Source organism: Spermophilus citellus (assembly GCF_964194105.1).
Source record: "Spermophilus citellus genome assembly, chromosome: 6".
Classification (NCBI taxonomy): Eukaryota; Metazoa; Chordata; class Mammalia; order Rodentia; family Sciuridae; genus Spermophilus; species Spermophilus citellus.
The window spans coordinates 102107498-102250179 of record NC_138187.1 but is presented as its reverse complement, the minus strand read 5'-3'; the positions used below and the strand labels follow the sequence as shown (position 1 = coordinate 102250179).

Below are 142682 nucleotides of genomic sequence, written 5' to 3'. Positions count from 1 at the left end.
GCACCAGGCAAGGGGGAGAAGTCTCGCCCACCATTTTGGGATTGTGGCTCTGTTTGGGTCAGTCAAGGTGTGTTGAGTAGCCAACTAACGTGTTTCTATGTGAAATGTTTACTAAGCGGTCACTTTCGTCCTGTCGATGATGCTGAGTCTACATTCTGAAAACATCAAGCTCCAAAGCCACCTTCACCCTCCGAAGTTGGGGGCCAGGGTGGTTCCCGTAGAGAAGCAGAGAGCTCTGCCTCCCACGAGTTGGTGGAATGCAGTTCTGCCCTGCTCCCACTCAGAGCCTGGGACCTGTCTGGGCTAGCACCAGGGCCCCACCACCCCTGCAGCGTGTATCCCCACCCCTCAGCACCACTGCGTTCTGCTGGCTCTCAATCTCCACTCTTGTGCTGACTTTGACCTCTACTGAAACCTGGTGGGGGCACGGAACCCAGGACCTCAGGCACCTGGGCACGGGCTCCACCACCCAGCCCACATGACTTTCCTTGTCAACCCCAGGAGCTGGCACATGGCCAGGGACGCAGTGGGCACTGAACACGTGTTTGTGGGGTGGGACAGCAGTGAAAGCACTAACTCTGCAGCCTGACCTTGCCTGCCTGCACATGTGCCTCCCACAGCCCCTGCCATTAGAGCTGCTCCCACTCACTGCCTGGCCTGGCCTCACTGCCATCCACGCCCTGCATGAACACATGGTCCCCAGCCAAAAGGAAGTGGTGGAGCCCCAGGTGGACCCTTTGGGTGCAGTGGAAAAGGAGCAGACGAAGAACCAGGCACCCCTCCGAGATGTCCCCGGTGCCTGGCTCTTTGTCTGCTCCTTCGTCCTCCTTGGCCCTCTCTTTTCTCCACCTGAAATGAATCTTTATCTCCCCCGTTACATGCATCCAGCAAAAAGAGCAAAAACTCAAAAAAAAAAAAAAAAAAAAAAAAAAACCAACAACAAGGCCAGGCTGCAGTACTACTATCAAGGGACAGCTCCTCCACAAACCTGCCCTCAGGACTCCACCAGGCTGGGGGTGGACCTCCCGAAGTAGCTGCAGGTCTCAATGTTAGCACTTACTCTGGGATCTTGGTGGTGCTCACGTCTCACCTCCACGGCTAGATTGTAAGCCCTGCAAGTCAGGATGTTTTTATCTTGTTGCTCCTGGGTGTGCCCGGCACAGTGGTTTTCAATAAATACGTGTCACACTGAATTGAGGAAAGGCGAAGGCTTCCAGAGAAGCCTCATGAGAAGACAGTCCTGAACTGGACGTTGAGCTGTTAGACACTTGTTGAAAACCTCCCTCAGGACCGGTTGCACCACACTCCTCACTGACATGGAGATGCACTGTGGCCTCTGGCTACCCCAGGTCGATTTCAAAGGGCCTTAAGGGTTTCAATGACTCTGTGTCCTTGGATTTGATTTACAGAGACAAGAAGTGACTTTCTTTAAAAGCCAACACAAGTGGTTGGCAGAGTGGAGAGCGCAGGGCCTGGCTCAGCTGGGAGCTCTCCCTGCAGGAGCACCTCTCCTGACCACCACCACCATGCAGAAAAGAGGACATCTTCCGTAGGTGGCACTTTTCCCTGTGGGCTGCACACAGAGTTCCATAAACAGTAATTAATGCAGCTTAGACATTGACTCGATTGTTTACCCTGGCTCTCAATTAATTAGTTAATTGCCCAGCTAGGAAGCCTGGGTTGGTGGGTAATTGTATCAGGACACGCACAGGGTGACTCACTGCAGATCTGCTCTGGAGACAAGGGGCACATGTGCTGCTGCAGGAGCGGCCCTGGCCAGCAGGCTGCCTGGGCAGGTGTGCTCAGGACGGCACCCCCACCTTAGTGGGCGGCATGGACCTCCTAAGGCGGGCCACTTTCTCAGGGCGTGAGCAGGACTCTTCCTGTTTTCAAGAGTGCTCTGCTTGTTAGAATGTGCTTTACAGATTCCAGAACACGAAGCCGCAGTATTGGTAAGGCACAGACAAGGACAGGGTGGCTCGAGAGGCTGACCTCTGTCACCACCAGGCCCAGGTGGTCTAGGTGGTGGCTCCAGGCAGGCCCTCTGCACTGCCCTTTTTAAAAGCCTTTTGTTTTTGTTTTTCAAGTGACACAGTTGGATGTCTCTGCTACGCACAATGTGAGGTTCTGATGCTTTTGTGGGTCGTGTGTGGGCTAGTTGCCACAAGCCAGCTGACTGGAGTGCCCTCCCCACCTTGGTTTTTGTCTTCTGTCCTGGGGTGAGAACACTTCAGATCTCCTGTCTTAACCAACATCAACCCGACACACTGTGTGATCACCTGTGATCTCCACGCTGCGCCAGACCCCTGGAGTTGGTCCCTTCTATCCACATCTCCAACAGGGGCTGAGCAGGTGCTCTTTGCAGACGTTTCCCATTACTGCCCTCCCAAGCGATGTCTCTAGGGGCGTTAGGACACTCTGACCTCTGGCCTCTCTGTCTCTAGGAGTTCCCCTATTTTATGATCTGCATAGAGGCAGAGTCATGGGGGATACTGTCCCTGTCATCTCACCTCCTGTCCTCGGGGCTCATCCATGCTGCTGCAGGTGGTGGGCCTTCCTCTTGTTCTGTGGCTCACAGCTCCCCATCACATACACACCCCGGTTTTGTCTTCTCCCCATCGGGCGTCAGCGGGCACACAGGCTATTTCCGCGTCCTGGCTACAGTGGGCGATGGTGCAGTGTGTGAGTGTGTGAGGGAGGGTAGATACCCTTCAAGACACAGACCAGCTTCCTTCACGTGCACTGCCCAGAAGTGGGGGTGCTGGATTAATAAGGGATGAGGACCTGAATGGAACTGCATCAGAGAGGCTGTGGAGAGAAGGGAATTCTGGTATACTGTTGACGGGAGTGTACATCGGGACAGCCATTATGAAAGACAGTACGGAGCGCCCTTAAAAAATTAAAAAAAAAAAAAAGAACTTCCATGTGAGCCTGCTCTGCCTGGCGGGATGCAAACCAGGGGTACTCCCCGGTAACTGTGCCTGCTGGGAACAGAGCAATCTGCCCCTGAGGGGAGGCTGGCAGGAGGCTGGCAGGAAGCGAGTCTCAACCAACAGGTCAGAATGGGACTCCAGGTGCAGCAGGGAACTGGGGACACTTATCCCAAGTCCCAGGGCAGAAATGGGTCAGCAGGGCCAAGAAGTTTGGGTCAAGCTGCACTCGACTCCTGCCTCTTTCTTCCCCTTACCAGGTCCCAGGTTCAGGGTCTCAACTCATCTCTTCCTGTCCTGGTCAGAGTGGAGGAGCCGCGGTGAGTGGGCTTGAGCCCAAGGTGGTGAGTTCTGTAGCGACAGCCAAGCCAGGCTGGAGAGGCAGCAGCCACAGCTGTTCATGCCAGGTTAGAAGTACCCCATCCTCATAGTAGGGTGACCTGAAAATCAACGCAATGCTTACCCTGAGAGGATCTGGCCCTAAGCTGTGTTTTTGTTTAAGGGTTGTTAGCTAAACAAAGATAGCAATTAGTGTTTAAAGTTATGTCGTGGCCTTAACGAAGGGTTGTCTTCTATAGAGAAATTAATGAAGGTTGAATTGTGGACAATTACTGCTTATCTCAGTGAACCATAGAGGAAAACAGACCTGCTAACTTGTGTACCAATGGACAGTCCCCACTGCTGTTTGCCAGCTGCTGTCAGTATTGAAGACACTGGGGGGACAGTACGGCCATTAGCAGCACTAGACCACAGACTTCCACCAACGTGGAGAGACGTGTCTGATGCCTGGCCCGGCCCCTCTTGCCCACCTGCCTTCCTTTGTGTCTGCCTTTCTCCCTCCCGCATTCCATCTCCCTCCTTCCCACTGTGGGTCAGGGCACAGGGACGACCTGGCTGGTAAGAGCCCGCAGACTGCTCACAGAGCACGCTGGGTTAGAGGACAGGGAAGGCTGTCTTTGCCGGGACCAAGAGGCCCTGAGTCCTTGTGGGGTGTGGGCTTTGGCCAGATGGAGGATGTTCTGGGTAGAGGGGGCCCCAAGTATGGAGACCTGGCAGTGTGAAAGAGAGTCACTCACTCAAAGGATGGTCAAGTTTGTCCGTCCAATATTTAACTGAGGAAAGATAAGTTTTATAGAATAATGGCTCTTCCATGGGTCATTGTTAAATTTTCTATTAATTTCTTAGGTACGTGTGCAAAGAACAGTACAAGGTAACACAATTGTTTGGCTCTTCATGCCCTTTATCTCTGATTCCAGGAAAGCAGTGTAATTTTTTTTCGTGGGAACTCAGATCTTGAATTCTGACACCTTTTCAAAAATCAGGATTGGCTAAAACAGATGTCTGATGGTTGGGGCATCAGGCCAGGGAAGTCCTGCCGCTTCTGTCTCCTGTCCTTCTTAATGACAGGAAAGCACCTGGAGGAGTTGGGCACGTGCCTCTGCCGTGGAGAAACGCAACAGCGTCTTCTCGGGGCGACAGGGAGCATTTCAAAAGACAGATTCTAGTGGCTACCGTGGCCATAAAGGCGACTCGACACTTAACCAATCTGTAAACTCTGCTCGTGATCGGTCGAAATGGTTCATTTTAATCAGAGGGCTTCTTGCAGCTGTCACTGGTACTGCTACCTGCGGCATTTTTCTGTGGCTAAGTTGTCTGGTGGAATCACAGGAAGCCATGTGCTCCACTAGCATTTCACAGAAGCATTTTACAGGTTTGACTGTGGCTCCGGTGGGGACAGATTAGCAAATCCTATCATCTTGAAGGTTTTCCAGGCGGAGCCATCCGCACCCACTCTGCAGGCCAGCACCACAGGGCATCATAAAGTGCTTGTCCATTTGCTGCAGGAGACTGCTTCCTGAGCAGCACTGGGGCTTTGCCTGCAGAAAGAGAGGGCAGAGGGGCCTGCTCAGAAAGCCACGGCCCGGAGTGAACTAGCGCACCAGGGTTGGGGTCGGCAGGGAGTCTCTGAGTTGTCCCTCAGGGGAAGAGGCTGGGGCTCAGCACAGGTGCAGCACACAGGGCATTGGCTGCAGTGACAAGGGGATGCTCCGTTATGGGTGAGATGACTTGGGCAGGGCTGGCCATATAATTTGCAGGATCTGATGCAGAAAAAAAAAGCCTGTAGGGCTTTGTTCAAAATTTAGGAATTTCAAAATGGCAGCATTGGAACCTTAGTTTCAGGTGGAGGAAGCAGGCCCTGCCTGTGGGAGGAGATAGAAAACAAGGATTACTGAGGAATTCTAGGGAAGATCAACCTTTAGGGAAGATAAAAGAAAAGCCAGAGAAGACACTGAGTGGGAAGGACAAAGAAGTAGATGGAGACCCGGGTGAGAGGACCCACAGGAGCCAAGGAGAACACACAGAGTAACCAAGTGGGCCTTCCTCCACCTCCTGGCAGGTCCAGGGCCCGGGCAGAGGACTCGCACCCCTTGATGCAGAATGCAGACATGCTCCTCCTGTTGCCAGCGCCAGGTGATGTCAGCTCCAACGTGTCCTTGCATTTCATAGCTCAGAGGTTGTCATTGATCTGATGAAAAAAGTCTTAGTAATGAAAAAAGGAAGAGCCAGATGTCAGGTTGCGAGGTGCAAAAGCAGAAGGGACTGAGTGGTGGCGGAAGCTCTGGCTATGGGCAGGTCCAAAACTGGTGAGCAGAACTTTAGGAAAGATGTTACATCAGTCCCAAAAATGGTAACAAGAAAAACAAGGACTGGACAAATAGTCTTGGAGCGCCAAGCTCTCAGGCAGGGGAATTTGCCCTTTGTGTATAAGTGGAGTCTCCATGGTGCCTGAGCTCACAGGGACTAACATGTCCATTTCTGAGAGAAAGGGAGCATTTACATTCAACTGTGTGGAAAAGACAGTAAGAATGAGTGAGTGGAGAGTGAAGGTCCGTCCTCAGGAGCATGCTCACATTTCTGGGAAAAGACGGGTCAGTAACTGAAATAGTCGCTGCCTTTGATCTTCCCTACCTCACAGACTAGTGGGAGACCGTGCTGCCTCGTTGTCAAGACCCGCCTGGACTTGCCCAGGCCTTCCTGCAGGCCTCCAGAGCCTTCAGCATCTTGGTGGACCCTTGTGTTGTGGGATTGATTGTTTTCTTTTCCACTAATTATTTCTTTACACACACAAAAAAAAAAAAAAAACTTAGAAATTTGAAACGTTTCCATAAAGATTTAACCAGTTTCAGAAATAGATTCTCTCTATTGAGCAATCATGTCCAAACCCACAGAACTCAAAATCAGAATACGATGTCTAGAAATGTGAGACTAACAGAGCAAGCCTCCCCAGGAGAGAGCATCCCCGGAAGAGCACTCCTGTGGGAATTACTCTGTCAATTTTACATCAGTAGTACAGTTGATTTCGTTGCTTTTCTACAGGAAAGATTTATTGGCTTCTGACTTCTCTCCTGTGGGGTTTACCAGTTCTTGGGCTTATGGTCTGCTTCCCCCACTAGACTGTAAACTGTGTGAGAGCCGGGTTATGTTCTGTATCCCAAACACCTGGAGCTGTTTCCAGCTACCATAAACACTCAGTGAATACTTGTCAAAAGAATAAGTGAACATGTTGAATGTTTTCCATTTTGGCATACCCCATCAACCCACATACTGATACACAGCTTGGCTTTTCATTCTGATCCCATTTCTCTTTGGTTAGAGTAATGGGAGCCAGTCTCTTAAAAAAAAAAAATTAGGCTGGGCTAAGAGACAGCTTCATCCAACTGAGATGTCCCACCTCTAACCACCAGAGGTGGTGGGAGGAGATCCACCCATACAGGTCCAGAAGACCCATGACGGGTAACTCCTGGCTGGAGCCAGGCTGGGTGTCTCACACTGGACAAGGCAGCGACTTCTCAAATAGCTTTTTGATGTAATTATTATTTTCTTCTTACACAGGTAGAAAATGAAGCTCTCAGAGGTTCAGTTGCTCATAGTTAGAAGCTCATAAGTGAAAATGCTGAAGCTAAGCAAAGAATCTTGTTCCCAAATTCTTCCCCACACTGGGAATTGCTCTCTGAAGTGCAGTGTACCGAGAAAAGAACTAAATAGAAAACAACCAGAGAAGGAGGGAGGAAGACACATGCCTGCAGATTTCATTAGTGATTCCAACACGGGAAACAAATCTATTTCCAATCTGGCAACTCTTCTAGTTCTCTTAGCAAATCGATACATTGGCTTGGCTCTGAGAAATCGTGTAGATATAATTCAAAAATTATGAGCAATTGAGAAATAATTTCTAGATTGAAAAAAATGTCCGAGGCAAGCTTCCATTTCCTCTTAATACAGGGAAGGTCACTTCACTTTGTTCAGGGATAAGTTCCAAACCTATCACCCCTTTGACTCCACCTCCTCAGAGGTGACTCACAGAGCTGGCTCTCAGACAAGGAGGTGGAGGGCGTGTGTGGGCAGCCACAGCATGTTCATCCCGCTCATTCTCCTACCCACCTTTTTTTTTTAATCCTTTTTCTTTTTGGTGTTCATTCATAAATCATCAAAACATCTGGCCAGTTTGCTTCCCATGCAGATGTTTGGTCTAATTTATGTTGCTATGTTTTAACCGACTGCATTGGCTTTATAGGTAGATGTAGCTTAAACAAAAGTGAGGGAACCCCGCAGCAGTGGGGAGATGGAGCCCTCCAGCCATCAACCACCCAGTCTGCTCCTCCTTCCATGATAGCTTCCTGGATCAATCAAAAATAACGTGTCATCACTGAAGAAGTTCCTAGGGAAGTAAAAATCACTTGGTGTCTCTCCTGATTGGTATCACAGCCTGAGAGAAGCTGGACAGGGCCAGAGGCGGAAACAGGACCGCAGGAGGCAATGATCAGAGAAGACTCTCACACTGTACCAGGGGCTAGCATAGAATGAGAATTCAGACCCAGGTTGTCAGAACCACTGGCACCAGCTCTGCCACCCACACTGTCCCTCTGGCTGCACCTCAGCGTGCCCGTGGTAAACTCAGTTCATCACCTCGGAGGGTGCCAGCCGGTGGAGCCACTCACTCACAGATGACTCTCCACCCTCCCTCCAAGCACCGTCCAGGCTTCAGACTATGTTGAGAAGGCCTGTGTCCATGGTGATGGCAGTGGTCCGCCCTGCAGCCCTGGCCCAGGCAGGCAGCGTGGATGAGGACATCATGCCCTGTGTGCGGTAGCTAGACTGAACCACGTGGGACTATTCCTGTCAAGTCCAAGTTACTGACTCTTGGGTAGTGGGTCACCAGTCAAAACTCTTTTCCTTGTAGGCGCCATGTACTTATTATGGTCTCATCTTTAAAAGACAAAAATACCAAACCTGATTATGAAAAGTCTCAACTACAAAACCATGATTTTGCAACTATTTATTAATAATAAAAAACAAAGAACTTTATTTGATCTATTTAAATATTGCTTATATTTTCTCTATAATTTTTGCTTGTATTGGACCATTTTTTGAACTAAAAAAAACAATTTCATATGACTCAGCACAACATTTATTAACTGATTTGTCACGAGAGCACAGCCTAAGCTGCTTACTTCTTAATATCACATGCAAGCAGACAATGCAGAAGTCCCACATTGTGGCTTGAATGACTTCATGCACCTGGATAACCAGGCCCAGGCAGAGGAAGGCCCCCCACCCCCAGGGAGACTCCCACTCTGGGCACTAACTTATGCCTTCAGTCATTCTCTCCTCATTTAATTTCTTTCAATTGTGTTTTATGATTGCTTCATAAAGATCTTGTACATTTCTGTAGATTTATTCCCGTTTGATAGTTTTCGATGTGAATGTCAAGGTGTCCTATAAATTTCATTGTCTGTTTATTGTTGGTATAAGAACAATTCCATGCTGAATTAAAGAGCTTGAGAAGCCACCTGTAGGTTCCAGCACTCTGTGGACCTTTTGCATTCTCTGCCAGGCCTGGCAGCTGTCACCGTGAGTCCTGGCTCAGCCTTTCCTGGGTTGTCTTCTCTGTGTCTTGCCTCGCTGGCTGGGCCTTCAGGAAACTCGACTGGAGTTGGTGGTGGGTGCCAGCCCCTTGGCCTCCTTGGCCTCCTGACCTTTGGTGCAGCACCTCCCCTGGGCCTTGGGCTAACGTGCTGCGTGGTGATGTGGCTGGACTGTATTATTGACAGATCTGGAATGTTCTCTCTTCTTCTCTTGGGGAGGATCTATGTGCAACAGGGTGTTTTTTTCCTACTGGTGTTCAGAAGAGCTCACTAATGCAGCTATCTGGGCCTGTAGTTTTGTTTTGAAAGGCTAACTATGAGTTTATCTTTGTGTGTGTAATTTTGAGGCACTTTTCTAAGGATGTATGCAATTTAACTCATGTGGCAAATGCATTCACTTGGGATGATGCTTTGGGGAGGAGATTACTGGGGATCGGACCTGGGGACGCTTCCCCATTGAGCTACATCCCCTATCTTTTCTATTTTTTATTTTGAGTCAAGGTCTTGCTAAATTGCTGAGGCTGCTCTCCAACTTGTGATCCTCCTCCCTTAGCCTCTCAAGTTGCTGGGATTACAGGCATGTGCCACTGTGCCCAGCTCTTAAACTTCTTTTATCATCTGCAGAATATGTAATTTTTTGTATTCATTTGTCTTTTTTATTCTTTTTTCTGACCTTTGCCTGAGATTTAGTGAATTTTGTTATTCTTTCCAAAGAACTAAATTTTGCCTGTGGATTCTCTTTGTCTATTTTTTTTGAAGTCTTGACCTTATCTTTGCTATTTCCTTCCTTGTGTTTCTCTGAATCTACCTAAATTTTTGAGATAAATAACAAGTTATTTGTTTTCCACCTATCTTCTTTTCTGATATAAATTTATAAGTTTCCCTTTACCCATGACTATAGTATCCCCCCAACCTGTTTTGTTATGTAGCAATTTTTATATCATTAAGTTCAAAATATTTTCTAATTTCCAGTGGTATTCCTCATTTTATCAGCATGCTGTTCAGAATTTATTGGTCCATTTTCCAATACACAGACCTTCTAAGTTGTGATCAATGTCACGAGGTGGTCAGCAGACATGAGTGCCTTGTATCAGCACAGTCAGCGTGGCTGAGTGCTTCCTGAATACGGAGGAGCAAGCATATTCTTCAGCCAGTTTGTCAATGTGTCACCAGGTCAGATCTATTCCAAACTTGTTCAGGTTGTCTAGGTCCCTAGGGATTCTTGCACATGTGTTCTGTCAGTTACCAAGAGAGACCTGTGAAAATCTTGAAATCACTGTGATTTTGCATTGTTCTTTTTTCTCTTGGCCCTGCTGATTTTTGCTTTGCATACTCGGAGCCTATTACTAGGTGGCGTGAATGTGCATCTCCCACACCCGTGTTGCTTGTTAGTGAACTTTTTGCCTTCCAAGTCTGTATTTGATAGCATGTTTGTCCTGCTTCCCTTTGCTGGGAGTCTTCACAGTCATTCTCAACGCTCTACCTTCAGCCTCTCGGTCCAGAGCTAGTCTACGTGTCCCAAGTTTCAGCATAATCCGTTTGGCCTTGGTGGCTGCTGTGTGTTAGTGGTCACCGTTTCCATCTTTCTTACTTTCTTTTTTCCAGCTTGCCTTTGGCTGATCAGCATCTCACGACGTCACCCCCACTGCACTGCACACAGCTCCTCAGCACTACCTGGAGGTGAGGGCCACATGGCCATTGAGGTCTGCATGGGGCCACTTGGAGTCCTTGGCTAAAGCCACACAAGACACTGTCATTACTGTTCCCATTTGGATTCACACACACACTGGATGTTCCCAAATAAGATCATTTGCTCCACCCAGAATCGTTTCCCTTATTGTTTATTCTGTTCTATCATGGATCTGCCAGTCATGAATTCCCTTGATTTTTATCTGAGAATATATTTCCCCTTAATTTTTTCAGCATTTTAAAAATGCAATAATTTTCTTGACTAAATGACTGACTTAAAATCAGCATACTAGAGTGATGTAGCCACATTGATGTTTACAGCAGCTCAAATCACAATAGCTAAACTATGGGACCAACCTAGATGCTCTTCAACAGACAAATGGATAAAGAAAATGTGGTACATATACACAATGGAATATTACTCAGCCTTAAAGAAGAATGAAATTATGGCAGTTGCAGGTAAATGGATGGAGTTGGAGAATATCATGCTAAGCAAACTAAGTCAGTCCCCCAAAAACCAAAGGCTAAATGTTTTCTCTAATAAGCAGATGCTGATTCATAATGGGGGAGGGGGCTAGGGAAGAATGGAGGAACTTTGGATTGGGCCAAGGGAGTGAGGGGAGGGGAGGGGGTGTGGGGGTGGGAAAGGTAGTGTAATGAAGGACATTATTACCCTATGTACATGTCATTGAGGAGCTGGACCTCTAAGCCCTACGAATATGTATTGCTTATTTGAAAGGCCATTTGATGCTACTTTGAATGCTTCTTAAAGACCTACCACACTTCAGTGACTCCTGAACCCACAGGAAACCTACAGACCAAAGCTGAGTCAATATTCCCTGAGCTGTGAAGGAGAAAAGGAAGGCACTCAGTCCTTGGTGTACACGATACAGATTGGTGCTTAGAGGAACACTGAAGGGTGAGCAAAAACATGGAAAGCTTCAAGGAGTGAAGAGCATATACGTGCTTCTAGTTCTCACTGGACTTTTATTTAGAGCAGTAGTTTTATAAATCTCCCCCTCTGGCTGAAGGCAGGACCGAGTGGAGGGAAAGCCGGAGTGCTCATGCTGGGAACGCCTGTCTTCAGGAGCACGAGTCTAACACGAGCTCAGATCAATTTTGAGTTGGACAGAAGTGTAGGTGCTGCCTGCTGGACACCTTCATGCTAAGAAGACAGAGGTGAGCATCTGGGCCAAAGGGAGGGTCGGAGGAATGCAGATCTAGGTAGAGCCAACCCAGAGCAGGCTCCCGGAGCCGAGCTCTGGGTCGGGGGCACAGGATGCCTGGGCAGAGCACTGCAGGGGGAGCACCCGCCCAGCTCCCCGAGGTGATGCCACCAGGTGGGTGGCCTGATGCCACAGCACTAGCCAGCCACTCACCACCACATAAGGCAGGCCCTCCCCAGCTTACTGTGCGAGTCGGATCCTTGCCTGAGTCCTTGGGGTATCTCCAACCCTTTACCCAGTGCCAGCCTCCCCCTTCCCAGCCCACGCATCATGGGCTTCATCCTGGTGGGCTGCTCCAGAGCTGATAGCCTGTCCTCTCCCTGGGCATGACCAGGCCCGCTCCTGGGCTCCTGCACTCTGCTGCAGGGAGATGGGCTGCTGGGAACTGGGGTGTGGGGTGCAGAAGGCCTTCCACACTCTCGCTGGGATATAGGAAGATGGTTTCCCTTCCTGCTTTTCTTTTCCTGCCTGTGGAATGAATGCCTTTCCCAGGCCCTGCTACCAGAAAAGTGTCAGCTTGTTAGTTAAACTCTCAGAGCATGCAGTTGAGAAAACACTGACCATGAAAAGTCCATTCAGCAAACTTGAGAAATGGAGCCGTTTTCTTTGTAGAATTCACATGAAACAACAGAAGAATCTTTAAAATTCATCAACATTGTTTATCTACCCTATATTTCAGTTTTTGAGAGCTGCTTCAAAAACAATGGCTAAAGATCTATATGCTCTATCTTGTGTTTTTTAATAGCTGGATTCATCTGCTTCCTCTGCTCTGTGGTTTTATGGCTCTCTCCAGGCCCATAAATCACATGGTCATTACAGGCCCTTCCAGAAGAGAGGGACGGAATGCCGTAATTGACATCTCCCCCAAACTTATAGTACTTGGGCTCTGTCATTCTTTTCTTTAATGGACCTGTCCCTCAACCTCCCTGCCCTCAGCATAAATCAGATGCCAGCTGCACTTCCCAGGAGCCTGGGAGTCTGAGCAGGGGAGAGCACTGGACAGCGGGTTGGAGGCTTCACCCACCTGGACTTCCAGTGCCTGTCTAAGGCATGGCTCTGTGGCCACCAGCACCTGCCTTTTGCTCTGGGAGGGTGGACATCCCTGCACAGGGGCACGGCTCAAATCTTGGTATTGTCCTTGCTTCTCTCACCAAGCACTAGTGTGACGGCACCAGAGATGTGAAGGACTGCTCATCACAAGGAACAGAAGCAGCTGTGTCGGGCAAAGTCCCCAGAGGGCAACAAGTGGCCCTTCCTTGGGGCAACACAGATATGCCAAAGCTCAGGAGCCATTCTTGGATCATCACTGAGGTGACATGGCCAGATGTGCACCTCCTTCAGCGAGGTCAAGTCTCTGGCTCGAGGTCCTGGCATATTGCCCGGCTTGGTGCATTAGCAATGGTAGCTGTGTCCTTGCAGCAGTGTGGCCGTGGGGGGTGCCAGCCCTGTCCTGCCCTGGCACGGGGAGGCCTGCCACATGGTGCTATTTCTTGTGGCGTATTCATGCTGGTCCTGCCACCTTCCAACATAACCCTGCTCCTGAGGAAGCAGGAGGGCCTACCACCCCGATCACGTAAGACACATTAAATGTTCACCATTGACCAAATGGGCTGATTTAAGACGAGTGGCTTCACTTTTCACCTCAATTCCTTCACTTACAAAAGAGAAAGCTCCCTGCCAGACCCCAGAATACCATTCATCTTGTGGGACCTGTGAGGGGGACCCAGCAAGAGGTCCCTTCACAGAAACGGCCTCTCGACAGATGGCTGCCTCCTGCAGGCAGTGCCTCAGGTGAATGCTGGGCTCCTGGCATGTTCCGTGGGCAGCACTAACCTGCACTCAGTGCTGCAGAGGGCTCCAGGAGCCAAGGGAAATGTGTGACCTGGGGTTCGTGTTGAGAAGGAACCTACCTGCCTAGAGGAAAGAGGCCATGACCGTGGGGACTGTGCTTCTCTAGCCACATGGGGACTTCAGCATGAGCTGTAAGAGGGCTTCCCAGGGGGGCAGTGTGTGAGTGCCATCAAAGCTGCCAAAGTTGGGGGAGACCCAGTTTTTGCAGGCCCCCTTCCCAGGTCCTGGTCCTTCTGGGTCTACCTTGGAAGTGACTGTAAACTGCAGCATGAGATCCAACTGCCCTCTGTGTTTCAGAGTGGGAGGTCAAGCCCCGGCCCTGAGTGGGGGCCTGGTGTCACTGGTAGTTCTTCTGCACTGCTAGCTGCTGGGATGGACCCCCAGCTGGCCCTGCTCACACATTTTCAGTGGTGTCCTGCTGGCTGTGGGTAAGAGAAAATAAACGTGTCTCTCTTTGTGTAAGTCCTTGCAAATAAGAAGGAAGAGTGGTGTGATGCATGAGAGTAATTGTCCCCACAGGTTCCTCCCCACCAGGCAGGGCTGCGATGATGTGAGCGAGTGGGTAGCCCCCAGGTGGAGGAGACCTGGCCTCTGGAGACCCTCCCAGTTCCTGCACCATGTTTTCCTGAACCAGTCATATTCTCTGTCCATGGAGGACATCTGCAGAGAGACATGGAACGCTATCTTCACCCTCCCAATTTGGTCGGCTGTTTTTCTTTATCGCACTGCACAAATAAAATGTAAGGAGGCCAGTTCCACCTTGGCATGTAGCCTACAGAACCGGATCTGGGTCCAGCTGCATGTGCTTGTCACATGGCTGTGTGAACCCCAGCATTTCTGCTTGTTCACTCGGGAAGTGATCTGAGGATATTGCAAAAGTTTTTCTTCAGTTGTCTCCAGAATTACTTTATGTAGAACTTAAAGTTGTCTATTATCTATTCTGAGAAAAAAAAATCAATTAAAAGGATCTCATTTTTGGCAGAGAGAGTGAGAAAACTTGAAATGCAGGCTCATCATGTTCCTGGAGGGACTGTGTGCTGGACATTCCCTGCCAGCAGGTACGAGGGGCCTGGGTCCACCTGCAGCTTGCTCCAGAACATGATGCTGTCCTGGCATCTGTGGTGCACACTAGGCTGCCTTCCTGAAGCCTGTCCTGCTCCCTCTGAGGGACTTAGAGCCTCCTGGTGCTGGTGCCTCTCTGCTGCCCTGCTGCCTGCTGTCCCTCTCCACACCTGGGAGGCTGAGGGAGTACAGCTGGCCTGGGAGTGACCACAGAAGCAGGCTCCTCTGAACTGTGTTTTCTCCCAGGACCATTCTTTGTTCTGCTTCTGGGTGTGGCCTTTGAGAAGTTCCCAGAACCTAGTAATTAAATGGCAGATTGACTTCTCTCAAAGTGATGCGGGTTGGTCTGTGCATTGGGGATGGAAGCTTATTGGGGCCGGGGGAAGCAATAAATTATTCCTTTGGGGATTTCTTCCAACACTGAGAACCTGTGATGATGCCTCATAGATTGTTTTAGGGACAGAAATGAGGAAAAAATTCATGTAGATATCTCCTCCCCCAGTCTCACTCAGTCTGGGTAGGATAGAGACTGTCATCTATTTTATCTTTAGGATTTTGCTCCATAAAAACATGCATATCTCTTATAGAAGCCATTGTTCCTTTGTGGGGTGGGAGCCAGCTCAATACCACATTATACATTTATGTGGTTTTGTGGAGAAGTGAAGATCAATAGGGTCTTTCCAGCCACATGACCATAACGATGGCTCTCTTCCCCTGCTCTATTTATTATTTATTAAATACCTGCTTGTGAGAAATACTATCCCAGAGCTTAAATGTGATCAAATAAGAGGAATTCATATGGGCCCCAATCTGTGTAATGATATCGCTTGAATCTTTGGGGTTTATTGAAATGTGTTTACAATTATAGAAGATTCGTCCGAGGGAAACATTTTATCAATCACTATCATGTTAGCTTGAACCACAAACTCAGGGAAATACGTGTCTTCCTATCCTTTGAAAATTAACCAAATTTAATTAGAAACATTCTCCATTTTCTAAGATCATGATGAGGAAGCGCCCAGGCAGGAACGCTCCCTGACCAAGGCGGAGCTTTCTCACAGGCTGTCACGCTGGTCACATTTCACGGAGGTTTTTTGCCAAGCAGCATAAGGTAGAGGGATGAGTTTTAGAATGTGGCAAAAGGAAGGGTGAAGTGGTGGGACCTATGTGAAGGTCCGAAAGCTAAGATCACACGTGACCTTGCAGAAGTGGCCAGCCGGGTCTGCCAGTGCCAGAGAGCAGGACAGAAAAACCCAGAAACTGAAGAGCTTCCTGAGGGATTCTGGGTCCTTCACCCCAGCTGGGGTCCCTTCCCCGGGGGGAGACCATCTGCAGAGCACACTGGTGGCAGGTGAGCCTGAGCTCACTTTGGTCATGAGGCGCAGGGTCTTTTGTAGCTGGCGTGGCCTGGCTGATGCTTTCTCCAGAGCAGACTCATGTCCCCAGTTGCGCTCTCACCTGTCTTTTGAGGAAAAGCTGGGGAGTTTTGGATTGTGCGTCTGCTCAGATGGGAAAGAACACCAAAGACCTTTGAAGCCATCTCCAAAGGGCAGCCTAAGTCCTGGGCCCTCCCTGTGGCTCTGTGGTTTTGCAGTTTCACAGAGACTGTGGTAAACAAAACAGGATGCCATCAGACCTCAAAGTGGGGATAGCTTGTTCAGCTTTATTTACGAGCTGCCTTGCTGGAGGGAGGAGGGCAGGGAAAGGAGGTTTACAGTGATGACCTCACCAGTGACTTATTGCTGAGCCCAGGTTATGCTTTGGCCATGGCTTTCTAGGCGACAGGATGTGTCCAACTTGTCATCGCTTCCCTGTGGAGGTGAAGCCTGTGTTGCTATGGCTGCTCCTGAGCACACAGGAGATGTTAAAAATGAGTTCCAAGTGAAAGTTTCCAGCTGCCTGGAAAACGAGAGTTCTCTTTCTCTTGTGCTTCCATGTAGTTGACTTTTGAACGACTGCTCTGAGAAACTGGATCCCATACCCATGCAATGCCCGGCCTCAGCAGATCAGCTGGCTGTGGAAATAGCTGTTCAGGCAGGGGATGACTAGGGAAGGCCAGAGCCCATGTCCAGTGACCTTGCAAACCGCGTGCCTTGGAGAAATGGTATCATGTCCCAGGGTCTCAGTGTCTGTAACTCAGGCACACTCTGATTGTGGGAGCATGCTCAATTCTCTGCCTTTGAGGTCCAGGCATATCTGTGTGCTGGACTTCACTCCTGCATCCTCTGAGTGGGCTTTGGCAGCTGGTCATCACTGCCCAGCTATCATCAGACTGGACAACATGCTTCATGTGCCCTGATGTTAGGATCCCTATGACAGAAATTATACACAGACACGCAGACCCTAGATTTTGTGTTCATTCTTCCCTTCGCTCTTTTCCCAATTTGACAACTCATGACTGGGTTCCTTTGAGGCATCAGACTTTCATGCAGCCAAGCAGAGTACTACTAAGAAAAATAGTAGCTAAAGAGCCCTGGGTATCAGATTAAATAAATATAGGCTTGGAGCCAGGCACAGTGGCACATGTCTGTAATCCCAGAAACTCTGGAGGCTGAAGCAGGAGTATCCCAAGTTCAAGACCAGTCTTAGTAACTTAGTGAGGCCCTAAGCAACTCAGTGAGACCCTGTCTCAAAATAAAAAATAAAAAGGGCTGGGGATGTGGTTCAGTGGTAAAGCATTCCTGGGTTCAATCCCTGGTGCCACTCCCCTCCCCAAATAATATAGACTTAGGAATGAGGTGGTATTAACAAAATAGGCATAAAAACCAAACATAAGTTATTTGTATAATGTCTGAATATAAAAGATGTCTGTTACAGTGGTGCACATCTGTAATCCTAGCTAGTCAGGAGGCTTAGGCAGAACTGCAAGCTTGAGACTACCCTCAGCAATTCAGGGAGACCCTGTTTCCAAATAAAATTTAAAAAGCATGGTGGTGGGGGCTGGGTATATAACTCAGTAGCAGAATGCTCTTCTAACATGTGTAAGGCCCTAGGTTCCATCCTCAGAATAGCAGGAAAAAGCCAAAAAGATATCTTTGTAAAATCAATTGCAAAAATCTTTAAAGTTAACAATAGTATTCCTGACTCATGTCATTTAATTTCTGAGTTTTAGTAATTCTCCCAACCTAGGATATAAGAAGAAAGTAGAAAAATTATTAGTCAAACCCCAAGGGAAAATACGAAATACATTCCAAGAATTAACTGGAAGTTTCACAGAGACTAAATTATGTGCTGATCAGTTCTGATAGCTTGTAGTACACACTGAAAAGAAAGACTCAAAGATGCAACTGAAGTCGACATGGAGATCTGCAGCAAGCCCAGTGGGGCAGCAGCTGCCATATCCTCCCGTCCCAGAAAGGAGCAGAGGCAAAGCAAGGTGGCCAGGATTCTGTCAGCAGCAGGCATTCTTCCAGTTCATGCTGCTGAGCTGTTTTTGAGGACCGGGGCAGTGCAGGTGCCTGACAGGGGTGGTGCAGGAATGGGCAGGGATGGGTAGGGACAGCACTACAGGGACACGGGCAGAGGAGGGGTGGAGCCTGGGGCCTTGCGGATTTGCAAGTGGATTTAAAAATAGAGGATTCCTTGGAGATTTTGAAAGCTGTGCAGATGGAAACTTGTACTTTGAAACCGGGAGAGACGGGAGCTTAGGGTCAGTTGCAGATGAAGGCAGAGGAACTGCAGACGGGGTAGACACGGGCATCTTCTGTATCTCAGAACCACAAACAGGCCCAAGTCGAGGCCTCTGTCCTCCCTGGGTGAAAGTGAGGTAAATACACAGATGTCACCTTTCGCGCACCCACTTTTTGTAACTTCCTCAGCACTGAGCCTGTCCACACCAGCCGGGCCTCAAAGGAGGCCAGTGTGCCGCGGGCAGGATAGAGGCCTCCAAGACACTTTCTCCTCCTCTGACTCTGGCATTCAGCCTCTCACTCTCCATGGGGGTCAGGACAGCACTGTGGGAGGTACTGATCTGGGTCCCTTATTGCAGAGTGCAGCGGTAACAGCAGAAAAAGAGCAGCATAGGGACCAGCGGTGGCCAGCAGTCCTTGTGGGCAGCGCCATCTTTGTGATGTTCTTGCAGGACAGGTGCAGGATGCAAAGGGGCAGGTGGCCACATCAGACTGATGAGGACAGTTCACAGGGCGATCATTCAAGCATCTTGTGTGTTCGGCCTGTTGGGCTAGAGGTGAAGGGCCCTCAGTTCACTTTTCAACAGACAATCACCAAGTTCCAAATTCCCACACAAGGCTGAGGTAGCGCTCGGGCAAGGAAGATGAAGCCCTGGGCCTAGGCAAATGCATCTACCTCCCGTGCCCTCAAGGCCTCTGGCTGGATCGCAAGGGGAAGCATAGAGGGGTACACACGTGACAGACAAAGCCAACGGTAAAGGCACAAAAGCACAGGTTGCTGGGCTGGGGTCCAGAGGACATGGACCCCAGGGAGAGATGGACGTGCAAGGCCGGACCTTGGCCCATCATGGAGGAGAGTGAAAAGGAAGCTGGAGGGAAGGAGGAACCACTAGGGATTTTTGAGCAGAGAAGTTGCAAGATTGGACCTACAGGCAAGCTTACTCTGACAAAATTGTGCCCAGAGACGAATTACTGAGGTTCACTCAGACAAGGCTGCAGGGATGAGGAGAGCAAGGGTTCCAGGTGCTCAGACTCAAGACAGCATAAGGCTCACGGGACCTGTGCCTCTGAGCAAGGCTCCCACTAATGTGATGGAGACAGCTAGGGTCACGTTCGTGCACAAGAATCCTGACTTTATGTGAGGCCATCCTACTGTGCCAGCCTGGGAAGGTGGGAGGTGTATCTCTGGTAACACTGAGGTTGCCTTTCTGTGTCCTGTGTCTTGAGGTCTTAAAGGCCCAAGACCCTCCCATGAGTAAATGACATGCATATTCACAAAAGGGCAGGTGATGTTTCTGGGGAGACCGCTCCTGGAGCCACATAAAAAGTTACACGATGACACCAAGCCATGAAGAGCCTTTCCTCCCTGCACTCACAGTGATGGGAAGGAGAGGAGCGTGGAAGGAAAGCGGAAGGAGCTAGCTCTACAGTAGCTTCAGAGAAAAGCCATCCAAGCCCAAGCTGGTTGGCTACAGAGAAAGTGGAAGGCAGCAGAAGCCAGATGCCTCACCCAGGGGGTGAGGGAGAAAGCGCGTAAGCCCAGAGCGCAGGAAGCCAGCTCAGGGTTCGCACAGCAGTGTAGGCTGCAGGACCTGGCTTGGAGGTCAAGGAGTGTCTGACCTCTGATCAACAATTTGGGACTGGAATTTTAGGAGGGGCCTCTGGAGGTATATCTGCAAAAAGGTATTTGGAGAATTGGAGAAAACACTGGTTAGTCAGATAGACATGGAGTTCTGACAATTTCTGGAAATATTAAACATGCTGCCACAGAAGTAAAGTCCCTATCATTTTCTCGCAGGCACGACTGACCAGCTTCTTCTGCTCCTGACCCAGGCTTCCTCAGCCTGCTACTGCTGACTCAGGCCTCCCCTGTAGCGTGGGGTTCTGGACCATACCCAGCCTTCTCTTTGGCATGAAGGCATGTGCTCACCATTCCTGCTTCCACTCCAGCTGGAGAGCGCCTGCCAGCCGAGGCAGGGAACGGGGAGAGGCTTTCAGGAGAACTGGCCTCTTCCCTTTTCCCTTCATCCCTCCTGGCACACAGCATTGCTGCCCTGCCACACTGAAGCCACAAACATATGAGAAGGGCCCAGAGAACATAAAGGCAATGGCCTTGGCAGACATAGCCTCTGCGCCGATGCCAGAGGCCTTCCGCTCCGCTGTGTGTGCTGACCCCTGCAAGGCAGATCTCCTGTGGCCAGCCAGACACAGTCCTAATTCAGGTGCTCTGCCTCTCTGGGGGTTCCCAGGGGTAGGCTCTACTTTCCTGCTGCTGTAATAAATCACACGGTGGCCCAAAGCACATCAACCACTTGTTTTGCTCACAAATCCACGATCGCAACAGGGCTCAGTGGGGGTGGTTCCTCTCTTCCAAGTGGCACCAGCTAACTAAGCAGGACAGGGCACTTGCAAACACTTTCAGGTTGTCTACTGGCAAAATCAGGGCTTGGGGCAGAGGCCTCTGTTCCTGCCTGTGTGGTTCTCTCGCAGTTGCCTGGGCTGCCTCGCAATGTGCAGGTTGCCTTCCAAGAGCAAGAGCAGAAAGGGAACAGGGGCACATTGGTGGCATCGTTCTGACCCAGCCTTAGCACCTTCGTGGCTGGCTGCCCCCACGGCTGTCAGTGAAGAGGGGCATGACACCCACCCAAGTTCCAGGGGAGCAGACGTGGGAGTCCACAGCGTGTGGAGAAGGGGCTGTAGCCTCCTGGAAGATGCAGACCCCCTGGAGGCCTCACTGCTCCTGGGCCCTCTGCTGATGAGAGGCTTCATGGCTCCTAGGGCTTCTGCTGCCCTGCTTCAGAGATGGGTGTGGTCGTTTGCAAAAAGGGGAACAAACCAACACCAGATTCCCGGCTGATTGCAAAAACCTTGTCACGGTTTTCAGATAGAGGAGTCACAGTGGACACTGGGGTCTCCTGCCTCCCATGTGGTATGAAGGGGGATCCCAACCCTTGTCCTGACCATCGATCAGGCAGGTAAAGTCCTCCTCCTGAGCACAGATGCAGGTATGTTTCTCCTGTTCCTGAGCAAGCAAGAAAGCTCTGCTATGAAGCATGGTCAAGCGTGTGCACGGTGTTAGGCTCTTTGGTGGAAAGGAAGGTTGGCATATGGCACAGTGCCACCTCACAGGAGACTAGAATAGTATCCGTCAATCCTAGGGGCACAATTGCCAGGAAATACTTCTCTTTGGATAGAGTCTCGGTGTGTTTGTCCATTATGTCAGAACATCTAAAGGGACAGGATGCCGGGGTTGCAGCCAGGCTGCTCTGGGTCCCATCCCTGCTCTGCATCCCCAGCACCCTGCCTCTGGGGGCCTAGGGAAGGCCATGGGTGCCAGAGAACGAAGAGCCAGGCTCCCTCTCTACTCTCTGCTTTCTCCACTGTCCTTGGTGGAGTCTGAGTCTTGTCGTGGGACAGGCAGCTTCAGCACGGCTCTGAGGCCCTACTTCCCTGCTGTCCACACCCCTGGGGACCCTTTCCCTGTGGTGGGAACCAGACATAGGCTGATGAGGAGAGTATGGCAAGCATGATGGGTGGCCACTTCCAGGCCTGGGGGAGGACCACGGCTTCTGTCTTGCTCACACCCTCCCTCCTGTTCCCACCACTCGCTCCCATGCAGCAGGGACCATTGAGTGGCCTGAAGCATGAGGCCCCTGGCCAGCTGCCTGGGAGCTGCTGGTATCTCTGCAGTGTGCCCTGGGCACACCGTGCAACATCAGTCCAGTTGTCTCTGTAGGACACCACTGCCTCCCAGAGCCTCTGCCTCACCACCTTGGTCTGCTTATGGGCTCTATGGTTGCCTCTGCCACCACCCACAGGGCAATGGGACCAATGTGTCTGTGCCGTGAGCAGGACTTGCTGCATCTAGGTACGAGCTCTCTGTCGGGTCATGCTGTAATAAAATCAGAGGCACTGGCTGGTGCCCTGCTGCCACACTGAATTTTAGTCAGTAATGTTGAATAAGAGCCATCTCCTGTTATGCAGAGATGGGGACATGAAGGCGTGCTCCCAAATAAGTCAATCAGTGACAGGCATCACCAGGTACTGTGAAATGTCTTGCACATTGAGGTTGCTTAGAGTTTACTTAATAACTTTTAAAATGTTACAGAAGATTGTTAAAATTAGAAAAATGGTTTGCCAAATTAAACACAGCTCTAGGTTCATAGATACCATTAAAAATAAATAACATGTAGAAAGTGAATATGTGTTAGATGGACACACACCTTTTCTGTTATTTATTTCCTTAGAATGGTCACCTGGCAGCATACCTGTGGTGCTTTGGAAACTTCCTGTTGACAGACGCCACCTAGTGGACAGGGAGCAGCTGCTCTAGATCCATTCAATGAACATGCTGACTTAGTGTTTATGAACAGGGGAACCCAGAGAACACTGGCTCCAGAGAAGTGCGTCCCAACTGGCAACATGTCACGTGGAGGGTTAAGTCATCAACTTTAAGTTGGCTATGGCAGGACACAGGAAAGCAGCAACAGTGCTTCATCTCAGTGCTTCCATCCCTGACACACTGGCCAGCTTCCAACCAAGCCCTCCTGCTGACAGGTCTGCATAGGGGCAGGCAGTGGTCATGGTCCACACTGGAGATCACAGCATGCCAGCTGTGGAGCTGCAGAATAACAGCATCTTTACCCAGAGGTTTTATTATCTGTTTTTTTTTTTAAGATGAGATAAATGAAAAATTGAGATGTAACTTGTTTATGGTTACATATCTAATAAGCTTTCAAACCAGTTCAGAGCCAGGGTGGTTCGATTCCCATGTCTGTGGGCTTCTAAAGAACCCTGCTCTTTGGGCTACCCAAGTAAGGATATGCTGGAGGATGCTTCTGGTCCCATGCAGTTTCTACTTTTCCCCCACTCCTCTCCCTCTTTATCCTTCCTTCTCTTCCATCTTCTCTCCTTTCTCTCTCTCCTTTTCCCCCTTCCTCCTTGCCTGCCTCTCCTCTTTTCTTTTGTTGGCGAGGCAAGAGGGCAATAAGATATATACAAGCTGTTCAGCAGTAAGCTTGGATTGGTGAAGATGAGACACTAGGAGTAGGAAAACGTGAATTGCAATGGCCAAGAGTTTGAATCATCAGAAAGTAAAGCACCTGTCCTGGAAGGGTCTTGGAGATACATGGGATTGGGCACATTACAGCAAAGACCAGTATACAGGACTTCTTGCTTGTGAAGCATACAATGAAGAATGTAGAAACATTTCCCTGCGGGAGGATATTTGTCCCTGAGCCTACTTACTCCATCCAGTGTCACCTTTCCACATCTCTATGGCATGTTCTATGCAATATTAAATTCCATGCATGCACATTTTAAATGCATTGCCTTTGCACTGCTCTTAGAATTGTTTCCCGTGCAAAAATCCCAGCTGAGCACTCCTGTTCTTCCCTGGGAATGGCCTTACTATTTAAACATAGGACTCTTCTGTGGCCCCCAGAGCACAAAAGAGCACAGAGTGGGCCTCCAATGTATTTGTAGAGCTGAATTTTTATTAGGGGGCTTGTTGGGCTCCTAGAGATAGAGTGGACTTATACCATGAGACAGTATTCAATAACTCTTACATTACTCTTTTGAGTTCCCTTCTTCTGAAACAGATGCTTTCCTGCTATCAGGACTACTGGTATATTACAACACCAGGCCTTTCTGAGCTGTAACTAAAGCATTTTTAAATTTCAGCAGGACTGCTACTTTATTTTACTTACTAGACCATATCTAAACACATCTGTGCTTTATGAGAGGTTCACATGCTCCTGACATGCTCTACTGCATGGGAGGACATACTTTCTGAGAAGCAAACTGTACTTGGCAGATGAAGTGCCAGGCAACTGTGGTTACATAAGTGGTAAGTTGTGCTTGGCTAGAGGGCACTGCTGTTTCCCAGACAGGCCTGTGCAATTGGTTCCTAGGTGTATTGCCCATGCTTCCCTGGCCAGCAGATTGCCTCTTTCCCTCCTTCTTGCCTGGCCCTCTGATAGCCTTGGTCAGGAGGCCTTGGCCCACTGGACCCTTGATTTACCTGCAGGACAGGCTCTCTGCTTTCCATGGGCGCCACCCACAGGCGGTCCTGAACACCTGCTTAAGCTCCGCTTGTTCTGAAATTCTTTCAGGGTGGTCAGTAGCCCTTGGGTCCCATGCATCTAACACAATGCCCTGAACAGTCTAAGTAATCAGTACCTAGTTATTGCAAATTACGAATATCCATTTCATATTAAATAAACACTTTAAAAATGATTTGTAGTAGAACAGAGAAGGAGGAATATAAACCCATATTAGCCATTCAGGTTTATTATAGTGTGTGCACGTTATTGTAGCTTGAATCTTGCCGTGGTTTATTATGGAAATAAAACTCGTTTTGCTCAATTCAATGGTGAATAAGTACAAGCAGCATGCAAGGTCAGCGCACAAGCCAAAGTCCTTAAGACGGGTAGATAGCTGGTTTGCCTTTGAACTCTACCCCTTTTGTTTTTCCTAGAGGAAAAGAGGTAAGACTGCCGCTGGAATTACTTCAGAAGGAGTCCACGTACCGAGGCATAATTCTAGATAAGTCATCCCTATAGTGTTTCTTTAGGCTGCCCTGGATCATGGTGAAATTTCCAAGAGGAAGGAGGCCTTTGAGGGGCGGCAAGTGGGGGTTAAGCAGCGAAGGGAGCCGCTTTCGGTTTTAGGGAAGGTGAAAGACTGAAGATACGCTCACGTGAGCTTTTAGGTAACCCCAATTTCATACTTCGTATCTGATATTTTTCTTTAAAATTTACGCAAAACCTACAGCTTTCCTAGAAAAGGCACTCTTTCAGGAAGACCCGAGGCAGCGAAGCGCTGTGCAGGTATCGTACAGGTGCTGAGCTCCTGCAGTCTCCGCCCTAGGGTTAAGGCTGCGTTCACTTCCTGGAAAGCCAGCGACGGGCTGCTGGGAAGAAGACCTTTCAGCGAGGACGCGAGCAGCAGGTCTTTTAGCGTATCCTTAAATGTTAGTGGAATGAATACACAACGGTCTTTCAAATGCTGATTATGAGGTGACAGGAAGCCCCCAAACTCGGAGAACTCAGGAATTTTATCTTGACACAGGATCGCTGCCCGACGTGTTTTATTACACCCGTTGCCATACATCATGCCCATTTAAAAATAAGATACAAAGGACTGTACGGTGTGTTCACAGAGAAATACGGCGTGGGAGGCCCTGTTTAACTTTACCAGGGCTGTGTCCTGGACGTGCCTGAGCGGCGAGCAGAGAGAACACCTCTCGGGAAGAATTCTGCCTCCTCAACTGGACGCCCGACCCAGGCTGGGCACAGCCCCTGGCTCGGTCGCGGCGAAGCCCGCTAGGACAGGCCTCGGTGGTTGGGGGCAGGTCAGCGGAGACCCGCATCTGCCGCCTCGGCTTCCTGCGGGCAATGACTCCTACGGCACCCTGCGGGCGGCGTCACCTCCAGCCACGCTCGGAAGACTCCCCCGAGGCCGCCAAACTTCCAGCGTCCAGGTGGGGATCCAGCGATGCACACTCATGGTTCCGGCGAGGCTTCCTCGCAGGTGATGCGCGTCTCCTGGGAAAGTAGAAAACGGAAAGTTATTTCCCCGCGGCTAGGCGAAGACCCGCGCTTCTCCCGCTCTCCCGGGGCCGCGCCTTCCCAGCCGACAGGTCCCCGCGCTGCGACTCGCCGCTGGTGCCTGCAACGCAGTGCTTCCGCCTCGCTCCTCCCAGCCCCGGGCGGCGGCGCCGCCTCGGCAAGGGGGCCGGCGCTGGCTTCTACACCGCGGGTCGCTGCGACCCCCCAGCCGTCCCGGGCGGGTGCCGCGCAGGGCCCCCGACTACTTTCGCCCCGGCCGGCGACGCTCAGGCCCCGGGCGCACGATCCGAACGCCGGCGGGCGTTCGTCGCAACTCGGGCAAGAGGGTGAGCACGGCCGGGTCCCGGCCCGCCCTGTCCCTGCGAGGGCGGAGCGGACCGCGGCCTCGGGCGGCCCCTCCCGCCGCCCGCCTGGGAACCGCGCACCGCTGCGGGAGCCGCGGACGGAAGGGCGGCGCGCGCACCCGCGGAGGCGGGGCGAGGTCCCAGCGGCGACCAATAGGAGGCGGCATTCCCGGACGCCGGCCAATGGGAGGCGGCGGGCGGTGCGGGGGCGGTGCCGGGCGGCGGGCGGCGGCGGGAGCCGGCGAGGAGACGGAGCAGGAGTTGGAGCCGGGCGGGAGGACGCAGCGCCGCCGCCCGCGCAGCCAGAGCTCCTGCCTCCGCGGTGCGCCGCCTCCGCCTGAGCGCAGCGCGGAGTCCAGGCCGATGGGCCGCGCGGGTCGGCGGCGGGCGGCGAGGTGGCGGCGCGTCTTGCGCGCGCCGGCCGTAGCGGGTCCGGGGACGGCGGCTCTGAGGTGCGTGGCGGGCGCGGGGACCGTCCCGGGGGAGCCGCCGGCTGGGCGGCGGGCGCGCGCGAGCCGGCGCTGTGCTGGGAGCCGGGGGCCGCCGGTCTCCAGAGCGCCGGGCGACCGGCGAAGGGTCGTGCCCATCGCCGCGCGCGGGCCGGGGCGATGCGGCGGCGAGGCTGGGCGTGCGGGCCGGCCACCTTGCGGGGTGGGTCCCGGGGCCCGCGGGCCCTTTGTGAGCGCGGGCCCGCGCCCTCCCGCGCCGGCCGGCCCGCGCCCCACTGCGTGCGGGATGTCCCCGCGCGCGCCCTCAGATCAATCTCAGCCGCGCCGCAACCCAGGAATCAATTGCGGCTTATCCTCCCGAGCTAGAGCCTGGAACAAGTTGGCGTTGCCCCCCGGGAGGTATTTGTCATCGTTAACCTGCTTCGCCGAGATAATTCAGCCCGGGGGTGACTCCAGCCCGAGTGTGGGAAACGGCGGGCGCGCCGGGCGGGGAACTGTGCTCCCAGGACAAAACGGCACTGTAGACCTGGGGGGCTTTGCTTTGAGTTTGAGAGTTCGCCTTGGTGTGGACAGGGCTGGCTTAGAAAGGAAAACGAACAAACAAAAACCTTGGCGATTTTCATGGGTTTGCTCAGTAAGTTCAAAATAGTCTCACAAATTTTTCTTTTCTTTGCTTCTTTTGTCTGCAGTTTTCATTTCTAAACTTTAACACTAGATGGCTTTCTTATGACAAGCCTTTGGTAAACTGCGCATTTGAGTTGCCTATCTGCAATCTAGATTGTGATTTTTATAGTCTTACAAGTAGTAATGAAAGGAAGAAAATCTCCAGGGTTGTTGACTTTTCTTTATTTTAATATTCTCTTCCCTATAAGAGGTATACAAACCAATATTTTGCAGGCTTGGAAAACTGTCCTTTCATTTCTGGCATTCCCAAAGGTGAATGTCAAAGGAGAACTTGATTACCGTGATTACATATTTAGGAATATCTTTCGTGTTTTGATTTATTTATGGGGGAATTCAGTTATTGGGTGGGCTTTGTAATTCTGTTTAGATAATGTTTCCTCTTATATGATCTTGCGTTTCATATGTCTCTCTGATAATTCGCGGGAAAGGGCAGTCTTTCTTGAGCTGTGAGCATACACTGCAGGGATTGTTCCTGGAGACCAGCTGATGCATTTGGGAAGAGGTGCAGTTGGAGTGTGTCTGCATGATTCATACCAGGGATTGTGTCGGGCAGCTTCATTTCCTCTCCCCAGATGATGTTGCATCTTCATTTCTGAGCACAAACCTTTTGTGACAGGTACAATTGCCTGTAGTTGACCAGTTTGGCGGCAGCCGTCTCCCAGTTATGTTGTTAAATACTTGATTCTAAAGCAAGAATGCAGCAGCCTGTTTAAATCCTGCCTTGGTAGGCAGACTTATTTATAAGCAGGAGAAATATCTTGAAGTTATCTTTATAGCTGTCATTTATTGTGTGCCTTGCTCAGCGTAAACTATGACACATTGAATTTGTTTGTTCTAAATTAGAGTGTATTCATAAGTAGCTGAAGGAAAAAATAAAAGCTACTGAGCAAACATCTGGGAAGTAGGGAGTGAAGTGAAATGAGGAATAGCTTTTTATCAGTACCCACCTGCTGCCTATAGATGGGGTGAGGGGAGTTTGGGCAAGAAGCAGTGCAAGCATTTGGTCCAGAAAATAAAGAGAGGGATACACATGTGGGGTGGAGCTTCTGGCTTTGGAGCAGGGCCTGGGATTTCCCCCAGATGGCTTTTTTCGTAAAATGCTTTCTATGTTTTTAAGTGTTAGGCTTTCTTAAAGAGCTTAAATTTTATTGTTTGTAACTTTTAGTTAATAGTGAAATGATCAGATTATCATGACTTGGCATCTGTGACAGTATGGTAGTTAAAGCTGTATAACATGGGATTTGGAGGTTTCTTATTTTTTTCCCTTGAGGCTGGGGTTCCCTGATACCTGAGCTCAGTCAACAGCTGTCCACCTTGGAATCTATTTATCTGAGGCAAGGGGAGAAGTGGGTTATTAATTTTGAAAATCTGTCCATTTCTGAAAGTGAGGAAATAGTAGCAGGTATCTTGAAGGAGTGATGGTTTGGTAATTAAAACTTTGGACATCAGAATCCTTGACTGCATCATGGAGAAGAACTGCAAGTTCACCTGTGTGCAGCCCCTGCTCCCCAGTCCCAAGGGATCAATGCCCTGGTTACCTTTTGGAACTGAGGAGTCATTTAGTGTTTGAAGAGCTGACCTTCTTGCAATGGTGCTTTAGGGTTATAAGCTTCCAAAGACGTACTAGGTTGGAAGAAAAGTTAGGCTGTTACTGTTAACTGAAAAGCTTAGCTCTTCTTCTCTGTTTTAAGCCTGAGTAAAGTAGGAAGCAGAGCTTTAAAGAACCCAGAACTGTGGCTCTGCTGCTTCTGTCAACACAGCTGCCTCCCTTTCAGGGTGGGCAGAAGGCACCAGGCAGGGTGGTGGAGGGGTGCCGGGGGAGCAAGCTTCCTCTCTACTCCTTGTCACAGACGAGTTGGGATTAGTTATTTCCACAGTCTCCTTCAGTACCAGAAGTTTAGGTTGCTTTATTGTTTAAAATTATCAGTAATGCAAATGTCAGGCTGGGATAGTTTATGTTTTCCTGATTGTGTCTTTCTTGGTCTTGCACGTTTGTGTTTGAAACCTGTTTTGGGTATTAGCTGCTTGGTTTACCTTGAAGTCAGTGATTCAGAACTTTTCTATTCCAGTTGCATTTACCTGTGACCCCTTTTAAGGAGAGGTATCTGTCTGGTAAGAATTTAAATGCCTCACAAGTTCAGGGATAATTTATTTTGATCCTTTCTGAACTTGATTCATAAGCTTTGTTCTGAAGAGCAGAAATCCTGGGATGGGGCCAGGTCTGACCAGCTGTATGGGCCCTCTTTCCTATAAGATGTCGTGTTTAGTGTGATTGGCTTCTTGCTGTATTTATCCCTGTTCGACCTTGCATGGCAACCTGAGTGTTGGGAAGGAAGAGGGTATGCAATGAGTGTCATTGTCTTAGCATCTCTGGGTCAGAAAGGACCTTAAAGGTTATCTTTTCCTTATTTTACACTTTCTATTTCCATCCTCCTGTAAAATTAAAAAAAAAAACCACAAATTTTAGGGATGGGCATATTTGTCTGCATTTAACATTGCTATAGAAGTATATTGAAATTAATAATAGCAGTTACTCTCATCATCTAAGCATTTCATCAAGATGTATTGATACAACCAAAGGTTGTATATGCTGTCAGACTGCGGGGGGCTCTTCCCATCTGGAGAGAACATCTGTACCCAGCTACCTGCACGCCCATGTGCCCATCCGTTCTCCTGTTGTATGGAGCACTGAGAATGTCCCCAGAGGACCAGGATGTGGAAGTCATGGACAGCCCGGCCCAGCCTTCCTCAATGCCTGAATTCTCTGAGGTGGTCTTCTGGCAGTACCCAGGCATGGCCAGTAAGGGGTGGGAGTGCTACCTTTTAGATGGCCTTTAGAACTAGAAAGGTTTTTGACTTAATGGGATTGACCTAATTCTACCTGTTTATCCACATTTTACTGTCTTGGTGGCCTTTAGAACACATCCTTTTATAGAGGTAGTTTAGTTATGGAACAGTCCCTGTAGGAGCTGGGCCTAGGATCCAGTGCCCCACCTGCCCCTGACCTTTCAGAGTAGAGCAGGAACATCCTTTTTGGCCACCTGCTGCTGTGCTACTGTGTTGCTGTGCTCTGAGTTTGCATTCGCCTCTGGGCTTCTCTGACTTGGTGGCTTTCTGGCCACCAGCCCTATGCTCTTTGTTCCCTACTCCTGCCATGGTGTGCCAGACTTTATTGGGCTTTATTTTGGCTGGTTCCTCCCAGGGTGCTTTGGGAATTTGATCCTGTCACTTAACACCTTTGCCTGTCCTCCCAAAGAAACATGGTGCATGCCTTAGCTCAGTATTGTCCCTTGGGCTGTGTCCTGATGAGCCTGGTGAGCTGGCTGAGCACTAGCAGCTGTGTCCCATTAGCCACAGGGCTCCTTCCAGGCTTACCAGGGTCACGCCTGGGCTGGGGGAAGTGCTGCTCCATTGCTCGTGATGGCCACCTTCCGCCTTCCCGCACAGGGTTGTGAAAGCGTGTTCTCAGCTGCTTTGCTGGTTCTGCCTACCAGGTTGCTATGAGGAAGAAGCGAGTCATTCTTAATGTGTCCTTGGTAAGTCAAGCCCTGTTTTGCATATAGTTGGTGATTAGGAAATAATACATGTTTCATGACTGAGTGACTAGAAACTAGGGGGCCCCATGACTTCTGAAGACCTTGGGGGTACCAGAAAGGACATAGGAAAAATGAAGAAGTCTTGAACTTTCTCAGCCCATTTGTCATATCATCCTAGTCATGTAACATGTATAAAACTTAAATGTAGTAAAAATACATATGATTAATAACGAAAATTATAACATAACATAACATAAATTAAAACAGTCACATAGATAAGTCCTTGGTAGTGATCGCCAACCTATTTTAATACACCTGAATTAATTTTGTTGCAACATTTACAGAATAGAATCCTTGGGACTTAATGGGAAAGTTTGCTTCTCAGTGTGGTTACGGTAGTATTTTGAGTTGCTTCCCGACAGGGGGGATGGGAGCCACAGTCTTGTCCTGTTTTCTTGGTGCTTTAGTTTATACAATTTTTTTCATTTCCCAGGTAAATCTGCTTCAGCCGTAGGGCACCTGAAGCTCTGCCATGTGGGTGCTCTACTTTCACCCTTGCTGTTGCTGCCTTTCCTGAGAATGTGGCAGGAGACCAGCAGTCCAAAGGCTGCTGTATGTGTCTTCAGTTACTCTTAAGTTACCCACTAAGTCAAAATATCTGAATAAACCATCTGAGCAGTTAAAAATTGTTTCTTTGAGAAATGGGAATGTTGGGCAGGCCAAACTGCTGTGTGGGCTGAGAAACTTTTGAGTGTTGGCTCTGGTAATCCGTGTCCCCAGCACCGCACTATTCTCACTGTGTCCCCAGGTGTCTTGATGGTTCCTTGTGCAAGCAACAGTGGGATTCCGGTGGCCCAGGAATAGCTCTGGGATGTGGTTCCTGTTTGTACTGAAGGTTCTAATAGTGATGTTAGGAATTACAGTTTGATCCTTCCTGCAGAGGAAATGCTACTGTTTCAGCTATTTAATGCCTCAATCCAAGGAACAATGGTTGCTTGGAAGTAGGTTCCTGAAGTTTCTTCCTCTGTGCATCCTAGCTGCACAGCCAACTCCCAGATGTCTATACATGTGGGCATATACATGTACAACCTTGAATGTGCACATGTGTGATATACATGTGTGCATATATGTACCTTTTGCCATGCCGAGACATCTTGCGCAAGACAGTGTATATCTCATGAAGAATGAGTAGCAGTGGAGGTGCCCTCTATGTACCTCAGTGTTCATTTGTCATCTCTTGAAATCTGTGGCCCTCACTTGGAGCCGCTGCTCCACCACTCTGCCTGTGGAGCTCCTTCCTGTGTTTGAAGAGTTTCTAGGTGCCTGCAGCCTCTCAGGGGAAGCTCCACTCCTCATGGCCCTGTGATTCGCATTCATTATTTTTCCTAAGGGCCTTTCTGACATTGGCCTGTATTTCCCCAGAACTGTTGTGGTTTACATGGTTTGGGCTTTGATTTGGAGGAGAATGATGTCGTGGTGCTACCTCCTTGCCGTGACCAGAGCTGTAGAGTGCTGCAGTTGTGCCCTCATGAATGAGAGGAGCATCTACTTCATCAGGCAGTTTTGTTATTCGAAGGTCATTCTAAGTCATTTGCTTGGAATATTGGGTCTCTCCACCCATTCAACAGTTCTGAAGGCCAAGTGTGAGGAGACTGGTGTTCTGGCTCTGTAGCCTGAGGACCACAGGCTGGGTGGCGCCTGCTCTCCCTTCTGTCTGGCAGGGCTTCCCCTTTACAGGTGCAGAGGCTGCACTTTAAAGGGGAAAGTGGCCCTCTGAACCTTATTAGTTCTTTCAAACCCAGGCCTCTTGATAGCACATCCAGAGCTCCCCACTCTGCCCTGCAGCTGCCTGCAAGAAGGGGGCCCTCAGTTAATTTCTGTGGGAGGGGAAACAGGAGGGCAAGGAGTAGAGCAGGAGTGCACATATGCAGTGTAGGGGCCCACTCACTATCCCTGGGGATGGCGGGGCTGCCTGTGAGCTGCAGGTTCTGTGTACAGAATGCCTGGTCTGTAAGCCAGTGCGCTGTTATCAGCTGGGAACGCTGTGTTTGGTGGACCCCGAGCCAGGCAGTGCCTTTATTGGGAAGCTGGTGGGCTCTTCTGTGGTCATGCAAAGAACATTTCTTTAGCCTCCCAGTCTTTGCCAAGATTAAAGGAAGTATAAGAGGAAAACAGTTTTTATTTTGCATTTATACTTGGCTAGATTTGCATAATCTTTGTTTAAGCCAATTGAATGTGAATCCCTAAATAAATTTCAGGCATTTAAATATTTAAAAGGATTCATCTACAGTACTTTACTCACCCAAAGAATAAATGCTTTCAACAAAGAAAATAACACCCTTGCAGATGCAGCCCATATAGACTTTGTTCACCTTGTCATTGAATTATAAAACATTAATATCGAAGCTGGATTTGAACACTCACTGAAATGCTTAGTTGGCACTGTGCCAAAACATTGTTCCCCTGGTAGGGAACAGGACAGTTTGTTTAAAACTGGTGTTTTGCCAGCCGGCGTGGCTCTGACGCAATCACTGCTGCGCTCCCACGGATGATTTTAGGGCAGTTAAATCTGGGATGTCTGTTGGCGCTGTCGCAGTGTGTGTGGTTCTGTCAGGCTTTCTAAATTCATCCCTCTGCTTGGCACCACAGCCTGGGTTCTCGGGGAAGTGAGCTGTGGAGCCAGGGGATGTGGACCAGCTGGGCTGTGTGTGAGTGCTGGGAGGTGCCAGGCCAGTCCTCAGTCTCACCGTGGAAGAGACTTTTCTGGGCTTCCTGCTTTCTTGGAGCAGGGATATCTCCGGTTTCCCTTGCTGTTCCTGCCACGATTAGTTTGTTAAAACTGAACCTTAACCTGCTTTTCTGGAGAAGGTAAAATGAAGGAGAAGGATGATAATTAAACATACAAGCAGGCCTCTTCCCTTCAAGCTATGTGGAGCATCATAGAGAAGTGAACTAGAATTTCATGCTGTTGCAGAGGACGGAGGTGGGTGAGGGCTGCTTGGTGGTCTTGTCTAATTTGCTGAGTTTCCTGGACAGCAAGGGTAGTCCACTTTTAAAATGAGGATGGGGTCCCCACAGTCTCCAGGTCATTTTACCCTCTGGCATTCTGCCATGGCTTCTAGGAATCAACTATGTGTTGCAAATGCCTCACTATAAAATCTCAAAACACCACCCTGAATTGAAAATATTATACTGTGTGTAGATTGTCATGGCATCCTAGGGTGTGCTGCCCTGAGGGCAGAGACATTGCTCCATCTCTGTCTCCAGCCCTGGGCAGAGTGGGACACAGTCAGCAAATCAACCAACACCTAAGGACTTCAGGCCTCAAAGGGACCTGTGGGTTCTCCTGTAATGAATCTCCCCATGTTGCGCACTTGGAGAAGAGAATGTGTAACTGTGAGGGCTGTCGCCCGTGGAAGGGCTGTTTAATAGGTGAGTAGCTAGTGCCCACTCAGCTGTGAGTGTCTTGTGTATCAGGAGCAGGTTCCTGTGTAAATGAGAACTGAGGACAGATGGCACCACACTTCTTCTGTTGGACATTCTGGGAGCTAAGAACGGTGGGTGGGTGTGGTCAGGGGTCATTTGAGGGTCGCAGTGGGACTTGGGTTGAGCTCAGGAAATAGTTAGGTCTTGAGTGCTTTCTGGGGTCTTCCTGTCCTCTCCTGGTTCTGTGGGGACCAGCAAGTGCATGCAGGGGTCTCAGTTGCCCATTTAATCCTGGGACTCTCACTCGATCTTGCCTGCTCAAAACCAGACTCTTCTTTTGTCTGGGTAGTTTCAAGGCTCCAGAAAAGGACTTTATTGACAAAAGCAGCAGTCAGGAGAAGCAAGGGGCAGCGTCTCCCAAGAGCTGACGGTCTGCTCTTTCATGGAAGATGGGCAGTCTGATTTTTTTCTTACAATTTGTAAAATGTTATAGAGTGTGTCATAAACCTACAAGAAAAGTTACTCTGGATGCACCTGAGAGATAAGCTGTACTTTGGTATGAAATAACTGAGTCTGTTTCACTTGTTTGTCCAGAGAATCTACACACAGTATAATATTTGTAATTCAGGGTCATGTTTTGAGATTTTATAGTGAGGCATTTGCAATATATAGTTGATTCCCAGAAGCCATATATTTTAGAGTTATGCCATCAATCAGTTTTAAACTGGCACTTAGAAAAGACAGCTGTGGAAAGTGGCAGTGTCACTGCATCCCACCTGTTGGTGGGCTCTGTGGGCTGTCCTCCAGCTGCCCATGCTGTCCCTTGGTTCATGTCTACTTCTGTGTCCCAGGAAGGAAGTGCTGGAGAGATTTGCATCCTCATTTGAAATCCAGAATAGGACATAGCCACACATGCTTTCCCTGGACATCTTGCACAGAGATTTCTAATCTCTCTGTAAGAGAGTTGAAAGTATCTTGTGGTGTGGGGCCCCCACCCGCCACCCAGCCCCTCTGTGGCTGACACTGGACTCTCTTGTCTCTGCCCATCTCCATCTCCCATTCACCCCGGGGCCCTCTCCTCCTTTAGCTGCATCTCCTCCTAAGTTGCGCACACCACATCAGATCAGCTCATTACAAAGCACTTTGGCACACAGATGGCCAGTGGATTCAATACTTGCATTATTTGAGGTGAAATTTATGGAATGAAATTCACAAATACTTAGTATCAGTTTGGGAATGTTGATAAATCCATACACCCATGTAATCCATACTTTTGCCAGAATATGAAATGTTGATACCACTGCATAAAATTCTCTCCTGCTTCTTCCCAGTCACTTTACTACCCCCATGCCAGGAAATGACTGCTTCTTTTTCTGCCATAGCTAAGAGTTGACCCGGTGAATGAAGATCAACCTAAGTGGGATCCCGCAGTTCGTGCCCTTTTACCCACCAGGTTTGCTTTGCCCTCCACTGATCGCTTGCCCTTTTCGAAGGCTGTGTTGGTTGTCAGATGATTTTGCATATGTCTTGGTGCATTTCTGCTTCCCTTTTCCTGCAGGGATGTGGTATCCCATCTGGTCTGGTCATTTGCCCATGGGGTCCTTCCCACTGAGCTTGGGGTTGGAAGTGCCCACTGTGGGATTGCTGATATGTACTGCAGGCTCACTGTCCTGGGCAGACTTTGCTTTTGGAGATGAGCCCTGCCACAGGAGCTGCTTAATTGTGAGGGCTGCTTGAGAGACAAGGTGAAAAAAATATACCTGTGTTTCTGCAGAGCTGAGGGATCCTTTGTAGCTCAAATGTAGCAGTTATTAAAACAAAGGTTTCCTGAGTTCAGTTTTATGATATGAGGAGATTAGCCAACTAGACCTGAAGAACCAGATTTTAAAGTCTGCACCGAGGGGGTGTTGCCTGGCAAGATAGAATCTGGTTGACTTGTAGGTTTCAGGGCCTCATAGCTGCCCCTTGAGCCCTGTGCTGCTGAGCCTCTGGCGCCCTTAAGCAAACTGGTTTTCATCAGCTGTCCTGGCTGATGGTGGTTCTGCGTGTGCCTTGTGCTGTCAGTGTGGAAAGATTCTTGAGGGGCTGGATTGATAGGGTGATCATCCTCCCTGCTCCAGGGACACTTCTGAATGTAGTGTCAGACAGGACAGAGGCAGGCTTTCTTTTTTTGTTTGTTTGTTTTTTGTTTTTTGGTGATACTTGGGATTGTGGGGATTGAACCCAGGGGTACTTTACCCCTGAGTCATGCCCCAGCCCATTTACTTATTTATTAAAATTTTGAAATGGGGTCTCACTAAATTGCCCAGGCTAGCCTTGAACTTGGTGATCTTCCTATCTCAAACTCCCAAGTTGCTGGAATTTTAGGTGTGTGTCACTGCTCCTGGCTAAGAAGCTGTCTGTCGTGAGTGACAACCTGAGGTCTGGCGTGTGGGCACTTCTCTCTGGTTTGATGCTTTCAACCCAGGTCCTTCCATCCACCATCTGTCTCTGTCCCAGAGCTTCATTCCAGCACACTGAGTAGTCTGCAGTGGTGGGCCCAGGAAATGGGTCAGTTGAAGGTTTGGTTCCCTGGGTATACTTCACTTCTGCTCTTTCTCCTAGGGATGACATGTCACCTCTAGTTGCTAGGGAATGCCTTGTAGCTGCCAGCCCTGGGCCTGGGCCTATGGAGTAGCATAGTGTCTTTCGGTTCTGCCCCGCCTGGTGTCTGGCGATGCCTCATTTGATGCTGGTGCTGGTATTTGGGGCTTCGCTGGCACCTGCTTCTGTGGTAGGATGAAATTCCTTGTGACGTGGAGACCCTGGCTTCCGTCCTCTGATGCCAAGGCATAGATGCATTCTGAGAGGATCACAGGGATGCTCCATGGGTATCCGGAGGCCTCTTGCTTCCTCTTCAGGAGCCTCAGTTTCTACACCTGTGAACGGGCAGCCATTGACCGACCCTGTGGTGTCCTGAAGAGGGTCAGCTGGGTGGGGCACCTGTCTGCTGGGCACTCAGGTGTGTGCACTTTCTCTTGGAGCAGGTGCGGTTCTGGGGCCTTGGGCTGTGGGGCTAGACGAGATGTTGCTGTCTGGTGATTCTGGATGGAGCAGGTTGTGTGATATTTCTCTAAATTGGTTTTAGCTATTTTTTGTTTTGTGGTTTTTGTTTTTTTGTTTTGTTTTGTTTTTTTGCTGTTGGAGGCAGTGGTGCCACCCTCTGCTCTAGACTGTGGTGTGGTTTAGTTCTGGCTAAGGAGACTGAGGTTGCAGACAGGTGCCAGAACTTGGGAGCAATGTCACTGGGGCGTGGGTGGGCATCATCGAGCACCTCGTTCCTGGTCAGAGTCACTTGCTGAGTGGAGTCACAGTGCTTGCTTACAGGTCTCACAGGGGCCTGGGGAGCAGAACCCTCTGGCTTGCATGCTGCTTGGGTGCCTGGGGCCAGGCACTGTTAGGAGCTGGGGTCTGGGAAGCACTTGGCCTGTGATGAGCTCATACCACACTGCTTCCACCTGAAAGGAAGCTCACTGGCTAGCACTTTGAGGGACCCTTGAAGCCAGTTCTAACCCAATGATGTGGCCACTTTGAGGGCCACATATAGCACATCCTGTGCTGGGTTCCAGGACAGCAACATGTGGCCAGTGACCCTAGGTGTCAGGGTGTGGCAATGGGGTGGGGCCACTGTGCTGGTCCTGCATTGAGTCCTAGGTTACTCTGTGGCTTCACAAGGATGTGTGGAGCTGCCAGACCAAAGCATCCGTTCTAGAAGGTCAGGTCTTTTTCCTGGGTGCTGGAGAGAGCAGGCTTTGCTCCTGTGCTCCAGGCTGAGAAGTTGTGTCCAGCTTTGCCCCGAAACTTTTATTCTGATGGTTGGAGTGTTCATGTTCTGGAATGATGATGCACAAAAGAATACTTGGTGATAGGGCTGCATTTGTCACTTCCCACTAAAAATTTGTTTTGAACTCTTGTTTGAAACATGACATTTAAATTTTTCTGAGGTGGAAAGGTGAACGGGCTCTGTCACGGGAGTGCTTGTGTTTGGAGAGCCTGCATAAGGTGTCCATCCCCCTTCTGTTGCTGCTGTCTGCTGGGGTGCACTGCTGGCAGGTGGGGGATGCCGATCTTGCTAATTTTTGCCAGGGACTTAAGCACGGGTGGGTCCGGGGAACCTCCCGCTTGAGGGGAGCACAGCTGCTCAGGATGGCTGAGCAGAGGCACGGTCTTGAGCCTCCTTTGATTTGGTGGCAGTGGCTGTGGGTAAGCAGCTGCAGAGGGGGTGTTTCTGACTCTCTAAGGCAGTTGGGAGTTTCTCACATGACTTGTGGGCAACAAGAGCTGTGGCCCTTGACCGTGTGTGTGGACTCTGAGGGCTGTGACTGTCTCAGCTGGAATGTGAAACTCATGGGTGAGTGGGACTGGCCTGTGGTGTAGGGAGTGATGAAACCACGTGCCCGCTGGAGCCAGGCGCTAGATTCTCCTGTAAGGGTCCTACTCACACCCACCTCTGCCCTGGTAGCGCTGCTCCCTCTGTTGGAGCTTTTATCTTTTTCTGCTTCCACAGGCATTGTGGGCACAGGGTTGGTGGTGTTGATTGGTATGTAGCTGGATGGGGGTGGACGGGAGTCCTGCACCGGGCCAGGTTTCTCAGTCTGTGTCCATGGGAGTGGGAGGTGCAGGAAAGCTGCCAGTGCACTGGTGATTCTAAATGAGGTACTCTGCCCAGCGCCTTTCTGCTCAGTGCTGTCACTGTTAGACTCAGAACAGAGGCCTGCTGGCTGTGCCTCTGGTCCTGTGGGGATCTGTAGGTTTTTGCATTCAGAGCCTGCCTGGCTGCCTGCAGCTTAGAGATGGGGTGCATTTCATGAGTTTAAAAAGCACATAGCATCTGAAATATCATATTTTGTGCTTCCTAAGCTGAGATGAGCTAACTCACTCATCAACATTTTTGGCATTAATCAACATTATTGAATTATAACTTAATTGGAAGTTTCCAACAGCCTGATCCTTCTAATCTTGCTTTATAGTAGTATTTCTGTTTCACATTTTTAAATCCTTGCTCTGTTCTTCAAGTTTAAATTCTTGGTGACTTGTGGAATTGTCTGGACACAGTTCTGCATTTGACACCTTGAGAGGCTACATGGTACACTCTTAGCTTGGGGAAGGTCCTCTGGACCCCATGGGGAACATAGTGCTTTGTGGGGTGCCTGCCATGATGCTCCTGCTCCTTGTGTGAGCTTCTGCAGCTTTGCCACTGTTCCCCTCAGGGTTTGCTTCAGTGTCGTCTAAAGGTCCTATAATGTCAAGGCTCCTCATCTGATTGAGGCCTTAGCTGAGATCACAGCATCAGTGAGGGTTGAAGCTGCTGAGCTGTCTGCCTGGGTGTTGTCCCCATCCTGTGCCTGTGTTCAGGCCCCTTCCCTGGGCCCTGATGCGACCCAACTGCTGGGGATGGATGTGGGTGTGGTGCCTCCTGTGGCTGGTGTGGGGTGACGGTTGCTGCCCTGCATGTGTGCAGGGCCAGGGGTTGTTTGTGTGCTTGCTTATTCTCTTGTTTTTAGAACTCGGAGGCAGACACTGGCTAACATACAGGTGTTTAGCTGTGTATAGAGTTCTCTCTGAATTCCTTACATCTTCCATTTGAATAAAACGACAGAAATCACTGAGGTGGATCTTCCTGCTCTTGTCCTCTGTGGCCCTGGCCTGAGTCTTGCTGCTGCTCGAGCCCTGGAAGCCTGCTATGTCCAGCCCCTGCTGCCCTCCTGCCTGCACAGAAAGCTCCTCTAGGTCAATGCAGGCTGCAGAACTTCTCTGTGGAAAGGACCTAGGGAGCTTCTCTTTCTCCAATTGCAATCCTGTGCAGGTGGGTCCTTCTGAGAACATAGTGAGGGCTAATTATTAAATAGATACAAGTGATTGGACACATTTCATCACAAGATGGAAATAAGACACACTTATAGCTTTGTTCCTGAAAGTCTGCTCGAGAGAAATGAACTTGGGGACAGCAGCTCCTGTGACTCTCAGTTGCTCTGCAGTTGTAACTAGATTCATGCTGGTAGGAGCTCAGTCCCCACGTGAAGTGCTCTCACCAGGCAGCCATTAAGCAGGTTGGTATTGGAAGGTTTCAGTGTGGGAAGTGGCTTCTTGCTTGGTAGCCAGTCAGGCTTGGTTGACGCACAGCTTTGTGGGGGAATGCGTATCACAGCAGGCACCTGTGATAGACCCTCTCCTAGAAGTGTCCATGGGAACTGAAAGAGATTCTGAAACAGTTCCAGCAAGTTCATTCTTCATTTAAACTTTTATCTGGAAGACAAACAATGTTGCATTCCTTAACTTACCCTATTCTGTCGGCCAAGTTCCTCTGTCCTTTGAGCATGGTGGAGTCTGGGTGTTGCACTCTTCTGCGTTATAGTTGACAGCTAGCTGTAAAATGTCACCATCATGATGCCATCCTCATAGTTTCAGTCACGTGCTCATCACTCAAGTTCTGCCACATCTGGTCTGGTCTGTGGGTAGTTTGTGTATGAAAATTACCTTTCAGAGGATCAGGATAAAATTTTGGGGCACAAACTACTAAAAGAGGTTACTTTTAAAAACCAGCTGCCCCTTTTTAAAAGGGAAGGGTGTGGGTTGCTGTCAGATCATGTGTTGACCTTGTGAAGACTGGCCTATTGCAGACAGTGGGCCAGGAGTTCCTGGGAGGATTTATTTGGGGGCTGTGATTTAGAATGTAGTCATGGTATTTTGGAGCCCCTCTGCCTAGTGACCCTCTTCCCATGTGAGCCTGCCTGGGTGACTGCTGTCTGCTCTTCATTGGCATGGATGTCTGACCCACGCCTTTCCTTTTCTGGGCATGCTGGTCTGTTCTGGGTGCACATGGAGCGCCTCAAGTTTGTGGAATATGCAGGATGAGCACACAGAGGAAAGCCTTTATTAACTTGAGTTACCTGCTGACACCAAAATGCTAAGTAAGCTGTCTTTGAGGGAGAGGACCACATGCTTGGCTAAACCCATGCCAGGAGGGTGGAGGGAGGGAGTGTGTTGAAATGGGGCACGGGCCTTGTGTTCCAGTCTGTTAATTTGTCTTCTGTTGTTTTGGAGTCATTGCCACATGCAAGTGGCCTGTCCTGCAGCAAGCCCCCACTGGACATTGGCCTCCTTGCAAGAAGCTCTGTCTAAATATTCTGTGTTCCCAGCAAGACGTGTGCGATTGCCAGGTCCCTGCACCTGTGCCTGAAGGCCCTTCCAGGACAGGCCGAGAGATCAGAGGAGAAGGGTCAATACTGCTTCTCAGTGCTCCCTGCTTCAGGTATGGCTTCTGGATCTTCTAGGTAGAGCTCTAGTTGTGTGTGGGTTTGTTTACCCCAGTGAAACCACATAAGGATACTCAGCGTAGTGTAGGTTCTAGTGTGAAAAATATTGGCAGTAAAATGGACTTCTGGATGTTGTATGTAATCAAGTAATTTAAATCCATTACATATCTTATAAGGCTATTTAATAACGTGGAAAAATGTTTGTAGAATAGTAAGTGAAAAAATTTTCTTACAGAGTAGTATATATCTCAGCTTCCCAGGAAAATCAACAATGCATATGTATTGTTCAGACAAAGATACATTAAAAATTTGTGGTATTACTTACATTTTATGTTGTGTTACATGTGTATAATTATCTTTGTCCTTTTGCACTTGTTTTCCAGTTTTTCTAAAATGAACATACTAATTTTGCAAAAGAAGAAGCATGCTATTAAATTATTTGAATGACTTTTATATTTCTTTAAAAATGATTAATCTATCTCATTATAGTTTCCTGGTTCAATATAAGTTGGGTTGATTTTCTTGTATTATGCAGTCTCCCTTGTGCTATTCTTTTGAGTGTATATAACAGAAGTTTTTAAGGAACGTAATTAGTAAATATTGACTAGCCTTCTACTCCTGAATGTTCTCAGTACCTGTTCTTCACCACGAGAGCATCTGTAGTCTGTTGAGTCTCACATAGGTAGATCTCCTTTGAAAGTCATTTGCTGGTCTTGAATGTTGGACCTTAAGCATCGTGCTTTTCCACCTTCTAACTTCTTTCTTTAAACTTGCTACATGAGAAAGAACATATACACATGTATAATTTTTAAAAAATATTTTTATAAGTTATAGTTGGGCACAATACTTTTATTTTATTTTTCTATTTTTTATGTGGTGCTGAGGATTGAACCCAGCACCTAGCATGTGCTAGGTGAGCTCTCTATCATTGAGTCACAACCCCAGTCCAAAATGTATAATTTAAAAGCATTGAGATTAATTCCAGGGTATTTTTTAGTACTAAGGAGTAATGTCACAGTTTATTGGTGAGGCACTGAAGGAATTACCACAGCGACGTCATTTAACCCTCACAGTTCCATTCCTCTGATGGGGCCTGTGAAGATCACGGGCAAGGGGAAGTAGTTCCGTGTTGCCACCAAGCGGCAAGAGATTCTTGGCATTTGCTTTAAAAATACCATAGAATCTCTCTGCTTATCATTGGAAGCAGACATACCTTGACTCAGATCATTTTCATGTCTTTTTAGCAGAAAAATTGCCAGCCCTTTGATACTATGCTTTTTGACATTTACATTAAAAATAAAAATTAGCTAATTTGTAAGTTATAAGGTCTCAAAAGTAGTTCATTACTCTTTCACGCCTGTTAATGCTTCTATTAAAATTCTGAAATGGCTTATTAAATTAAATGCAGTGTCAAAGGCTAATTGTCTCTCTGTGAATTAGCCTGTGTGACATATGGAAGCGTGATTTAAGAACCGTGTTTGAATACTCTGAAGTCAATTCTTAGCATCAGAGTGCAATGGTTTAGGACAGAAAGCTTTAGTGGATGTTGAAGTCCATTCTCTTGTCGTTGCCAAGGACACCTGTGCATACACACAGTATTGACGTGTTTGCAGTGGTGTGAACCTGGGGTACTGTGTGGCTCAGTGCTGTCGGGCAGCTGAGATAACTGTATCTGGCCCAGCACTGTCTCAGGCAGCAAGCAGTAGGGGCACCCGTCTGTGGGCACACACGGGCAGATGCTGGTGACATGTGTGAGAAGTAGCACTGTGCTGTTGGAGACTCAGAAGTCTCTTCTTATCTTTATAATTTAAACAGCTGCATCCCTGGAGTCAGTATAATCTCAGTGAAATGGGCGCAGGGTTTGGAATACCGTGTTCTGTCAGGTCTTTGGACACCTACCATGGTTTAGGTACAATGATGACCCAGGAATTATTGAGCTGGGTACCCTCTTGGGCCAGCAGACCCCAGTTTCCACACTGCTGCCTGGAGCTAGAATGTGTGCTGGGAAAGGCAGCTGGGAGGTTCTGGGCCATGCTCACGAAGGTGCTTTTCTGGTGCTCGGCAGAGCAGCTGTGCCGAGGTGCTCCTTTTGTGTGCCACTGAGCGCCTGGTGTGTTCCCAAGAGCCCGCAGGCTCAGGCTGGACCTGGGAGCAGGTGGCCAGGAGGGCACAACTGTGACCACCTAGAAAAGCTGAGCAAATTTTGGTGAACGTTTTAAAGTCAGAAGAATTGTGTTCAAGGAGTGCTGTTCCTCTTGGTGATTCGAGCCAGAGTGCAGGTTGGAGAGGCATGGCTGGGACGTTCCCTCTTGCTGTGCAGCCTATGGAGGGTGAGGAGCAAGGTCTGCAGATGCCATGTGCCTTTCCTCTGACTGCACTTGATCCCTGCACTGGAATTGGGTCTTCTGCTTGATCGGGGCTGGGAGGGAGCTGCTGTAGCTGACAGGTGGCCAGAGGGCCGGCTGAGGACTCTGATTAGTGGGCTCCTGTCTCGCTGCCTGCTCACTTCCCGTCTGTATGTTGAATGCCTCTTTCTGTTGAATACCTTTACTTAACAGGTGGTCAGAAAAGGGTCACCTGGACTCTTCTGGGGGTTGCAACTGGAGCCCAAAAGAAGAAACTCTTGATGAAGATGTGGTGCAGCCATGCAGCTGCTGCCGGGGCCTAAGGACCCCCTGTGGATCTGCTGTCCCCTGGGGTGGTTGGCATCTGCCAAGGGAGGGCTGGCCCTTAACCTTGCCACTGTGCTCCCAGCACCCCTCCAGCCCCTGTGCTGCCAGCTCACTTCCTGGGCACAGACCCCTCTGTGACCCTTCCCGACTCTGTAGGGCTGTGGCTTGCCTGTACACCCGCCCTCCTGGCCTTCTGCTCCTCTGACCCTCATGTAGCCTCTGTTTTAACACCCCAGTCTTGGCTTTGGTGGCACTTCTCTCGCTGGGTCTCATCCTGCACCTGCTCATTTCTGGCTCTGCTGGGTTCCATGGTCGTCTTTCCCTCTGGATGAACATGTCTTCCTAAGGGGCTTCTTTTGCTGTCTCTGAGGTGGTGACCTCGAAATCTTCACTTGGGCGACCTTCTCATTGCCTCTCAGGTGATGTTGGTTTCAGGAGCTGAGTTCACCCTGGGTCTGCTGCCTACCTACCTCTGCAGACGTCTGCGCCCTGCTCCTACAGTTGTGCTGTCATGGCCAGCCTGGCATGCCCAATTGGAGCCCTTGTCCCCCTGCGCTGTTCCTCCTCCACCGCAGCTCTGCCTGCTCACCTCCCGGCCTCCCCCTGTTGGGACACTGGGACTATCTTGCTGTCCTTCTTGGAATGGAAGTAGCTTTCTAGCCTGGTGTGTGCGAGGGTGGCACCTGTGACCGCTTGCATTCAGGTTGTGCAATTCCTTGGTCTCAACAGCTATGTCCTGTGTGCTCAGTCCTGTGATGCTGGTGGCTGCCACATGGACAGCAAATGGGGAGGTTTTTCTGGTGGCACAGGGCTCTGTGTGGATACCCCGCACAGCTGACGTCCATGCTCGGCTTATCTCTTTGACAGCTTCATCCTGCACATTGCTACACACATGCTTTCTGGGCAAGTCCAGCTCTGCCCTCCCTGCTCAGAGCTGCCCCACTGCTGAGCAAACAGGAACCTCGAGCCCACCACCTCTGCACCCTTCCCCTGCTCAGCATGTCTGCGGGCCACTGCTTCTTCAGGTGCACCTGCGCTTGGTCCTCTGGTGACACATTCTCAGGCCCTGAGACAGCTGCATCCTGGCTGGCCTCCCCAGAGGATGCCTTCTCTGCAGGCGTGGTCTCAGATGTTTGTCCTTTGCACTCTGAAATAACATCTTAAATGTCACATACTCTGCACATTTCTGGGGACATGTCACACATCTCACATTTAAGCTGTCTGTTTTTGTTACTAGAGGTAGACAGTAGCAGATATGAGGCTTGGCCTGGTTGGAGTCTGTCTTTCCGTGAGTCCAGAGAACTGATTGTAATGGCTGATTGGAAATGTGCTTGTGGAGGATGTAAATGAGGTTGTGGCTGGGTAGCCCCAGCACGGTGGCAAGACTGCCAGGTGTGTTTAGGAACACTCCGTCATCAACCCATTGACTTCTTCTTCTTTTTTTTTTTTATTGGTTGTTCACAACATTACAAAGCTCTTGACATATCATATTTCATACATTAGAATCAAGTGGGTTATGAACTCCCATTTTTACCCCAAATACAGATTGCAGAATCACATCGGTTGAGGGGAATGGGATAACAAACATGGAGGGAAATGAATTACAGTAGATGGGGTAGAGAGAGAAGATGGGAGGGGAGGGGAGGGGGGATAGTAGAGGATAGGAAAGGTAGCAGAATACAACAGTCACTAATATGGCAGCCCACTGACTTCTTGTGTCCTGAATCCAGAATCCCCACATGGGCTGAGTTTCCCAGGGATTGCCTTTGACACTCAGAGCTGGATTCCAGAGGCCAGGTGGGTCCTGATGGACTTCTTGATGCTTGGCGTTCTCAATTGTCCTGGGCCAGTGACTGGAGGGTTAGGACTGGAATGCTGCAGGGAGGTAGGAGCTGGGGAGAACGGAACCATGGGCAAGACAGGGCTGCTGGGCCAGTTTTTGAAGAGTGGCAAGTGGAGAGTGAGGGTCTGGACACTGATTCCTTGAGCTGTGTGCATGGACCCTGGGGCTTCCGTCCCTTACATGCAGCCTGAAGGACAGGGTGGTCTCTGTCACACAGGTCCCTCAGTGGCACCTGCTGTCCCTTTGCAGTGTCCAGGGAATCGCTCTGGAGCTGCTCTCCCTGTGAGTTGTGTCAGAGTCTTAAGCTGTGCCTTTGGGAGCAGTGGAAGTACTTGTGTCACAATGCCCAGTGACTGTGTTTACGGAGGCCTGTGTGGTGTTGGCCGTTGTGTAGGATGCGATGAAGGCTGTCTGACCTGGTGGCTGTCTGGTGTCACATCCGTGTCCTCCTGGAGTGGCTGCCATCTCTGCTAGCCTCCTGCCCCCTGCAGAGCGGAGCCATGGTGAGTCATTCACTGCCTGTCAGGGAGACCATGCTGTCTCCACATGCAGGCTCCTTTGTGTGGATCGCCACCTGTGTTAGGAAATTATACACAGGCACTCCTAGGCAAACGCCAAAACGAGAAGCCTCTTTCTGACAACAGATAGGTTCTTGGTCACCCTGAGACGTGGTTCCTCATCTCTGCTCGCTTGAACACACTTCGCAGGCCGTGAGGCTTGCTGAGATGAGGCCTGCTCTCTCACATGGAAGCTCAAAATAGTGAGGATGTGTGAATCAGATTTTGTTGTTGTGACAAAAACCTGGAAAATAACAACTTGGAGGAAAGAATTGTCCTGGCTCATGTTTCAGGTTTCAGTCCACTGTCCACTGTCAGCTGGCCCTAGGGCAAGAATCTGGGGGAAGGAGGTGGCAGAGGGAAGCTGCTCACTGCATGACAGCCAGGAGCAGAGAGAGGGAGGGGCAGGGACAAGACAGTCTCCAGAGACAGAACCCCAAGGCCCTGTGTCTCCAGTTTCCTCGCCTCCCAGTAGTGCCATAAGTCAGCAAGCCATCAGCCAGGTCATACTCTCACCATCAGTCACCTCCCAGGGCCCCGCTGTGGACACTGCCTCCCACTTACGAGCCCTCGGGGACCTTCTGGATCCAGACCATGGTGGAAGTTAGAAAGACTGATTGGACAGTGTTGATCTGGGCTATAGCTTACTAGGGAAGGTAACTGGAAGAAAGCTGATTTCTTGTTTTCAGATGCTGCTTAATAGAGCACAGAAATGTACGTTTGTCACTCTAAACGCTGCCCCTTCTTGGGAAACCCTCAGTGGCCACTGTGTGTATAGCCCCTTCTATGCTGAGCACCCGGTTCTCAGATGTTCCCAGGAGGCAAAGCCTGCAGAGTGGTTCAAGCCTGTGAGAGACAAGCTCATCCATCAAGACCCAGAGAATAGCCTGAGGCAGGAGGCAGCATGGAGCCAGGCTTTCACTGGAGGTCCTGCAAGATAGGGTTTCTGGGGACAAGTGCACCCAGAGCAGTTACAACCAGCGTTCCCCCCACCACCACCATGCACAGGGCCCTCTCCTTTCCTCACTGGCTGAGCACTGTAGGGACACAGTCCTCTCAGATATCCCCTGGTGTTGCTGCTGTCCCCTGCTCGGTTACTTAAAGAAATGTGCCTTTAGCTGTCCCCATCTCCCTTTGACCTCTGGTGGCAGGAGGCCTTGTTGGGGTGAGTGCACTGGTTGGTCAGGTCAGCCGGCCTGCTTGAGCTTCCCTTGCTCCTGTTTGTCAAGGGTCTGTGACCGCCATATGCAGGTGTTAACTGTGGTGACTATTTGTTCCATTTCCCTTTGGCATTTTCTTTTTACATCCCCAGTAATTTTACACTACAAGCTATAGGCTGAAAATTGAGCACTGGACTTTCCAATTCTCAGAGGGCCCAGGGACCTCTCAAGGAGGACAATCACTCTGGCATGGGCCGGTGCCAATGGCCAGCTGGACTCTGTGTGCGTGCACGCAGAGCCCAAGGTTTGCTTTCTGATGGTGGGTGCATTAGTCTGAATAGCACTTTGAGAAAGGTATTTCTTGTGTGGGATGGAGAGATGCAAAGCAGACAAGTGACTGGTTTGTTGGATGCTCTTGGGCAAGTGTTCCTGCAGAGCTGACCAAGATTGGCAGTAGTAGTCCTCCTGCTGGTGCTGAGTGGCCTCCTATGGGGAGGCTCAGGCCTTGGCTCAGGGCTGCTAGCACAGATGGATTTTCAGAGCCCTGCCCAGGGCTGCAGCATGGACCCAGGGGAAGCTGGCCTCTGCTTTCAAGGGGAGTTCTGCCCCAGCATGCAGCTGCATGGGCCTGTGGCTTCCCCCACAGTTTCCCATATTTTGACTTAAGGGTGCAGAACATGATGCAGCTTCCAGCAACAGGTAGGAATTTGCCCCTGGTCACCGTGTCTGCTGCTGGGGCTGGTCAGCTATCAGCACTTTGCTGCCCTGGCCCCCCTGCCCTTGATGGCCTTGGGGAAGACAGTGGTGGAGCAAGCTATTGGATTAGGCCTCATGGCCAAACTCAATATTAACTGTTGATGACCCAGGCAAGGTGGAAGGTAGTCCTAGAAGCTGCTGTACTGCACGTGACCAGCAACCCCTGCTAACTTTAAAATGTGTAATGAATCTGGAACCTGTTCTGTTACGTTCCAAAGAGTAAAGCATATGCCAGGTGCTGCTACCTAGCATATACTCACTCTTACCAAGGGAAATAGAGTCTTTGGGGCTGATGGACTTGGGTCATCAAGGAGATTGTACACTAAAGGGCCTGGAATTATGATGAAATGGACAGGATAAAATCCCTAGAGTTTGGAAGTTTTATTTGGGGGACTGGCTTCTAGTCAAGTAATAGGGTGGTTTTGTGGGAGGCCGTCCTCGACTGCCGACTCACCATGGCCAGGCCAGGTTGTGGAGTCCACCTGCACCTGTGGCCTATTTTCGTTTGTCAGTCTGGCTCTTCAGTCTATACGTGTCCCTAGATTCCTGTGCTGGCTCCTCTCCCCCATGGTGCTGGTGGGGCCCTTGGGAGGGGACTGGATCATGGGGGTGATCAGTGCCCCAAGAGGCCCTACCAGCGTGTGAAGGATTGGTGAGAACATATCTTCTGTGAGCCAGGCATGGGATCTTCCAGCGCCTTGATCTTGGACTTCTCTCCAGAACTTTGAGAGAGAAACTTCTTGTTTGTAGGGAGCCCAGTTTGTTACTTTGCTAAGGCACTGGAGGACTGAGACACTGCCTGTTATAGCTGTGTATTTCCCCACACCTTACGGGTTAATCAAAGGACAATAGGTATTGTTGAGTTTGCTGCCAAACTTTTTTTTTTTTTTTTCTCGTACTGGGGAATGAACCCAGTGGTGTTTAAGCACTGAGCTACATCCCCACCGCATTTTATTTTTTTATTTAGAGACAGGTTCTCACTAAGTTGCTTAGGGCCTCACTAAGTTGCTGAGGCTGGCTTTGAACTTGTAACCCTCCTGCCTCAGTCTCTGGAGTTGCTGGGATTACAGGCGTGTGCCACCATGCTCGTGCAAGCTCTTTATTTAAAAATTTTTTAAAAAATTGTTGATCAACCTTTATTTTAATTAAAAATTTTTATTTTTTTTATTTTAATTATTTTTTTTAATATTTATTTTTTAGTTTTCGGAGGACACAACATCTTTGTTTGTATGTGGTGCTGAGGATCGCACCCGGGCCACACACATGCCAGGCAAGCGCGCTACCACTTGAGCCACATCCCCAGCCCCCCCAAATTTTTGTTTTTTAAAAATTTATTGTACTTAGTTGTACACAAACAGAGCACACATTTCAATTCTCTGGTTGTATATGATGTGATGCACCATTCGTGCAATCATACATGTACCTAGGGTAATGAATGAAGTCCATCTTATTCCATCACCTTTCCTATCCCCTAGCCCCTCCCACCCTCCCCTTTGCCCAATCCAAACTTCCTCCATTCTTCTCATGCTCCCCCCGCCCCCATCATAGATCACCATCCACTAATCAGAGAAAACATTCGGCCTTTAGTTTTGGGGGATTGGCTTACTTCGCTTAGCACAGTATTCTCTACCTCCATCCATTTACCTGAAAACGCCATAATCTTATTCTTTTTTAATGCTGAATAATATTCCACTGTGTATATATACCAATGTTTCTTTATCCATTCATCTATTGATGGGCCCCTAGGTTGGTTCCACAGTTTAGTTATTGTGAGTTGAGCTACTATAAACACTACTGTAGCTGCATCACTATAGTATGCTGATTTTAAGTCCTTTGGGTATAGATTGAGTGGGGTAGCTGGGTCAAATGGTGGTTTTATTCCAAGTTTTCTAAGGAATCTCCATACTGCTTTCCAAAGTGGTTGCACCAATTTGCCGTCCCACCAGCAATGTATGAGTGTACCTTTCCCCCACATCCTCGCCAGCATTTATGGCTTGTATTCTTGATGATTGCCATTCTCACTAGGGTGAGATGAAATCTAAGAGTAGGTTTGATTTGCATTTCTCTAATTACTAAAAATGTTGAAAATTTTTTTATATATTTGTTGATTACGTATATATCTTCTTCTGAGAAGTGTCTGCAAGCTCTTTTTTAAAGGAATGCTGATGGTGCAGAGCGTGTTTGTCCTTGGGAGCCAGGCTCTGGTGGCCTGAGAGCAGGCCAGGGTGAGGGCATGGTTCCTGGCAGGCTGTGTGAGGGTCAGGTGCAGGCTGCAGTTCATAGGTGGTGCCTTGCTTTAAGAAGGTGGGGATGTGGAGGCAGCCAAGGCTCCTGTCTTGTGAAAGTGTTCTTTCTGGTGCCTGGGCTCAGCCTGGGGCGCAGGGATTTGTTTGGGGTTCCAGTGCTGACTTTGCTCCAGCGTTGCCCTCCCTGGCCTGGGTCATGGTAACAGTGGCCTGGCACCCTCATCCCCCTGCGACCCCCAGATCGAGTGTTCTTGCTTCCTTTGGCTGGAGTCTGGGTCTGTGCCAGCAGCAGGGCTGCTGCTGCCGGCTCACCAGCCTCCGCCTCCATGCAGACATTGATGCTTGAGAATATGGTGACCAGTGTGTGGCTTGCCAGAGCATTGTGTTAGGATCCTTCCTAACACTGGGCATTCCTTCAGTGTCTTCTCACCTGTGGGATACAGCAGGGCTGTTCTCCTGGCCACGTGGTGTTGGAGGACTCCTCCAGGGCTGTGTTCTTGGTGTCTGGCGCTGTTTCCTGAGGTGATGGTGAGCTCAGAATCCACAAGGTGTTCTGGGAAGTGCAGAACCACTCCTGGCCAGCCCCTTGCTCCTGTCCTGTGAGTTCTAGACCTAGTTTTCCTGCCTTTCTGCACCTTCTTTTGTGTCTGCCATCCTCACCCTTGGCTTAAACATGCCTTGACCTCTGCAAGGACAGCCAGGAAGGCACCCTAGTGAATGGGAATAGCTTGGGAGTGGCCAGGGGAGCCACAGGCTTTCCCAACAGTGGAACCCCCAGGGATGCAGCCATTGTGCCCTGCAGTGTTCTGATTGATTCTGGTCTGGTTAGCCCATTCAGTCCAGGTTTTCAATTCTGTGACTCTTTTTCAATGAACTCGACCCAGGTGCACTAGAGGTGATGTTGTTTTGATTGGTATTAGTGCTGAAATTGTATTCACATTGTTACATAATTGTGGTACATATTATGCAATTATGTCCTATAGCCTGTATTTAATTTGTGCACTTTTCACATCTGGACAATGGGAAAAAATGGGCTGATGTTTGGTGTACTGGTCCCGTCTGAACCTCTATGCTAGCATTTCAATGATGATTTCCATCTGTTCTTAATGAAACTATTTTTTTTGTTTTCCTTTGAAATTTTAAGGGAATAAAAGCTTAATCTTCACATACTGTCCAGAGTCAGACCTTCCCTTTATATTGAACGTTGAAGACAACTGTCATTCTCTGCACGGTGCCAAGGCTTCGGCCGTAAGGTGGCACCCTATCTGAAGTTGGCGTGCAGTCCTGTGCAGATGGTGGTGTCCTTGGCTGGCCTGATGCTCCCTCCTGGAGCAGGGAGCCACGCAGAGTTAGTCTGGGGACACTGCAGACAGAAGGAAGGTGGAGCCGAAGCCTTAGCAGCAGGGCACTGGCACAGAGAACCTGGGCTTCCGGGTTCTGCCTTATGGAGGCACCCAGGAAGGCCATCTCTTCTTGCTGGGTCTTCAGTGGCCGTCAGGAACCGGGAGCTTTACGCTTTCTCTGACCTCTGGCTTAGTTTCTTGTCATTTAATCAGGCCCTGTATGATCCCTGATTGGAACTAGGAGGAATTAAGGTACACAATGGTGCAGGAGGGGGTGGCAGGGAGACAGAGCTCCAAGCCTCTCCTGGTCCCCACTGGGGTGCATGCTGGCTGCATGGGACAGCTGTAGAGTCTGCCTCCTGGGTGATGTGAGAGTGGCAGAGGTCCTGGGATGGCAGGAAGCACCTCCAGGACTGGCTTGTCTGGACCTTGAGGCTTTTCCTCACTGTGGCTGTGCTTGGCCTTTCCCCAGTGCAGTGAATTCAGGGAACAGAATTTAAAGGTGGTTAGGTGGCTTCAGGTGACTCAGAGGCCAGACTGGGCCCAAGGAAGAGTGTGTTCACTTCAAGAGGCTAGAGTCCTCTGAGTGGTGGTGTTGGGAAGGGGGTCCTGCTGCTTGCTGGAGAGCCGGGGAGGTGGGGGGATGGGCCTGGAAGACCACTGAACTGAGGACGAGGACAGGTGCATAGCTCAGGATGTGTGGCGGGCCTGTGCTCACCATGGCCCTCGGCAGGAGCACCCTGGTGAAAGCTCCCCGAGTCCCCCAGCCCCCCTACTCCTCAGCCACTTTCCAGCACAGCAAACACCCAGCTCTTAGCCCTGCCTTCTCCTTTCTGTGTTATCAGCCAAGTGGCAGGGTCCTGCTAGGCAGGTCCCCTCTAGGGGGTGGGGCCGAAGGAGTGAGGTCATGGGAAGGCCATGGTGGGGGAAAGGGGGTGGCTGGAGAGGCTGTTCTGGAGGCTGCTCTGGCTGCCCTGTGGGAGTGGGCTGAGGCCCCACCTGCCCTGTGGGTGTGAAGCCTGGTTGGTGCTGGTTCCATCCAGAGGAGTCTGCCCTTGGTATGCTCCAGACCAGAAGGCCCTGTGTGAGGCCAGGTGTGTGGCCAGAGGGTAGCCCCCAGGACCTGCTCTGAGGATTTTGCTTGCTTGACACAATGTTTTAAGTGGGTGTCTTTATTTTGTCTTACTCATTGCAGAGAATTTTTATCTTCCCATCTGGTCCAGTGGCATGTTGGGAAGTCCTTGTCACTCTGCTGAACTTCCGAGGTGCCTAGCGGTATACTATAGTCTGTGCAGTGTATGTCCCATCGTTTGAATGAAGCTGTAATAAACCATCTCAGGTAGAGTGTCCTGGAGACAGTGACTCTAGGATGGACCCCGAGGCTCTTTTGCTGTAGAAGGCTCACTTCTTGGTGAGGTGTAGTTTCCAGGTACAGCCTTGAAGGGAGCTCACCTCCAGGGATCCCCGTGGCATCTCCCCAGTGGTGTCCAGCTGGGATCCTGGAGGCAGGCAGGTGCTCTCAAGGCGCTCTCCTAGTTGGGCAAGTGTTTGACTTTGGACTTGAAAGGGCACCTCCTTGCTGTCCTCAGTGCTATGGAGTCTGGTGAAGGCTGGTGCGGTGGCTCTCTCCTTGCTGGACCAGGCCAGGAGTGGCTTTCTCACTCCGCATTGTTGAGTCACACAGCAGAGCAAAGTGTTTCCATTGTTTTCCTCCCATGAACATGGGGACAAAGTGCTCCGAAACCTTGAAGAGTTGGTGCTGGTCCTTGTTTAGGCCTGGTCTTGTGTTTAGTTTCTCAGGGCTCTTTAAGGGAGGTTGGAAAGGTTCTGACAACAATTTTTTTTTAATTTATTTTTTTATTAGTTGCTCAAAACATTACAATGATCTTGACATATCATACATTTGATTCAAATGGGGTATGAATTCTTATTTTTCCACGTGTACAGATTGCAGGATCACATTGGTTATACAGCCATGTTTATACATACTGCCATACTAGAGTCTGTTGTATTCTGCTGCCCTTCCTAACCCCCCTCCCCTCCCTTCCCATTACCTCTCTCTACCCCATCTACTTAACACATTTCTCTTTTTTTTTCTTACCCCTCATACCATCTTATATGTAATTTTGTATAACAATGAGGATCTCCTTCCATTTTCCTTGCAATTCCCCTTCTCCCATTCCCTCCCGACAACAGTGTTTTTTGTTTTTTGTTTAGTTCTAGGAAACTTACCAGTCCATTGAGTTCTGGGTAACTGTGCACTGTCCACATCCTTTTCTTTGACTTTAGGTTTTCCTTAGTCCTCTAGCCCTAGGGTAAGGGTTCAGACTGCCCGTTAGTCAGCTCTTGCTTTCATCTATCCACCAGCCATGTTTATTTAAAGCCAGCAGACAGTGTACAGTGGAACACTCTTTTTAAAGAAGTGAGCATTTTAGGCATCCACAGTTGTGGGCCCAAGTCAAGAACCCTTGGAACGCGAGTGGCAGGTGGCCTACTGGCTGCGCCAGCTCATACTTGTTCACCTCTGGAGACAGCGAGAGCCACTGTGTTGGAGAGAGCACTGCTCGTGACTCGGTGACTGCTATCTGTGTAGCTTCACGTTTTAATTCTGACAGTAAGCGTCTGCCAATGTCTGCTAAATATTCCTCCGGCTTGTAGAGGGCCTCAAGTATGCCTGCTGTCAGAGCTGGTGATTTTCTCCCCTCCCCTCCCCTCCCCTCCCCTTCCTTCCCCTCCCCTCCCCTCCCCTCCCCTTCCCTCCCCTCCCTTCCCCTCCCCTCCCCTCCCTTCCCCTCCCCTCCCCTCCCTTCCCTTCCCCTCCCCTCCCTTCCCCTCCCTTCCCCTCCCCTTCCCTCCCCTCCCCTCCCTTCCCCTCCCCTTCCCTCCCCTCCCCTCCCTTCCCCTCCCCTCCCCTCCCCTCCCTTCCCCTCCCCTCCCCTCCCCTCCCCTCCCCTCCCCTCCCCTCCCCTTCCCTTCCCTTCCCTCTCCTCCCTTCCCCTCCCCTCCCCTCCCCTCCCCTCCCTTCCCCTCCCCTCCCCTCCCCTCCCCTCCCCTCCCTTCCCCTCCCCTCCCCTCCCCTCCCTTCCCCTCCCTTCCCCTCCCCTCCCCTCCCCTCCCTTCCCCTCCCCTCCCCTCCCCTCCCCTCCCCTCCCCTCCCTTCCCCTCCTCTCCCCTCCCCTCCCTTCCCCTCCCCTCCCCTCCCCTCCCCTCCCCTCCCCTCCCCTCCCCTCCCTTCCCCTCCCCTTCCCTCCCCTCCCTTCCCCTCCCCTCCCTTCCCCTCCCCTCCCTTCCCCTCCCCTCCCCTCCCCTCCCCTCCCCTCCCCTCCCCTCCCCTTCCCTTCCCTCCCCTCCTCTCCCCTCCCCTCTGCAGTGGTTCATGTTCAGCAGGAAGTCAGTGGGAGCTGGTCTTTCAGCAGTGATGGGGCAGAGGCTTGCTAGGAGCAGTCTGGGAGTGGCCCGCTCCAATGGCCCTTGGGGGCTGGGGCTGCTGCAGTCTTAACTGTGGTTTTGTTTCCTTAAGCAAGAGTCATATTGTATCTTAGTGAATTAAAGATTAGAACTCAGAAGTGCCTTTAGTTCTTTGTGGGCCAGGTGGGTGGGTGGTGAAGTGGCTGACACCCTTCTCTGGCCAGCAGGGGTTGGGTGTTTGTTAGCAGGAGGGCTGAGGTGCATTTCCCTCCTGTGACTAGCTGCCAGGTATCTTTGGCTCTCTTAGATTGTTCTGCTCTGGCCCTAGCAGGGGACCCAGAGACCTAAGAGAGCCATGCCTGTCAGGAGGCCCGAGGAGGGAGTTCCAAGGCCACACAGTGCAGGCCAAGGGGCTCCATGGCCATGCCATTTGAGGCCAGAGGTCAGGTGGAGGCTGCTGAATGGGGCAGCTGGTCTGGGAGCCCCACTGCCCACTGGGGTAGACCAGGGCAGCGTTGGCCACGTGGTAGAGAGCCATTGTGGGAAGAGAGCACATCCCTGGTGAGTAGCCAACCCCATGGGGTAGACTTCAGCCCTAGCCGACCTGGGTGTGTGCGTGCGTGTGTGTGTGAGTGTGTATGTGTATGTGTGTGTGTGTGTGTATGTAAACCTCTGCTCAGAAGTGCAGACAGGTAGGTGGGTAGGTGGAGAATCACACTGAGATGTTTATACCAGGCTGTTGCTGATTTTAAGTCTTTCCATTCACACGCTTTTCTTGTTTCCTCATGCTGTCTGGGCAGATGCCCTCAGGTGGGCTGAGCACCCTGCAGTCCTCCTGTGTGGATGGCCTTCTAGAAGCACCCACTGGAGATGAAGAACGGAGTGTGGCTCTCTGGCCTCCCCCTGCCAGAGCTCCACTGGCCAAGGCTGAACACCTTTTGTGGACAGTGCAAGGACTGGCCAGGCACAGCCCTCCTGCTCGCTGTCTTCTGTGCTCTCTGTGGGTGGGTTTCAGCTCTCTTCTAGGGTGCCCTGTCCAGCCGGCTTCCTTTGTCCAGTGCATGTGGGTGAAGTCACAGTTGGATGTGGCGACTAGCTGGGGGCTACGGGCTGGAGATGTTCCTGCTCATTGAAGACTGCACCTTCTTGGTGGTGGGGCAGACTGAGGAGGAATGCCAGGAGGCACTGTCAATGTGTGGCCCTGCTGTGGGCTAGGCCCAGGTGGTGTGTGTCTGCAGGCCAGGGTCCTCCTCTGGAGTGGGACAGTGGGGCTGAAATTGCATTTGATGTCTACACCACCGTGTCTTTGCTGTGTCCCCTCCTTTTCCAGAAGACAGTGTGCGCAGAGTCCGACTGCCTTTCTCCCCGCAAGCTTCAGCAGTCTGTCTTGCTGAGTTCCAATTCCCCCTTTCTCCTTACCTTTTGAAGGTTTGATTTGTTGTTTTCTCCAAACTCAAGTGGTTTATGAACTAAGTTGAGTTTTATTGACCATCACTGTCTGTTGGTGACACATGCCTTCTGGACACATGGAGCCATTGTTAGAGGAGTTCTTGAGATAGACTGCAAGGTGGCTGCCTGGGAGGCCTCAGGGTGAGGGGGGCTGGGCATGTCTGCTGTATACCCCTCAGGTGTTCAGGGATCTTGTTGCCTGAGTGGTGTGGAGGACAGGAGAGTGGACGTGCAGGCTGGGCAGGAGGCGTGGTTGGAGAGGAGAGGTGCGTGGCCACAGGTGTGGAGATTTGCTTCTCTCAGCCCTAGTGCTGCATGCATGCCACTTCACCAACAGGAGCTCACACCGAACTGTACATCACTACTCAGAATTTCTTTTCAGTGCTGGGTCTGGAGCCCAGGGCCTTGGCCAGGCAAGTGCTTGCCACGGAGCTACATGGCCAGCCCCCAAAACATGGATCCCAAGATGCACATGATAAATGAAGTCCTCGATGGAACCGAGGGAAAGACCTCAGTGGAAAGCACCGAGCCAGGAATCCAGTGGCATGCCCGTCTCTACTCCTCACTGTGCTGAGCACATTTTAGAGCTCAGGGTCCCACCCTCCGCTCTCCAGCTATTTTGTTTCCCTGGCTGACTCCACAGGCACGAGCGAAGAGACTACAGAAAGACAGCTCCTGTGAGGCAGAGGCCAGCGGGTCTCCCTGGATGAGTGACTGGCAGAAGCTGGTGATTCATCGAGAAGTCTCAGCCTGCATGGCGAAGCATGGGCATGCTCCAGAGGCAGGAGGGGAGCAGTGTAGTGAGTTGGCTGGGGAGGTGACACTGCATGACTGCAGGGTCATGCGGTCAGTTTTGGCCATCTCTAGGAGACTGATGGAGACACAGGCGTCCCAGCAGCTCACCGTTTCCCCTGAGACCTCAGTGAGTGTGTCTCGCCCAGTGGGGAGAAGGTGACTTGGCTCGCCTGCTGCCTGGCGTCACAACACATCTGCTCACCTACGTCCTTGATCCTACAAGTGCCTCTCCATACTCCTCCTCCTCATTGCTCCTGGGAGTTGCCATCAAAGTGTTCCCTTCAGTGGTGTCTGAGATGTTTCGGTCCCAAGCCTGTTTTGAACCCTTAAAAACTACTGGGAACACCAAAGAGTTGTTTTATGTGAATTCTGTCAGATCATGTTAGAATTGAAAAGCTAGTGATTTTAGAAATCATTACTCAACTTAATTTTAAAGTGAAAGTAATATGCTCGTTAGGTATTAATGAATATTTGCGTGGGCCCAAGCAGAAGCACTTGAGAGGTTTGCTGTATTGGGTGCAGATCCCTCATGCCTGGCTCCTAGAAGCAGCTGGGTGCTGGGCTGTGCCTCTGTGTCTGACTCTGGTGTGTGGTCTTGGTTGCCATCCTGTCCAAGAGAACCCTGCCTTGCCTGATCTATAATGGGAAAGGAGGGAGGTTTTAACTTCTTTTCAGGTACTTGGGTCTTCTTGAAAGCCCCTGAAAGGGGGCAGCTCTCTGAGAGGGGGTCAGGTGCAGGTCCTGAAATGCATCTATCACTCCTTGTTTTTGGCAGTGCTGGGGACAGAACTTAACTTAGGGCCTCATCTGTGCGAGGCATCTACCCCTGAGCTCCATCCCCAGTCCCTCTGTGAGCTTTTAAAGCTATTTAACCATGTTCTATGTGTTATTTTGAAAATCAGGCATTGGTCATGTGGAAAATCTACCATATATCAATATATTTACTGGCAATATATTGCCAATCAGAAAAGCCTTAAGTTCAGGGACATCTTGAAGGTCTCAGTGGTTAATACAGGTGTTTGGGAAGTCTGACTTTTGCATGAAAGCATGGATCTTGGGCTGGGGATGTGGCTCAAGCGGTAGCGCGCTCGACTGGCATGCGTGCGGCCCGGGTTCGATCCTCAGCACCACATACCAACAAAGATGTTGTGTTTGCCGAAAACTAAAATAAATAAATAAATATTTTAAAAAAAAAAAAGAAAGCATGGATCTTGTTTTCCGTGAAAACAGGCCCACTGGTTCCTCTGAATACAAAGACAGGTGGGTATCATTCTTCAGGTGGAAGGTGGTTTTCCGTGAGGAGCAGCCCCTTGGGACGGCATCGGTGTGCCACACCAGGGCTCACTGGGTGGCCCTTGTGATGTTCCAGGGCCAAGGCTGTCTACCCAGGCCAGGCAGTGAGATGGCCTTTGTTGTCTTCATTTGTAACAGTGTGGAGTGAGGCCTTCAGGTTGGCAGGTACACTGTCCTGCTTGGAAGGGCTCCTTGTCCTCTGTCACTGCCCACTTTATGCTGGGGTGCTGGCGTTTTTACCTGCTGTTTCTTTAGCCCGTTTGAGTTATTGTGAAATGAGTTTGACCACAGATCCAGTCCATGAGCCTTGAGGACCCGAGGGTCCATGGTTCATGCCTTTCAAGGGCCATTGCTGTGCGGTGCATAGGAAAGGTGCCCAGTGAACCAGATGGGCCCGGGGTTAGTCCAGCATCCCAGAAGTGGGTTCAGGGCCTGGGTGTGTGCTGTAGGTCTCCACGGCCTTCAGGCCTTCACTGCCAAGGCTCAGGTGCTCAGGCCCCCCCGTGGCTGAGGAAGGAAGGCCACAGGTGCGTGGGTGGCTTCATGGTTAGCAAGTCCGGCCACAATGCACAGAGCATACAGGCCCTAGCCAGATGCCTTCTTCAACCTTGGGTTCCCAGCCTCCAGAACCAAGAGACAGACAACCCTCTGTTTTTAGATTACAGGGTCTATGGCATTCTGTCATAGCACGCAGCACAGAGTGAGTGTGAGATGGGTGTGAATGTCACCGAGCATGGAGCCCGTTGGAATGTCCGCCTGTGCCCTGCATACCTGAAGCAGTAAGTCATGAGCCACCTCGGTGGTTAGTGGGCAGCAGGCAGAAAGGCAGTACTTCTTAAGAGCTGACTTCATGTTATGAATAGGCAGACTCAGGGTCAACTCTTCTGGTATTATAAACATGATACACTGGGAAACGTGGGACCAGCCCTCCCATCCCGCTCCTGGGACCTGCTGTCCTTGCCAGATTCCCAGTCCTGTGTCTGTTCTTGTACCCAGAGGTTGGTACCAGCTGTATGGTCATTCTCCAGGACCACAGCTGCCACTGGAGCTGTGCAGGTCAGGGCAGTTGGCGGTGCCTGTGTGGCTGCAGCACCCAGAGTCCAGGACCTGCCTGGCTGTTGGCTGGTGCAGAGCGCTGCCTCCTGTGTGTCCTGTCTGGGGTGGTTGGAGAAGGGCTGCCTGGAGGGATTCCTCTCTGCTTTTCCTCAAGAGAAGCCTCTGGTGGATGTGAGGGCTGTGACTTTATCTTTGTGTCCAGTTCTATCTTAAGACTTTCAGGATGGCTGTTTGCAGAGAGTTGTCACAGAGTTGACGTCCCCTGCTGTGTTTCCTGTTGCATTTCCTGAGTGACTGCAGGAGGGGATACCTAGGTGGAGGAGATAGATATAAGCCCTGTGCTGCCCTTTCATAGGAATTTCTGTCCTGGGAGTGGTGGCAGCAATAGGCTTGTCTGGGTATTGAAGTGAGCTGTCCCTTGGTCGCTGACGTGCCACTGTGGCCCGCATGTCCAGGGGAAGGATGTCTGAGCTCTGTGGCAGGAAAGCAGCGGGAGCTGTGCCCTGTGGCACATTGTGCAGAGATGCAGGCTGACTGTAGGTCTGCAGCAGGTCCCCAGCCTGGAGTCTAGCTCCCCTGAGGTGTTGCTGGGCTGGCTGGTGAAGCCATCAAGTCCTTGATGCCTCCTGTGGGTTTTTTTTATTTTTCTTTTTGGTTTTGAGTATTAAACCCAGGGGCACTCGACCACTGAACCACATACCCAGCCTTTTTTGTATTTTATTTAGAGACAGGGTCTCATTGAGTTGTTTAGCAGCCTCACTTTTGCTGAGACTGGCTTTGAGCTTGTGATCCTCCACCTCAGCCTCCTCAGCCCCTGGGATTACAGGGGTGCGGCACCGTGCCCGGCACCTCCTGTGGTTTTGAAGTACTCCAGTGCCATTGTCCTGCCTGGAGTTCTGCGAGTTGACATTATTTCTACAGATTGGAGACAGCCCTTTCCAGTCTTGCCTGTCCTGGGGCCAATCCCCCGGGTTGTGAAGGTGTACTATGGTCCCCTGCTTTTGTAGAGGGCTGGCCTGTGCCATGCAGATTACCCCAGCTGGCACGCTCCCTCCTGCCCCTCAGGACTAAGGCCTGCTGCCAGGTGAGCCTGCCACCAGCCTCCCTCCTTGCACCCTGCAGTGGTCACCTGTCTCTCACTCTGCAATCACAGAGCTTTGGGTGTTGGGCCCTTGTATCCCTTTTTGGATTGGGAAGAAGTTTTGGAGGGGGGAGGAGGAGGACAGTAGAAGGAAATTTTTCTTCAGTCAGTTCCCTTCCCTTTCCTCAGTAGCAGAGTGGACTCAGCAGATGGTGTTGGTGGACAGTCCTCCATGGGTCTGGTGTTGGTGAGGATGTGGCAGAGCTGTGCCTCCTGACTGCAGTGGAAACTCGTGTGGGTGGGGGCGATTGTGCTTTCGTGACACTTCAGTGGGTCAGTGGATTCTGTGTTTTTTCCCTCAAATTGCACATTGGTTTCAGAAGTCAGCCTCATTTTCCACTTTGATGGATGTGAAGCCTGCATCTTGACCCCAGAGAGTAAATGCTTGTGAGACCTGCCCTTCCTCTAGGGGGCACTCCATGTGCATCAGAGGGGTACTCACCATTCCTTGTTCTCTTCTACCAGTAGCCAGCCTGCAAGGGACTGGTCTACACTGATTCGTTTTCCTTTCTCGTGACTACCTGGTTCTCATGGCTGCTCATGGGTCTGTATAAATAGGCAGTGAAGCACGAGTAAGAAACTCCCTCCCATTTGGTGTCAAAAAGCAGCACTCTAAGAAAGTTCCAGGTGGAGGCATCTGTACCTTTGACAAGCTCCTACAGTCACTTGAATTGGCCTTTCTTGGTTTACTGTGGATTCTATTAACCTATCCTGGAAATGGAGAAGGGACTGGCATTTCACTAGTGTTGTCTTCCCTCAGTGACATACTGAGCATGCTTGGGTTCATACTGCAGGATCCCCAGGAGAAACGTTCTAAGTTGGAACTTGGCTCCGCCCCTGTGGAGCCTGCAGGACACCAGGTTCTCCTTGCGCTCCATTTGATTGGGGCAGCCCGAGGGTTGCAGGTCAGCACTCTGTTAATAAGTGATCCTTGCTTCTCTTTAGTGTTTTGCTTGTCTGGAAGCAGGGGATGAGGGCACTAGCAGACTATGATGGAAAGTCATGGGGCATTAGCTATGCATGCAACATAATGTCCCTCTTTTTTTCTGGTTGAGGTTCTCAACAGAACTTCATGATAGACATCTTACTTCATGATGGACATCTTTAGCTAGGGAGATTGTTCCTGCTTCCCATTGCTAGATGGTGCCAGTATTTGTAATGTTTCACCATCGGGTGGAAGGAGGAGTGTTCACCACGCATGTCCAGGCCCTGGCTGCTCCACCCCTGCCTCAGCCAGCGTGAGAACAAGAGAGCGGGACAGAGCGAGGCAGAGTTGCAGAGGGCTGGAGAGGGCACGCACCTTGGTTGTTGTGCCTGGAAGTACGGGCTCTGCAGACACTGAAAGGCAGAGCTCATCAGCTGGAGTGGAGCAGGAACACATCAGTTCTCCCACAGGCTTCTGTATCTGTCTTGTTTGTGGGAAACACTGAAAGAGCCAGATACTCTCACAAGTTCAGGGAGCATCTAGGCCATCCCAGGAGGATGACGATTTAGTTATTTACTCCTAAAAATTCAGAGGAGAGCTGCTGCAATGAGTTTCTGGAGGAAGGTGAAGGTGTATGCAGGAGCTCACCTGCATGCCATCCACTGCCCTCGAGGGCCTGGTCCACCATGACCTCAGTCACACCTGCAGACACACATTAGAACAGTGCTACAGAGGTGGGGAGGGAGAGGTTGGCAGTGTTCTGGAGGCAGTGGAGAGTGGGCCATCTCATCCCAGAATCTCTTTACGGGCTCTCCCTGAGTGTTGGAGGAGGCTTGGCAGGTGGTGAGGGCCGGCGAGGCTGGGAGGGATGCCGGCATCTGGGGTTCTGGGAGCTCCTGGTGTAATCTTGGTCTCCCAACCCCCCAGGACTCAGAAGTCCCTCCCAAGTACAAGGAGCAGGAGGTGGGGACGGGCAAGCAGAAGCCCCTGCAGGTGTGTTCCCTTCACTGCTGGCAGGAGTGCCCTGCGACTTCACCTGGTAAGCTGTGGCCAAAGGGGGGGTGAAGTAAGTGGAGGCTGGAGGGGCTTGGGCTCTGTGGGAGTGCACTGTGCCTGGCCTCTGGACACACAGGCAGGGGGTTGGCAGTTCCCTGTACTTCAGCCATCTGGTCCCTCCTGGAGACAATGCCTGGCGCTGGCAGCAGAGGAGGCTGACTGTGCTCCCTGTCCTTCTCGGATTCTGTCCCTGGGAACCAGCCCTCGCCCTGTCTTCCTTCCTGACTAGCCCTCATGCCCTACCCTGTCCTGCTCAGGAACCAGCCCTCATGCCCCTTCTCCCCACCACACTCCTTTGGAAACCTGTGTCAGGTCTTCCTGAGAACTGAGCACGGTGACGCCCGGTTGGACCTCAGACCTAGGCCAGGTCCCGAGGCCACTTGGGCAGAGAGGGGTAGGGTGCACAGAGGGGAGTGCCACGAAGGAGAGGCTTGCAGAGGCCTGGGCCTTGGTTGGTGACCGCCTATGCTATGGGAAAGAGGCCCTTGAAGTAGCCCATAGCATCAGAGACCCTGGTTTGTGCTGAGCGTCTGCAGCTGTTGGTGACTGTGGGGTGAGTGGTCAGTGTGTTGAATGTTGTGCCCTTGACAATGCCCTGGCATCCAGAGTGCATTTCTGGGAGTGAATGGCATAGTCTGACTTGGTCTCCCAACTCCCCAGGACCCAATAAGTTCCTCCCGGGTATGAACCTCAACTCCAGTAAGGAAGGTTCCTTCATATTCTGGAGTGTCTCCGGGGGCCCTGGGCCCATGGTGGCATCCAGCTGTGGGCCTGGAGAAGATGCCTGGGCTCTGCTGCTACCTCTGGCTTCAGCTGTCTGTCAGGATGGGGTGGGGTTTGCCACAGTTCACAGGGCCACACACAGGAACAAGGAATGAATCAGTACTTCTGACTTCACTCGGGAATCTCACTATTTTGAAATTTATAAAATAAAAAATATACACAGCCGGGCACAGTGGCGCACACCTGTAATCCCAGCAGCTTGGGAGGCTGAGATAGGAGAATCACAAGTTCAAAGCCAGCGTGAGCAACGGCAAGGTACTTAGCAGCTCAGTGAGACGCTCTCTCTAAATAAAATACAAAATAGAGCTGGGGATGTGGCTCAGTGGCCGAGTGCTCCTGAGTTTAATCCCTGGTACCAACAAACAAACAAACCTCCAAACAGATAGAGCCTTCCATTGGTGCTGCTTGCCCTGAATACCAGGACGCCCAGCTCACCAATTGAGGAAGGAGCAGCTAGTGGGGATGTTTTCGTTCCTCTCAGAGGGAAGACGGTGTCCCCTGCACTTTCCCAGAGCTGCCTCCACTTGGAAAGCAGCTGAGAACTTGTTGGAATGGAGGTGGGCCAGACCTGTGTGCACACCTGGTTTCCTCAAGGAGCTTCCTTGAGGTGTGAAGAGTTGCCGCAGTGCAGACCCAGGATGGGGACCTCCTGCCCCCAGGTGTGCCTCGCATTTCATGCACAGGGGAGATTGTTTGAGAAGACTTTGCTAAAACTTGCTTTCCCTCTCTTAAGGCAAGCACTGTAAAGTGCAACAGCCAGAGCCTTGGGGCACCACCTGCCCAGGAAGAAGTGAAGCCAAGCTCCAGGACCTGCTGCTGCTGGAGAACCGAGCCTTCCTCTCCTACCAGCAGACAAGAGCAGCCAGTTGTTGGGTGGGCCGGGTTATTTGCAGGACGTTTGCCGTATGGCAGGCAGGAACAGTGGCTTCACAGACCTTGTCCATCATAGAGGGACTTTGCAGCAGGCCCATCCATGGAGCACCACGTCAGACAGCAGTCAGCAGACCCACTGCGCAGGAGGGAGAGTGCTCAGGACTGACTTGGGACTCACAGGAGGGTTTGGGGTATGCCAGTGTGTGAAGTAGGGAGGACAGAAGCTTCTCTTGGGGAGAAGCAGGGACTTGGAGCTGAGTCCTCGTGCTTTGAGGACCATGGTGGTTCTCTTTTAATGACTGGCAGGCCCAGCTTGGTTGCCTCTCTCCTGAGGCTGCCCAGGCAGCTCCTGTCTTGCAGTGCCTCGTGCCCTGGCCTGTCCTTGGGCAGGGACTGTCATGTGCACATGGTGCCTCTGTCCTGGCAGCTGAAGTCCAGGAAACAGACAGTGAGCCCTCGCTGGGTGGATGGCCACTAGAGGCGTGTGCTGCCTGAGTGGCGACAGGAAGGGAGGTTGGGGCCAGGACATGGATATCCAGGGCTACCTCCTTTCTGGATTGCAGTAGGTGGCAGTGTTGGGGACTCCCAGATGAACACTGCTATGCTGTTTCTGTTGACACGGTGGTGAGTGTGCCACACCATCCTTGTAGAACGGACATTCTGTGGTGGCAGGTGGCTCCCCAGCCCCTCCCCAGTCCTGGTAGCACTGGTGCACTTTCTGTCCCTGTAATGGACTCTGGGAGCCTGAGGCAGCTGGACCTCACAGTAGCACTGTTTGACCCCCCCCCCAACCCAAGGATCCCACTATACTGTCCTTTAGTATTTTAACCTCAGAATTGGGTACATTTGGCTTTAAAGTGGTCAGTGAGAATTTCTTTCCCTGCAGGAAGTCAAGTTCAGCTGTAGTCGAGAGTCTAGAGTAACTTCTTGTCGACTGTTCTATGCTTCATAAAGATGGAGACAGATTTAAAAAGGTAGGCTTCCTAAGACAGGCCAGTTATGCCTTTGGTTTTTGAACTGGACTCCTGTGATTCTTAATGTTGTTTTTAAAGACTGTTTCTACAGCCGACATGTGGATTTGTTTCACTTCTCTGCAGCACACAGCGAGCAGGGGCGAGCAGGCTTTGGGAGCTCATTTGAGCTCTGGAAATGCGGGGGCTGGGGGCTTAGGGTCACCCATGAGTTCATGCCTGTGTTTAGAGGCGATGCTTGCACTGATCTCAAGAGTGTCCCTCAGGTTAGCGGTAGAGCTTGAGCATGCTGGTGGTGATGGTGCCTGTGGCTAGCCTACTGGGAAGGGTGTGTGCACCCCAGAGACTGTCCCCTTCACCCGTCCTTAGAGCCGGGGCAGGACTGCCCTTACCTGTGAGGGTTCGTAGGCACTGCTGTTCCTGGAATAGCAGGAGTAGTATAGGTCTGCAGAGGAGCCCTGTCAGGAGTGGCCCGGCAGGCCCAGGCCCTTGGCTGGTCAGCACTGGACCCCTGTCCTCCTTTGTCGGCACATGTGCGTGCTGCTTTCTCATGTGCACACATGCACACACACATGGTTTTCTTTGAACTTTCACCCCAGAGTACTTTGGCATCTTTCCTAAGAAAGATGGTTTGTTCACAGCAGTTCTGTTTTTGAGCAGTTTACTGTTGATTCATTATTTGTCCCCATCTATTGTTTGTATTTCAGGCCTGTCATTTGACACACCCTCCTCCTGCATACAGGATCCGTCTAGTGCCCAGTCCTTTTTTTTTTTTTTTTTTTTTTTTTTTTTTAATAGTTTGGGGGACAGAACCCAGGCCCTTGCCCATGCTGGGCAGGTGCTTCTCCTCCCTGAACTCCAAATTTGGTCTTTGGTAGGTGAGGTGACTGGGAGCGTGCATCTGAGCAGGCGTCAGGATGCATGGCACGGTGGGCCAGCTGCCATCAGTGTTCCCTTACTGCGTGTTACACCTGCACGCGGGTGAGTGAATGGAGTGGGGCCAGCCTCATGGGACTGCAGAGGGGGTGCTTCTCTGATGGGACTGGGCTCAAGTGTCACCTGAGCAGCCAAGTGAATTCCGATGTGGACGTAAAACTCAGGGAGGCCATTGTCATCTCAGCACAGGAAGCAGGCGGTGTTACCTGGGTGTGCTGGATGGAAAAACTCTCACCCTGTAAGGCTACTCTTGCCCCCACTTTCTTGGGTGTAAATTCACTCTACCAGCTGACTGGTCAGTTAGGGATAACTGGTGCTACCTGGACAGAGCTGATGACTCTCTGGCCTTTTCTGTGCCCTGGGTTGCAGCGAAGTCAGAAAACGGCTCCTGAAGTGCTTGTAAACATTTGGCTATGTTAATGAAATTCTCACAACCACCTCCTTGAGCTGGGTCCCCAGGAAGGGACTTCCCACAGGGGAAAGTGCACGGTTAGAATTCTGCGTGTCATGGCCAGGTCCCATTCAAGTGTGGTGTCCATTGAGCGTCTCTTGGCAGCTTACAGTGAGCCCATGGTCTCCATCAAGCAAGTAACCTCAACATTTTAATTTTCTGATTTTAATATTAAAAATATATCGTCATTTTAATTTTTATGTTCTAAAAAAAATCCTGTGGTTAGGTATGTTCACCTGTTTTCTTTTGCTCATTTGCCTTTTGGATCACTACATGTACTGATGTTTTTGTCTCTTGAGTTTGGATGTTAGTCCTCCATCACTTGTCATAAACAAATATTTTTGCCACCTCTGTTTGCCTTTTAGCTTTAAGGTCCCGCAGTAGTTTTGTCTCTACTTAGCAAATACGTCAGTTTTCCTTGCGTTCAACTGTTGTACAACTTCCAGCCTGATTGCTAGGCTGGGAAAACCTCCCCACTTGGGATTGTGGCACTCCTGTCCCCGTTTTGACGTTAATGTGTGTGGATCATCTTGTCTCTGTATCTGGTGAGGTCCAGTCTGCACCCTTTCCAGTCAGCCAGTCAAGCCCAGGCTCTCTGTTGTTTTTAAATCCAACTTGATTCTCATAGCGAGTGATGTGAAGTGCAGAAAGCCTTCCTAGCAAAGGTGGGGGCCCATGCCGTGTGCACCCAGCTGCTCTGAACAGACCCCCTTTCCTCTATGCCAAAACCTTCTCTAAAGCTGTTTGACAGTCGTTCCCAGCCCCAGAGATGGCTATTGTTGAAATGTGCAGGTGGAGTTTGGCTGCCAGGGTTCTGTTTTCTCCTCCGCAGTCCCTCCATCCCGTGAACTCATGTGTGGACAGTGCATTGCCTGGAATCTGTAAGCTCTGTGGAGGTCTTTGCCAAGGAGGTGATGTGGCTTGCTGGCTGGTGGCATTGCCCTGGATGGGGTTACTGCCATTTGGTTCTGGTTCCCACTGGTGAGGTCAGGACTGAGTCCTCTTAAGAGAGACTTAGAAGTGACATGGAGGCAGGGGCAGGGGCTCGGGCTCCACCCGGTGCCAAGTCACGCACTTAGGATTGTTCTACAGGTGTCTTAGGACTGGGTGGGCTTCCTGCAGGCAGCTTTGGGGAGGACCAAAGAGAAGGCTGTATACAGTTGGACTCATGCTGCCCAGCCCCACACATTGTCCTTGGGGAGAAGTGTGCCCGGGCATGTAGACCTGCATGTGCTCAAGGACTCGGGCACACGCTGTACTGACATGGGCGCCTACTCTGTTCTCACAGGCAGCTATTCATGCATTTGTCATTCCTAGGACTGCTTGGAACACCCGGCTTCTCAGCATCCTTGTCCTGAGTGTTGGATGCTACGACTTCCCGGCTCAGCTCCCTCCTGCTTCGGTGGCTCTGCATGATTGCTGAGAGGAATGTGGGGCTGACGTGACAGTTGCAGCAACTGGCTTCTCGTTACTAACCCTGAAACCTCTGAAACTTCACACAGGTCTTCATGGTGCTGGTTTTGGAGGTTGCACAGTTCCAGCCGCACTGCCCTGAGCGCCCCAGCCTGATCAGCAGGCCGGTGCACAGACAGACGGTGCTTCTGCAAGTTGCTTTCTTTGAGTCAATTGTCTGTATTAAACATCTCTGTCTGGAGGAAGTGTCAGCCGGAGGTTTCACAGAGGAGGTGTTGGTGAGCAGCAGCTCTGTAGCATTGAGACTTTGATTCACTAGTTAGACAGGGGCTTTGGCTCCCCCAGAGCTCTCCTCCAAGGTAGTTAGGGGCATGTCTAGTGCAGGCTGAGAGGAGGGATCCGTAAGCTTCTCCTGCCCCTGGGTTGTGGGATCATGGGTGATTTGGTCCCCTGCACACCTGGAGGCACAGTAAAACAAAGGCCTGACCTTTGCCCATTTGAAGGACCATTTATTTGGAGGGGAGTAAAGAGTCTACATGTGCAGCATGGCAGGGTCCTGTCTTGGCTGTCCTCTGATGAGAGTCTTTGGGTCTTCACGCTGAACAGCGATGACACTAGCTCACCGGCTTTCTGGGCCACATCTCAGGCGACCTTCCTTCCATCTAAAGGTGCTCTTCTGCTGTTTCCCTGCTGGGGGATGCAGGGCACTTGAGCCACCAGACATGGAGGGCTGTCCAGGTTGCAGAGGTGTGCTAGGCTGTATCTGTGGCCGAGGAAGTAGATCCGAGCCTCCGGTGCTTCGCCCCCCTGCGCCAGCTCCTATGTCCCTACAGCTCTGGCAGGTGGGCTAGGGGATGGGGTGCGATTTCATGGAGGAGCCCAAAGTTGGGTGGCAGTGGGTTTGCCACCCAGGTCTTCCTGTTGCCAGCCTTGGTGCTGTGGGCAATCACCCGACCTGCCACATGCTTCCTGAGGTGATGCTTTTGCAGTCCTCTGGCCTCCTTGTTTTATCTGAAGAATCCACTGAACTGCATCAGATCTTATGAGTATTTTATTCTCCCATCTTGGCTTTTTGACCTGTCTCCTCAATAAAAACTCAAGGCAAGATTCTCTCTCTCTCTCTCTGTTTTTAAAATAAATATATTGAGAAGAGAAAAGGTGAATGCTAAATTAGAATTAGGGGTGTAGGAGTTTACAGTTCAGCTTTCATTCTCTAGTTCCCTGGGTGGCCTGTGTCTCGGGCTGCCTATCATGATTTGGTGGTTTTGTACAGCTTGGTTTCTGAAGTGAGGAGCCGATCAGCTCAGCCTTGTGGGACTGAGTTGGGCCACTCAGAAGGCTCAATGGCCAGGGGGACCTTGGGCCTCCTGGCAGCCCAGCAGGCGGGCCACGCCTATGCTGACCCACTCCCTGCTGGCTTTGTTCTTCTGCTTCCCTGGCCTGGGCAGTCCATCTGAGTTGCTCGAAGGCTTTTGATCTTTTAGGCAGTTTTCAGCCCCAGCTGTACACCCAGGAAGCTTTTGAAAATACCAATGCCTGAGATTTACAAACTGAACTAAAAGTGGAGCTTCTGATACCTGCATTTCCTATGCCTCCAGTGAATCTGGCATCAGTGATGGCACCAGAGGCCAAGCTGGGTACTTATGGTTCAGTTATCACTCTGTTCAAGGAGGAGGGTCTCTTACCACTGGCCCTGGGCATGTGGAGTGTGCATTGGCTCCCCATTTTCCTGTAAGGGCCAACATGGCTCGCTGTGTGTCCAGGGGAAGGATGCATCTAGGGGGCCAGTGGGGAAGCCCAGGAGTGGCGCTCCATCTGAGAGCAGGCCTGGCCCCTTCCCTCTTCCTCCTCCACGCAGGCGCACTCCTCCCTGTGACCCCTGCCCTAGGCCCTGTTAGTAGGCGCTGCCATAGGTAGGCTTGTGGAGAGGCTGCTGGGCCCTCTGAAGCCACTGTCCTGTCTGACAAGGGCTGACTCAGAGGCAGGCACTCCCCTCACAGTTCAGGCGTGTAGGAATTGTTCTTCTTTAGAAAGCACCTGAATGGCTTTAACATGCAGAAGTTTGGCAGCCTGGCAGGCAATGCCAAGTGTCTGCACAGCTCTCCTCCAGCACCCTTTGCAGGTGTTTATTAAGTTGCAAATCTTGTTTCTTCTCCTTTTCCTTTTAGAATGTGCTAAAATATGCGTAGTTGGTGGTGCTTCCCAGAAATTGAGCATGTGAAGTGTTGTCCTGTCTCAGTCTGCCTCCCGCCTGGCAGGGTCTCTGCACTGGGGATCCCCTCTGTCTCCCGCCTGGTAGGGTCTCTGCACCCAGGATCCCCTCTGCCTTGTGCCTGGCAGGGTCTCTGCACCCTGGATCCCCCCTGCCTCTCACTGGCAGGGTCTCTGCACATGTTATCTCCTCGCTTGGGTCTGATGGTGGACAGAGAATGCCAGCACTGTTAATTTGTTTGTTTCAGAAGGCAGGCAGATCTTGCTGGTCTAATCCCTTCTCAGAAACTTGTGTCAGTCCTTCAGGGTGAAGGCATGTGGTGTTCCCATGATTGCCCTGGGAAATTCCTCTCTGGTGTCCATGGAGCAAGTGGCTATTGTCCATGATCCTCTCTCCCATTCAGGCACTTCCCTCATTAGGGTGCTGTAGTAAGCAGTGTATTAGGGTCAGTGCTGTGGGGCCTTGACCTTGAAATTATGTGTCCTCATGCAAATAACTCCCATACTGATTTCTCTCTGGGCCAATAGCCAGGCAAAGCTTCTCTGTAGCAATGCTTGGTGGGTCCAAGCCACTGCTGTGGGATGGACCCCTAAGGTCCGTAACTCCTCCTCCTGCTGGTCTTTCCTGAGCATGTCCTGGTGCCCCTCAGTGAGGACAGTCCGGGAATCTTGAGCTTTTCCTGACTGCGTTTGGGTCAGGAAAGCTTCCCATTTCTCCTCATGATGTCTCCACTGCCCTTTACCTTCTGGCTCTGTGAGTTTACTGCTCTGCCTGGACACCAGCTAGTCTGTTATGCCTCTCAGGCCCCCTCAGAGAAGCTAGCGCAGTGGGTGCTATGGGTTGTGGGCTTCTTGGCCTGCCATGGAGAGGGTTAGTGGCTTCCAACCCGTGTGTCAGAAGTCAGTCTCCCGAGCCCTCCCCATACCTTCCTCGGGTCCCCTCTTCTGACCAAATGTTGATTTGGCAGGGGTAAGGTGTGGGCTAGACCATCATCCCAAGGGAGCTATGTGTCTCCCTGTGACAGTGGCAGGAGGAAACCGTGGTCTGTGTTCACTCATCCCACTCCCAGTTAAAAGGCGGTTTGGCCTCTAGGTTGGGCTTCTGTGTGTTGGTCGTGTGCTGCTGTCTGTGGGTGTTGTGGTTAGCCCTGTGAGCTGGCGGGGTATGAGTGTGTCTCCTCAGAGGCACAGGCCCATATCAGAACAGCTGGTCCGTCTGAGTGCCTCTGCTGATAGCATAGTGACCATAGATGTGGGTAGATTGTTTAGATAATTGAAGGCTGGCTTCCTGGATTTATCTATGTTCTGCCAGGATAGATGCTGATGGGGTTGGGAAGAGAATCAGGAGGGACATGGTGGTCCTGGAACCCTCCCCGTCACTTCAGAGGTGGTGGCCTTCCTCCTAGTGAACCAGTGAATGGAGTCACAGTCTGTTGGGGACGTGGAAGGTACTTGATTAATGTGTCCTGCTTTCAAAAAGGCTCTTTTATGTCTGTCTGTATTCTAGCTTAAGGCCCTGTAGTTTTTTTGTTTACTTTTTTCTTTATAAAAATCTAGACTGTCGAATCCATTATCTCTAATGGGGTAGCTTTGTTTCTTTGTTCCGCAGGTTTTACTTCTTGGTGCTTATGCATCAGTGGTACCTGCCGTGGTCCTGGTCCCCTGTGAGCAGTTCATCCACACAGGTGTTGCTGACATGACTCAGAGCTGGGTCACTGTGTTGCTTGTCTCGACAGAGTCTCCTGAAGACGAGGCTTCTGGCCCCATCCCAGGGCTGGTAGAAACAGGTGACAGTGGACATTCTCCTGCCTTTCAAGATGGCCAGTAGGCCGCTCCTTCCTTCCCCAGAAGATTGAACAGTATGTCTATGGAGCTCAGCCTTTTTAAAGAGATCAGTGATGAATAACAACTTGGAGAACCATGGTACAAAGATGAGGACTGGGTTAAACTGTGTGTCCCAGGGGCTTTTTTTTTTTTTTTTTAAAGAGAGAGGAGAGAGAGATTTTTTTTTTTTAATATTTATTTTTTAGTTCTCGGCGGACACAACATCTTTGTTGGTATGTGGTGCTGAGGATCAAACCCGGGCCGCACGCATGCCAGGCTAGCGCGCTACCACTTGAGCCACATCCCCAGCCCCGTCCCAGGGGCTTTATTAAGAGCCGTGGTGTATTCGATCCCCAGGGTGGAGCCGCTTCTTTGCAAGGTATTATTTGATTAAAGAAGCTGCTAATAGCCAGGTTGAGGATCTCTGACTAATTCCTGCTATGGGGCTGGGAGCTGGGAGTTTGGATGTGTGTGACAGTCTGAGGACAGAAATATGGGCCTGGCCACCAGGCTGCCACCAGTGTCTTGGACAGAACTTATTTTTTTTTTTTGAACGTGAACTAAATTTCTTTGCTGTCAAGGAAGATGTGGCCAACGGCTGTATATGCCCTGGGTCCATACACTTGTGGACTTTTTTGGGCCCCTAAAGTCCTACAATTGTGTGTAGTAGAGCTGACAAATTAGGGAGTAGAAATCAAGAACAGACAGCTCGGCCAGCAGGGGGGAGTTTTCCAGAAGTTTCCCACTGAGGCGTGGGGGTTGCTCTCCTGAACTGTGGCTCTGGTTTCCCTGACAGGCATTCCTGGTCCCCTGTGTCCGCACTGACTGGCCTGTGGAGCCCCGGCAGCAGTGGAGCAGGCAACTGGTCAGTGTGGACACAGAGCTTCACCTAGTGTGTGGCCAGCTGCTGCTGCGTGAACCCGTGAGAATGAGTGTGCCTCGCGTGTGTAACATTTGAGTGGAAAGGAAGCAGTCACTGCCACTGCCAGCACTCAGGAGGAGGACAGCACTGGGAACGTCCTCCTCACCTCTCCTGTGTCCCTGTGCATGGATTACAAAGTCACCACTGTGCTTTGTGTGCATGTAGGTGTGTGCTCCTGAGGAACTCCAGCCTGGTGCAACTCAGTAGTCCATGTTCTTCGTCAACAGCATTCTCTGTGTTAGAACATGCGGCTTTTTTGTTTTATAGAAGCCGACAGCGTTCTTGTCAAGAACGGACCTGGGTGCAAGAGGGTTGCCCTCGATGCTCCCAGGTTTGGTGTCTGCTCTGGAGCCCTGAGCACTCCAGGTTTACTAGGTCTAGCTAGGAATGCGGACATTTTTGCTAGTATTTACCCACATTGCACTTCCCTTCTGTATGAAGATGTGGAAGGAAAGATTCGCTAGTGCCTTGTGGCTGAGTTCTGCAGAGTCAAACTGTTGGCTCAGGCTGCTGGGGTTGAGTCTGGGCTGCTTGGGTAAATCCAGATACTCTTCTGCTTCGCATAATTGTGATCACCCACCCGCCAGTGGATGAGGACTCTAGAGTGTGAAATTAACACATCAAGTGAATTTTATATCATGGTAGCCTTGGTTTGGTTTTTGCAAATTAAATTTTTCAGGAATTAGCCTCAGCCTTACAAAAGTAGCATTAGTTTAGGCTGGAAACCAAGCTGTTTCTGCAGCAGTTCCACCCTGAGAGGTAAGAGGTGGTTTGACTGGGATGAAGAGTCTTGTTGAATCGACTGTTCTTCTGTTTGGTGGAAACCACCATTGATCAAAGGTAACTGCCATCATAAGACCTGACCCCCATGGGTGTGAAGAAGTGCACCCAGGGATGACCATCCAGGAGGTGGTCAGCCGGCAGACACCGCCTCTTCCTAAGACTCCTGGTGAGAGTCCTTGTTTGGTGTTTGGGAAAAGATGGTTTTCTTCTCAGTGCTCTGAGGATGGGTCCATCTCAACCCTCTCAAGTTAACCACGCTCATTGACCCAACTACTAACAGGTAGTAATTTACAACAATGGACGTGGCCACCATGATCTGAGATCTGACCTCTCAGCCCCACATTGTCTCCCTGAAGGTCAGGCGAGGTCTGCCATCAGAGCAAGGAAGAGAGAAATGGAGCAGTTGGACTCAGGCCTGCACTGCCCATGCAGTGGCCAAGGATCCCTCCCCTCTGGAGGACAGACTCCAATCCACTTGGGTTCTTTTTCCATGTGGCCAGTGTGCCTACTGCCTGTCCCACGCTCCTCCCCTAGTCATGCGGTGGCTGATCAGGTAGTAGCTCTCAGGCCTGGGAATTCTTGCTCTTTGGAGTTGAAGTCCAGGGGCCAGAGGATCCTTTTCTCTATTTCCCAGTCCCCTGGGGAGTTTGCCGCAGATGAAGGCTCATGGCAGCTGGCGTCCTGGGTGGGGTTCTGTCAAGCGGGCAGGGGCTTGCCACTGTTTCCAGGAAGGTGGATTCTTTGTTTTGGCTGCTTCTCTGTACCAACACTGCTTTGCTGATGTGGAATAATGATTCATTTAAAAGTTCTGTGTCATTTAGATTTACGATGTTTCTGTCTCCTGCTGATCTGACTATGTCTTGGACTGGCACGGGGCGTCTGGCTTGCTGGCAGGGTGTTGTGTCTTCATGGGCCAGGTTCCCTGTTAGAGTGAGAGGGCAGAGCATGGAGGAGGCGTACCTGATCCCTAGACCCTCAGCCCTGCAGGACAGGTAGGACAGATGCCATGTTGTAAGTGTAATGTTGGGTGGGGTCTGCCAGAACACAAAAGGCAACTGCAGCTTCCTGAATCTGCGAGATCGTGGAGGATACCACTGGATGGCAGGTGCTCTTGGGGAACGGGAGTTAGTGCCTGGCCATGGTTCAGTGGGGTGGGAATGGAGTGGTAGGGCCTGGTGTGCTGGGTAGGAGAGAGAGTGATATGATAGGGTAGAAGGAAACGCATGGGAGACACTGAGACATGCTGAGTACCTGCCCCAGCTGGATGTGACGTGACTTCAGGCGCTTGGAGCCTTGGCCTCTGGCCAGTCAGGATGCTGCAGCCATGTGCTGGTAGAAAGAGCCTCAGGGGTGCTCACCCGGGAAAGGCATGTGGTGCTCTCTCTGTCCTGCCACTACCTTGCACACCTTACCTCCCGTGTCTGGTGGTGGACATGAGGCCAGCCTTGCAGATGCTCCCTCCTTCCCCAGAGGGGATTTGCTGGCACCTGCGGTAGCAGCTGCAGTGTGGCTGCTCTGCCCTCATGAATGCTTGTGAGTCCCCTGCGGATGGGGTGCAGGTGCATTGCCCATGCTGCTTGCGGGATCTCTGCTGCCTCCCTTCTCTTCACTCTAACTGCCGCCCAGGGGCTCTTCAGTGGCCTTCGGTCTCTTGGCCCACTGGTTTCCTCAGTCCTGTGCTCAGTGAGACATAGTATCTAGGTCTAAAAGTTTGAGGGAAATGAAGTGAGTTTTCAAGAGTCCTATTCTGTAACTTTCGGTGAGCTGTCCTGACTTCTTGTCCAAGGTGAAGTCTGCCCCAGGGCTTGATGACCTGGTTTGGGTTTTCATCTGTGGCGAGAGAAGATGCCTACTTTTTCAAGGCACAGGTTGAAAGACTGTCCTGCTGTTGGAAGCAGCTTGGCTCCTTCTGGACAACAGGCCGACCTGACTGGTGGTTCTGAGCTATGGGGTGCTGTCCCTCATGTTCGTAGCACAGGAAGGAGCACATCTGCACATGTGGTACCTGGGCTGCAGAAATGCACTTGACCATCTTGTCACTGAAGTGGGGTAAGAAGAAGGGTTTTTTGAAGCCTTTCTTTAAAAATGTGCATGTGGTGATGATCTGGTTCCCTTTACCTTTAGCAGCAGTGGCCACCGGAAAACTGGCATGCCAAGAGGAGAGGTGTCTTGAGTGCTTCCTGGTTTTCCTGGGTTGGCCGTGGGGTGCCTCTGGCCACACCCACTGATGACCTGCTGGGGTCTTCCCAGGCAATCCTGACCAGGCTGCCGTGGTCCTTAGCTGTGGGTTGTCTTCTGTAAAGGTGGCCGTCCTTACTTCGGGATGCCATCTGAGGACCTGGGGCCAGCGTGGTGGTGAAGGCCTGTGATGGATCCTTCTTGCCCTCGGCGTGGCTTCCTGTGATGGACAGGGTGCAAGCTGGCTTTGTGCAGGAGTGGTTCTGGGCACTTCCCAGAACCCTGTATTCCTGCCCTTGTCCTCAGCTGCACTGAGTGGGCTCTTTTTGTACTCGGCTGGTGTTTCTGTGGAGTGGCTCTGGAGACCAGGTCTTTGCTGTGATGCATGCTGACTGCCAGGTGACATCAGGCTGTCAGGCTTTGTCAGGGACTGGAAAGGTGAATTCTGACCCACTGTCTGCTTTTCTGGCTACTCCTGGCATTTTGGTGAGTGCCTCCGTGTGGCAGAGTGGTTTAGGCTCTGTTCCTGTCTGTTCAAGGTCTGTCTTGGGCACTGCTGATAAGAACTAGGCCGTGGGCTGCAGTGGGAGCCGATGCCATCACCGTGGGGTTCCCGCTCCAGGCTGGCCTCAGGGAGGACAAGCATGGCAAAGAGGGCAGACTTGGCCTTTCTTCCCTGGCCTCAGCTTACCAGGGAGGGGGTGGTGAGTCTGGAACAGTTTTCTCTTTTCTCCTGGGCGTGGGAGTGACACTGTGAGAGACAGACGTGCTGGGGGCTTGTTTGGTGGAGGTGTCCCTTGTCCTCAAGGTGTCCCCTGCCAAGATGAGCCTTCCAGGTGTTTGGGTTGTAACTATATTTAAGTGTAAGCCTCTTCTAGAACTGAACGAGTAATGTCCATATTTAGCTGACTTGGTTTCTGGTTTTACTTCTATTCCATGGACACTTATTATCAGGAAGCAAGCCAAATGCTTCACAGAGAGAAGCAGGTTGAATTCTGCTAACTACAGACACAGGTGCTTGGTGTGCAGATTCCTTCACTTGGAAACTCACTCCTGGAAAGCATTTCCTTGTTGTTATTTTAATAAAAATAATTGACCTTTTTGAGCCCACCCAAGTGGCCAGCGCCAGCAGCTGTGAAGATGGGTGCTCACCCAGCGGCTGCTACAGACCAGCTCCTAGAAGAAGCGCCACCCATGTCTGGTGGCACGGGGTGCGTGCAATGCAGAAGGCCACCTCTGGGAGGATGGCCTGTGCCTCCCTCCCTAGTCTGGCGCCTGTGGCGGCTCTTGCAGAAGCTATTGGAAGGAAATCTGTAGCGTCCTGAGAAGGAACAAAGGGTGCTGTTTTGAGGGACGTGTTGTGGAAAGAGTTCTCTTTTTGAAGGCTCTGGTATTTGATAGGCTGGATAAAGTGTTGTTAAAAATAGACCTCCAAGTGTTTTGTTCCTCAGTGCCCCTCTGGCGCGGTGCCTGTGTGACTACTCACTGTGGCGCTGGGGCGTTTGTCCAGGGCCTGGGGTTTGGGCCTCACTTCCCTGGGTGGGGCGCTGACTGCACGTTCCTCCCCCTCAGTCCTTTCCTGGCCTCCACTGGTGGCTGCACTTGAGTGGCACAAGTGCCTATCACATGTCTTTCGCAGGGACAGACCAGAAGTCAAGGTAGAAGTTTAAAATTGAATTTATCCATTTTTGTTCTTAATTTTGGAGGAAACTCCTGCAGATGGAATGGGAAGCAGCGTGTGCCGCCTCTTCCTCCCCTTGCTGCTGGTTGCCTGTGGGCTTTAGGAAGGCCTGAGCGGGGCTGTCAGAGCCTGGGTTCTGTCCCTCTTAATCAGGTATAATGTGGAATAATGATTCATTTAAAAGTTCTGTGTCATTTAGGAAATTGGCTAGTCACTCAGTGGTCTCCCTAGTGCATGGTGACTTGAACGCATTGTCTGACTAAAAGGAAGGCAGGTCCACAGACTTGAAGGCACTTCCTGCGTGGGCTTCACAGTGGACAGGGACCTGGCAGGTCTGCTGGGACATCGTGTGAGGAGAGGGAGCACGTAAGCTGCGCCCTAACCCTGGCTGCCTGTACCCTCGGGCAGTCTGGGCAGTCACACAGGTAGCAAGAGGCAGGGCGCAGCCGGCTACGGTGCCCTGGTCCCGTCCCATGCCCTGGTCCTATCCCGTGCCCTCATGCTATCTGCTCTGATCCCTCCCTGGCTCTGGCACCTGTGATTCGGCAAATGCAGAGTGCTCACCCTGAGCACCTCGGCCAGGGCCCCTGTCTCGGTTTCAGCTTTACACGTCATAGTCAAGAAAGCATGGGCTGCCTGACAGGGCAGTGGGTGGGCCTGTCTGCCACTGTCAGCGAAAGCCACATCTAGTCGGGGCTCACCCCGTCAGGCTCTGGGCTGTGACTGGCACTCTCAAGGTGAAGGCAGAGTCCCTGTGCCTGGCCCTTACGGCCTAGCTCCTTGATGGACAATTGCCTTCGCAGCGAGACTCTTTCTGGTCACTGGAGCAGGGGGCTCAGCCACACCCATCTTCTTTCTCTCCTCTGGCCTTCTCTCAACCCTGCAGTTCCCACCGGTTTGTGCGGGTGCTGCTTGCTCCTCAGCTCCTATTGCTCAGATGTGTGTGGTGCCCCCTGCCCTGGATCTGCTCCCCCTGGGGGGTATAAGAGCACAGATGGGCCTGCATGCTGTGGCTGGAGTGTCTCTGGAGTGCCTGTTAGTCCTGGACCTGAATCCTGTCATCTTCACCTTCCTGCCAGTCCTGCAGGCTCCTCACTCAGCCACTGCCTCTAGATGACCCTCCCCTGAGCTTGCTCTACGCGCCACTCCTGATGAGTTGCCCAGCGTCACCCTGAACGCATTGTCCACCCTTGTCCACCTTAAAAGCTTCTTGAATCTTTTAAATGACCACTTGGGAAGAGGTCTTAGTGTTTCTGCTCAAGCTGTGCATCTGCTGGGTCTTCTTGGGTTGTCTCCTCCCCAGCAGAGGTGGTTGCTGGTCTGTGCTCTGCCCAGTACAGTCGTCGGGTGACACACAGCAAGGTGCTGCTGCTGCCCTGACCGTGGCAGCCACAGCGGTGACTGATGCTCAGAAAGGCAGATGCACTGCTTTTCAAATGCTTCCTGCTCTGTGTGATCCATCTGGCTACTTTCCTGGTTGATGGCACTGCTGCTACCAGGCTTGTTTCCTGTGAGAGGGGCAGTGGCCACTGGCCCTTGAGGTTGGCAGTCCTCTGTGCATGGGTTAAGCCACCCTCATATTGAAATTTCTATACTGATTTGACAAAAAAGAAGATAAAAATACCAAAAAAGGCACAGTAATCAAGTCTAGCTTATAGTGGGTGGCTGGATAAGAAAGTGCATATTTAAAACACTGAGAGGTGTAAATTTCGACATGATAGAATGCAGCCATGCACCCTCCAATAGATGGCGGCTCCTTGAATCGTCTGTCGAGCTCTTAGACAGATGGTCCTTTGAGTAATGAACACTCCTTTAAATACAGCAAGATGCCATTTGGTAAACTGATGAAGTGGCATTATTAATACATATTTCATGCAGCAACAACAAAAATACCCAGGTGGGTGTGGACAGCTGGAGTTGAGGTAGATGCTGCACTCCATCTTGTAGGTAACTACGCGCCTGGCCCCTTTCAGCCATCCCAACATGGGTCTCCACTTCTGCACAGGGAGGAAGAGGACATTCCTGGCATAGCTGCCTCCTTTGGGACACTCTACGTGAGAACCCGTTCTTCCTCCCTGCACAGGACTGTCACACACAGAGGTGGTGGGGACACGTAGGGACCAGGTACAGGCAAGGGAGAAGCAGCCTAGCGCTGCTTGTTGTTCCTGTGTGACTTAGAAGGCCCAGGTTCTCCTCGGGTTTGTGCCTCAGCCCCCGGAGTTTCAGGCAGCACCTGCCTCTGTTCATGTCCCAGAAAAGGGAGCTCCTGCCATCACTGAAGTGTGCCTGCCTTCATCACTCAGCTGCATCGCAAGTACATTGGAGGCATCTCTTGGCCTAGCACCCTTTCCCCAGGCTCATGGAGGACCAGGCTGATCCGAGGGACGTGTGGCCTGGAGGCTGTGTGCTTTCTGAGGCCGGTGGTGGTCATTTTTCTTAATCACTGACCCAGCCTCAGGTATTGCATTATGGTAACAGAAAATAGACTAACGGGTGAGCTCTCCCAGAAGTGACCGGGGGAGACATCTCTCTCCGACTGTTGTGTAATTTAGCTGTGTGTTCCGCATATAAAATTCTGGTGTGATTTGGTGGGGAGAAGAAAAGAGTTCTCTTCACTTAGAGAAATGTGTTCCCATTGTCCAGAGGCTGCTCAGGGAACAGTTCTCCCACCCCTGCCCTGTGGTGTGGCTTGTGTCTCGTGTCCTTTCAGAGACAGGCTGTGAGCATACAGGCAACATCTTGTCACTCCTTGTCTAATTTGTGTGCTCTGAAGTTCACTAATGTCTTTGAAAACGACTGCATTGTGAAGTTCTGCTTGTGGGGTTGGGGTAAGCAGGTGAGAAGTGAGTCCCCTGGACTGGCGGGTGCCCCTGCTGCCCAGCTATGAATGCCCCAATGCCTGGTTGTGCTCTGTGGTTGCTTCTGAGAGCAGGAAATGGCTTTCTGTTTTGTGATGGGTGCATCCCTAGCCTCAGAGTCACTGCAGCTCAGTTGTTGATGGTGCATACCTCAGTGACACTGGAGAAGGGAGGGACAGAACCACGCCTCAGTCTGTGTGTAACTCACTTTCTGAAGTGTGTCCAGCAGCTCTGCAGCGCCCAGAGAAAGCTGTGACTTATTTGAACAGAAAATCTTTACATATTGGCAGGGAAGGAAGCCACCAATACAGTGACTGAAAATCACAGCAGTGTAACCCCACTGCTGCTCAGCTCCAGACAGCGAGGTGATTACGTTTGGGCTGGGAAACTGGATGCTGTGTGTATCCAGCTGCAGATGACAGTTAAGGAGAGCCTCTCTGTTCCCTGGTCTTTTTGCCTGGGAGGAAGGACGGACGCTGGCTCCTGGGGCTGGAGTGCCATCTGGTTGCATGCAGTTCATCCTGCTCACCGCTGTGCTGCATGCGTGGACCACTGGTGTAGCCAGCAAACCAAGCTGCTGCAGCTTTGGGGGATGTAGACTCATGGAGCCCCATGATGTTCCTGTCATGTACTTTAGTCCAGAGTCTGGCCTCAGACGGTGAGAGCAAATACAAAGTGTATGCAGTAAGAAGCCAGGAGTTAGCTTGCAGCCACTGTCCCTGTGTATGCTGCATCCTGCATGTCCTGCAAGGCACCCCTGAGACTCTGCCTGCGGAGGTGCTGAGCCGTCTGGTAAAGGCCAGTGGGCCTGAGGCCTCTGGAGATGGGGATGTGCTCTGGGATCTGCTCCAGCCTGGACGGCTGCTTTGCTGCCTGTGGCTGTCCACCTGCTCTATGGCCTCTCTCCTGGAGAGGTGTGGAGATGAAGCTGCAGTGTGTTACAGGCTTCCTGTTCACAGGTGTCTGGGGCCTCTTGGTGCTGGTCTGTGGGCAGGTGGCCTGTACCACCCACTTCAGAGTGCTGTGATTGAGGTGGAGCAGAGCGAGGAGGCCCCAGGCATTCTGGGCTTGCTTTCCTTTTGCCTGTGGAGACCGGGCTGTGCATGTCGTCGGGATGCAGTCCTCTACAGTGCTGATTCTGCCGCGTCACACAGCAGGCCTTCTGGAGAGTCACTGAAATGCTGTGCGCCTGGGCAGACTCACGGTCCTCTTGCCAGCGGGGCTGAGCCAGGTGAAATGTGAGCTCAGAGGCTTTCACTGGTCAGCATGGGCACAGGCTGTCCTTTAAAAGGCAGGGATGTTCGGAGGGGACGGAGATGCTCAGAGCACCTCTGCTAGCGCAGCCTGAGGCTGTGGAGGAGCACATGCTGACAAAGTTTACCGGAAATAGCTTCTTGCAGATTCTTGAAATACTTAGCTGATTTTCTGAGTCAGGGAATTACTAGGCAGCAAAGCCTGATTTTTGTCATGTGCAACTAACAGTGTATACAAACCAGGCACCGTCCATTCATAGCCTCAGCAGACGGTTAGGGAGGAACACACAGAATGGAGGGGACACAAGGTCCTGGTGGGCTCAGCTGGGCCCAAGGATGAAGACAGAGACTGCTAGGACCAAGGACGTTGCTGCAGCACACATGGGGCAGACGCTTTCTGTTTGCCTAACTCACTTCTTTTAGCTCAGGGCCTGGTTTCTTGGACAGTGGGAAAGGCTGGGGTCAGGCATTGCAGGGCCCTGCTTGCTGGGCTGAGGAGTTTGCATTCTCTTCTGTGGTAGAGGGAAATGGAAGAGGTGGGAAGTGTTGAAAGGACCCAGGAGGATCAGATGTGCAAGTGTGAAGGCCATTCTGTGATGATTATGCACCAAATATTTGAGAACTTCTGCAAATAAGTGTTTTCTATGCAGCATATCATATGATTGGATCTCCTTGAGTAGTTCTTGAGAGGTGGACATCACGCCTTGGCATAGATGCAGCTCTGCTTGTAGGTGGAAGGTTCTATTGGGTGACTTTAGTTTCTAAGGTTGGTTGGTCAGCTTACAGTTCCTATTATACATGCCTGCAGTAATCAACTTGTGAAGAAAATGCTTATCTTGGGTCCCGTGTTTAGAGGTTCCATCTGTGGTCGGTTGGCTCTGCTGCTTTGGGGGAGCATGTGGTAGAGCAGAACCACTTGGGTCACTGCCCGGTAGGCCCCAGGAGGCGAGGGCATGCCCCAGTGAGTGGCAGCTGTCCAGCAGGCCCGCCTCCCAGTCATGTCTCACTAGGGATCGCGCCAGGAGCGTGAGGGCCTCGAGGCAGTCAGGGTCCAGACTGCAGTGCTGTGTGTAGAGCACATAAATGAGTCTGTCCCAAACATTTCCGAGAAATAGTTCCCAGCCTGTCCTCTAAGTTAGGAGAATTGGAGCACTCGACTCAAAACACATTCTCTTGAGGCCCCAGAGTTGCTGAAAGCCGCCTGTCCTCTAGGTTATGTGTGTCTGTACTGGGATGGGAAGCCCGTGGGGCTTCAGGCTGTGCACAGCAGGAGTCCCCACAGTCACAGCTCCTGGGTGGCGAGGGTCCCATGTGGCTTCTCTTGGAGGATTTGAAACCAGAAGATGGGGTCCTCACTTCCACTCTCTGCTTTTGGGAACTGGGGCAGGCAGGAGAACATGATGGTGACATGAGCCCCTGGGAGGGGAGTGGGTGCCCAGCAGGGTGGTATGCTCAGTGCCTAGGTAGAAAGACACTTTCACAGGAGCAGACATTGCCATGTTGTCCTTTCCAAGTCCGTTACTGCCCTGCCATGTTGAGAAGGAAGTGTGTGTTGGCAGGGTAAAGAGGCCTCTGCACTTGGTCTTGGCCCTCCCCCACACCCGCATGCCTGGGTCCTCCTTTTCCATGGCCTTGAGACCAGTATCTTGTGGCAGGTTTCTGTGGAGGACCCCGTCTGTGCCTTGCAGTCTGGCCAGTGTTCAGGTGGGCGTGGTTGCGACTGCTGCTGCCTGAGGTCACTTGGCTCAAGAGGTTACCGTAGGGTCGAGAACTTTTCTGGGAGACTCGGAACAGTGATATTTTGCCAGTAGGGCCATACCTACCTGCTCTTGACATTGAAGACATCTCCAGTCAGTGAGTAAACAACAGGTGGGCTCCAATGTCTCAGCTGGAGGCAGGCACAGTTCCCAGAGGGTGCTCCCAGATGCCATCTCACTGGGCCCTGTGGCCTGACAGGTGGGTCCCATGATGATCTCTAGTTTGCAGAGAGGACAGAGACCCAGGTCAGGCCATCAGGCCACATCACAGGGTCACTTAGTGCAGCTGTGGTCCAACCTTTTGCCTGACTGTACTGCCCACCTGGGCCATCAGCCATTGTGACTCTTTCATTCCTGCTGAATGACGGGCACGAGGTCAGGCTTTCGGGGGGCTTTTCACTAAGAAAATCAAGGTGTGCCTGCTTCATGAAGTGCCCAGTCACATCATAGTTTGTGAGTTCCAGCATGTGTTTAATGTACAGATGGAAGACTGACCGTCCACAGCAGTCCTTGGGTTGCTCTGACGTTCTTCTCTTGTGCCGTTGGTGAGCTACGTACGTGTGTGAATGTGAATATTTCTTAATTCTCTTGTTCAGAATGGGCTCTGTTCTGAGAAATGAGCCGATCTTCATTACTGAGTGCTTGGCACAGCTAACTGCACACGCAATGGAGTTATGAGATAGTACTGGTACAGGATAGAACAGCATAGTGGAACCATCCAAATTAAAGCACTTTTTTTTTTTTTGGATACTCGGAATTGAACCCAGGGTCACTTAACCTCTGAGCCACATCCTCGGCCCTTTTGTGTATTTTACTTAGAGACAGTTTCTTAGGACCTCACTAAGTTGCTGAGGCTGCTTTGAACTCAGAATCCTCCTGCCTCAGCCTCCTGAGCCACCGGGATTACAGCCTTGCACCACAGCGCCCAGTTTAAAGCATATTCTTTAAGCCTTTTTTTGGGGGGTGGGGGTTACTGGAAATTGAATCCAGAGATGCTTTTACCATGGGACTACCGCTCTAGCCTTTTTTATTTTGACACAAAGTTGTCACTGAGTTACTGAGGCTGGCCTTGAACTTGAGCCATCAGTATTGTTAAGTATTTGGACATGAATAGGCTTTTGATGTCAGTGGCATTTGTAGTGAGTTTCCAGGCAGGGGGCTTCTGCTCCCTGCCTCTGGAGTGGGATCACTCCTGGAGGTGCAGTTCTGAGCTCAAGACATCTCCAGTCAATGCGTAAACAACACTGACTTGGCGCAGCCACCCCCGACTGGTCCTCTTGGAGACGTATGATGGCACTCTGAGCAGTTTCTGGGCCTGTTTGCCCCAAGCCTGCTTTCAGTTCCTAGGCTCTGTGATTGATGTCTGAAGAGGTGAGAGGAAAGCAGCACCCATGGCAGTAGTCCAAGAGCCTGGGAGCTGTCATTTCGCCCTTGGAGCGAGAGTGTGGCCAAGGTTGTCCCTGAGCTCCTGGGTTAAGTTAGATTCTCTCCAGCTTTCCTCACCGTGATTTATATCTGAGCAACATCAGCATATGAGATGTTGGGAAGAATGTTTTGCCTGGTGGTCACAGAGAAGAAGCTGTGTGGTGATGGAGAGAGACTTGGGGAAGTGCAGGGCAGTCTTAGGTCACAGGGGCACGGCTTTGTAGGCAACGCTGGCTTATCTTGGCCCTCACTCTCTTGGAGCAGCTTCCCTGCTCTCCTTGACCAACCGAGGGGCTGGAGGTTGTCTCACCAGGTTAGTCCCCAGTGTGGCCCTTTGCTTCTGCGAATTCTGTCCTGCCTGGCTGCAGAACCTGCCCCTCAGGAGAAAGTCCCTTGAAATGTCAACGTTTGTAATTTTGATGGGACATTGAATCTCTTTTCTGTGGAGCATCTCAAGGTTCTGTTCAATGTATATAAAATCAGCAGCCCTAGTTACTGGTAGGAATTCTTTGCTGCTTTTCAACATTTATAATGCACGCACCATGAGGAACTTGCTGGAGGAAGGCTCACTCAGAGTTCCTCTCCGTGAGGCGTAATGCGTGGACGAAAACCTGGAGAAGACCCTGCAGTGATGTGGGACCGAGGTGCAAGGTGAATGCCAGTCCTTCAGGTGGACAGTAACTGACCTAAATAGAGAACAAATTGTGCTTGAGAACCGAGGATATAAAATGTATATCTGAAGAATTTTCTACAGAAGCTTTGTTTTTCTCAGACTTGCTTCCTGACGTTTTGATTTTGTAGAAAAACCGTTTTGCCGATAAAAAGCATTAAAATTCAAACTTATGCTTGTGTTTCATACTAACATGTTTTTCAATCAAACCAGGAAAATGTGAAAACAGATTTATAATGGAAATGTTGATGTAGTTTGAGCTGAAGCCAGACACTCAGGAGGGAGACTGGGTTAAGCGGAGAGGCTCACAGACACTACATGGCAGCTTTGGAGGCTCCTCTCCCTGTGTTCCCAGGTGCTGGTGTGCTTTCCATTGGCGCCTGGCTTGGGGCCCTTTGAACCCTTTGGGGAACTCTTTCTTCTGCCTGGGACCAGAGGGCCCAAGGTGTGCCGCATGGGTCTGGCTGCGGGGTGTGGGTCTGGGCATACACCGCTGTGGGACCGTGTATCGGAGGCTACCCATCATGCCTCGTGTGTTCATGGGTATAAATCACAGTTGTAGAATTTGTGTGTGGCACTCCCTGTTAGGATAGATTCGTTCCATGAGTCACAGCCTGCATGCTCCGTGCTATAGTTCAGAGGTGGGGAGAGTCTTGAGGTCAAGGGGAGCTGTGTTGGGGGTGTGTCGATGGGCTACTTGGCCAGATGTGACCACCCAGGCAGCCTTCCCGGTGTCCAGCACCACAGGGCTGCTCTGCGGGTGCCAGCAGGGCCTGGTATGAGCGTGGGGGCACGCGGTATGGCTCCTGCTGAGGCCTTAGCTTCACACGGCTCACCAGTGCCACCCCCTCCTGCCTTCTCACTCAGCTCTGCTGACCGCCAAGGTTTGATTTTTATGAAGTCCAGTTACAGTTGCTTCTTGCTGTTGCCTGTGCTTGTGGCGCCACAGCCAAGTCCAGGGTCCTAGAGTGTTCTCTTGGAGTTCCTGGTTCTCACGTTCATGCTAGGTCTGTGGTCCACCTTGAGTTGGGCAGCAGAGTTGGGCAGCAGAGTTGGTAGGCTCTGTGGAAACCGAGCCCAGTGAATCAGACATGCTCCAGAAGACGGAGGGCTGTTCTCTTGTTCTTCTGTTGTCACTGTCTCCATTTCCAGGGATGCATCTCATAATGGCTGCACTGTGTAGGAAATTCCGTCACCCTGCGTCAGCCTGGATGCTCCGCATGGGAGTGTGGGCTGTGTGTCTACACGATTCCAGGCCCCTGCTGTGAAACCGCGTGGGTCATGCCCACACTGACACTTTCCTACCGAGGGGAGGGCTACTGTCCTGGTCCACCCACCACTGGGCGTCGGGGGTCTCGGCTTCCAGCTGAACTGCAGCGTTCCTCACACTTGGAGAGGCAAGAGAAACGGGTTTGATCACGTCTTTCTTAGCGTTGCTGTTTTCAGAAGAGGTAGAGTTTCTCTTCTGAATTAGACCGTCATACGTGTGCTGGGAAAATATAAAATACCTATCAATATTTTGTCTCATCAGAGACAGAATAAATGAGAAGAAAAACATTTTCAAAGAAGAGTTGATCACATTGTTTCTGCCAGGTCAGCCACAGAGTTAACGACTTGCAGGTGTCTTTTGTTTTATCCAGCATGTTTGACAAAACGATTGTGGGACATAAGAAACTTACTCTGAAATGCCAAATCCCTAAGGACCCCTCCCACTCTTGGGGGTCTCTGAGATGCGATTTGACCATGAGTGGTGGGTAGGAAAAGGCCTTGCCAGTGCCTGGTGTTGGCCCACACGGAATGTTGCACCCATGACTGCTGTTGCTCTCGCAGCTGACGCAGCCTGTCAGGGTGGCCGCCGTTAGGCTGGGCTGTGTGATGTCACCATGGCTGGGGCTGAGGGGAAGGCTGCTGGCCTGGAGTGTGGGTCAGCCGTGGTGGGAGAGGGGAACACTGTTGGATTGACAGGTACTGCAGGACCGTGGAGTGTGGGCTGTGTGTCTACACAGCCTGGTTCTCATATTCATGCTAGGTCTGCCCCAGAACGTGTGACTGCAGGCATCCTAGGAAGGCCCTTGAGTGCATGGAAGGCTCTGTGTGTGGCTTCTGGCCACCCTCTCAGGGAACAGTGCTCCAGAGAGGAGAGGTGGCAGTAGCTCTGTGGAGACCTGAGGTTTTGACAGTTCAGGGGAATTGATGTGGGCAGAAGCAGAAGGAAAGAAGCCAGACCACAGAACCTGTTGAGCCTGAGCTTCATCAATGCTAATGTCTGTTTCCTATCTTGACGTAGGTGAAGAGAATACCCCTGGTCAGCTGTCTGGAGGAATGCTGTTGAAAAGTAGAGGCAACCGAGTTGTCAACAGCCGAGAAGTGGGTTGGCTTGGAGAAACTAGACTCAAAGGACGTTGATTGCTTTTGGTGACGAAGAGAAAATAGTCCAGGCCTTTATGTGCCTGTATTCTAGAGTTGCAAATGGCAGTGGATGTAGGTTTACAGCAGTCTTACTGGTGACGCTCAGCTTCTCACCAGGTTGGACATGAGTGACCCAAGACAGCCACCAGCAGAGAAGCCCAAGCTTGGCAGAGCCCCTTCCCAGTTCACGGGCCCTCCTAGAATCATGCAGTCAGATGATTATTTTGCTCGGAAATTTAAAGCCATTAATGGCAACATGGGACCTGCTGCTTCCTTGAATGCCTCGAGTTCCAGTGAGAGTGGTGGTGGACCAGCCAGCAGTACCCCAGCCATGCCCAAAATGGGCGTTAGAGCCAGAGTGTCTGAGTGGCCACCTAAAAAGGACTGCCCCAAGGAGCCACCCTGCAAGACACTATGGGACAGCCGGTCTCAGAGCAGCCACGAGAGTGTGACATCCATTCTGCAGAATGGGCAGAGTGACCAGAGCGAGGGGCAGCAGGGGGAGCAGCTTGACCTGGGCTTGGTGGAGGCCAAGTACACCATCGGAGACATCTTTGTTCATTCTCCCCAAAGAGGGCTGCACCCCATAAGGCAGAGAAGCAACAGTGATGTCACCATTAGTGACATCGATGCCGAGGATGTCTTGGACCAGCGTGCGGTCAACCCCAACACTGGGGCGGCCCTGCACAGGGAGTATGGAAGCACATCGTCCATCGACAGGCAGGGCCTCTCTGGAGAAAGCTTCTTTGCTATGCTGCGAGGCTATCGCATGGACAACTATGACCCCAAAGCAATGGTCCCACTTGGGTTTCCTGAGTTTTTTCCCTGTGACTCTGCAATCTCCCCCAGCCTGCAAGCAGCAGCTCAGATTTCTCGGGGAGAATTTGTCCGCATCTCAGGATTGGACTATGTGGACAGTGCGCTCCTGGTGGGGAGGGACAGGGACAAGCCTTTCAAGCGCAGGTTGAAATCAGAGTCGGTGGAAACCTCCCTCTTTCGGAAGCTGTGGACCGTCAAGAGTGAGCATGAGACCTTCAAGTTTGTGTCTGACCTGGAAGATGGCCGCCTGGACAGGGTTGTCCGCCCTTGGAACTGCCAGCGGTGCTTCGCACATTATGACGTGCAGAGTGTCCTGTTCAACATCAATGAAGCCATGGCTACCAGGGCCAACGTGGGGAGACGGAAGAACACTACCACGGGGGCCGAGGCCGCCTCGCAGACCCAGGCGCCTGCAGGCCAGGCGGGCGGCTGCGAGTCCCCTCTGGGCAGCAAGGAGGACCTCAACTCGAAGGAGAACCTGGACGCTGACGAGGGGGATGGGAAGAGCAATGACCTGGTTCTCAGCTGCCCTTACTTCAGAAACGAGACGGGCGGGGAGGGCGACCGGCGCATTGCACTGTCTCGAGCCAGCTCAGCCTCTCTGGGCTCCAGTAGAAAGCTGCTCCTTTGAGTCCTCCCTGAGTTCCCACTGCACCAATGCAGGCGTCTCCGTCTTGGAGGTGCCACGGGAAAACCAGCCCGTCCACAGGGAGAAGGTCAAGCGCTACATCATAGAGCATGTCGACCTCGGGGCCTACTATTACCGCAAGTTCTTCTATGGGAAAGGTAGGAGCCCGGCTGGCTGCGGTGTGCTCGGGGTGAGTCCTTAGGCCAGTGTGGCCTGCTTTGCATTGGAGCAGGTCCCTCAGGGTTCGGAAGACCGGCCCACTGGGCCTGGGCTCGTCCTTGCCTCAGTCCTTGTTGCTGCTTTGGAAACCCAGCTCTGCCTTCGCTGATTAACGATCCCCAGTGTGGAAGTGCCTTCTTTCTCTGTCCCTTGTCTCTCTCTCTCTCTCTCTCTCTGTAACTCTGTCTCTGTCACTCTGTGTGACTGTTGCGCTGTGTCTTGCTCTGTCTTATCTCGGCATCTCTGTCTCGCCCTGCCTGTCCCTTCCCGTCTGTGCGCATCACATCTGTCAAACTGAACTTACTCCTCACCCTTTTAATAAGCCTTCCCTGACAGGTTCTGTGTGTGGACAGTTCTGTGGCTTTTCCCACTCCTGTCTTCCCTGTATTTTGCTTCCACCATGTTGCTTTATGTACTGGACATGCCAGACCCTGTTGAAAGGACATGTGGGTTAGCATGATAGACAGGTGGAGTTTCTTTGTAGTTCTATGATTGGTTTCATATATTAAGAAACAATTCCCTGGTGGTATTGTTTTTAAAACTCGTCAGTCCCAGGTAAAATGAATTATTTTGCTTTTGTTTGCATCTTTAGGCTGGAAGGGTACTTCCTGCAGAGGGATGTAGAGTCTTTGGCCTTCCACTAGTGTCCTTGATTATTGGGTTCCACGGGTGGCAGAGCACCTGGCAGTAGCACGTGGGTTTCCCATGTCCTCCTGCTTGGTGCAGCGGGCCCCTCAGCCCCTTCCTTCTTTCTCGGGGTTCTACTTGTCTGTTGGTCTCCACCTGCCACCCCTCTGCCCACAGGTGCCGCCTGGCAGAGCCCTCGTCCCTAGCAATGCTCTGTTCTAAGTACTTGCAGTTTTGGACTCTGGGGGCTTCCCTTGCTAGGGGTTAGTGTCACTCAGACCTCAGGAGGGCCTTGGGCCCCTTACAGCCCTGCAGTCACATGGACCCTTTCCCCAGGGATGACCAGAGTGGGAGAAGTCATTTGCCAGATAAGTTGCAGTTATAACATTGTTTCCCCCTTCTGCGTATTGATGTCGCCTATCACCACGCTTTCGCTAGGTCACGTAGGTCAGAAACGGTCACGAAGCTGGGTGAGCAGCAAAGCTGAGCAAGCTGACATTCACCTTGTGACACAGTGGTCACTGTGCCCAGAAGTGGTGTGCTGCCACAGTCTTGGTCTCACTGTGGCCCTTCTGCGGCGGTGCTCACTGTTGTGCTGTGTTCCAGTGGCGGAGCCCAGGAACCTTTGGCCTGTCCTCGGCCTGTGCAGTAATGAGCCATGACACGGGCAGCCCAGGTGTGACTCAAGGCTGGTCTCTGGGGGAAGTCGGTCGCTTCCAGAAAGGGAGGCCCTGGAGCAGTGGGCTTCTTGTGAAGGCTGCTTTTGTTGACGAACTGCGGCTTCCAGTGCTGACTGTGAGGTCCAGGCTTCTAGGCTTCTCATGCTCAAGATCCCCAGGTGGCTGATGTCAGAACATGCCAGTTCTGCGTGCGTCGACATTCTGCACATGCTTGGTGCCGGTGACTCTTTCTCACGTCCCAAAGTGCATTTGGAACAAGGAGCTGATGTTGACCGGGTCACCTCCTTTGGGTTGATTGTGTCCTCAGGAATGCTCCAGGGGTCTCTGGTTGCTAGGTGCTCTCCCTGCTCCTGTGATTGCTCTTTGTCATTATTCTTTTAAATTCTGATCTATCACCTTTTAAAAATTTTTTTAAAGTCAACATACTTTTTCCACATTTTTTAGTTGGTGCATTTTAGTTGTACTTATTGAGGGTGATCTATGACTTCCTGATGACTCTTCCTCTGCAAGTGACATTTCTTTTGCTTTTTCTGATTTACTTATAATTTTTGAGGGCATTGAAAATGACATCAGACTTGTTAGATTGGAATGTGAAATAAAAAATTAATAAGCTTCAAAGAAGAATCTGTGGAGATGCCTATGACTCAGGACAGGTAGACACAGATGTCCAGGGCCGAGGTGATCCTCTCTGGGCCAGGGCTTGGCTGAGGCCCCAACCCGGGCCTCCTCTGTGAGGCCTGCAGGAGTGGGGAATGCTTGTCTGCAGGGTTCTGTGGCTCTGTACTGGGCCAGGAGGGACCCACGACCCATGCTCCAGTGCAGCCATGTGCCCAGTGTGATTGAAGGTCTCCTGCTTCGTCTGGTCTCTATGTGGTTCCTGGTTCCCAATTAGTCAGGTGCCTAGGCCGAGGCCACCTCCAGAGCAGCAGCCCATGGTGGCCTCACCCTGTTCCCAGCCATGTCATGCAGCTGGTGGGGCTCTTCTGTCTGCAGGCTCTGGAGTCTTGGGATGCCTGGCCCAGACTGGTCCTGCTGCTGTGTGGCAGATGCCTCCTGCTGTGCTTTGTCCCTTCCCAGCACTGAGTGCCTCTCTTCAGAAACTGGCTTCCCGAGGTCTTTTGATTCCTTCTGAACACGTTTTATTTGTCCTGTGTTCTCTGTGTAACTACATTTCAAAAGTATGATATGGCTCCCGATCTCTGGGAGATGTTTAAGGTGTGAACTTCAATAAGGCAGCTGCTCCTTAGAGGCCTGTGGTGTGGAAGGGCTGCTATCTGTGGCAGGGCATCCTCGGGGCTCCCTAGGGATTTGTGGGGGCCGTGGCTTGCCACTGTGAGCTGCATGCATTGTGGCTTGTCCAGGCAGGTACCCCTGTAGCCTTCAGTGAAAGGGCTTGGGGAGCAGAGCTGCAATAGGTCCCGTCCCTTCCTCTGCTGTCAGTGGCCATTTGCTGCCCTGCTGTTCTTCTAAGGGAGCCCCTGGTGAAGATGTGGTCCTCTCTGCTCTGAGCTATGCCTTGTGGTACAGAGGGTGGCAAGTAGATCAGACCTCGAGCATCCACATGCCCAGAATTGGGCGGCAGGGTCATGTGCTGGGCCTGTTGTGCAGGACAGCTGGACATCGTGCGTGTCAAGGTGCGAGGTGTCAAGGCCCTCATGCTTCCTCCTGAGCCTTGGTGCGCTAGCGCTGCCACATGGGACAAGCTCTAGGGGAAAGCCCATGGTACCCGCTGCCCTGGCCTTTTCCGTGCAGTTGGGCCTTTGGTGATGGCTTTGTTGAACCACCTTAGGGTTCCCACAAGCTCCCCTCCACTGTGGCTTCAGACAGGGGAGGCCTAGGACAGCAGTTGTGGCTCCTTCCTGCACTGCACCGCAGGCTCACTGTGGGGTGCAGGAGGTGAGGGCAGCATTTACTTTTCATGTCAGCTTTACTGAGCACGCTCTGCCACCATTCCTCCTGAGCCTCGGTGAGATCTGCATGAGGAGGTAGCGCAGCTGGGGACATGGTTTAGGGTGTCCTGTGTGAACAGGTTCCAAGCTCCCTGAATGACTCTGAAGTCAGCCTTTCTGCCAGATTCATTCTGGGGATTTCCCCTAACAAGTCCATGAGAAGAAACAGGCCTGGTCTGCAGCTCTCACAGGGTCCCTTACGGGAGCTTGCCAGGGCTCCTGTGTGCCCAGCTTTGAAGCTGAGATTGTGTTTCTGTGTTGGCTACAAAACAGTGTGTCCCAGAGGACCTCCTTCATCTACCTGTGCCTTAGTGGCTTCCCTGGACTTCTGGGCCCAGGGCAGCTCAGGATTCTTTTTGCAAGAACCTTCCAGAAAAACGTTTCTAGCTGCTGCCCAGTGCAATGAGGCCCCACAGGAGCCGCAGCCCTGTCGTTCCACAGTATGCAGGCCCAGCCCTCTTGGGTCCTTTTCTGCCCCAGGGTGCGAGCCCTTATGCTCTGGGGCCCCACCTCACTGTGAGTAGGTCCCTTTGGGGGGTCTATGAGGGTGCTGGGTCTTTCCAGGCTTCCTTTCTGGGAGCGCTTCAGCTCTGCTGTTCCCAGCCCTGCGTCCTCACATGGCTTCTCTTGACCCCTCTTCTTCAGCACTAGCCTTTGCCGTGTTAGCCCCTCACTGCAGGACAGTGCCCACCAATCTGCTCCAGGAGCCACTGAGAACAGAAGGCTCCCCTGGAACTGGGGAGCGGCCCTCTTGCCTTTGTGGCGCCAGCTTCTGTTTTGTGGCTGGGATTATCTTTTGCCATTAGACACAAGTGTCTGTTATAACTTTTAGTTGGAGGTCCACACTCCTGGGAATCAGAGGCCTGGGGGGCGTCCTTGGTACTCAGGTACCACTCAGGGTGGCATGTGCACCTGGATTCAATCCCAGAAGCTTTTGGGAGAGTCCTTGAACTCGGGCTGGCGTCTGCCTGCTACACAGTTTGCCGCAGGGTTTCTCTAACAGGTAATGGTTCTCCCTGGGAAGAGACCACTGCCCACCCACTGGTGCAGGCTTCAAAGGGTGGCCATTTGTTTGAATGGTTTAGAGATGGGGAGAAGCAGAGCAGTACGTGGGGTGGCCGGAGAACAAATCCGATGGTGCAGCCACCCTTTCCAAGCACAGTCCCTCCTGTGTCCCTGAGATGGCAGCTGCAGGACGGAGCACACCTTTACATACAGTTGGGTCTCACTGCTGACTGGCGCATGCTTTGAGTTTCATGCCTGGTGGCTTCTTTCTTCCTGTTTTATACAGTCACTGACAAAAATTAATAGGGAGTTGGACACTATTAAATTCACACAGTTGAACGGAGTGCCATCTAACAATGGGACTATTCTGAGAAATAAAATCTTCCCTCAGAGGACATAATCGCCTCCACGCTTAGCTTCTCTCCCAGACAGTATTGCCATCACAAACAGAGGTCCCATTGAGTCCTGGGGGCTCCTAGCCAGGTGACTGCCCAGCTGCACGTGGGACTCATCCCTGTGGGCCATGCGGGTGATATAGAAACGCTGTGCCTTCTCCTGCAGGGTGCAGTTGGGGCCTGGCTGTGTATCCACTACAGCATGTAGGACCCCATGAAGGGCCAAGCACCACCAGGCCTGTTGACCTGGCCTGAAAGTCCTCAGCTAGTCCTGGAGCAGGGGGAACTGGTGCTGGAGCCTGGCCGGGGTTCTTCTGAGCGCAGATCTCAGCACCACAAGCCTAGTAAACCCACCCTGTGTGCACAGGCACTTACTTGGCCCCAGCCCCTGGGGTGCAGGAAGCCATGGGTGGGCTTCCAGGGCCTTCCCCTTCCCACATCTTCCCAGTTTTCCTTCTTCCTCCTGAGCAGAGGCTGTAGAGACATGGGCCCCTGAGGAAACCCAGTGAAGGCCACCTCCCTCTCCAGTCTCTACTGTTCTCGATTTCCTTAAAGTGGCCTCTTGCAGGATACCGTCCCCAGCTTCCAGGAAGCTCATCCCAGCAGTGCCCCCTCGCCTGCATTCATGAATGCAGCCGAGCCCTGCAAGTGAGCCTCTCCCCCGGGGCTGCTTCATGAGAGCAGCTAGAACCAGGCTGACCGTGGGCAGCAGTCACCCCAGATGGGAACCTTGACCAAGTTGCTTCACCTCTCAGCCCTGTCCTGTTCGTAACACGGGGACTTAGCTGTGTCACCTGGTTGGTCAGAAGGAAGTAAGTTGCCTTATGTAAAAAATGCTTAATATTTTAACCATTTTTTAATTTTTCTGTAATGCCGCAGATTTTCTTTTATTTACTTATTTATTCTAATTTGTTATACATGACAGCAGAATGCATTTCAATTCATGGTACACATATAGAGCGCAAGTTTTTGTGTCCCTGGTTGTACACAAAGAAGAGTCATGCCATTCGTGTCTCCTACATGCACTTAGGGTAACGATGTCCATCGCATTCCATCGCCTTTCCTACCCCACTGCCCGCTCCTTTTTTCTCCTTCACCTCTGCCCTATCTAGAGTTCATCTAATCCTCCCATGCTTCCCACCCACCCCCATTATGTATGAGCGTCCACATATCAGAGAAAACATTTGGCCTTTGGTTTTGCTAACTTCACTTAGCATTATATTCTCCAACTCCATTCATTTACCTGCAAATGCCATGATTCTATTATCTTTTTAATGCTGAGTAATATTCCATTGTGTATATATGTATACCACATTTTCTTTATCCATTCATTTGATGAAGGGCATCGAGGTTGGTTCCACAGTTTAGCTATTATGAATTGTGCTGCTATAAACATTGATGTGGCTGTGTGCCTTAGTATGCTGTTTTTAAGTCCTTTGGGTATAAACTGAGAAGTGGGATAGCTGGGTTAAATGGTGGTTCCATTCCAAGTTTTCCAAGGAATCTCTGTATGCTTTCCGTACTGGCTACACTAATTTGCAATCTCACCAGCTCTGTATGAGTGTTCCTTTCTCCCTGCATCCTCATCAACTGTTCTTATTATTTGTATTCTTAATAGCTGCCATTCTGAGTGGAGTGAGATGAAATATTAGAGTAGTTTTGATTTGCATTTCTCTAATTGCCAGAGATGTTGAACATTTTTTCTTTTTTTTTTAAAGAGAATTTCTTTTTAATATTTATTTTTTAGTTTTTCAGTGGACACAACATCTTTATTTTATTTGTATGTGGTGCTGAGGATCAAACCCAGCACTGTGCACATGCCAGGCAAGCACGCTACTGCTTGAGCCACATCCCCAGCCCTGAACATTTTTTCATATATTTGTTGATTGATTGTATATCTTCTTCTGAGAAGTGTCTTGGCCCATTTATTAATTGAGGGTTTTTTTTGGTATTAAGATTTTTGATTTCTTTATATATTTACTAACATCTATCTGATGTTAGTGTGGCAAAAATTTGCTCCCATTCTGTAGGCTCTCTGTTTATACCTCACTGATTGTTTCTTTTGCTGAAAAGAAGCTTTTTAGTTAGAATCCATCCCATTTATTGATTCTTGATTTTATTTCTTGCACTATAGGAGTCTTACTAAGAAAGCTGGGGCCTAATCTGACATGAGGAAGATTTGGGCCTACTTTTTCTCCTGTTAGGCACAGGGTCTCTGGTTTAACTCCTAGGTCCTTGATCCACTTTGATTTGAATTTTGTGCATGGTGTGAAATAGGGACTTAATTTCATTCTGCTGCCTATGGATTTCCAATTTTCCTAGCACCATTTGTTGAAGAGGTTATCTTTTCTCCTACATGTTTTTGGTGCCTTTGTCTAATATAAGATAACTGTATTTATGTGGGTTAGTCTCTGTGTCCTCTATTCTGTACCATTGGTCTACATGTCTATTTTGGTGCCAATACCATGCCATTTTTGTTACTATTTCTCTGTAGTATAGTTTAAGATCTGGTATAGTGATGCCTCCTGCTTCACTCTTCTTACTAAGGATTGCTTTAGCTATTTTGGGTCTCTTATTTTTCCAAGTGAATTTCATGACTGCTTTTTCTATTTTCTATGAGGAATATCATTGGGATTTTGGTTAGAATTGCTTAAATCTGTATAGTGCTTTTGGTAGTATGGTCATTTTGACAATATTAATTCTGCCTATCCAAGAACAAGGGAGATCTTTTCATCTTCTAAGGTCTTCTTTAATTTCTTTCTTTAGTATTTTGTTATTTTCAATGTAGAGGTCTTTCACTGATTTCCAGGTATTTTTATTTACTTTTTGAGGCTATTGTAAATGGGGTAGTTTTCCTAGTTTCTCTTTGAGAGCATTTGTCACTTATGTACAGAAATGCCTTTGACTTATAGGTGTTGATTTTATATCCAGCTACTTTACTGATTTCATCTATTAGTTCTAGAAGTTTTAGGATGTTTTTAAATTTTCTAGGTATAGAATCATATCGTCTGCAAATAGTAATAGTTTTGAATTCTTCTTTTCCTATCCATATCCCTTTAATTGCTTTCATCTGTCTAATTGCTCTGTATAGAGTTTCAAGGACTTTGTTAAATAGAAGTGGTGAAAGAGGGCATCCCTGTCTTGTTCCACTTTTTAGAGGGAATGCTTTCGATTTTTCTCCATTTAGAATAGTGTTGGCCTGGGCCTTAGCATAGATAGCTTTCACAATGTTGAGATATATTCCTGTCATCCCTAGTTTTTCTAGTGTTTTGAACATGAAGGGGTACTGTATTTTGTCATGCTTTTTTTGCATCTATTGAGATGATCATATGATTCTTATCTTTAAGTCTGTTGATGTGATGAATTACATTTATTGATTTCCATATGTTGAACCAACCTTGCATCCCTGGGATGAATCCCACTTGATTGTGGTGCATGATTTTTTTGATATGTTTTGTATTCCATTTGCCAGAATTTTATTGAGAATTTTTGAATCTATGTTCATTAGAGATATTGGTCTGAAGTTTTCTTTCTTTGATGTGCCTTTGCCTGGTTTTGGAATTAAGGTGATATTGGCCTCATAGAATGAGTTTGGAAGTGTTTCCTCTTTTTCTATTTCATGAAATAATTTGAGGAGTATTGGTGTTAGTTCTTCTTTGAAGAACTTGTAGAACTCGGCTGTGCATCCATCGGGTCCTGGACTTTTCTTGGTTGGTAGGCTTCTGATGGCATCTTTTATTTCATTGCTTGAAATCGATCTGTTTGAATTGTATGTATCATCCTGGTTCAGCTTGGGTAAATCATATGACTCTGGAAATTTGTTGATGCCTTTGATATTTTCTATTTTTTTTGGAGTACAAGTTTTCAAAATAATTTCTAATTATCTTCTGTATTTCTGTGGTGTCTGTTGTGATATTTCCTTTTTCAGCATGGATGTTAGTAATTTGAGTTTTCTCTCTCCTTCTCTTTGTTGCATGGCTAAGGGTTTATCAATTTTATTTATTTTTTCAAAGAACTTTTTGTTTTGTCAATTTTTTCAATTGTTTCTTTTGTTTCAATTTTATTGATTTCAGCTCTGATTTTAATTATTTCCTGTCTTCTACTGCATTTGGTGTTGATGTGTTGTTTTTGTAGGGCTTTGAGATGTAAGGTTAGGTCATTTATATGTTGCCTTTTTTTTCTTTTAAGGAATGAACTCCATGCAGTGAACTTTCCTCTTAGTACTTCCTTCATAGTGTCCTAGAGATTTTAGTGTTGTATCAGTGTTCTCATTTATCTTTAAGTATTTTTTAATCTCTTCTTTGATGTCTTTTATAACCCATTATTCATTCAATAGCATATTATTTAGTCTCCAGGTGTTGGAGTAGCTTTTATTTTTTATTTTATCATTGATTTCTAATTTCATTTTATCGTGATCTGATAGAATGCTGAATAGTTATCTCTACTTTTTTGTATTTGCTAAGAGTTGCTTGGTGGCATAGTATATGATTTTTAGAGAAGAATACATGTGCTGCTGAGAAGAAAGTGTATTCACTGGTTGATGGATGTAATATTCTATATATGTCAATTAAATCTAAGTTATTGACTATATTATTGAGTTCTGTAGTTTCTTGTTTAGCTTTTGTTTGGAAGATCTGTCCAGTGGTGAGAGAGGTGTGTTAAAGTCACCCAGAATTATTGTGTTGTGGTCTGTTTGACCCTTTTGAACTTGAGAAGTTTGTTGGATAAACATAGATGCTTCATTATTTGGGGCATATATAATTGTTAAGTCTTGTTGGTTTATGGTTCCTTTAAGCAGTATGAAATGTTCTCTTTATCCATTTTGATTAACTTAGGCTTGAAGTCTACTTTATCTGATATGAGGATGGAGACCCCTGTTGTTTCCGTGGTCCATGTGAATGGTATGTTTTTTCCTAACCTTTCACCTTCAGTCTGTGGATGTCTTTTCCTATGAGATGAGTCTCTTGGAGGAAGCATATTGTTGGGTCTTTTTAAAATCCAGTGTGCCAGTTTGTGCCTTGATTGGTGAATTTAGGCCATTAACATTCAGGGTTATTATTGAGACATAATTTTTATTTTCAGCTATTTTTGTTTATTTTTGGTATCTAACTTGATTTGGTTTCTCCTTTGATTGATTTTTTTCCTTTAGTGTAATCCCTCCCTCTGCTGATTTTCATCATTGTTTTTCATTTCCTCCTCATGGAATATTTTGCCAAGGATGTCTGTAGTGCAGGCTTTTTAGTTGTAAATTCTTTTTTGTTTATCATGGAAGGTTTTTATTTTGTCATCAAATATAAAGCTTAATTTTGCTGGATATAAGATTTTTGGTTGGCATCCATTTTCTTTTCATTTTGAAATGTGGGATAGCATGAAAAGACCAAATTTAGGAGTTATTGGGATACAGGAAGGCATAGAGTTCCAAACCAAAAGAATGAACAATGTATTCAATGAAATAATATCAGAAAAATTTCCAAACATTAAGAACAAATTTTAAAATGAGGCTTACAGGACACCCAATGTACAAAATCACAACAGATCCACACCAAGGCACGTTATAATGAAAATGCCTAAAATACAGAATAAGGAGATTTAAGAGTCACAAGAGAAAGGAATTAGATTACATATAGGGGGAAAACAATTAGAAGTAATACACAAATTTTGGGCTTCCCAATTATTTTTTACATATAATTTCTGATAGACTTAGTGAAATGATTACTTGTTTGGTTTAATAGTAACTTCAGAACCACTAACGCACACACAGGACCCATGGCAGGAGCAAGTGGAGGTGGCTGCTGGACAGGCAGCATTTGGGATTGACAGTGAGTCTCCTTCGTGTTGGTTCCAGACCCCTGAAGGACTGCTGGTGATAGAATCGCTTTTTGTTCTGGTTTGGCTTTTCTGTCAGGAGCACCTCTGCTTTCAGCTTGCAGGACAGCAGGGATTGTGTATTACATGTGCACTTTAAGAGGTGGTGCTGAGTTAAAGAAGGTCACGGAGCTAAGCCAAGAGTAGGTGGGTGGTAGGAAGCCAAGCCTGGAGGCACAAGCTGGTAGCCAGGTGCACTAGAGTTCCCTCCCTCAGGAGAACACCTAGCAGTAGGCCCAAGGACAGGGCTCTTTCTCCTCCCACAGTGAAGCCACAGTGGAGCTCAGCACACAGTAAGCCTACCACACTCCCTTATTTGGGCTGAATACCTCCAAACTAAACGGATGACCCTTCTCCAGGACATTAGCTCTGGGAAGCACTCACCTGTACCAGCCACTGGGCCCTGGCCTGCATCTAAACAGAGATATGAAGAACAGGACAGAAAGCTATAAGACACTGTCAGGAGCAATTGAATTCTTAAATAAAGGGAGGGATGCATCATTGTCCTGTTTTAGGTTATTCAACATATAGAAATTTAAAAATCCTTAGGTGGGATGATAGACGTTCATTCAGAGGGTGTAAATTCAGAATCAGAAAGGACCAGTGAGGCTGTTGAATGGAGTGGTCAAGTTAGGAGAGGCCCGAGGAGGGGCCCCACCTGATCAGGGAGATGCTCTGAAGGAGATGGGTGCCCTGGCAAGAGAGTCCAGGGTGCGCAGCGACAGGCCTGGGGAGGCCTGGCCTGGAAGGTGGGACTTAGACTGGCACGGGGTGCCACGGAGACCTCGGGCAGAGTGCTAGTGTGGAGCAGCGGTGTTGGGTTGAGAGGTGGTTGGAGGCTGGGAAAGGAGGGTGAGTGGGGACATGGGGAATAGGCGCTATCTTTGCTGACAGGCAGTGGGGGCCCTCGATGGAGTGCCTTGTCTCTGAATAGAAGGCCTTTTCCCCTGGACCTCCCGACCCCAGTTGTAAAAGGGAGGTGTGCTTCTCACCCTGAAGGCAGTGCGGGTCTGTCGGCTGTCCCCCTGGCTTCCGCTGAGCATGCTGCTCTTACTTGTTAGGCATCAGGAGCAGTGACCTGCCCAGGTGATCTGGGCTCTCAATTTTGCCATGAAAAGGGGTTTTATGTATTCACTCTTTCTCCCTAAAATATTTTGAAACTCTAGGTTCATCTTTTGGGCGTTACCAAACCTGGAGCCTGGCGCCTGGCACATTCTGCAGCCACCTCCCTGGGTGGTGTCCTGGGGGCAGTGGCGCCCTGGTGCCTGGCTGTGTTGTCATTTGCTTTTGGAATATTCTCAACACGTCTCCAAAGGGACACAGAAGTCATCAGGATAGTTTGTGGCAGCAGAGCAGGCCCTAGGCTGCCTCAGTGTGCACTCTCACGGACAGTGTGATGCTGTGGGTCCCCCCACTCACCTAGATTCAGGAGATGGCCCATGTTAGTGTTGCTGGTCTGTTCCTGTGACTGTTTCTACTGAAGTTGCAGATGACTGCTCCTGGCTCAGTTTGCCTCCGACCCGGCCTTTTTTAATGAATGTTGCTTTCAATGGATTTTGTTAGAATAGTTACCTGGCCCTTAAGAGGATACACTACACCTGAAGGAAATGTCCCCCTTAAAAAGATCTAATGGCTCAGTCAGTAATGCATCTTCCAGCCCCTTACATGGTGTCCACTGCTCCACCCAACCCGCTCTGTAAGAAGATGGTGTCGGCAGTCCCTGGGCTGGTTTCTAGGCAGCCCAGGTGGAACTTGCCTCCCAGGACCGTTCACATTGTGCCCTGGTGGCCGTTGCTCTGTGTGAGACTGGGAGTCGTCCTGCTTCTGCTTTCTCAGTAGCACGTTCTCCCCAGAATTCTTGTGGCAGGCAATGTTAGCATAGCCGAAGCCTTTAGGGAACCATGGGTTTCCTCTAAGTACCTGGTGTTCACTGTTAGGTTTTTTTGTAGCTAAAAACGTAAGTCAGGCAAGATTAGCCAAAGCTAGTAAGGTGACATTCAGAAGGGTTAACTGGTGTTCGCAAAGAGGGCAGAAAAGTCAGTTGTGTGAGCATGCGCCCTGGAGAACCAGCTCTCCACAGTTCATTAAGACGTGAACAAAAAGCACCTGAGGGTCTGCGTCTGCCACCTGCTCCACATGAACGAGTAGAGTGGCTGCTAAAAATAGGCACGCGTTTGAGCAGCATTAATAAACGTGGGTAATTGCTCCCTGTTGGCGCAGTTGCGCTGTACCTCTGTGTGGTGTTGAGAATTGGCTGTTTCCGTGGAAGTCCTCATAAAGTGTGGCAGGTGCATGAAGCACAGTAACGCCTTCAGCAGAGCTCGCTGACGGGAGCCCTTGTCCAGGAGTTCAGGAGAACTGTCCACAGAGCGGTGAGCTCCCATCATGGACATCTCTGGTCCATTTCAGGAGTCAGAATTGCTTCCCAGAATATTCTTTGCTACCACTGCTGACCAATGACTGGCCACATGGTCATTGTCATAGTCATCCTCCAGGAAGCTGGTGCCTGAGGGTCCTGTGCTAGATGGGCAGGACAGCACCAGGTTCCTTTCTGCCATGGATTGTATGATTCTAGGTCCCTTCAAGGACCAGCAGTTTATGGGAAAGAAATGACTGACAAGCGAGTCTAGTAAGAGATTGGATTCGTAGATGTGGTGTGACCATAGCAACCTCATGACCTCTTATGTATTTCCTGTTGCTAGATTTTGACCTGGACATGAGAGGTTTTAGTAGCAGTGTAATGAAAGGTGACCTCGCTCCTCCACTGATGACCAGGGTCACTCTGGCCAGCCTGGATGGTTTGTTAGGTGCCCCCAGGAGCCCTCATTCAGTCCAAGAAGGTTCCTCCCAGGTGGAAGGGGCTGTGCTGTGCGGTCTGGCTTCTGCGAGGAGCAGGGACCAGCTTTGGGCAGCAGCCAGGAGGGGCGGTGCACTCTCTGTGGCCATGCCCTCCACAGCTTTGGGCCGAGAGTCTTCTGCTCTGATCTAGCAAAAGCAGAATGAGATGAGGAAGATAAAAAGGAAGTGACGTGAGATGGAGTCCTTTGTCACATGAATTGGAGGGGCCACTGAGGGCCCTCGCTGCCTGTGTCCTCTCTCCTGATGCCACCTCTCTCTTGCATTGTAGAGCACCAGAACTACTTTGGAATAGACGAAAACCTCGGCCCTGTGGCTGTCAGCATCCGGAGGGAGAAGGTGGAAGACCCCAAAGAGAAGGAAGGGTCCCAGTTCAACTACAGGGTGGCTTTCAGGACTAGCGAGGTAACAGGCTGCCCTGCCCTGCAGCTGTCCAGGCTGAGTCTCCAGAGCACCACTGCTCTAGCCAGACAGGGCCTGGAGGGCATTATTTAGTGTATGACCATACATTTAAGGTAATTGAAGAAGGGTTGCAGGATGTTATTCTAAGTGAAAACTTTGGAAACCTGACTCATATATTCAATGGCAATGATTTTGCTGCCACCTTACAAGGTAGAATGGGTAACAGGATAAAGACCTATAAAGGGCTGGACACAGAGGACAAAGGCTATAATGCACGTCAGAACCAAAAATTAGTTTAAAATCCAACATAAAACTGGGTGGCCTGAGATGGGTGAGTGTTCTCCGGTGCTCACACTAGTCTAGGGGCGCTGTGTACCCACACTCAGTGCACTGCAGACCCAGGTTAATTTCCGGCCTGACTCTTTTTAATGAAGATTGATATTGGTCATTTCCAAACATACTTTGTATGGCCATGTGAATGTGACACCGGAAGCCACTGTGTGGTGAATGTGCACTTACAAGACTGCCATGGCCACCTGGTGCAGGGTGGTGGCTCAGTGGGCAGCTTCACTGGTAGTACAGAGTCAGAGCTCATCTGCACTGTGGTTTTGGTCCCTAGCCTGTTGGATTCAGAGGGGTGTCTGCTTGTTAACTGTCTGGAATGTGTGTTTTGATGGACACTTACCCATCTGGGAGGAGAGAGCCCTGTCCAGTCCTGCAGCTTATGTGGACACGTGTGGCCCTGTGTCTTGCCTGGGGTATGCAGCTATTCTGGTGACCTAGGATCCATGCTAGATATATACACATGAGATGAAGTCCCTCTCGGTGACCTGGTGGAGTGTTGCCCTATATAGATAACCAAGAATAAGCACTAACTGCGCTCTGGTGGCTGTTCCTACAGCTCACAACCCTGAGGGGCGCCATCTTGGAAGATGCTGTGCCCTCCACTGCCCGGCACGGCACCGCACGGGGACTGCCACTCAAGGAGGTGCTGGAGTACGTGGTCCCGGAGCTGAACACACAGTGCCTGCGGCAGGCCTCCAGCTCCCCCAAGGTCCCAGAGCAGCTGCTCAAACTGGACGAGCAAGGGGTGAGTATGGCGCGAGGGTGTGTGAGTCTGTGTCTTATTTATGAGACCTTGAGTGTCCTCGTCATCGGCTTTGAAGACCACTTCCTGTAAACACTTGGAGCTCTGCTCTGCAATTTCCCCAGCACACCTTCCTCCAGTTCAGAAACCTGCTGCTGCGCGGCGGCCGTCTTGGCTGCATTGTTGGTGTGTGCCAGCGAGCAGGAGCGCATCCCTCGTCTGAGAGTAGATGATGTGCAAGCCTGGTGGCCCTTATGCTTATCCTTGTCTGTTCTGAGGACAGTGCTGACAGGTGGGTGTCCCAGACTGCATGAGGAAGACCAAGACTGATGGGACTTTGTCCCTCTCCCATGGGGGCAGCGAGGCCAAGACCACCAGGGCTTCCCCAGGCAGAATAAGGAAGAGAACTTGGAGACATGGAAGTGCAGTGAGCACCTGTACAAATCTAGAGGAGATGGCCTTTTGCTGAGCCCTCTTTGGGTAGAGTTCACGGGTGCTACACGGGCAGCCGCTGCTCGAGAACCCTGACCATTCCAGTTTCTTTACAAAGAAGGAAGCTTGCGAGATGGGGGCAGTAATACTAAGGCGAAGCAGAGTGTAGAGCCCTGGAATGCTGGGCAGGGTCTTGTGTGAAGGTTTTCCTCTGGGACAGCTCAGGGTAACGGGAGCTGTGTGCGGAGCAGGTTGTGCTGAAGAAGAGGTCACAGGCTGAGGAAGAAGGAGCAGGGATGACGTGGAGCCCATCATGTTCATAGACACTGCTCAGGAGCCCACCAGTGCTGCACAGGCTGAGATGGTGGCATGGTGGGTGGAAAGGAGTCTTTCATATTTCATATGCAAAATTACTTGTAGGGGAAACTGAGCGGCAGGTGTCTGAGTGCAGATGATTTATTTTAGTGAGTGAATTAGTTTTTAAATCCAGGATTAAAATTTTTAAAAGGTAGTAGTCACGTGTACTTCCAGAATTTCCCAAGGAAAATATTTTGCATGTTTTAGGAGGACTATGATATGAGTCTTTCTAGGTAAGGTAACACCACACTGGAAATGAGAAGCTGATATGGTAACACTCATATCAAATACTCCTGAGATCATACTGTCTCAAGAGCAAAAGCTGGCATGTCAGAACACTTGAGTGGTCAGCCTTTCAAGTGGCAGGATGCGCAGAATATGGTGACCCTGATCGTGGCTAGTAGAACGTGGGGAATAGGAAATGTCCTAGAAGCAGTCTTGGAAATGGATTGTGGAGGGGTAGAGAGGGTGTCTCAGGGCTGTCCTTCCCTCAGTCAGCACAGGCTCCACAAGAGTTGTACTCCAGCTAGGCCATCTGGGCAAGACTGTTTCTCCTTATGGTCAACCCCTCTTCCCCTTCATGGCCTCTCAGCCCTTGTCCACCTATTTACCTACATGGCAGATTGCTCAGGAACAGACTTCATTCTGCCTTAGTGAGGCCTGTGCTCGAGGAGGTGCAGGGCCACAGTGAGGGCTCTGCTCAGAGAGGAGCTGGACCACCATGAGGGCTGTGCTCAAGGGGGTGCAAGGCCACAGTGAGGGCTGTGTGTGGAAGGGACCTGGGCCACAGTGAGAGTGTGCTCGAGGGGGTACAGGGCCACAGTGAGGGCTCTGCTCAGAGAGGAGCTGGACCACCGTTAGGGCTGTGCGTGGAGGGGACCTGGCCACAGTGAAAGGCTCTGCTCGGAGGGGAGCTGGGCCACTCTGAGGCTGCGTGCTCTATATGAGGACTGAGCCACTAGGTATTCAGACTAGATTCAAGACAAATCTGAGGCTTTGTTTTTATCACCTTGGTTTTTTGTCAATGATCACAATACTTCTAGCCTTGGGTTACAGAAGCCAATTGTGATCCTGTGCAGAAAGGACAGGGACACATGCTGGTTCTTCTGCCATCCGTGTGTCCGTTCATTTAGGACCCTGACACCATGGAGGTTGTGACAGTGAGTGTTTTTGTCTGCAGCAGTGCCCAGGGGCAGCCTCCTCTCACCTAGGGCTGGTATCTGCAGGGAGAGTTGTAGAACCTGTAGAATGGTGTATGCTCAATAAAGCAAAGGTCAAGCAGCAAAGGTGAGACCCTCAGAGCAGTGCGTGAGAAGCCCAGCTAGCAACATTATGTCCTGCAGCTGCTATTTGGGGCCTTGATACCGCATGTGCTGTGACCAGAGCATCTGAGGAGAGCAACTGAGGGGAGGTGAGACTTATTCTGGCTCTCAGTTTCAGAGGCCTCAGATCATGGTACAGAACTGCATGGTAGAAACAGGGCAGGCAGGCAGAACTGGAAGCCTGCTCCTTCCAGGGCAGCCAGCAAACGGAGAGCAAGAGAAGAGAGTCCAGAGGACAGATGCAGCTCCCACAGCCACGCCTGCAGTGACCCACTTCCTCCAACCACACCCATCTGCTTACAGTCACCACCAGGAGTTCATTCAAGTTATTAATCACTAAATGGATTAATCCTGATGAGGTTACAACCTTCATGGTTCAGTCATTGCTGAAAAGCCCCATTCAGAACCTTGCTGCATTGGGGACCTGCTTTCAGTCTATGAGCTTTTAGGGGGACACTTCTGATCCAAACCCTACCACTAAGTATCCTGATTCCACAGTCACTCACTCATCAGTGCTTGTATGACAGTTGTGAATCACAAGAGTGTCCCTAAGGTAAGATCTTGGCAGATCTCCTGACATTTATCATGAAATGCCATAGGCATTTCTATTATAACATTATGTATTTATTTGTTCATTTTGGGGGGAAATTTCTTTTCTTGACCCTGCTAAAGAACCAGTTCTTTATTGACTTGGTAGCTTCTGCACATCGTCTCCCGCCCACACGGAGGTTGGGACCCTGGTCTGCACTGTGCGATGGGGAACTTGTGGCTGAGTGGTGCCCAGCCAGGGCCTGGTGCTTTCACTGCTACGGCGTTCGTCACTGCATGTCACTGACTTGCCTGGCCATGAGCAGAGGACGTTCCTGCCACCCAGGGAGGTCACTGCAAGCAGTGTTTGTGGTCATTGGGAGGCAGTACAGACAAGGTGCTGCACCTGTGCTGCCCTGGAAGTGAGGGCACCGTGCCGTGTTTTACGTGACAGGCAGTTGTGGGTTTGGATCCAAGGTTCTGCTTCACATCTTGGTGATAAATATGCACAGTGACAGACCCATGTATGACTGTCTGTCCCTTTCTGAGGCTCAGGTGCTGGTGAGAGGGGCTCTGATGGCCCGACTGGGAAGCTCTCCTTGGAGGAAAATGGAGGCTGTGAGAACAGACACAGTTGTGCCCTGCCGTGGAGGGCGAGCCCCACTTCTAGCGCCCTGGTGGGGACAGGGAGCAGTTGGGCAAAAGCCCGCCCAGCGTGGCTGGAGCTCTTCTTGGCACAGTGCATCTTTAGCAGACAGGGAAAGATGTGAGAAGTGGCCGTGTTATTCAACCAGAGTTACTCCTGTGGAAACAAACAACTCTCTGTTAATGCACATCCATCGCAGGTCCCACTGGGATCTTTCCTTAGCAGACCTTTTTTTTCTTTCCTGTCTTATATGTTTCCATGAATGTTCAAATACATTAAAGAAGGAAATGGCATTAGAACCACAGAGGGAATCTTGCTAAAGTTCTTGGCCTTTCTCCTGCCTCTGCAGGCCTGAGATCAAGTATTTGCCCCCTGGCCTATTTACCGAGAGCACAAACCTGACTGCCTGTCCTTTTGGAACCCCAGCAAATCCCACACGATTGGCCATTTGTTGGATCTCCTGGGGATTCCAACACTTTTCCAGCTGTGTTTGGGGTTTCCTGGTTGTTACTTCTTTGTAGCACCTCATACAGAGATTGTGCCTTCTTTTTTGCTCCTTTGCTTGTGAAAATCATCCTGTGTTTCCTGAGGACAGAGCTCCAGGCTTCTGTTATTCTCGTTTTCACTGGAGTTAGCTCATCTGGTACTCTTTGCAAGTAATGACATTTCCTCCCCATTTCAGCTGAGTTTTCAGCACAAGATTGGGATCCTCTATTGCAAAGCAGGACAGAGCACGGAGGAAGAAATGTACAACAGTGAGACAGCGGGACCAGCTTTTGAGGAATTCCTGGACCTTCTGGGCCAGAGAGTGCGGCTGAAAGGATTCACTAAATACCGCGCCCAGCTGGACAATAAAAGCTCCATGCCTGCGTGAGCTCAGATCTACTGAGTGGGGTCCTGTGCACGCCTGCTCTTGGCCCCAGGAGCAGCCCACCGAGCTTCTTGGGTCAGTATGGATATCCTCAGGTGAGCAGGGAGCTCACTGTCCTCAGGAAAGCAGGGGCTCATTTCTCAGTGGGTGTGTGTCAAACGTTGCATGCCTGACAGCTAGTGCTTTGTGACACTAGCAGAGATTCCCCATGTTTCCCAAAGAATCTCAGTGTGGTCCTCCCCTTTTGCATACCCACCTCTGTGACACCCTTGTGTCGTCACATCATGGACCAGCACTGTGTTCATTGCTGAGACAGAGCATTGGCACATTGGTTGGTGTATGTTATTGGGCTCATTCATTTCTAGATTCATGAGCTGAGCAGTGGAGTTGAAGCAGTGAGGAGGAAGCCAGGTGTCCTGCTTTCCAGGGACCTGAGTCAGGTTGCTTGGAGTGGGACACACATCAGCTCTCAAGGGCCAGATTGACTACCTGATTCAAATATGGGCTTTCTGCCCCCGGGGGTATGTGAGTTGTCCAGTATCTTCCAGATGTCCTCAGAAGCTCCGTGTATTTCATCTTCCTGCTATTATTAGATTGCTACCAGCACTTGAAATACCAGGCAACATAATTTTAAATATTTGGGGGAATTCTTATTCCCCCAAATATTTAAAATTATGTGGAGAATTCCCCCAAATATTTAAAATTATGTGGAATTCCTGCTCTTTCACTGAAAGGGGATAAGTAGATGATAAGTCTGGGATCTGAGAGCTAGTAGGAGGGTGAAGCAGGAGCTGTCCCTGTGGGTGCCATGGTATGGCCAGCCCTGGAGCAGAGCTGGCCATATGTGAGCCTGCCTGCCCTTCTTTTCTGTGTCCAGCCCTGCCCAGTGCCTGCTCGGCCTGATGCTCTGTCCAGATGAGGGTGGTACCTGAGTCAATCTTGGGTTTTGATGTGTTTCTAAATTTGAATGGTGTTGTCTCATGTGGGCCCCATGTCCTCCATGTGTGCCAGGCTGGAGCATTTCCCCAGTGCATGTCCACTGCTCATGCCCCAGGTATGTAAAGGCAGGGAAGTGACCCACGACACCCCACATATGAATATCCACATGCATTCAGAAGGATCCACGTGACCTTTCTTGATTTTCTTGTCTAACTCCCCTTTGCTAAAAACCATAGCCCAGCTGCTAGAGGCCACTGTGGTGCCCTGGGGACCTCCTTGTGGACAGCCACTGTGGATATGGCTCCTGTTGCCAGTGGGGGGGGGGGGGGGGCATCCTCTCTCTTCAGTGGGAGGCACTGAGAAATCCCTTTTAGAATGTGTGGTCCGTGAAGTATGTGGCACTATGTCTTCCCTCGTGTAGAGTTGACAGCGGCCTTGTGATCTCAGCAATGTCCCCAGTGCAGTAAGCTCAAAGATTTTCTTTCTGCAATTTAGGGAATCGGGTACCACATTAACACTCTGTAGGACTTGATTCAAGTCTGGGCCCAAGAAGAATGGAGTAGGAATGGGGCTGACCACTGAGACACCCTCGTCACTGGGCAGGAGTGACCAAGTCAGGGCAACACCCCCTTGTTCTCTGCTGCCAGCCCCTGAGCGAGCCTTGTTGGTTTCCTCTTTCCATTGCGTGCTGGTGTCTGGGGTAAACCTTCACGGCACTCACTTGGCGTGGCCTCTGGGTGCTGCTGGGCCAGGCTGGTTATATCACAACCTCAGGAGCACTGCTCCCCCGGGCTCTCACTGTTGGCTGTGCTTCTCTGATGTGAGGTGGGGCCTCAGGTCCAGGAGCGACTGCTGTGCTGGCTGCATTGGCTGCTCTGTCTCGCACCGCCCACCTGGGCTTGGGGGTCAGTGAGTCTGCCCTTTCTCATGTGGCTGAGCTCCCGCATCCCAGCTGGGTCCACTGTCAAGCTCTGAGCCAAGAGAGTTCAAGGGGATCATTGCTTCCTGAAGTCCTGTGAAGAAGGTCAGTGTGCGTTTCCTGAGGGTCCACAGGCGGTTCCCTCATCTTGGCTACTGATGGCAGAGACAGCAGGTGCCTTCTAGGATAGCCGAGAACCGCACAGCACTTCTTCCAGATAATGTCTGGACTGTCTCCAAGTCAGATGTAAATACCAGAGAGTCATGCTACAGGGCTCAGAAGGAAAGCAGTGGAGGTCCATGAAGGTTGAATATATTCCTATTTCAAAGTAAAAATTTTAGATTTTAAACTAAAAAAGATTTACCCAAAATGACTGCTCAAAGGTTTCCCCAGAAGGTGCAGCAGGGAATGCACAGGTTAGAAGTGTTATCTCCTGCTGTTTAAGAAATAGAAGAGTCACAGAAGCCAAGGAGACACTGAGGGGTGGCCCCGAATTCTGCTGGCCTTGCTCCTACGCAAGTGTCTGTCTTCATTGGCCCTGTGCAGAGTGGTCCAGAACTTCTCTCTAGAATTATTTTAGAGTTACTGAGTTGATTGGAAAGTCTGAGACTCAATCTGTGGCAATCTCATGGATCACACAGATGGTTTTTAATTTGCAAAGAATCACTGTGCTTGACAAACTCTGCATGATCACCAGGGTTCAGGTGTTGGGCAAAAGATACAGCAAGACACCACTCTCCTCATTCTCCATTTAAAAGATGTGTCATGCTGCTGTTTTCTGGTGAAAACATCCTTTAGGGAAAGAAAGTTTTAAAGTAACACTTTGTTTCCATCTCAGTGTTGTCAGCCCTACTTCATTCTTCTGTATTCTGGAAGGTCATGCATCCCCAGATGATGTAGAATTAACAGTAAATGCACACACAAGAGTGTGGCCAGCTTCTGGCTGCCCAACTGTCACTTTCAGGTGCTCCACCAGGGTCTGGGAGGGCCTGATGCCTTCCCCTCACTACAGACCCAGGCCAAGGCACCTGGCCCTGGGTGGGTCCTGAGGTCCAGAATGAAGAGAAGCAGGTGAAGCCAACACAGTAGCGAGAGGGTGGGGAAAGTAGAGGCCCTCGGGTGCCAGCCTCAGTGGGAGGTTGTGGGAACTCCTCCAGGAGCGCGGGCGGCAGCCTGTGCTACCAGTTCAGTGTGGCATCTGTTTTGTAGTTGAGTCATCTCTTGTGGGAATGACCTTCTGGGTGTCGATCCCCACAGTCTGCTGTGGCCTAACTTCTTTTGTGATTAACCTTGGTTTCCAGCTGACTCCACGGGAACTCACTCCCTCTACACTACGTACAAAGACTACGAGCTCATGTTCCACGTGTCCACCCTGCTTCCCTACATGCCCAGCAACAGGCAGCAGGTACGTCCTCCCCCTCGCTTCCTCCAGGCTGGCCGCAGGTGTGGGTGGTGCCCTGGGTTTGCAGAGCAGTAAGAGAGGTTCTTCTTGCATAGTATTAGCAACCTTTGACTCTCCTGGAAGGGTTTGGGTTTTAAAAGGAGCATCATTGCAGTTATTCATCATAAAGCTCAGACTCCTACACCTTTATTGGGTGTTGGCAGAATCTCAAAAGAGACCTGCATCAACTGTGTGAGTTACAGAAAGGCCAGCTCCCTGGCATGACTGAGGTTTCTGCACACGGGTAAATGACTTCTTGGAAAAAACACTGTTCACAGTTGTTGCTGATTTAGTTTGGCTGTTCTTCCTCATTTAGTTTCATTGTTGTGAGTTTATTGACATTTTAAGAGAGAAAAAATCACTGTGCCTTATGCTTTGAATGTAGCCACTAAAAATTAAGAATCTTTGAAAACTTGAATGATGCCTAAAACATCCTAAAATAATTTACATAATGCTTTGGAATAGCTATAAAATGGGCTGAACAAGTTCTTCTGTAGAAATTACTAGAAATCGTAGCTCTTGTTCTCTGCTGAAACCCTCACAGTGCCGAGCCTGCCTGATGCGAGGACCCTTGGGGTAGAAAGGAGTGGCATTTGGGATAGGCTCTCTGGGAGGGGCGGTTCTGCCCCATCTTGTGTGAGTCTTGGGCTGTCCTGAGTCAGAGCCAAGGCTGAGGCAGGAGGACTGCCCTGGTCTCTGAAGGTCGGCCCCAGGCTCCCTGGCTGGTCTTAACAGAAGGGTGGGACTGTTGGGCTAAAGCCAGGGTGCTGACCTTTTGGCCTTCTGCTTGGGAGCAGACTTCCTGATGTCACCTGCTCCTCCTTGAAGAGCCATATTATTTTTAGGTGCCAAGGACACACAGGTGTTCCCTGGGGCATTTGTCCTGCAAGTGAGACCTAATTGTTTCAGATCATTTTTCTCACTTTTTTTTATAAACACACATGAAATCTACAAATTTAGTCAGAATCTATATGTGGGGTGGGGTGGGGGTGGGGGGTTGTTGTTTTCCTGGAGAAGAAACCAGCCATCTCCTCTTCTTCCTTCAGCAGCATGGGCGCTTGGCCCAGTTCTCAGGCTCTTCCAGTTAGTGCAGTGTCTCCTCTTCATCCCTTTCCTTGTGGTCATTGTGACCAGGATTTCTTGGTGAATTCTTGGTGAATCTTTGCCCAGTCTCTTGTCTTATCCAGACCTTCCACTACACATTGGTTTCTTCCTAAGATTATATATTTGACCTCAACCCTGTTGAAAATGTCTAATCCTATCACTCACTTTATACTTTGCCTGATTTCCTAATGTCTCTATTGATATCTGCTTTCCTACATATTTTCCCCAGTTCATCATTGTGACTGACTCTTCACATGTGCTGACATTTACATTCACTCTCTAACGGACACCCTATTGCTAAAGAACTTTTGGTCCGAATTTTATACTCACTCTTCTTCCTAAACCTACCGACTGTCTCCGTAATCCTACCTCCTATCCCTTTTTGACTGGATGTTCTCTTCTACATTCAATCATCCAAGGTACAAGGTCCTATGCCATTGTATATCGATTTATCTGAGACATCTGTGCAGAAAGTCCTTCAAAGCTAAGTATCCCAATCAAGGGCCCAATGCCCTTCTGGCCTTCAAATCTTACTTAGATTTCTGTTTTCATACATATACTTCACCTATATATTATTATGAATATCGCAGGTTCCCAATACCATTCTTGATCCAGCGGAGTGATTCCTAACCCAAATCGAACAGGTTCTTAACCCTAACCATACACTGTTCCCTCAATCTAACTTTACAGAAGAGCAGGGACAGAGTTGGTCTTACAAAACAGGAATGTAGGGGACCGTCCACCTGCTGAGAACCTCAAAGGTCCATGCAGAAATGATCCCTGGAGAAGATGTAGGCAGCTACGAAGGACCCGAGAGAGCAGAAGTCATCTTCCATGGCAAACAACCTGGTCAGGATGAAGGGATGTGTCTGAATGAGCCTCTCTCTTCTTAATGTAGACAAGATGGACCAAAGCAGGCCTGTGTGGAGAGCTGTTCCTTGGTGCCTATGGTTGATATCCCATTCTAACTTGTGAAAGTGTCACAGGAAGGAGGGGCAGCCTCCATCTCATGGGACCCTTGGAAGCAACTGTTAGGACACAGTGGTTGCCAAGGCAGTGACCTCATTCAGTTCCTGAGGGAAGTGACCTCACCTCGCTTCCTTGGTGATGGAACTCTCTGAACTTGGGATCCAGGAAGCCAGGCACCCAGAGCCAGTCCCAGTCCCAGTCCCAGTGGGCTCACTTGTTTGGATTTACCAAGGACAGAGTCAGTCTTTCTTGGTACCTACTGATGTGAGGATGGCCAAATGCCAGGAAAGCTCTGAAGAGGGGCCTTTCCTGAGAAAGCAGGTAGTGGCTCACCGCTGGCTCCTGACAACTTCACAGAGTTGGCCAAGGAGGCCAGATCTGAGACAGGACAGGCCATTTCGGGGGAACATAGTGTGGCCCACCAGTCAGACGACACTCCGGGTAGTCACAGACCAACTTGGAAGAAGGAGGTGCCTTTGTGGGTGTGGGTGTGAGTTTGTGGTTTTGTCTCATGTTCGGAGAATAGGTAGGAAAGGCGGTTTGTTTGGTTTGGAGTGGACTGTTTCTAGTAAGTCTTTTGACGAGGCGAGTGTTTCTATGTTTGTGTATCCCACTGTGTCCCTGGTTGTAGACACTAGAGAAGAGAATGCATCAATGGATGTGTGTCCGGTCTAGTAGAAAGCTTCCCGGCATTCATCCTGCCCAATTTATGAATGGACTGCGGCTTGCCTTATGGATGGGCAACACCTACTATCTTCCTAAGTTCCTGTTTTCTTCCTGAATTCTGGCCACTCTCCAGAATAGGCTCATGGTTTTGTGTCCAAGATATGTACCACCTCCAAGCTCGGTGACATGGCCATGGACTGGATAGCTGAAAGGAATGGTGAGCATCGCGGAAAACTCAGATATCAGTGTGACCAGTAAAGTCTCCCTGGAGAAACCCTGCTTTGGGCCTTTGGCTTACCTATTGTGCTGTTGCCCTGAATGTCAGGAAGGCCTTTGCCTCAGGGCACCCCTTTGTGAAGCCTGAAGAAAACAGTTTTCAAATGGAAATGAATGGGCATCACCTGTGGCTCTTTGCTTAATTGCTTTGCAAAGGGATGTGTCTGAATCAGCCTCTTGGCCCTGCGTGAGGCTGTGGCTTAGATTGTCAGCACCTGATGGATCCAAAGAAAGATCCCATGTGTGCATCCAAAGCCAAATTGGCAAAAAAGCAGCCATTGTGGATGAAGTCTCTCGCCTTCCTCTGTAAGGTTCCTGACCTCCATCCAGTGAGAATAGGGATCCTTTGGGTCAAATGAGTTCTTCACAGCCCTGCAGAGGCTAGCCCATAGGTGCTTGGGTTTTCTCATGACTCCAATTCACACAAAGAATCTATACCCGGCAGTCAGTAGGCCTCCAATTGGAGAAGCGGAGCAGTATTAACGGCAGGCCTATTTGATCACTCCTGGTTCACAGGAAGGGTGTCCAGGCCACCCTGACATTAGGCAAATGAGGGGCAAGGGAGCTTATTGTGGACACTGTCTTGGGCTGTGCCCCTCACGGAAACCTCCAGCCAGAGGTTATGACGAGTGTCTATGCGGAAGAAGATGAGGGCCGTGTGGCAGTGTTTTGGTTTGAATTGTGGTCATTGACGTGGCGGTTGGAAGAGATGACTGGGTCCACCTGGGCTTGAACTCTGGTGTGATTCCCCTTGGAGACTGAGTTCTGGAACTGACCTCAGAGAAGTATTGCCGTGAATTGTGTTGGGATTTTAGGAGGCCACGCATGAGAGTCGCCCTTGGAAACTGAGATCTAGGCCCAGGGTGGCTTTCCACAGAGCACTGGGAATCTCAGCCCGGATATCACATGATTTTATTCTTAAAGACCCGGCAGCCATAGTTGAGAGTCAAAACACACGTGGACCTCACATTGTAGACCTCAATGGGCCTGGCTTCATGTGACCTTTTGGCCACTCTTTGGGAAGCCTTGTTTGTGAGAGTTCTCCAGAGCTTTCATTGAAATGAGCTTCCTCACCATTTAATGGTTCCTGAAGGAATGGAAACCCACAGTGCCTCCAACTTCATCCTTTAAAAATGGCTAGATAAATACCATGGAATTTTTGGAATTCCCATGACCAGGTGGCACTGGAGAACCTTTGGATGTCCTGTTGCTGATCATGAGTGTACCAGACAGTGCCTTGATTGACTGGGTTTCGTGAAAATGGTGTAGAACAGAGATGCCAGTGAGTTGGGGCCTGCTGAGTAGTGGGCCTAGAGCAGTGGTGTGCAGGTGTGTGATAGAACATCTGTGGTGGGGCCATGTGGATCTGCCATTGGCTTCCAAATGGCTTGTGACTGACATGGTGCAGCCAGCAGACCCTTCTATGTAAAGGCATCTTGGTATATGGAGAGGTTTCAGGGCAATGTTCAGAATCAGGTTGCTATGGTCAAGGGGGCAAGCCCTGTGGGATAGAAGCCTGGTTGGTGCATTCTGCTAGGACCCTGACCCACCACACATGACAGAACTCCCTCCAGCACTGTGTCCCAGGTGAACTCCTTGTATTTTGTGAAGCAAATACCAAACTCCTAGAGTGCAGCAGCAAGAAACACCACGAAAAGTGGAGGATGACCAAATGGCTTCACAGTCCACACGGGGAGACACTTAGACCCCAGTGGCCACAGTTTACCTGCAAAGAGAGAATTCAGCACTTCTGCCGCATGTTCATTGGAAAATCGGAAACCATGTCCTCCAGGTCACATAGATGCAGACCCAGCTTTGATGGTCTCACTACAAAGGAAGCTAAAGCTCCTGACAACAACATATATTTCAAGTGCCCAACCTCAGAGGCAGTTTCTCACGAAGTCTTTAGGCCAGCAGAGCTCCGTGTTTGTGGAGTGTTTACCCTGTCCCTTACTTATGGAAACTCCTCTACCACCTCCAAGGTTGTGAACTCCTGAGCATTTTCCATTCCACATATGTATTCACAGATTTTCTAACTCTTCTCCTCGAATTGCGTCTTACTTGGGGCGAAGGTAATGTCAAGGCATTGTTCTGGATGAGAGTGGGAAGATTTTTGTGTAGCACATATTTGCCTACACATTGGATTCATTTTCCTATTTTCCATTCGAAATACTGAATCCCTGACACTGACCCATACCCTACTAGACTCTGACAACGAATCCTAATATGATGGAGGAAAATAACCCAGACAGAATAGAAATACAAGCAGTTCAGAGGAGGCATGGTGTATAGTTGGACTTGCCTTTTGCATTATAAAGGGTAGGTGTTATAAATCTAGTCCAATTTAATAGAAATAGTTCTCCATGTGTTTTTAAAGTTAACAAATATGTGAATTCCTGTCTCCCTTTCTCTGTAGCCTATTCAGCACATGTATTTTTACATGCACATATAGAATCCTACCTCCTATCCCACGTACATTCTTGTGAGGTGGCTGACTTGGCAGATACAAATTGTGAGAAGAGATCACTCCTCCTAAATGCTGTTGGAACTGAAAATTCAACCTAAGGGTGAGCTTCCTACTTGAACAACATGATACATAAATCCATGTTCAGTAAAATAAATATTTTTGGATCTGTGGATGATATATATTTCATGATGAATTTCGATTGGCATATATATTTCTACTTTTTAATGTCTGTGTGTGTGTTTTCTGTGTGTGTGATGTGTATTTTGACGTTCATTTTTATTCAACACTGGTACATTACTATTTCTTCAGTTGATGCACATCATGGGATATATATTTCATCCTCAAGTTCACAAATTTCTAGGCATTTGGTTCACTTTCAATCACTTCCTGCTTCAGAACACATGTATTCCTCCATGTTTCTGGACTGGTCTTTTCATGAGACTTCTTTCCAAACACATTCTTTTCCATTTCCATAATCACTTTTGAAGCAAAACTCACACACCGTTCATGGTAAACCATAACCCTAATATCACCATTAGATGTATAACTGGTTGGAATGAATGATTGTGTATCAATATAAGATTTCCTATATATTTTCAGATATCCATTCAATCCATTATTTAAATTGGAACCAGTTATAATATTTATTCACAGTAGGGTCTATTCATGCATTATCTCTATATTCATAGACCCAGGGTACACCTATTTGTACCCCCCAGACGCTAATTTATACGTCTTCCACATATTGCTCCCAGAAATGGTGGAAGAAATACTCATGTCACCTGATCTACATATACATTTTACCACAGTGATATTCTGGACACAAAATAGTAATAAAAAATAGTAATAAATGCCAAATGTCAACAAATATAAATGCCAATAAATGTGAAGAAACAATATTTGAATTGACATCCTATTAAATATTATAATTTGTTATATTTTTAAATGTAGCATAATTGACAACAATGAATTGAATGTAACTTATGGTTTTTTAAATTTTTTTTTTTTATTGGTTGTTCACAACTTTACAAAGCTCTTGACATATCATACTTCATACATTAGATTGAAGTGGGTTATGAACCCCCAATTTTACCCCAAATGCAGATTGCAGAGTCACGTCGGTTACACATCCACAATTTTACATAATGCCCTATTAGTAATTGTTGTATTCTGCTACCTTTCCTATCTCCTACTATCTTAAATTTTGTTTTTATTTCAGTAAAGATTTTTTAAAATTTTATAAATCATTTGATTGTACCCCATAGATGAGTATCACATAAACTAAGAAAGTGGTTATTCATTCAGGGGATTTGGAACCTGGGTTATTGCATTGCCTTTGCATTTGACTGGAAGACTATACTGAATAGTATTTGGCAAGTATTTATCATAAGGTCCCTCCTAATAAATCACTTCACATATAGACAGTATGGAAGTAGTAACTAATCATATGTACTGAAAGATGACTGAAAGAGGGGAAAGAGGGATTTTATATAATAATAAGATATAATAACAGATATAATAATCAGATTAACATGAAAATAATTGTTTAGTCTCTTAGAATAAAGAAAATGTGGTCAAATGTATGGGTCCACGTAGAAATGACAATTTTAAAGGGGTAGAGATTAAAATAAACCAGAAATCACCATGCATACTGATTGGCAGGTAGTATGTCCTCAATTCATGTCTGTGGACATTGTTTTTTTTTTTCTAGTTTGTAAGGAAGACACTTCATTCCATGCATTCCATAGCTTTATACAAGGAAAGTAACTTTCAAACTATTGAAAGAGTTTGGGGAAGTACAGGTTGGGAAGCTATCCAGAAAACCTCTGCCTGAGATACTGAATATAATGGTTCACAACAGACCATCAGGATGAAATGGGAAACTATGCAAAGAAAAGAAACAAGAAAACCTTTAAAATTACCAATAATCTCTGAAAGAAAACATATTGTAACCACGAACAATGAGAACAGCATAGTACATAAACAAATCTTCAAGGAAAAAGCAAGTGCCTTTAAATTTAATATATGTGATAACTGAAATGAAAATTTCAATACCCAGGCTGCAGGAGGAGGTTGAGGAGAAGGCTCAGGAAGCAAAGCCCAAACAGGAGAGATGATACAGGAATCAGGCAACAATGTCAGGAGGCCCAGCAGCTGCTGATGTGAATCCTGTAAGAGGAAAAGCACGATGAACCAATTCAGAAAAACACCAAAGAGCTCTAAGACTAGATCTTAAACTGAGAAAGATTTGCCAGTGCTCAGTCCTGGAGGCAGAAAAGAAATCAACAGCCATGCACAATTTTATGACAACTCAGGACACCAGGGCCAGACAGCTCTAAAGAACATCCACAAAAAGACAATAAGCCCCATAGAGAAGAGTTTGTGAAGTAGTGAAGCTGCATCTGATCCTAATGAAGCACTCTGAAGTAGGCACTGCAGCAGGGGCAAGGTTCTGTATCTGGCATTCTGTGCCCCCATCCCAGCAAGTAGCAGATGACATCCTCTGTCAAACAGGAGTCAAGCTCAGGCCAGGAATGCAGGACTTGCCCTACCAGTCCAGAGGCCAAACCAGTGCTGGGAGGCATTTTTCCGTCCAGGGAAGATGAGCCCCCTGTCCTGGCAGACCCTTCAAAGACATCCACTCAAACAGTGGAAAAAGGAAATAACAAGACAAGAAATGCAATTCCACCAGCTAAAGAAACTTTGTGCCAGGACCATGGAATAGCCATGGTCCACCACACGGCTCACCTGTGAATCCTGTGTAAATGCCATGGTGAAGGCCTGACCCTGAAGAATATGCCAGTAACAGGACACCACTGGAAGTGACAGGGCAGTAAGCAGCTTTGTTTGCCAAGCAGAGACTGGAGAGAAATCTACATCTCCCCCCATTGAAAGCCAGCAAAAGACCCTGACACTAGGAAATCAGGGACAGAGACATGTGTGGAGGCACACCAACAAGAACATACTAGGTGAAGCTGCTTCCTCAAGAAAAGCATTGAAAACTTGGCTAAGAATGTTTTTTAAAAGCTTCTTTCCACAAAATAAGGCCCCACTATTTGCAGCCCACTTCCATTCCCACAATAGCTCTCGAAGGTGCCCCGTGCAACTGTGGGAGCAGTACCTTGGATGAGGTGCTTTACCTTCCCACACAGCCTCAGGAGGCTGTCCACCTGTCTCTTCTCTCTCTTCAGAAACATAACTTTACCCATCCTCTAGTCCAGTGTCTCTTCCATATCACATTTTTTCTCTTGGAGTGAAAATCTTTTTCTCTCTGGAAAACAATGACAAGGTCAGCCAAAGAAAAACAAATTTTGTGGCACCCCTTTCTCTCCCTGGGAGTACCCCACAGTCACCAACAGAAGGACAAGGAGGGTGCCATTCAGTGGCATGCGTCAGGACAGCCAGCACACATGTGAACATGGACTTCTTATCAGCCTGGCCTCAGCTCACCTAATTGCCTCAGGTCCAGAAACTGACTTTCATGCTTCAGGATCAGCTCCAACCTTCCAACCAATATGGACTCCAGGACATCACTAGAAACCTTCCTAAAGACAGAGCCCACAGCAGCCATCACCTTTTTGGCATCCTCTGTGATCTTGGGTAACAGCTTCTCACCCATCCCTGATCAGATGAGGAGTACACTGAGCCCGTGGGCCTTCTACCTCCTTGCTGCAAGAACCTCACACCCATGCCCACACAGGATGAGACATCAGGTGTTTTCAGATATCTGACATCTCACTCAGATGTGACTGTACCTGTGAGGTTAAAGTTTTACCCTAGTGCATCTCCTGACTGGGAGGAGGAGACTCTCCTAATGGCCAAAGTCAGCCAAGAGAACCACAGTGCTCAAGATTGAAGACCTGAGCCCATGCTCCACTGACCATATTTCTTGGATTACACATGGTCTCTTTTGAAATTCACCTGTCTTGAGAATCCCTGCAGTAGTACAAAATAAACTGCAACAGGACAAGCTCACACATCAGAGGCCATTCTAAGAGTTCAGGGAAGCATCTGCACAGCACCAAGGAAGAAGACAGATCCATGCTTCAGCTTCACATTCTACTTATCTTTTCTGTGGGTCAAAACCTGGAATATGAGCTTTTGGATCAACTTAGAAGACAAAATTTTAAAACGTGCTTAGTTTAACTGCCAGACTAATTATCTCACAGTAATATGAGGCTCATATAGTATTATGAGAAGACCAAGTTTACTATTAAAAGCAAAGATAACAGGGCCTGGGGTGCAGCTTGGTGGTAGAGTGCTAGGCTAGCAGGCATGAGACCCTGATTCAGTCACCAGAATCACACACACAGATTTTCATTCATAATTACAAAAAAACATGGAGGCAGCTGAGATGACCTTTAGTGGGAGAATGAAACAACCCAGGCACATCCAGACAAAGAAGTTTTACTCAGTGATAAAGGAACAGTGTGGGAGGAGGGGGACTGGTTGGGGGGAGATTGGGGTCAGGGGTTATGGCTCCATGGTAGAGTGCTTGCCTAGAATGTGTGAGGCATTGGTTCAATCCTCAGCACCACATAAAAATAAAATAAAGGTATTGTGTTCACATACAATTTAAAAATAGATGTTTAAAAAAAGGAATGGAGCCATGAAGCCACGAAAAGATAAGGAGTAGCCTTAAATGCATACTGCTGAGTATATGGAGTGTGGACTTTAAAAGTATACTCTTCTCCAGCAAGCTGCTATGGCCAATGCAGACAGAAGCCACCTTCAGGCCACATGCTACTCTTGCCTCTCTCCTGGTGTAGAAGGGTGCAGTTGGTTTGGCTGAGACAATCATTGGCCCTGGGTATTTATTGCCACACCCAGTGCTTTCCCACTACAGGATTTGAATCTGAATCTAGCTGTTTATACATAAACCTGCACCACCATTTCCAGGACGATGAACAACACTTGGGAAGGAGATGGCTGAAGAGTCACTTCATTTTTTGTTAGTTATCAGTATTGGTCTCACAATGTGACAGATGGACTTCACAAAGAGGTAAGCTGGGTTTGGATTTGAGTTCTAAACACTTGTTATCTTTCCGATAGTAAATCTCAACACCCTGGGTAAGCAACGTGCCCTGGGCACTTCCAGTCCCTCATCTGGGAATCAAGGGACTTGGAGACTTTCAGAGGGGCTGTTTCAAGTGGGTCTCCCCGGGAGCATATGTCCAGCAGGCATTCAGCAGATGGTGGCTCTGCTGTTAGATGCTCTTTATTACATGCGATGCTTAGCACCTGCCTGGGTACTTCTGCCCATCCTGCTTTTACCAAACCTCAGCACATGAAGGCTGAGGATCAGTTCAAGTACCTTGCCCTGTTCTGATGCCTGAGGAAGGACAGCAACACCAACTAGCTCTACACTCACTATACAACTTGAAGAGCTGCTTCACATCTGGCCCAATGAGCAGGTGTTTGAGAATCTCATCCGTGCTTTCCATGGCCTCTCTGTTGTTCCTGGGCCAGGAATTGGTGATCACAGCAGACACAAGGCTGCCAAATTTCTGAAAATCATGACAAGAGACTCCCTCCAGAACACTGATATGAGACTAAAAGAAAATGAATTTTAAAAAATGAATTAAAAAGATTTTATTGATTTTTTTTTTTTTTTTTTTTTTTGGTGCGTGTGTGTGTGGTGCTGGGGATGGAATGTGGGGCCTTGTGCATGTAAGGAAAGTACTCGACAACTGAGCTGTATCCCCAGCCCTGGATTTTTAAAAAATATGTTTATTTAATTTATTTATTTTTATGTGGTGCTGAGACTTGAACCCAGTGCCTTGCATGTGCTAGGCAAGTTCTCTACTGCTGAGCCACAACCCCAGCCCCGCCGGGATTTGTTTTTTAATGACACAATTTAGTACCCAATAGCATTTTAGAAATCTACTTAAGGTAGTTTTATTGTGCTTAAAAAAAAAAAAAAAAAAAGAACAGTGGGGCTAGGGATATCAGAGGCTAGGGATATCCTCCTGATAAAGTTAGATGTTAGCCTATTGGAGGCCTGGGTTTTATTCCCAGTGCTGCAAAAAGGAAAGCATAAAATATTAATAGTCTTCATTTCCATGTGGCCTGGCTCCTTTTGTGAAATGCCAGTGATTGAAGATGCACGCACATGTAGGAACACACCATGACAACCCCAAGATCACTGCCAACTTCCACATTTCTCTTAGTCTTGCTTGTAATGAAAAATACCAAAAAGAAGATGATAAAAACTTTACTACATTGGGTACTTTATGTCATGGGCTGTGATTCTCATAAAGACTGCTCTCAAAACCACAGACACTCCAATCCTCCTTCTGATGCTTCACCAAGAAATGAAACATTTTTCTTTTTTGCTTTAACAATTTTGCAAAAAGTTTTCAGTAATCAGAAACAAAGGGTTAATTAACAGTGGATACTTTTTTGACATTAAAGGACAAAAAAAAAAAAACTAGTAACTAGCCACACATTAAAAATTATAGACTGGACCAGGGTTATGGCTCAGTGGTAGGGTGCTTGCCTCGCATGCATGAGGCACTGGGTTGGATCCCAGCACCACATTAAAACAAAATAAAATAAAAACAAATAAATAAACAAAAAAAACAAATAAAATAAAGGTATTGTGCCCACTTACAACAAAAAATAATTTAAAAATAATTATAGGCCATATGAAGAAGATTTATCCAAGGGATAAAATGACATTTTAACATCAAAAATCAGTTAATAAGCTGGGTGTAGTGGCAAATGCCCATAATTCCAGCAAATTGTGAGGCTCTGGCAGGAGGATCTCAGGTTAGAAGTCTGATTAAGCAATTTAGTGAGCTCTGTTTCTAAATGAAAAATAAAAAGGGCTAGGATGTGGCTCAGTGACAAAGCACACCTGCATTCAATCCCCAGTAAGACATACACACACACACACACACACACACACACACACAAATATTAATACATCATACCAATAGAAAAAAAATAACACAACAATTTTAATAGACCCAGAACAAGTATCATACAAAACTTCCAAGAACAAGACAAGAATGGCCTATTTCACCACTTTCATAGTCCCAGAATTGCTATCCAGGGTAATTAGGTTGGAAAAAGAAAAAAAAAAAGGTGTTGGGGCTGGAAAGGAAGTAGCATCTTCATAGGCAGATAACACAGTTGTCTACATCAAAATCTCAAACAAGACACACTCTCCCACAAACACCCTACTAGAGCCAAGAAAAGAGTCTGCAAAGCTGCAGGACATAGAGACAGGTGTGGCTCTGTTTCTGTATGCCAGTGATGAACAACTTGAAAACAGAATTGAGAAAATAATTGGTTACAATAGCAAAGAAGTAAAGTACTTAGGAATAAATTTCACAAAAGAAATGCAAAGCTCACCATCTAAAAACTGTAAACCCTCATTGAAAGAAATTAAAGATGAAAATAAATGGGAAGACTTTCCAGGTTCAGAGACCACCATGAGATGTGACATTGTTAAGAGGTCAACATTCCCCAAACTGACCTACAGATTCAAAGCCATCCCTGTTAGAATCCTAGCTGCATTCCTTGTAGAAGTTGATAAACTGATTCTAAAATTCACATGGAATCCCAAGAGATCTAGAATAGCAAACAATGTCAAAAGAGGATAACAAATCAGGAGGATTCATGCTTCTTGATTTTATTACCTACTGGAAAGAAATGGCAGTAGAGACATGGATGGATGTGACACCTCACAATAGAAAACCCCTCTCAGCTTCAGTTAACAGACTTTTTAACAAGAGTGCCAATATCACTAAAGGGGCAAAATACAGTGTCTTCCTATAATGGTCTGGAACAGCTGGATCTCCATATGCAAGAGAATGTACTTGGACCCTTACCTCATACCAAATAGAAAAAGGAACTATTGTTAAGAGCTAACACTCTAGAGCTTTCAGAGGGTGTTGCCCTGTGACCAAGCACTTATTAGCATAGAGCCCTAGGTTAACACCCTGTGCCCAAAACAAAACAAAACAAAAACCTTTTAGAGAAAGACACAGGTAAATCTTCATGACCTAGGATTTAGCACAAGATTCTTTGATGTCAAAATTACTAGCAAAAAAAAAAAAATAGACACATTAAAGTTTACAAAAGCAAAAACCTTCCCTGGAGTGGTAGGGCACACCTGTAATCTCAGCTGCTCCAGAAGCTGAGGCAGTAGTATTGCAAGTTTGAGGTCAACCTGGGCAACTTTGTGAGACTGTGTCTCAAAATAGAAAACAAAAAGGGCTAGAGATGTAGTTCAGTGATAGATCACCTCTGGCTTCAATCCTACCACCACAAAAAAAAACGGGAAAAAAGAAATTAAAACCTCTGTGCTTCTGAAGAAACCACAAAGTGAAAATAATCCAGAGAATGGGAGAAAATACTGGGAGATCACATATCTGACAGAGATTTGCACCTGATTATCCAAAGAAATCTCATAATCAACAACAAAGGAAAGACATGCAGCCCAATGAACAAAATGGGCCAAAGATATAAATAGATATTTCTACAAAGACATATAAAATAGGAATAGCCAATAAACATAGGAAAAGGTGCCAAAGGTCATAGCCATCAGCAACACCTGAGAATCTGTAGTGGCACCCTCTTTCTCACCGGAAAATCTTAACTCGGCTTCTCCAGAAATCTTCATCAAAATGAAAAAAAAAAAAATTGATTTTAAGACTATAAGTAAGAGTCTCTGCAAACGAGTTCAATGTAGATAAACATCCTATTTTCATTTTGCCCTATTTTACTTGGCTAATAGCCTGGAAGAAATCAGCATTCCAGGTGCTGGACACCCCCTTACTGGTTTTTCACAAACGTTTATCCAGTGTAGAAGTTTCTAGAAATATGTAAAAAAGGCCTCTGACCTTGAGCTGGAGCTTCACAGAGATGTCTACATTTCTAAGAGAAGTTACCAATTGGGCTCCATGTTAACAGCTGGCAGGGCCCAGCACCCAATACTGGTCGGCATAGGTCTTGTACTGGCAGGCACTTAGGACCTGGAGCTGGTTATGTCAGCAAGAAGCTGAGAACCCAAGCATGTTTCTAAAAAGAGATTGGTCACCTGGCAGGCAGAGCTCACAGCTTCAATGACACACTTCTCAAAGCTCTTGGCCACACTGTCCTTGAGGAAATGGCTGCAGAATACAGAAATATGGGAGAGAGGCATCTCCTACAAACATGGAAGCAGGTGGGGGTGTGAGTGCCTGATTGTTTTGACTCCCCTCCTCCCTGCCCCACACTAAGCATGTCCTCCCTGCCCCTCACCAGAGGAGCAAAGATGAAACCAAGTTAGTGTCTTTCCACGCCGAAAAAAAAGCAACCAGAACAGCAGCTTGAAAAACAGGCAATTTTCAAAAATTAGCCATTTTTCCTTCCTTTTGTCTTTCTAAAAAGATCAATTTAATGAGCTCTATATAAAACACTCATATAGGGGCTGGGGGTGTGGCTCAAGCCTGGCATGCGTGCGGCCCGGGTTCGATCCTCAGCACCACATACCAACAAAGATGTTGTGTCTGCCAAGAACTAAAAATAAATATTAAAAATTCTCTCTCTCTCTCTCCTCTCTCACTCTCTCTTTAAAAAAAATATTTAAAAAAATAAATAAAACACTCATATAGAAACCAATTTTTCTGGATCACGGCCTTCATTCAAAATGAAAGGTATTTTGTGTTTTCTCCATGTCATAGTGTTTAATAAGGCTCCTGTCACCAGAAGCTTCCTTGGAGTACCTGTACATGGAGGGCTTGATGACACATGTCTAGGGCCCCAGTGACAGCAAAATCCCATTCCCTGACTCTTCTTAGGAATATCACACTAGAACTCTGAAATATTTCTGTGATCAAACTATAAAGGCGTGATCAGAAATGGAAATGCAAAGCTGAGGTGGATCCCAGGGCCTGCACACACTGTGCACTAGGGGTCTGTGGGGGGTGGGCGGATTGGGCTGAGTGGGTAGGGATGGGAGTGGGAGGATAGGGCACTCCACACATGGCAGTTATCTGTGCATGGAAATGATTGCAGTGCTGTTTTCATGTTTAATTCAGATTTATTTTCTGTTTTATACTTATTGGATTTAAAAAAAAATTGTGGTGTTGGGGAAGCAACCAAGGGCCTCATTCATGATAGGCAGGCCTCTGCCACTGAGCGCAGCCCAGCACCCTACAATTTTTTTTTGTCTAGTTGTGCTTTCCATTTCTTCTCTGAAGAATCTTTCCTCACTCCTAGATGACATTATTTAGAAGCATGCTGCTAAACATCCAGGCATGTTAAGAATTTTCCAGAGGGCTTGGGATGTGGCTCAAGTGGAAGCATGCTCACCTGGCATGCCCAGGGCACTGGGATCAATTCTCAGCACCACATAAAAATAAAATAAAGATGTTGTATCCACCAAAAACTAAAAAGTAAATGTTTAAAAAACTCCCTCTCTCTCTCTCTCTCTCTCTCTCTCTCTCTCTCTCAAAAAAAAAAAAAAAAAAAAAAAAGAATTTTCCAGAGAACCATCTGCTCAGGTGTGGTTAGGAACCTGTGCCCTTGGAATGCAGCACCTTCATGGTACTGAGAGTGGTCCAGCTCAGAATGCAGCTATCTTGCTGCATGTTCCCACAGGCACACCTGAGAAGGTCGTGTGTCCTGCTGTGCTGGGCGCTGAAGCCCCTGGGTGCTACCTGCATTTGGCTGGTCTGCAGCTTTCTCCCCAACATCAGTACCATATTCATTCTCCTGCCATTTGTTCCATCAGTCGCTGAAGAGGAGGCACAGAGCTCCACAGATCTATGGATCTGCCCACTCCTCCTCTTGGGCTCTTGGTTTGGGATTGGATTTCATTCTCCACCCTGTAGTTTAGTCCTACCTTGTACTTTTTTTCTCTATTCTTCTTTGACTCTTCTCTGACTTTTTTCTTTTTTGTGATCTGGGGATGGAACCCAGGACTTTGGCCAAGCTAGATAAATGCTCTGTCACTAAGGACTAGCTCCGGCCCTGGCCCTGTTCTGGCTTTTGCATATTGCTTAGTATTCCAGTTTATCACTTATTTAGCTTGAAGTTTTGCATCTCTGAGTCCCCTTTCTCCTGCTGAAGCACAGTTCTCAGTGGGGGCAGGGGTGTTCAAGCCCCCTCTCCCACCTAGGGGGGCCTGGCAATACCTGGAGATACATTTGCCTTTAAGAAGGAAAGGAACAAGACCAGCAGTACCTTCCAGGTGGGGACCAGACACACTGCTCGACATCCTATGGTGTACAGGATGGCCTCCACCACACAGAATGGCCTGGTCCCCACAATACAACAGTGCTAAAGTCAGGAAATTATGCCAGAATTACATTAGACAGTGGTTTTTAAAAGTGAATTATTATGATGATGATTTTTTTTTTTTTTTTTTTTTTTTGGTCATGGGGAGTGAACCTCAGTGCACTCAACCACTGAGCCACATCCATGGCCCTTTCTTAAATCTTATTTTGAGAAAGGGTTTTATTAAGTTGCTCAAGCTGGCCTTTAACTTGTGATCCTCTTGATTTGGCCTCCCAAGTCTCTGGGATTTCAGGAGTTTGGCACCACACCTGGCTTAAAAGTGTTTTGTTGTTGTTGTTGTTTTTAATGGTAGTAAACTCAATTTACCAATTTCAACCATTTTCCAGAATACACAATGTGTCAATGATATCACATTGTCACACAACCAAACTTCAGGATGCTTTTCATCATGCAAAACTGAAACTCTGTCTTCATTAAACACTAACTCCCCTCCCCTGGCCCCTGGCAAGCCACACTATTTTGTCTCTGAATGTGAGGATGCTAGGGATCTCATGGGTGGAATCACATGGTAATTGTCCTTTTGCAGTCTGCTTTGTTCATTAGCTCAATGTCTTCAGCATGGGTCCACACTGCAGAATGTGACTGAGCCTGCCTCCATGGCAGGGCTGAGCAACCTGTATAAGTGCCACCTCTCCTTTCTTCATTCACCCTTCCACAGTCCCCTGGATTCACTGAGTCTTTTCTCTAGCTACCTTCATGACTGTCTTTCTTTGGTGCTCAGCAGCTGTGACTGTTCTGGATGTGAGGATCAAGCACAATCCTCCATCTTTCCTCTGGCCTCTTTCTCCTCTTTACTCACCTGGTTTTCACCCACAGACCTCGGAAGCTCTGTTCTGCTCTTTTACCCTCTGCTCCTTCTCTGTGTGAGCATGACATTTCTACTTTCCTGTCCTCTTGTTCTTGGCCCCTTTCTTCTGCATCCTCCAACTGAGCCATCAAGAAGCATCTCCATCTCCACTCCAGGTATTGTCTTCCTACTCAGCTATTTTCTTTTCTTTTCTTTTCTTTTTAAGAGAGGGAGAGGGAGAGAACGAGAGAGAGAATTTTTTAATATTTATTTTTTTTAGTTTTCAGTGGACAAAACATCTTTATTTTATTTTATTTTTTGTGGTGCTGAGGATCGATTCAGTGCCCCACGAATGCCAGGTGAACGTGTTACTGTTAGAGCCACATCCCCAGCCCCAACAGCTATTTTCTTTTTTTTATTGGTTGTTCACAACATTACAAAGCTCTTGACATATCATATTTCATACATTAGATTGAAGTGGGTTATGAACCCCCAATTTTACCCCAAATGCAGATTGCAGAATCACGTCGGTTACACATCCACAATTTTACATAATGCCCTATTAGTAATTGTTGTATTCTGCTACCTTTCCTATCCCCTACTATCCCCCCTCCCCTCCCCTCGCATCTTCTCTCTCTACCCCATCTACTGTAATTCATTTCTCTCCTTGTTTATTTTCCCATTCCCCTCACAACCTCTTATATGTAATTTTGTATAGCAATGAGGGTCTCCCTTCATTTCCATGCAATTTCCCTTTTCTCTCCCTTTCCCTCCCATCTCATGTCTCTGTTTAATGTTAATCTTTTCTTCCTGCTCTTCCTCCCTGCTCTGTTCATAGTTGCTCTCATTATATCAAAGAAGACATTTGGTATTTGTTTTTTAGGGATTGGCTAGCTTCACTAAGCATAATCTGCTCTAGTGCCATCCATTTCCCTGCAAATTCTATGATTTTGTCATTTTTTATTGCTGCATAGTACTCCATTGTGTATAGATGCCACATTTTTTTTATCCATTCATCTATTGAAGGGCATCTGGGTTGGTTCCACAGTCTAGCTATTGTGAATTGTGCTGCTATGAACATCGATGTGGCAGTATCCCTGTAGCAGGCTCTTTTAAGGTCTTCAGGGAATAGTCTGAGAAGGGCAATAGCAGGGTCAAATGGTGGTTCCATTCCCAGCTTTCCCAGGAATCTCCAAACTGCTTTCCAAATTGGCCGCACCAATTTGCAGTCCCACCAGCAATGTACAAGTGTACCCTTTTCTCCACATCCTCGCCAGCACTTGTTGTTTGACTTCATAGTGGCTGCCAATCTTATTGCAGTGAGATGGTATCTTAGGGTGGTTTTGATTTGCATTTCTCTGACTGCTAGAGATGGTGAGCATTTTTTCATGTACTTGTTGATTGATTGTATATCCTCCTCTGAGAAGTGTCTGTTCAGGTCCTTGGCCCATTTGTTGATTGGGTTATTTGTTATTGTCTAATTTTTTGAGTTCTTTGTATACTCTGGATATTAGGGCTCTATCTGAAGTGTGAGGAGTAAAAATTTGTTCCCAGGATGTAGGCTCCCTATTTACCTCTCTTATTGTTTCTCTTGCTGAGAAAAAACTTTTAAGTTTAATTAAGTCCCATTTGTTGATTCTTGTTGTTAACTCTTGTGCTATGGGTGTCCTATTAAGGAATTTGGAGCCCGACCCCACAATCTGTAGATCGGAGCCAACTTTTTCTTCTATCAGACGCAGAGTCTCTGGTTTGATATCAGGCTCCTTGATCCATTTTGAGTTAACTTTTGTGCATGGCGAGAGAAAGGGATTCAGTTTCATTTTGTTGCATATGGATTTCCAGTTTTCCCAACACCATTTGTTGAAGATGCTATCCTTCCTCCATTGCATGCTTTTAGCCCCTTTATCAAATATAAGATAGTTGTAACTTTGTGGATTAGTCTCTGTGTCCTCTATTCTAAACCATTGGTCCACCCGCCTATTTTGGTACCAGTACCATGCTGTTTTTTTAATTTACTCTTTATGATAACTATTTTTAAATTACTCATGGAAACTAAGCACAATTAACAGCTTAAGTTTTGGGGAGTTTTTTTTTTTTGCAAAAATATTGAAATTTGTTGTATAGAGAAAGCATTGAATATCAGATCTTCAATATATAGAGACAAATATTCCAATTGATTAGCAGGCCAGAAAAAAAATATGTTAACAAATTTTAAAGATATACTTATTACCAAAAGTTTAAATTAACCTATTTGTCAAAGATTTATTCAAATCATGTGAAATCAAAAGGTATCTGGGCTAATGGAACAGGTTTTAAGTTAGGTGAGTAGTTATTTGGCAATAAACCAATTTGATATCATGCACCCAACAATTAATAAACATACAAGTAAGTTACACAAGGAAGTCTCAAAACTTAGGTTCTTCTTTGCTGGTTTTTAAAAGCTTCATGATCTATACTTCTCAGCAGTTCTAAATCTGCATCTTCAAGATGTAACAGTTGAAACCAAATAGAAAATTTATGTCTCAAAGGCTCAGGCCAGCAAACTTGAATAACTGGTTCTCTTGGGCTTGGGGGTAGGGGCAGACCTCAGATAGAGAAAATCAAAAACTTTCAACAGAATGGAACAAAAATATGTAATCTAAGTGTGCAAAATAAAAAGTGAACTCATCAGAGAAACCCCCTATGAGCTACAGGTAGCCAGCTGTAGACATTCCAGCTAGTTATTATTATTCCCAGGAATCCCAGGCAATTTGTCCAGCAGAGTTCTTTTTTTGGGGGGGAGGGGGTGGGGTGGTACCAGAGATTGAACCCAGAGGTGCTTAACCACTTAGACAAATCTCCAGATCTTTTTTGTATTTTATTTAGAGACAGGGTTTTGCCAAGTTGCTGAGGCTGGCTTAGAATCAAAATCCTCCCACCTCAGTCTCCCAAACTGCTGGGATTACAGGCAAGCACCACTGCCCCTGCTCCGGGTGAGGATTTTTTTTTTAAATTCTAATTTGTTATATATGACAGTAGAATACATTATAATTCATATTACACATATAGAGCACAATTTTTTCATATCTCTGTACACAAATAGAGTCACACCATTCGTGTCTTCATACATGTACTTGGGGTAATGATGTCCATCTCATTCCTCCATCTTTTCTACCACCAGGCCCCTCTTGCTCTCCCACCCTTTTACCCTATCTACCAGGTGAATTTTAATGTGACTTTGGAATGGGCTATGTGCTTCCAAAGTGGAATTCCCTATGAGAACCAAGCATTATAGGCCAGAGCTTCGACAAGTCACCCAGGATGGGAGAAGGAGCATCCATCTCTTCTCCAGAGAACCCTCATGAAGATAAATCTTATTTTTTTTTTTTTAGTTTTTAAAAGGAAGATTTATTTGACAAGTTTCACTTAGCACAATACACCTAAAAGGAAATCACAATACAATGAAGATTTAAATCAAGGCCTCAGAATTTCATACAAACACCAAGACCGAAATCCTAAAGTATTGGTATTGCCTCTCAAATTTTCCCCATTAACTTAAAAAAAAATGCTTAAAACTTACGTGCCTTACAGGTTATTAAATGAAACTAGAATTAACAAACATGCCAAAATGTTTCACTTTTAATTGTAGACACAGCTCCTATATTGAGTTTTACAAAAAGCATGTCTTTCAACATGCATCCAAACAGTGTTCAATGTAATATGGTATAAGAGCAACATTTAACATAATTCAACTGCTTTAACCTAAATACGCTTACTGCTTAAGTACATCCTACAATATAACTAACTTGAGAAAAGCTGAAAATTGTTTAACAGTTATAGTTTACTCAACTTTGCTGTTAACATCCTGGATGACTGCTGTGTTCAAAAATACTGAACCTTAAATCTTTCAAATAATCCTGATTCCCACATATAGAGTAAGCATAAGTCACAAGCTTGCATTGCAAAAACTGTTAAACTGAAGTTTTGTTTTTTCTTTAAAAAAAAAGTTGACCAAGAGTCAGTGATCAGGATCAATTACATTCCCCATCCACCACTCATACTGGACATGCTAGACATCCCTCTCATTCCGTTCACGCCCAAAGATGCGCAGCTTCCACTATTGTAGTAGCTGCTGTTCATTGCTCCTTGGCTACCTATGCAATGTTTGATTGAAAATCACTGGAGTTTTCCTGTCAAACTTGGTCATATCCACTCATGCTGCTCTGGCCTCCATAGCCTCCTCCATAACCACCACTCAGCTGCTGGCTAGCTGGGCCACCATAACTGGACTGGTTTGACAAGCCCATGCCTCCCATCATTTGGCTACCATAAGCACCACCGCTTGCTCCTGCTGTAGAATTCAAGAAGAGTTCTACATATCTGTGTTCATAAGCACCACCGCTTGCTCCTGCTGTAGAATTCAAGAAGAGTTCTACATATCTGTGTTGCATATTTGCTTTGTCTTTTGACATAGCTGCCACAGCATCTTCATGAGTAGCAAACTCAACATCTGCCATCAGGACCAATCTCAATGTGTACTCTCACAGGATTGAGTGGTGAAAAAAAATTATAAATGTCATTCTCAGTAGCTCTGTAAGGTAATCCCTGCATGTGTACACAATGCCCTGTTGTGCTCTGGAAGGTAGAACCACCAACCCCATATCTGTGATCAGACATTCCTGAAAAACAGTAATTGAGGTCTCTTCCAAATCTATCTGACCCAAATCCATAGCCATTATTATAGCCATTATAATCATCATAGCCTCCACCATAAGCACCACGCCTCATCCTCTCAAAGCCAGCTCCTCTGCCAATGCTGTTATACCCTCTGCCAGCCCCAGGTCTGTCATAGGGACCTGGCCGCTGCATGGCCATAAGCTTTCTTGGCTGATCATAATGAGTTCTAACTTCAGCTCGACTGCTCTTAAATATTTCGATATATCTGTGCCCTATTCTTTCCTTGTGTTTCTTTAGAGCCTTTTCAGCTATTTCCTGTGAAGCAAACTGCACGAAGGCCTCCCCCGTACTCCTCCCCTAGAAGTCCACCGGCAATGTTATCCCATTTGGCACGATTTCCAACCCTGAGAAGAACTGAACAATTTCTTCCTTGCTACATCCAAAGGGGAGTCCTCTAAGCCGTACAAAGCCATCATTGGCCGTGTCAGGACTATTTGGACCAGTATGCTTCAACACCCAATCCATTTCAACGTTGTTTGACTTGAATACTTCAACATATCTGTGTCCCATAGTTTCTCTGTCTTTTTTCAGGGCCAATTTGACTTCATCTTCTGATTCAAGTTCAACAAAAGCCTCGCCACTCGGTCTGCCTTCTCTGGTGTAGATGAAACGAATACCTTGAGCCCCATTTTGAATTTTGCAGTCGGAAAAAAAACATTGCACTTCATCGGCCGAGCAAGACCAGGGCAAGCCCCGGACCTTAACCACGAATCCTTCTCCGCCTTCGGTGCCCAACATCATCGTCTCTTTGAGGATCCTGACGTCGAAATAGACTACACACACGACTTCGGCGTGGCTAAGAAGAAATGATGAAGATAAATCTTGCTGCAGTCATCAGAGTTCTAACCTCTGCTAAGCCAGCAGCCAAATTAACACACATAAAACAGTTGCACTGAATCAGATGTAGTTTTAGATGTGCTATGCCACAATATAAAATCATTAAATCAGATCTTTCCTAAGGCCAGACATGGTGGCCCATGCCTATAATCCCAGCAGTTTGGGAGGCTGAGGCAGGAGAATCAAGAGTTCAATGCCAGCCTCATCGAGGCAAGGTGCTAAGCAGTTCAGTGAGACCCTAAATAAAATGCAAGAAAGGGCTAGAGATATAATTCAGTGGTTGAGTGCCCCTGAGTTCAACCCCTGGTCCCCCGCCGCCCCCCCTCCAAAAAAAAAAAAAACTTCTCTAAGGAGCTCTGAGAGATCTGGCACTGTTCATTTTCATAACAGAGGTCTCTGCCATAGTTCTTTATGCCTCTTGTGTCTCCTTCAAACAGATTGGCACCAGGGAAACAACCCCTGTCAAAGACAAGGCCAAACTCTCCTATCACACAATCTGCTTGTTAGGTAGGTTAGCCAACCATGAGCAGGTGGGTGGGGAGAGACAGTAAAGGGCAATAACTCAAGGGTGGAAAACAGACAAATTGCTCAGAGAGAGTCCATAGGTCACTGGACTTGGGTGGGGGATAGAGAACTTTATGAAATCAGACGAGAGCACAAGAAGCTGTGACCTGGCAGCTCTAACCGCCTGACAGCACTATTACCAGCTCAGGCGGAAAGAAGCCAGGCCATAGTGCTCTCTGCTCCAGAGATTCAAAGTCAATTTGGTAGAAAAGAAGGTTCTATTCAAAGCCAGCTTTGGGGGAAGATGGAAAAAACTCTACTCATTGAAAATTTCCAATTCCTAAAGCTCTGGGAGAAAGAGAGCTTTAGAAGGGGAAGGATGCTCTCAGACTACAGGGATTTCACTGGTTTTCACTCTTTCTGTCCCCAGGAGCCTTCCTTTTTCATGCCAGAGGGACCGAGGCTTCCTTGCCTCTGCATCTTCCAGGTTGGGGGTGGAATTCCAAGTTCAGTCTTCAAGAAAATTTCTCTGTAAGGCCCATGTTGGCCTCTCTCAGTGACTGGTTCAGTCTTTCCAGAACACCTGCCTTCTCCACTTTTCTAATAATCTGCCTGCTCCTGTGCATGGCTCACGTGAAATTCTTCCTGCAAGAGTGCAAGAACGGGAGACTGAGAGCCCCACGGCCACTGGGCTCCAAGCTGAGCCTTGCTATGCACAATGTTCATCATTGAACTCCAAATCAGTTTCAGAGAAACTCCAAATTGGCTAAAGCCCCAGAGGACCAGGAAAGGAAGGGCAAAGATTGACATGTGCTGTCATGGGGACCAGAGGGTAACCAGAGCTCAGGCCCACAGATTCCTAAAAGTTCACTTTTCTCCCCTACAGGGGCTCTGTTGTCTATACATAAGTGGGAATGAGGGCAAAGGGCAGTAGATGCTGTCAAGGGGAAAGGAAGGAAGATCCTGAGACAAAACCCAATTTCACAGCTGCAGGGATGTCCTCCCAGATTCCTCCCCCAGGGTCAGCTAGCCACAGGGGACATCCTGGTCCTGCCAGTGTCACCATTCTGTCACCAGCACCAAGCTAGGAGTCTGGTGATTTTTTAAAAAGATAAATGAATTTAATAGAGCAGGGCCATAATGGTGGAGAAGCAGTTTCATCAGCATTGCTGTGGAAATGGCCACAGGTACAGATGTGAAAGCCTCTGGATGTGGCCAGAGGACACTTGGCCATTCTGTTTCAACTGTTGCTGGTGCCACCAGGACTTTGAGGGTGGTTTCTCACCTTCAGTTGAGATGATGAAAATAAGAACCAGGAAACTGGGGGGGGGGGGCGTCATTTTAGGGCTTTAATTTCAAAGAAGAAATAAGTGGAAATGAGAAGGGAATTAAAATCTTTCACTACTAAGAATCACTAAATACAGAATAAATCAGCAATGCAGGAAAAGGGGGTAGAGCCTGAGAGGCATATAGAAAACAAATAGCAAAAGACAGAAGCAAGTTCCTTCTTACCAGCAGTCACTTTCCCTGCCAACGGATGCGACACCCAGTTAATGATAAAGATGTGGACACACATCCCACTGCATGCTGTCCACAAAGGGTCACTTTGAGGCAGGATGAAGGAATAAGAAACAGGCAGAAAGGAGACACTACGGAAGGGCAACAGAATGGGATTTCTTTTTATCTAAAGTTTTTGTTTTAATTATACAAATGAAATATGAAATACATATTCTTCTGCAAAAGCTGAAATACTTTGTGCCTAAGTATGACTGCTATTCCTTAGGAGTAATTGTCACAGATCACACTTCTGTGTCATTATTCTAGGCCTTTCTTTATGCACTTAGAAGTTTTGACAAGCCCAAATACGTTGTACATTGTTGACAATATATCATGTATACAACTTTTTAAGATTTTGGGGAGAGTAGTGTTACATTAAATGTTTTTTTTAAAGAGAGAGAGAGAAAATTTTAATATTTTTTTTTTAGTTTTCGGCAGACACAACATGTTTGTTTGTATGTGGTGCTGAGGATCGAACCCGGGCTGTACACATGCCAGGAGAGCGCGCTACCACTTGAGCCACATCCCCAGCCCACTAAATGTTTTATAATATTTATATTGACCTCTCATTTCTTAATGCCCTCAACCCAGTATCCTAGAGGTCCATCATTGATAACATAATGTTTACCTAATTTTGAAAAATTCAATATTTTTTAGTTGTAGTTGTCAATACCTTTATTTATTTGTTTGTTTGTTTGTTTTATGTGGTCCTGAGGATAGAACCCAGGGCCTCACACGCACAAGGAGAGCACTCTACCACTGAGCCACAACCCCAGCCCCACAAAATGGGATCTTAAAAAAAATTTTTTTAATTGTAGAATGGATACAATATCTTTATTTTATTTTATTTATTTTTTAATATGGTGCTGGAAATTGAACCCAGTGCCTTACACATGCTAGGCAAGCGCTCTACCATTGAGCCTCAACCCTAACCCTGAAAATGGGATTTTAGTTCACAAGTTCTGCACTTCCCAAGCCAGTCTCTCTTTCAGACCAGTTACTCCCAAATTCCTGAAAATCTGTAAATCTTCTTGCATACTCTTCATTTTAAGAATCCTATCATTTAGGGAGTTTCCAGGGCTGTTGATCAGACAGTGAAGAACGCATTGCTCTGAGGATCTGGAGACTGACCAGCCTCCAGAATCTGTCTCAAGGTTCCTAGGCTGATGTTGCTTCCACACACCTCTCCAGATCTTTGCCTCACCAAGCTCCCTGTAGAAGAGAGAGGTGAAGGGGCTGGGGATATGGCTCAAGCGGTAGCACGCTTGCCTGGCATGCGTGCGGCCCGGGTTTGATCCTCAGCACCATCTAAAAACAAAGATGTTTTGTGTGTGTGTGTGTGAGAGAGAGAGAGAGAGAGAGATGAAGCCCAGGGTGCCTTCCTTACTCTGGAGGAGACCTGGCTGGCCCTGTTCTGCTTGGAATGTATTTCTCCTTCCCTGAGTAAACCTCTGCCTGTGCCTTTGATGTTCTTTTCCAACATGTTGATCTAGAATCTATGGGTCCTGAGTTGGGTGCCCCTTCTCTCCAAGAACTCCTGGGACCCTTCCTCAGAGATGTTGCTTCTCCTGTGACAACTTCAGATTCAAAGACATAAATAGGTTGAAAGTGAAAGAATAGACAAGTTGTTCCATGCAACAGCAGCCTAAATGCAGGGTTGTTATCAGAGCAGACTCAATGTCAAAGAAGGCTACTTGTCACAATTAAGGACACAGTGTATTTAAGAAAGTTTCAACACAGCAAGAAGCAGCATGCACCTGACAGCAATAGAAGCAAACCTGACCAGTGCCCACTCTAGAGCTCCATGTATATCTACATTGACCACCTAGAGGAAGAAACAGTGGTAGCTAGAGACTTTGGTGCCCTCCTCTTCCTGATGGGTGGGATGGGCAATCAGAGACCCCCCACAGAAGGCCCACCAGGTCTGGCAGGCAACCTGGAGCTTCCTCACTGCAGGCCTCGACAGACCTTTTTGAGTACACACTTGGGTCAGGGTTAGTGCCCATGGGATACTCTCAGGTAGGCCATGTGTGAGGCCATGTTTTAAGACTAAATTTCGTTTTTACTTCTCTTTTATGTTGGGGATTGAATCCAGGGCTTGTGCATAGTGAACACATTCTTTACAACTGAGCTACACCCCCATCTCTGAGTCTGGATTTTAAGACAGATAAAACACAAGGCACCTTCTCTGACCGCAATGGAATGAAGTTAGAGTCATAAACAGAAGCAAAACTGGGAATTCACAGATCTGTGGAAACAAATGAATGGAATGTGTCATCCAAACCTCGCATGTAGAAACTGAATTGCTGGTGTGTAAGGGAGCGGGGGCTTCAGAAGGTGATGCAGGCTTCAGAAGGTGGTGGGCCCTTGAAGGAGCCCCAGCTTCCCACCCATCCACCAGAGAAAGTGTGGTGCTTGTCCCCTAGCAGCCACCAGGCAGCCCACCTCTAGGAAACAGAGACCTCCCCAGATGTAGAAGTTTGTGGTGCCTTGGTCTTGGACTTCCAGCCTCCAGAAATGTGAGAAATAAATTTGTGCCATTTATAAGGCAACTGACCAGTAGATTCCAAAGAAATCATAACATGCTCAGAGATGATTGAAAATGAAAACAGTACATCAAAACTTACAGGACATAGTGAAAACAGCAGGAAGACTCACATCCCGAGTGCTCACATTAAATACCATGGAAAATCAAGATTCCAAGTCAAGAACTGCTACAGTTTAGATATGAGGTGTCCCCCAAAAGCTCATGTGTGAGACAGTGCAAGAAAGTTTAGAGGTGAAATTTAGAGATGAAATGATTAGATTACGAGAGGTGTAACATACTCAGTGCAATAATCTCCTCATGGATATTAACTGAGTGGTGACTATAGGCAGTTGGGGTGTGGCTGGAGGAGATGGGTCAGGGGCAGCCTGCCTTAGAGGGATACACCACACACACACACACACACACACACACACACATATTTTCCCGCCCTGGTACTAGGAATTGAACCCAAGGTGACTTAACCATTGAGCACATCCACAGAGAATTTTATGTTTTATTTTGAGACAGGATCTTGCTAAATTGCTTGAGGCTGGCTTTGAACTTGCAAATCTCTTGTCTCAGCCTCCCAAATCACTGGGATTACAGACGTGCACCACTGGGCCTGGTTGGGGTTTATGTTATGTGAACTGAGCTTAGTCTCTCTCTGCTTGCTAGTGGCACATCCTGAGCTGCTTTCCTCCACCACATGCTTCCTCATGATGCTCTGCCTCACCTTGATCCCAGAGTGATGGAGCCAGCTGGGGCCTCTGAAACCGTGAGCAACAAATAAACTTTTCCTCCTCTAAAACTATTCTCATCAGGTCTTTTAGTCAGAGCAGTGAAAATGCTGACTAAAACAACAACCAACTTTACAACTCAAGGAACTAGAAAAAGAACAAACGGAACCTAAAGCTAGCAGGAGGAAGCAAACACTGAGATCACAGCAGCAGCCAGAGGAATGAGCTCAGAAGAGACACCACTGCATAAGGCGGAGGGCCCCTGGGACAGAACCCAGCCAGCGTGAGAGCCAGCCAGCCTGCCCAGCAGGGGGCAGCATAACTCCATGAGCCACAACTTCCGAGAGGCCCCAGGATGCAGGACCAGGCTGCCAATGCAGTCCCCGAAAAAATCCTCAGGACAAGATATGATTCCTCTATCTGCAAACCAGAAAGTTGGCAAACCAGAAAGCTGAGCTCAGAATGGCCAAGTTGACTTGCGAAGGCCCATGTGGAGGTCAGCTGGGCTGTCTGCCCTAGACGTGCACAATCTCCTGGGGGAGAGTGCAGAGCAGGCTGCGTGCCAGATGCCTGAGCACTCTGCAAGCCCAACTCCTACAGCCCAGCACTGCTGCTGCTGCTGTCACTGTCCTGCAGAGTAGAAGCCCCGGGGGGGGGGGGGGGGTGACAATGGCTTCACCAGCAGCCCTCCAGCTAGCTGGAGCCCTGGACCTGCTTGCTGCTCAGGGCTTATCACAGCCAGAACCATCATTTCTCCAAATGATGGACAGTGTCCCCCAGGAAGTTCCTAGAATTACAGATAGCATGAGTTCACCCCAGACCTGGAATGGGGGGCTCTGAGCAGAGCCCAGAAGGCTGAGTTGGAGAAGCCTTCAGAGTCCGAGGCATGCGACCTTGGAAAGTGGAGTGTGTGCCCAGTCAGCTTCAATAGGCAGACACAAGATGCCTGTTGCAACCCTATGCTTGGAGGAAAGGATGCTCGTGAACACACGTCATAGGGTTGTTGGAGAGGAATGGCGTGTGCTGCACAGGGCTTCTGGTGTCTTTGTGTGCTGGGAACAAGCTCTCTGGAGAAGCATCTTGGCCCACTTGTGCAAACTGTGATCACAGTGCACACCTTTCTCATTCCTGCCCTCTGCTTCCTGCCAGGTCTCTGCCTCCTGCCAGGGTGGTGCTTCGCCTGTTATTAAGTGTTTTCCTTCCTTCTGTTCTGTATTATCATACACAAGGGTGATTTTTGAACCATGTTAAGCTTATGCACCCATCTGGGGAGCCTTGTGACATTCTCTGAACCAGCATTTTCCGCTGGCCAGATCTGTGCAGGAGGCTGCAGAAGGGCCTCACCTGTGTATGGCATGGGCGGGGCCAGGCCTGCAAGGGCTTTCTGTCTGGGTCTGGCCAGGTCACACAGGGGAGAATGGCTGGGTGCCAGCTCCCTAGTGAGTTCCCTCCCTTGGCTTTGGAAGGACTCGGCTGTCCTGAGTGAAGGGAGAAGAAGATTGGCTGCTGCATCCTGAGTGAGTACAGGCCTCTCTTCGC

General features: G+C 49.1%; 1 protein-coding gene and 1 pseudogene across 2 annotated transcripts; one reads left to right on the top strand and one right to left on the bottom strand.

Annotated features, from left to right (window-relative positions):
* Window positions 1-26595: 26595 nt before the first annotated feature.
* LOC308651275 (signal-induced proliferation-associated 1-like protein 2) lies at window positions 26596-109408 on the top strand (the record flags this gene model as incomplete). The annotated part of the gene is given in 6 exon segments (XM_081298201.1): window positions 26596-26681; window positions 88596-90149; window positions 90151-90322; window positions 104032-104165; window positions 105064-105252; window positions 109217-109408. Coding segments are annotated over 5 exon segments (1995 nt in total). The 5' UTR covers window positions 26596-26681; window positions 88596-88841.
* Window positions 109409-134276: 24868 nt separating this feature from the next.
* On the bottom strand, window positions 134277-135784 carry LOC308651418 (heterogeneous nuclear ribonucleoprotein H-like; annotated as a pseudogene). Its single transcript has one exon. The product of its transcript is annotated as a heterogeneous nuclear ribonucleoprotein H-like (transcript).
* Between the last annotated feature and the right edge of the window lie 6898 nt (window positions 135785-142682).